The sequence below is a fragment of the Heterodontus francisci genome, chromosome 18, assembly GCF_036365525.1.
Source record: "Heterodontus francisci isolate sHetFra1 chromosome 18, sHetFra1.hap1, whole genome shotgun sequence".
Lineage (NCBI taxonomy): Eukaryota > Metazoa > Chordata > Chondrichthyes > Heterodontiformes > Heterodontidae > Heterodontus > Heterodontus francisci.
The window spans coordinates 83,366,831-83,511,009 of NC_090388.1; the positions used below are offsets into that span (position 1 = coordinate 83,366,831).

Sequence of the window (144,179 nt, forward strand, 5' to 3'; positions counted from 1 at the left end):
CTGGTCAGTGTCTTTTATCCACACATTGGTCAGTGTCTTTTATCCACACACTTGTCGGTGTATTTATCCACACAGGGGTCAGTGTATTTATCCACACACTGGTTAGTATATTTATCCACTCATTGGTCAGTGTCTTCATCCACACACTGGTCAGTATATTTATCCACACGTTGGTCAGTGTCTTTATCCACATACTGGTCAGTGTATTTATCCACACACTGGTCAGTATATTTATCCACACGTTGGTCAGTGTATTTATCCACATACTGGTCAGTATATTTATCCACATGTTGGTCAGTGTCTTTACCCACATACTGGTCAGTGTATTTATCCACACACTGGTCAGTATATTTATCCACTCATTGGTCAGTGTCTTTATCCACACACTGGTCAGTGTCTTCATCCACACACTGGTCAGTGTATTTATGCACACACTGGTCATTGCCCTTTATCCACACACTGGTCAGTGTATTCATCCACTCATGGGACAGTGTATTTATCCGCACACTTGCCAGTGTCTTCTTCCAGACACCGGTCATGTCTTTTATCCTCACACTGGTCAGTGTCCTTTATCCACACACTGGTCAGTGTCTTCATCCACACACTGGTCATTATCTTCTCCCAGACACTGGTCAGTGTCTTTTATCCACACACTGGTCAGTGTATTAATGCACACACTGGTCATTGCCCTTTATCCACACACTGGTCAGTGTATTTATCCACACACTGGTCAGTGTATTTATCCACACACTGGTCTGTGTCCTTTATCCACACACTGGTCAATGTCTTTATCCACACTGTGGTCAGTGCCCTTTATCCACGCACTGCTCAGTGTCCTTTATCCATACACTGGCCACTGTATTTATCCACACGCTGGTCATTTCCCTTTATCCACACACTGGTCAGTGTATTCATTCACACACTGGTCAGTATATTTATCCACATACTGGTCAGTGTCTTTTATCCACACACTTGTCGTTGTATTTATCCACACAGGGGTCAGTGTATTTATCCACACACTGGTCAGTATATTTATCCACTCATTGGTCAGTGTCTTCATCCACACACTGGTCAGTATATTTATCCACACGTTGGTCAGTGTCTTTATCCACATACTGGTCAGTGTATTTATCCACACACTGGTCAGTATATTTATCCACACGTTGGTCAGTGTATTTATCCACATACTGGTCAGTATATTTATCCACATGTTGGTCAGTGTCTTTACCCACATACTGGTCAGTGTATTTATCCACACACTGGTCAGTATATTTATCCACATGTTGGTCTGTGTCTTTATCCACACACTGGTCAGTGTCTTCATCCACACACTGGTCAGTGTATTTATGCACACACTGGTCATTGCCCTTTATCCACACACTGGTCAGTGTATTCATCCACTCATGGGACAGTGTATTTATCCGGACACTTGCCAGTGTCTTCTTCCAGACACCGGTCATGTCTTTTATCCTCACACTGGTCTGTGTCCTTTATCCACACACTGGTCAGTGTCTTCATCCACACACTGGTCATTATCTTCTCCCAGACACTGGTCAGTGTCTTTTATCCACACACTGGTCAGTGTATTAATGCACACACTGGTCATTGCCCTTTATCCACACACTGGTCAGTGTATTTATCCACACACTGGTCTGTGTCCTTTATCCACACACTGGTCAATGTCTTTATCCACACTGTGGTCAGTGCCCTTTATCCACGCACTGCTCAGTGTCCTTTATCCATACACTGGCCACTGTATTTATCCACACGCTGGTCATTTCCCTTTATCCACACACTGGTCAGTGTATTCATTCACACACTGGTCAGTATATTTATCCACACACTGGTCAGTGTATTTATCCACACACTGGTCAGTATATTTATCCACACGTTGGTCAGTGTATTTATCCACATACTGGTCAGTATATTTATCCACATGTTGGTCAGTGTCTTTACCCACATACTGGTCAGTGTATTTATCCACACACTGGTCAGTATATTTATCCACATGTTGGTCTGTGTCTTTATCCACACACTGGTCAGTGTCTTCATCCACACACTGGTCAGTGTATTTATGCACACACTGGTCATTGCCCTTTATCCACACACTGGTCAGTGTATTCATCCACTCATGGGACAGTGTATTTATCCGCACACTTGCCAGTGTCTTCTTCCAGACACCGGTCATGTCTTTTATCCTCACACTGGTCAGTGTCCTTTATCCACACACTGGTCAGTGTCTTCATCCACACACTGGTCATTATCTTCTCCCAGACACTGGTCAGTGTCTTTTATCCACACACTGGTCAGTGTATTAATGCACACACTGGTCATTGCCCTTTATCCACACACTGGTCAGTGTATTTATCCACACACTGGTCAGTGTATTTATCCACACACTGGTCTGTGTCCTTTATCCACACACTGGTCAATGTCTTTATCCACACTGTGGTCAGTGCCCTTTATCCACGCACTGCTCAGTGTCCTTTATCCATACACTGGCCACTGTATTTATCCACACGCTGGTCATTTCCCTTTATCCACACACTGGTCAGTGTATTCATTCACACACTGGTCAGTATATTTATCCACATACTGGTCAGTGTCTTTTATCCACACACTTGTCGTTGTATTTATCCACACAGGGGTCAGTGTATTTATCCACACACTGGTCAGTATATTTATCCACTCATTGGTCAGTGTCTTCATCCACACACTGGTCAGTATATTTATCCACACGTTGGTCAGTGTCTTTATCCACATACTGGTCAGTGTATTTATCCACACACTGGTCAGTATATTTATCCACACGTTGGTCAGTGTATTTATCCACATACTGGTCAGTATATTTATCCACATGTTGGTCAGTGTCTTTACCCACATACTGGTCAGTGTATTTATCCACACACTGGTCAGTATATTTATCCACATGTTGGTCTGTGTCTTTATCCACACACTGGTCAGTGTCTTCATCCACACACTGGTCAGTGTATTTATGCACACACTGGTCATTGCCCTTTATCCACACACTGGTCAGTGTATTCATCCACTCATGGGACAGTGTATTTATCCGGACACTTGCCAGTGTCTTCTTCCAGACACCGGTCATGTCTTTTATCCTCACACTGGTCTGTGTCCTTTATCCACACACTGGTCAGTGTCTTCATCCACACACTGGTCATTATCTTCTCCCAGACACTGGTCAGTGTCTTTTATCCACACACTGGTCAGTGTATTAATGCACACACTGGTCATTGCCCTTTATCCACACACTGGTCAGTGTATTTATCCACACACTGGTCTGTGTCCTTTATCCACACACTGGTCAATGTCTTTATCCACACTGTGGTCAGTGCCCTTTATCCACGCACTGCTCAGTGTCCTTTATCCATACACTGGCCACTGTATTTATCCACACGCTGGTCATTTCCCTTTATCCACACACTGGTCAGTGTATTCATTCACACACTGGTCAGTATATTTATCCACACACTGGTCAGTGTATTTATCCACACGTGGGTCAGTGTATTTATCCACACACTGCTCAGTGTATTTATCCACACATTGGTCAGTATATTTATCCACTCATTGGTCAGTGTCTTCATCCACACACTGGTCAGTATATTTATCCACACGCTGGTCATTTCCCTTTATCCACACACTGGTCAGTGTATTCATTCACACACTGGTCAGTATATTTATCCACACACTGGTCAGTGTATTTATCCACACGTGGGTCAGTGTATTTATCCACACACTGCTCAGTGTATTTATCCACACATTGGTCAGTATATTTATCCACTCATTGGTCAGTGTCTTCATCCACAGACTGGTCAGTATATTTATCCACACGCTGGTCATTTCCCTTTATCCACACACTGGTCAGTGTATTCATTCACACACTGGTCAGTGTATTTATCCACACACTGCTCAGTGTATTTATCCACACATTGGTCAGTATATTTATCCACTCATTGGTCAGTGTCTTTATCCACACACTGGTCAGTGTCTTCATCCACACACTGGTCAGTGTATTTATGCACACACTGGTCATTGCCCTTTATCCACACACTGGTCAGTGTATTCATCCACTCATGGGACAGTGTATTTATCCGCACACTTGCCAGTGTCTTCTTCCAGACACCGGTCATGTCTTTTATCCTTACACTGGTCAGTGACCTTTATCCACACACTGGTCAGTGTCTTTATCCACACACTGGTCATTGTATTCATCCACTCATGGGACAGTGTATTTAGCCACACACTGGTCAGTGTCTTCATCCACACTCTGGTCAGTGTATTTATTCACACACTGGTCAAAGTATTTATCCGCACTCTGTCAGTGTATTTATGTACACACTGGTCATTGCCCTTTATCCACACACTGGTCAGTGTATTTATCCACACACTGGTCTGTGTCCTTTATCCACACACTGGTCAATGTCTTTATCCACACTGTGGTCAGTGCCCTTTATCCACACACTGCTCAGTGTCCTTTATCCATACACTGGCCAATGTATTTATCCACACGCTGGTCAGTGTCCTTTATCCACAGGCTGGTCAGTGTCTTCATCCACACACTGATCATTTCCCTTTATCCACACACTGCTCAGTGTCCTTTATCCATACACTGGCCACTGTATTTATCCACACGCTGGTCTGTGTCCTTTATCCACACACTGGTCAATGTCTTCATCCACACTGTGGTCAGTGTATTTATCCACACACTGGTCTGTGTCCTTTATCCACACACTGGTCAATGTCTTTATCCTCACTGTGGTCAGTGACCTTTATCCACACACTGCTCAGTGTCCTTTATCCATACACTGGCCACTGTATTTATCCACACACTGGTCAGTGTCCTTTATCCACACGCTGGTCATTTCCCTTTATCCACACACTGGTCAGTGTATTTATCCACAGGCTGGTCAGTGTCTTCATTCACACACTGATCAGTATATTTATCCACACACTGGTCAGGATATTTATCCACACACTGGTCTGTGTCCTTTATCCACACACTGGTCAATGTCTTTATCCACACTGTGGTCAGTGTCCTTTATCCACACACTGGTCAATGTCTTTATCCACACTGTGGTCAGTGTCCTTTAACCACTCACTGCTCAGTGTCCTTAATCCACACACTGGTCAGTGTATTTATCCACACACTGGTCAGTTTATTTATCCACACACTGGTCAGTTTATTTATCCACACACTGGTCAGGATATTTATCCACTCATTGGTCAGTGTATATATCCCCACACTGGTCAGTTTATTTATCCACACACTGGTCAGTTTATTTATCCACACACTGGTCAGGATATTTATCCACTCATTGGTCAGTGTATATATCCACACACTGGTCAGTTTATTTATCCACACACTGGTCTGTGTATTTATCCACACACTGGTCTGTGTATTTATCCACATGCTTCTTTGGCCTCCTTATCTCAAGAGACAATGGGTAAGCGCCCGGAGGTGGTCAGTGGTGTGTGCAGCTGCGCCTGGAGTGGCTATAAAGGCCAATTCTAGAGTGACAGGCTCTTCCACAGATGCTGCAGAAAAATTTGTTTGTCGGGGCTGTTACACAGTTGGCTCTCCCCTTGCGCTTTTGTCGTTTTTCCTGCCAACTGCCAAGTCTCTTCGACTCGCCACACTTTAGCTCCGCCTTTATAGCTGCCCGCCTCCTTATCCACACGCTGGTCAGTGTCTTCATCCACACACTGGTCTTTGCCCTTTATCCACACACTGGTCAGTGTATTTATCCACACACTGGTCAGTATATTTATCCACACACTGGTCTGTGTCCTTTATCCACACACCGGTCAATGTCTTTATCCACACGGTGGTCAGTGCCCTTTATCCACGCACTGCTCAGTGTCCTTTATCCATACACTGGCCACTGTATTTATCCACACGCTGGTCATTTCCCTTTATCCACACACTGGTCAGTGTATTCATTCACACACTGGTCAGTATATTTATCCACACACTGGCCACTGTATTTATCCACACGCTGGTCATTTCCCTTTATCCACACACTGGTCAGTGTATTTATCCACACTCTGTTCAGTGTATTTATGCACACACTGGTCATTGCCCTTTATCCACACACTGGTCAGTGTATTCATCCACTTATGGGACAGTGTATTTATCCGCACACTTGCCAGTGTCTTCTTCCAGACACCGGTCATGTCTTTTATCCTCACACTGGTCAGTGTCCTTTATCCACACACTGGTCAGTGTCTTTATCCACACACTGGTCATTGTATTCATCCACTCATGGGAAAGTGTATTTATCCACACACTGGTCAGTGTCTTCATCCACACTCTGGTCAGTGTATTTATGCACACACTGGTCAAAGTATTTATCCGCACTCTGTTCAGTGTATTTATGCACACACTGGTCATTTCCCTTTATCCACACATTGGTCAATGTCTTTATCCACAGGCTGGTCAGTGTCTTCATCCACACACTGATCATTTCCCTTTATCCACACACTGGGCAGTGTATTTATCCACAGGCTGGTCAGTGTCTTCATCCACACACTGATCATTTCCCTTTATCCACACACTGGGCAGTGTATTTATCCACACACTGGTCTGTGTCCTTTATCCACACACTGGTCAATGTCTTTATCCACACTGTGGTCAGTGCCCTTTATCCACACACTGCTCAGTGTCCTTTTTCCATACACTGGCCACTGTATTTATCCACAGGCTGGTCAGTGTCTTCATCCACACACTGATCAGTATATTTATCCACACACTGGTCAGGATATTTATCCACACACTGGTCTGTGTCCTTTATCCACACACTGGTCAATGTCTTTATCCACACTGTGGTCAGTGTCCTTTATCCACACACTGGTCTGTGTCCTTTATCCACACACTGGTCAATGTCTTTACCCACACTGTGGTCAGTGTCCTTTAACCACTCACTGCTCAGTGTCCTTAATCCATATACTGGCCACTGTATTTATCCACACACTGGTCAGTGTCCTTAATCCACACACTGGTCAGTGTATTTATCCACACACTGGTCAGTGTCCTTAATCCACACACTGATCAGTGTATTTATCCACACACTGGTCAGTTTATTTATCCACACACTGGTCAGTGTCCTTAATCCACACACTGGTCAGTTTATTTATCCACACACTGGCCACTGTATTTATCCACACACTGGTCAGTGTCCTTAATCCACACACTGGTCAGTTTATTTATCCACACACTGGTCAGTTTATTTATCCACACACTGGTCAGGATATTTATCCACTCATTGGTCAGTATATTTATCCACATGCTTCTTTGGCCTCCTTATCTCGAGAGGCAATGGGCAAGCACCTGGAGGTGGTCAGTGGTGTGTGCAGCTGCGCCTGGAGTGGCTATAAAGGCCAATACTAGAGTGACAGGCTCTTCCACGGATGTTGCAGAAAAATTTGTTTGTCGGGGCTGTTACACAGTTGGCTCTCCCCTTGCGCTTTTGTCGTTTTTCCTGCCAACTGCCAAGTCTCTTCGACTCACCACACTTTAGCTCCGCCTTTATAGCTGCCCGCCTCCTTATCCACACGCTGGTCAGTGTCTTCATCCACACACTGGTCAGTGTATTTATCCACACACTGGTCAGTATATTTATCCACACATTGGTCAGTGTATTTATCCACACACGAGTCAGTGTCTTCATCCACACACTGGTCAGTGTACTTTATCCACACATTGGTCAGTATATTTATCCACACACTGGTCAATGTATTTATCCACTCTTTGTTCAGTGTCTTCTTTCACACACTTGTCAGTGTTTTCATCCACACACTGGTCAGTTTATATATCCATACATTGGTCAGTGTATTTATCCACACACTGGTCAATGTATTTATCCACTCTTTGTTCAGTGTCTTCATTCACACACTTGTCAGTGTTTTCATCCACACACTGGTCAGTTTATATATCCACACATTGGTCAGTGTATTTATCCACACACTGGTCAATGTATTTATCCACTCTTTGTTCAGTGTCTTCATTCACACACTTGTCAGTGTTTTCATCTACACACTGGTCAGTTTATATATCCACACATTGGTCAGTGTATATATCCACACACTGGTCAGTGTATTTATCCACACACTGGTCAGTGTATTTATCCACACACTGGTCAGTATATTTATCCACACACTGGTCAGTGTCTTCATCCACACACTGGTCAATTTATTTCTCCTCACACTGGTCAGTGTATTTATCCACACACTGGTAAGTATATTTATCCACTTGTTGGTCAGTGTATTTATCCACACGCTGGTCAGTGTATTTATCCACACACTGGTCTGTGTCCTTTATCCACACACTGGTCAATGTCTTTATCCACACACTGGTCAGTGTATTTATCCACTCACTGGTCAGTATATTTATCCACTCGTTGGTCAGTGTCTTCATCCACACTCTGGTCAGTTTATTTATCCACACACTGGTCTGTGTCCTTTATCCACACACTGATCTATGTCTTTATCCACACACTGGTCAGTGTATTTATCCACTCACTGGTAAGTATATTTATCCACTTGTTGGTCAGTGTATTTATCCACATGCTGGTCAGTGTATTTATCCAAATGCTGGTCAGTTTATTTATCCACACACTGGTCAGTATATTTATCCTCTCATTGGTCTGTGTCTTCATCCACACACTGGTCAGTGTATTTATCCACACGTGGGTGAGTGTTTTCATCCACACACTGGTCAGTTTATATATCCACACGCGGGTCAGTGTATTTATCCATACACTGGTCAGTGCCTTTATCCACACACTGGTCAGTGTATTTATCCATACACTGGTCAGTGCCTTTATCCACACATTAGTCAGTGTCTTTATCCACACACTGGTCAGCGTATTTATCCGCACAATGGTCAGTGTCGTTCTCCACAGACTTGTCAGTGTATTTATCCACACATTAGTCAGTGTCTTTATCCACACACTGGTCAACGTATTTATCCGCACACTGGTCAGTGTCTTTTATCCACACACTTGTCAGTGTATTTATCCACACACGGGTCAGTGTCTTGTTCCACTCGCTGGTCAGTGTATTAATCCACACAGTGGTCAATGTATTTTTCCACACACTGGTCAGTGTCTTCATCCCAACACTGGTCAGTGTATTTATCCACATGCTGGTCAGTGTATTTATCCACACAATGATCAGTTTATTTATCCACACGCTGGTCAGTGTATTTATCCACATGCAGTTCAGTGCATTTCTCCACACACTGGACAGTGTCTTCATCCACACACTGGTTAGTGTCCTTGATGCACACACTGGTCAGTGTCCATTATCCACACACTGGTCAATGTATTTATACACACAATGGTCAGTGTATTTATCCACACACTGATCAGTTTCTTCATCCACAAAATGGTCAGTGTATTTATCCAATCATGGGACAGTGTATTTATCTACTCACTGGTCAGTGTCTTCCTCCACACACTGGACAGTGTCTTCATCTTCACACTGGTCATTGTATGTTTCCACACACTGGTCAGTGTATTTATCCACACAATGGTCAGTGTATTTATCCACACATTGGTCAGTGTATTTATCCACACACTGGTCAATGTATTTATCCACTCTTTGTTCAGTGTCTTTATTCACACACTTGTCAGTGTTTTCATCCACACACTGGTCAGTTTATATATCCACACATTGGTCAGTGTATTTATCCACACACTGGTCAATGTATTTATCCACACAATGGTCAGAGTATTTATCCACACACTGGTCAGTGTCTTTTATCCACACACTGGTCAGTGTACTTTATCCACACATTGGTCAGTGTATTTATCCACACACTGGTCAGTGTCTTTTATCCACACACTGGTCAGTGTCTCTTATCCACACACTTGTCAGTGTATTTATCCACACACTGGTCAGTGTCTCTTATCCACACACTCGTTAGTGTATTTATCCACACACGAGTCAGTGTATTTATCCACACACTGGTCAGTGTCTCTTATCCACACACTCGTCAGTGTATTTATCCACACAATGGTCATTGCATTTATCCACACAATGGTCAGTGTATTTATCCACACACTGGTCAGTGTCTTTTATCCACACACTTGTCAGTGTTTTCATCCACATACTGGTCAGTTTATTTATCCATACACTGGTCAGTTTATTTATCCACACACTGGTCAGTATATTTATCCACTCGTTGGTCAGTGTCTTTATCCACACACTGGTCAGTGTATTTATCCACACACTGGTCAGTTTATTTATCCATACACTGGTCAGTTTATTTATCCACTTGTTGGTCAGTCTCTTTATCCACACACTGGTCAGTGTATTTATCCACACACTGGTCAGTTTATTTATCCACACACTGGTCAGTATATTTATCCACACGTTGGTCAGTGTCTTTATCCACACACTGGTCAGTGTATTTATCCACACACTGGTCAGTTTATTTATCCACACACTGGTCAGTTTATTTATCCACACACTGGTCAGTATATTTATCCACTCGTTGGTCAGTGTCTTTATCCACACACTGATCAGTGTATTTATCCACACACTGGTCAGTTTATTTATCCATACACTGGTCAGTGTATTTATCCACACACTCATCAGTGTATTTATCCACACACTGGTCAATGTCTTTATCCACACACTGGTCTGTGTCCTTTATCCACACACTGGTCAATGTCTTTATCCACACTGTGGTCAGTGTCCTTTATCCACACACTGATCTGTGTCCTTTATCCACACACTGGTCAATGTCTTTACCCACACTGTGGTCAGTGTCCTTTAACCACTCACTGCTCAGTGTCCTTAATCCATATACTGGCCACTGTATTTATCCACACACTGGTCAATGTCTTTACCCACACTGTGGTCAGTGTCCTTTAACCACTCACTGCTCAGTGTCCTTAATCCATATACTGGCCACTGTATTTATCCACACACTGGTCAGTGTCCTTAATCCACACACTGGTCAATGTATTTATCCACACACTGGTCAGTTTATTTATCCATACACTGGTCAGTTTATTTATCCACACACTGGTCAGTATATTTATCCACTCGTTGGTCAGTGTCTTTATCCACACACTGGTCAGTGTATTTATCCACACACTGGTCAGTTTATTTATCCACTCGTTGGTCAGTGTCTTTATCCACACACTGGTCAGTTTATTTATCCACACACTGGTCAGTTTATTTATCAACACACTGGTCAGTTTATTTATCCACTCGTTGGTCAGTGTCTTTATCCACACACTGGTCAGTTTATTTATCCACACACTGGTCAGTTTATTTATCCACACACTGGTCAGTATATTTATCCACTCGTTGGTCAGTGTCTTTATCCACACACTGGTCAGTGTATTTATCCACACACTGGTCAGTTTATTTATCCATACACTGGTCAGTATATTTATCCACTCGTTGGTCAGTGTCCTTAATCCACACACTGGTCAGTGTATTTATCCACACACTGGTCAGTTTATTTATCCATACACTGGTCAGTTTATTTATCCACACACTAGTCAGTATATTTATCCACTTGCTTCTTTGGCCTCCTTATCTCAAGAGACAATGGGCAAGCACCTGGAGGTGGTCAGTGGTGTGTGCAGCTGCGCCTGGAGTGGCTATAAAGGCCAATACTAGAGTGACAGGCTCTTCCACAGATGCTGCAGAAAAATTTGTTTGTCGGGGCTGTTACACAGTTGGCTCTCCCCTTGCGCTTTTGTCTTTTTTCCTGCCAACTGCTAAGTCTCTTCGACTTGCCACACTTTAGCTCCGCCTTTATGGCTGCCCGCCTCCTTATCCACAAGCTGGTCAGTGTCTTCATCCACACACTGGTCAGTGTCTTCATCCACACACTGGTCAGTTTATTTATCCACACACTGGTCAGTATATTTATCCACTTGTTGGTCAGTGTCTTCATCCACACACTGGTCAGTTTCTTTTATCCACGCACTTGTCAGTGTATTTTTCCACACGCTGGTCAGTGTCTTTATCCACACACTGGTCAGTTTATTTATCCATACACTGGTCAGTTTATTTATCCACTTGTTGGTCAGTCTCTTTATCCACACACTGGTCAGTGTATTTATCCACACACTGGTCAGTTTATTTATCCACACACTGGTCAGTATATTTATCCACACGTTGGTCAGTGTCTTTATCCACACACTGGTCAGTTTATTTATCCACACACTGGTCAGTTTATTTATCCACACACTGGTCAGTATATTTATCCACTCGTTGGTCAGTGTCTTTATCCACACACTGATCAGTGTATTTATCCACACACTGGTCAGTTTATTTATCCATACACTGGTCAGTGTATTTATCCACACACTCATCAGTGTATTTATCCACACACTGGTCAATGTCTTTATCCACACACTGGTCTGTGTCCTTTATCCACACACTGGTCAATGTCTTTATCCACACTGTGGTCAGTGTCCTTTATCCACACACTGATCTGTGTCCTTTATCCACACACTGGTCAATGTCTTTACCCACACTGTGGTCAGTGTCCTTTAACCACTCACTGCTCAGTGTCCTTAATCCATATACTGGCCACTGTATTTATCCACACACTGGTCAATGTCTTTACCCACACTGTGGTCAGTGTCCTTTAACCACTCACTGCTCAGTGTCCTTAATCCATATACTGGCCACTGTATTTATCCACACACTGGTCAGTGTCCTTAATCCACACACTGGTCAATGTATTTATCCACACACTGGTCAGTTTATTTATCCATACACTGGTCAGTTTATTTATCCACACACTGGTCAGTATATTTATCCACTCGTTGGTCAGTGTCTTTATCCACACACTGGTCAGTGTATTTATCCACACACTGGTCAGTTTATTTATCCACTCGTTGGTCAGTGTCTTTATCCACACACTGGTCAGTTTATTTATCCACACACTGGTCAGTTTATTTATCAACACACTGGTCAGTTTATTTATCCACTCGTTGGTCAGTGTCTTTATCCACACACTGGTCAGTTTATTTATCCACACACTGGTCAGTTTATTTATCCACACACTGGTCAGTATATTTATCCACTCGTTGGTCAGTGTCTTTATCCACACACTGGTCAGTGTATTTATCCACACACTGGTCAGTTTATTTATCCATACACTGGTCAGTATATTTATCCACTCGTTGGTCAGTGTCCTTAATCCACACACTGGTCAGTGTATTTATCCACACACTGGTCAGTTTATTTATCCATACACTGGTCAGTTTATTTATCCACACACTAGTCAGTATATTTATCCACTTGCTTCTTTGGCCTCCTTATCTCAAGAGACAATGGGCAAGCACCTGGAGGTGGTCAGTGGTGTGTGCAGCTGCGCCTGGAGTGGCTATAAAGGCCAATACTAGAGTGACAGGCTCTTCCACAGATGCTGCAGAAAAATTTGTTTGTCGGGGCTGTTACACAGTTGGCTCTCCCCTTGCGCTTTTGTCTTTTTTCCTGCCAACTGCTAAGTCTCTTCGACTTGCCACACTTTAGCTCCGCCTTTATGGCTGCCCGCCTCCTTATCCACAAGCTGGTCAGTGTCTTCATCCACACACTGGTCAGTGTCTTCATCCACACACTGGTCAGTTTATTTATCCACACACTGGTCAGTATATTTATCCACTTGTTGGTCAGTGTCTTCATCCACACACTGGTCAGTTTCTTTTATCCACGCACTTGTCAGTGTATTTTTCCACACGCTGGTCAGTGTCTTTATCCACACACTGGTCAGTTTATTTATCCATACACTGGTCAGTTTATTTATCCACTTGTTGGTCAGTCTCTTTATCCACACACTGGTCAGTGTATTTATCCACACACTGGTCAGTTTATTTATCCACACACTGGTCAGTATATTTATCCACACGTTGGTCAGTGTCTTTATCCACACACTGGTCAGTTTATTTATCCACACACTGGTCAGTTTATTTATCCACACACTGGTCAGTATATTTATCCACTCGTTGGTCAGTGTCTTTATCCACACACTGATCAGTGTATTTATCCACACACTGGTCAGTTTATTTATCCATACACTGGTCAGTGTATTTATCCACACACTCATCAGTGTATTTATCCACACACTGGTCAATGTCTTTATCCACACACTGGTCTGTGTCCTTTATCCACACACTGGTCAATGTCTTTATCCACACTGTGGTCAGTGTCCTTTATCCACACACTGATCTGTGTCCTTTATCCACACACTGGTCAATGTCTTTACCCACACTGTGGTCAGTGTCCTTTAACCACTCACTGCTCAGTGTCCTTAATCCATATACTGGCCACTGTATTTATCCACACACTGGTCAATGTCTTTACCCACACTGTGGTCAGTGTCCTTTAACCACTCACTGCTCAGTGTCCTTAATCCATATACTGGCCACTGTATTTATCCACACACTGGTCAGTGTCCTTAATCCACACACTGGTCAATGTATTTATCCACACACTGGTCAGTTTATTTATCCATACACTGGTCAGTTTATTTATCCACACACTGGTCAGTATATTTATCCACTCGTTGGTCAGTGTCTTTATCCACACACTGGTCAGTGTATTTATCCACACACTGGTCAGTTTATTTATCCACTCGTTGGTCAGTGTCTTTATCCACACACTGGTCAGTTTATTTATCCACACACTGGTCAGTTTATTTATCAACACACTGGTCAGTTTATTTATCCACTCGTTGGTCAGTGTCTTTATCCACACACTGGTCAGTTTATTTATCCACACACTGGTCAGTTTATTTATCCACACACTGGTCAGTATATTTATCCACTCGTTGGTCAGTGTCTTTATCCACACACTGGTCAGTGTATTTATCCACACACTGGTCAGTTTATTTATCCATACACTGGTCAGTATATTTATCCACTCGTTGGTCAGTGTCCTTAATCCACACACTGGTCAGTGTATTTATCCACACACTGGTCAGTTTATTTATCCATACACTGGTCAGTTTATTTATCCACACACTAGTCAGTATATTTATCCACTTGCTTCTTTGGCCTCCTTATCTCAAGAGACAATGGGCAAGCACCTGGAGGTGGTCAGTGGTGTGTGCAGCTGCGCCTGGAGTGGCTATAAAGGCCAATACTAGAGTGACAGGCTCTTCCACAGATGCTGCAGAAAAATTTGTTTGTCGGGGCTGTTACACAGTTGGCTCTCCCCTTGCGCTTTTGTCTTTTTTCCTGCCAACTGCTAAGTCTCTTCGACTTGCCACACTTTAGCTCCGCCTTTATGGCTGCCCGCCTCCTTATCCACAAGCTGGTCAGTGTCTTCATCCACACACTGGTCAGTGTCTTCATCCACACACTGGTCAGTTTATTTATCCACACACTGGTCAGTATATTTATCCACTTGTTGGTCAGTGTCTTCATCCACACACTGGTCAGTTTCTTTTATCCACGCACTTGTCAGTGTATTTTTCCACACGCTGGTCAGTGTCTTTATCCACACACTGGTCAGTGGCTTCATCCCAACACTGGTCAGTGTATTTATCCACATGCTGGTAAGTTTATTTATCCACACGTTGGTCAGTGTCTTCATCCACACATTGGTCAGTATATTTATCTACACGTGGGTCAGTGTTTTAATCCACACACTGGTCATTGTTTTTTGTCCACACACTTGTCAGTGTATTTATCCACTTGCGGGTCAGTGTATTTTTCCACATGTTGGTCAGTATCTTTATCCACACACTGGTCAGTGGCTTCATCCGAACACTGGTCAGTGTATTTATCCACATGCTGGCCAGTGTATTTATCAACACAATGGTCAGTTTATTTATCCACACACTGGCCTGTGTATTTATCAACACACTGGTCATTGCCCTTTATCCACACACTGGCCTGTGTATTTATCCACACTCTGGTCAGTTGCCTTTCACACTATTCACATCTGGTGACCCTGTCACTCTGTCACTTTCGCCTTGGATGAAATGAGTGCTTCGTTTTCAAACATTGTGATTAAATGTTTGAAGGTGTTGGTGTTTTTATGTGTGTTGGGAATTATTTCAGGGCGGTTTACTGCAATGAATGCGCACCCGTTGGCCAGCCCTTGCTTGTCCCAATTCTAAGGGTGCCGGTCGCGAGGGCAGAGGACACACCCAGAGAGCTGATCGGCCACTGGTGGCTTCGCCTGTCCGCACAGCGAGAGTAATCTCGCCGCTGAAGGCGGAAGTTCGGAGTGAGAAAGAGAAATTCAGAACTGAAGCAAACTTGTGGAGCGGGTTGTGTGATCGGCAGGTGGTAGCGGGGACCCTGTTGTTGGCTGTGGATGTTTCCAGGAGAGGGGAGCGGACCCCCAGCCCCAGTCGCAGGCGTGAATGTGTCGCCTGTCAGTTTGCAGTCAGTGCTTTGTTCAGTGAATATTCCCTATTGGACTGCTGTTTCTCTCTGATTCTCTGGTGGAATCTCCTGCACACCATGGATTTAAAAAGCGAGCTCCTTAAATCCATCTGGTATGCGTTCACCGCCCTGGATTTGGAGAAGAGTGGGAAAGTTTCCAAGTCTCAACTCAAGGTAAAGACACAATGCACAGAAGGGGCAGGAAGGATAGGGTGCGTGAGTGTTAAATAATCCGATTTACCGAAAAATACTGCCAACTTTTGCACTCAAAAGCTCTGAGCTGTTAGTTCTTGGGTTAATGCATAAGATCCCGTGGCATTATGCAAAAAGCCAGGGAGTTTTCCCAGTGTCCTGGCAACATTCATTCCTCATCCAGTGTCAGGAAAACACATTGCTATCGCCATCTGTGGCTCAGTTGGTCGCAGTCGATTTCTTGAGGCAGAAGTTTGTGGGTTCAAGTCCCGTTCTGGAGACTTCTTCGGAATTTAGGCTGATGCTCCAGTGCAATTCTGAGGGTGTGCTATATTGCCGTAGGGATGCCTTTTGGATAAGGTTCTGCACATGTTCCCTCTCAAGTGGACAATGAAGATCTCCTGATCTATTTCAACGAAGAGCAATGGAGTTCTCCCTGACATTTTGTCCAATAAATAGTCACATTAAAGAGGATTGGGCCTTGCAATAAAAATTAGCACAAAAGGGAAGAGGCCAAATCAATAAACTGACACAATCGAGGGGCAGATATAAACTACTAAACATGCAAATTGAAGGAGGAAGTCCCAGCCATGAAATAGGCACATTAAAGGGAAGGGTACATGCAATTTAATCTGTACAAGGAAATCGTTACTATTATTTCAATTTAGTTACAGTGAACAGGTTTCTCTATTCCAATGTGCACTGACTGTAACAATCCCCTCTCGCTCACTGAACTTTCCTTTCCTCCCTTCCCCCTCACCCCATCAACAGAACTATGTCCCTACAACTATTCTAGGGTCAACTATTCTAATGGTCAATCCATTAACCAGGGTTTGTGAGATTCGTGTTTGTCCAAAATTGCCAATCGGAAAAGGTCAATGCCAAGGCAACATAATTGGTCTAAGTTAATGGGGTGACCTGGGGAATTAGCATTAACATCCCATAACCTGAAGAACTGGAGAATACAGGGAGTAATGCACTGAACAGAGTGAGGAGTAATCGTAGAATCACGGAAACATACAGCAAAGAACGAGATCATTTGGGCTATCATGCCTACGTTGGCTCTTTGAAAGAAAATCCCATTTATTTGTCTGTAACCCTGTAAGTGCCTCACCCTCAACCAGCTGTCCAACTCCCTTTTAGAACTATTCATGGACTCAGCTTCCACCTCCTTTTCAGGTAGAGTGTCCCAGATCCAGAGTGTAGGAGAGCCTGCCAGGAACAGCACCAGGCATACCAAAAAATGAGGTGCCAACCTGGTGAACAACCCAGGACTACAAACATGATAAACAGTGGAAGCATGAAGCTGTAGACAGAGTAAAGCGATCCCAAGCTGAAGGATCAGATCGAAGATCTGCACTCCTGCCACATCCAGTCATGAATAGTGGTGGACAATTAAACAGCTAAACTGAGAGTATGGAGCTGGGAAAGTGTGGAGTAATGAGCTGGAGAGACTGAAGAGTAAAAAGCTGGGAGCAGGCCTAGCTGGGACCACCTGTGGTGTAGAGGAGAGTAGAGTTTTTGATCTTCCGTGTGATGTTTTGACCCAGTGACAGTGCTCTGTTGAATGTTCCTGTATGTTTTCCAGGTGCTGTCGCACAATCTGTATACAGCGCTGAACATTCCCCATGACCCCACAGCCCTGGAGGACCACTTCCGCGATGACAACGACGGGCCTGTTTCCAGCCACGGGTACATGCCTTACCTCAACAAGTACATCCTGGACAAAGTGAGTCAGCGCTCGGGGTTCTGCTGTGATTGATCCAGGGTTGTGAGCACCTTGCCCACACCAGCTGTCTCTGTTTCACTCTGACTGGGGGAGGAGGGCTGACACACTCAGGGTATTGTAATGGCAACCTGGCTTCTCCCCACCTCTGAAATCTTCCATTTCTGACTTAGGCGCGTGAGTGTGGGAGTATGCTGAAGTCTAGGGCACACAGAAATAACAACAATAACTTGTATTTATGCAGGGTTTTTAACATAAAATGTCCCAAGGTGCTTCATAGAAGTGTTATGAAACAAAATTTAATACTGAACCAAATAAGGAGATATTAAGACAGAAACTTGGTCAAAGAGGTAGGTTTTAAGGAACACCTTCAAGGAGGAGAGAGAGAGAAGCAGAGAAATCGAGGGAGGAAATTCCAGAGTTTAGGGCCTAGGCAGCTGAAGGGACAGCCACTAATGGTGTGGAGCTACTAGTGGAGCGACTGAAATTGGAAATGAGCAGGAGGCCTGAATTGGAGAAACACAGATATCTGGGAGGGATGTGGAGCTGGAGGAGATTACAGAGATAGGAGGGGGAAGGCCACAGATGGATTTGAACAAAGAAATGCGAATTTTAAAATCGAGGCATTACTGGATTGGGAGTCAATGTAGGTCAGTGAGTACAGGGGCACTTAGGAAACCAGAGATTTTAACACAGCCAATTTTGTTTGCACTGAATTCGGGCTCCTAATTTTCTACAGTCCTGCTCAGTCTTCACACCCTTTTAATAATCTCCTTCGACAATTACCCAACACTTTTCTGAACACTGGAATCAGGATTCATCAGCACTTGAGGCAACGCATGCCATATCCTGATAACTGATAAAGTTATAACCTTCTAACCTGCTCCTTTATGTAGCAATCACTTATCTTCACATCATGACTCCTCGATTAAAGTTTACTAAAATTGTGTCAGCTGTGGTTTAGTTGGCAACCCTCCCACCTCTGAATCAGAAGGTTCAAGTTTCACTCCAGAGATTTGAGCCTATAATCCAGGCTGACACTCCAGTGCAGTACTGAGGGAATTGATGAATTTCAGATGAGACATCAAACTGAGGCCTCACCCGTCCTTTCAGTTGAATGTTAACATGTCCTGAGGTTATGAAAGATGCAATGTGTATACTTGTCTGTCTTTTTCTTTTCTTTCACCGGCCCATTCTCTGTTCATCTAGTCCACTCCTTTTCTCAGCTTCAGCGCCTTCTTAATCTGTTCGAGAGATCACTGGCTGAGTAGGAGTCAGACACGGCTCCTCCGTTGAGTTAAAATAGCAGCCGGACTGCGATGACATAATCGGAACCCAATTCACGTATTTAAAGGGACCCCACCCATTCAGCTGGTCTGCCTACAACCAAAACCTGCAGTCGGCCTGATCGAGGTGGGAACAGAGTGGATAAGCTCTCCCACCCTGCTCCATTTTAACCTCCTCCCCACATTGTTTACCTTAAGTAGGGGGAGTTAAAATCAAATCGATAGTCTCCAGGAATGTATGAAAAACTGGTGAGGAGCTGTTAAGGTCAATCTGATTCATCATCCCATGTATTCATGCAGAGGAATCCCTATGATTTGTCTCCCAGGTTAACTCCCAGTCCCTTGGAGATAGAATCATAGAACTTTACTGCACAAAGGAGGCTGTTTGGCCCATCGTGCCTTGCTAGCTCTCTGAAAGTGCTATCCAATTACTCCCACACCCCTGCTCGTGCCCCATAACCCTGCAAATTTCTCTCCATTTCTCTTTTGAAAGTTATTATCGATTCTGCTCCCACCATCCTTTCATGCAGTGCATTCCAGATCACAACAACTCGCTGAGTAAGAAAGTTTTTCCTCATATCACCTCTGGTTCTTTTGCTGATTACTTTAAATCTGTGTCCTCAGGTTACGAACTCTGCTGCCAGTGGAAACAGTTTCAATAATAACACAGCAACTTGTATTTACACAGCACTTTTAATGTAATAAAACATCCAAAGGAGCATTAAAAAGCAAAATGTGACACCGAGCCACTTAAGGAGATATTAGGTCAGATGACCAAAAGCTTAGCCAAAGAGGTAGGGTTTTAGGCGTGTCTTAAAGGAGGAAAGAGAGGTAGAGAGATGGAGAGGTGTAGGAAGGGAATTCCAGAGGAAAGTATCTTGGCAACTGAAGGCATGGCCACCAATGGTGAAGTGATTAAAATTGGAGATGCTCAAAAGGCCAGAATTGGAGGAGCACAGATATCTCAGGGGGTTGTAGTGTTGGAGGAGATTACAGAGATAGGGAAGAATGAGGGGGTGGGATTTGAAAACAAGGATGAGATTTTTCAAATCAAGGCGTTGCTTAATCAGAAGCCAAAATAAGTCAGCGAGGACAGGTGAATGGGACATGGTGCGAGTAAGGGCATGGGCACCAAAGTTTTAGATGACCTCAGGTTTACAGAGGATAGAAAGTGGGAAACCAGCCAGGAGTGCATTGCTATAGTCAAGTCCAGAGGTAATGAAGGCATGAATGAGGGTTTCAGCTGCAGATGAGCTGAGGCAGGCTGGAGTCAGGTGATGTAACGGAGTTGGCAATAGACGGTTTTAGTGATGCCACGAAAATGTAGTCAGAAGCTCACCTCAGGGTCAAATATGAGACCAAGGTTACGAACTGCCTGGTTCAGCCTCAGACAGTTGACAGGGAGAGGGTTAGAGTTGGTAGCTGGGGAACAGAGTTTGGGGTGGGAACCGAAGCCAATGGCTTCAATCTTCCCAAAATTTAATTGGAGAAAATTTCTGCTCATCCAGTACTGGATGTCGGATGAGCAGTCTAATAATTTAGAGACAATGGAGGGGTCGAGAGAGGTAGGGATGAGGTAGAGCTGGGTGTCATCAGCATACATGTGAGAATTAACATTGTGGTTTCAGATGATGTCACCAAGAGCCTCATGTAGGTGAGAAACAGGAGGGGGTCAAGGATAGATCCTTGGGGGACACCAGAGGTCACAGTGCAAGAGCAGGAAGAGAAGCCATTACAACTGAATCTTTGGGTACGATTTGATAGATGAGAATGGAATCAGGTAAGTGAGTCCCATCCAGCTGATCATGGTGGAGAGATATTGGAGGAGGATTGTGTAGTCAACCAAGTCAAAGGCTGCAGACGGGTGAAGTAGGGTGAGGAGCCCTCACTTACCCAATCAAAATGTCTGATGATTTGGAACACCTCTATTAAATCTTGCCATCAACTTCTCTGCTCTAAGGAGAACAATCCCAGCTACTCCAGTCACTCACATAACTGAAGTCCCTCAGACCTGGTACCTACCATTCTAGTGTATGTTCTCTGCACCCTCTGCAAGGCCTTGAGACCTTGAAATGCTTGCTAAAGTGTGGTGTCCAGAATTGGCCACAGTGCTCAAGCTGGGGCCTAACCAGTCATTTATATTTATTTCCCGGATATTTCAGGAGGTTTCACAACAATAGCTGCCAACATATGTGGCCCCAAAATCAGTCAGGTTGATCTTTGCTTCCCGGGCCACTAGGTGAGAGAGGGCTTGAAGACCCCTGGCACCAAGTCCTGATACCCCTGCCCCCACCTACCTGACTGAGGCTTTTTTTTAATGTTTCCCACATTGGGTCTGGCTTTTGCATTGAGAAGGCTGCTGGTGTAAAGTTATAATCAGCAGCCTACACAAAAAAGGAAACAGTTGCGGTTTGGGCTCTGCTGTATGGTATGTCAGTACAGCCAAACTCTCCAGGCAAACATGTTACTTTTTATTGGTGATGGACTATTCAAGGTTAAATGTGAACTGTTACTGAGTCTGGAGAGCCCAGCACTCACTTTGACTCGGTCTGTGCTCTGAAACACCTCTCCCTCCCTCTCTCTCTTTCCACGTATCATTGTAACTCTGTCTGTTGCGTGTACACCTATTCCCAGGACAATGGTAATGTGAGAGCTTGCACTCTCTGCTATGGGCAAGTTACTGCAAGTCAGATAATGGTCAGGCCCCACATGTCTCCATGGATACATTTATCTGAATGTGGCCTTGAATTGTTACAAATGACAAAGGCCTTGACCAGGTTTTTTGAAATGATTTCTTAAAGGGATTGAACACTTCTTGCCTGGAAACTTGCTCTGCCTGTGCCTCACTGCCCCTGTCTGATACTGTGGGATCTCATTACAGCAGTGTGTAGCTGTCTGAGCATTGCACAATAATAAATGCCAGGAGATTGGATAGGTGCCTATAAAAAACATCGTTAGGGCCCTCGTTTTAATATAATCAACGGCAAACTGGAAGGTGCTTCGGACCCTCGACAAAAATCCGATCGGAGAATTGGACGTGGACTAAATAAACCTGGAAAAATGGGTCGCTGTCCATTTCTGCTCCTTCTTACCGCCTGTAAAGTTGCTTTAACTGATTGTAAAATCTACTTTCGGATCTTCGGGTGGGAGGGGAAGTGTAGTTGGGTGGAGTAAGAAATAGTAAACATAACTGGAAAAGGTTGGGATTTTTAGCAGCAATATTAATTCTCCCTCAAACTCATGTCTCATTGGCTTGTACCTGGGAACATGGAAGGATCCTCCCTCTTGACAGGTGCTTGGGCCCAGCAACAGGCATAGGCCGTATCCTTTACACTTCAGGCCTTCAGAGCAGGATCAAGCTGTTTAGTTTTTATCGTTACATTTGTGTTTAATCGGGGCCTCCTTATATCCTCAGGTCATCCCAAACACTTACCTTCCAAATTAATTACTTTTGCAGTCACTTTTGTAAAAGAGGCAAACACAGCAATTAATTGGCATACAGGAATGTCCAGCAGCATCAATGTGATAAACGACCAGATAACCTGTTTTAGTGATGTTGGTTGAGGGATAAGTATTGGCCAGGGCACTGGGAGAACTCCCCTGCCCTTCTTTGAATAGTGGCCGTTGGATCTTTTATATCCACCTGAGAGGGCAGATTGGGCTTTAGTTTAGTCTCACATCCGAAGGACGGCACCTCCAACAATGCAGCATTCCCTCAGTGCTGTACCGGAACGTCAGCCTAGATTTTGCGCTCAAGTGTCTAAAGTGGGATGTAAATCCACAAACTTCTGACTCAGAGGTGAGAGCACTACCCACTGAGTCACAGATGATACTTTCACTCCTGTTCATAGTTATATGGCCATGGAGACGATGAATAATTTGTGACACTCTTTCTGCACTGAATGATGGAGTTCTCCTTTGGGTACAAAACCTTGTCTATATTTTATTTGTTGTGTTCGGAGCAAATGAGGCTGGGAGTTCTCCGACCCCAGTCAGGCAGGTGACAGTGCTGTGTAGTCTTTCCAGCCTCCCGCCAACCCCATCTTGCTTCACAGGGATGTGGTCACCTGAATCATCAGAGTGGGGGGCTCACCTCTCAATAGAGAGGCCTCCCTCCGCACAACTGTGCCATTCTGCCACTCTGAGGGGGAAGGAGCTGAGGCTTGCCAACCTTCCAGGTTTGCCCTGCAGTCTCCAGGAATTGAAGATTGGTTCCCAGGGCACTGCTGTGAGCACTCGGGGAAAAAGTCACAGGGGGCATTTAAAAACATTGCATGCTTTAAAAAAATTTGAACACTTTAGCTCATTAGTTATTTTTAAAAATTGGGAATTAGAAAAATAGCTGTTGGACTGAAGTTGTGAATCATAGAGTGGGGTAATGAACAATCGATTGGCGAGGGAAGGCTGGGCACTGTGAAGGTGGTGTGTTGAAACTCCAGGGAATACACCCAACCAGAGTTGGTAATCCTAAGAAAGTCAGAGATTCAGATGGCCAACTAAATCTTTTCCTTTGCAACATAGAGTGCCAGTAGTGAGCAAGGCATGAATCCCTCACAGATCAAATAGATCTCTCTCAGATCAGATGGAGTGCCATCAGATCAAATGGATCTTTGTGGGATCAGCTGGCCCCCTATTGGATAGAAAGGGCCCATTTGATCCTATCAGGATCCATTCAGATAAAATAGATCCCTTCAGACTGAATGGACTGGCATTGGATCAAATGGATCCCAAGCGAATAGAATGGACCTTTATCAGATCGAATCGATGCCTCTCAGATTGAATAGATTCCTTTTGGATTGAATGGACCCTCATCAGATAAAATGGGTTCCTATTGAATAGAATGGATCCCTATCAGACAGAATGGATCCCTACCAGATTGAAGAGACTCCTACTGGATCAAATGAATCCCTATCAGTTAAAATGGACCACAATGGGATTGCTATGGATTGAATGGCGGTCGGGCCCTTCCCCTTTTCAGGCCTGAGTAAAGATGGCGGTCAAGGTCTGATGGCATCAATGTAGTGGTTCAAGAAGGACCCTGCATCGTGGCAGCTTAGATGCCTGTTTAGAAGCCAGAATGAAAATCACTGTGAGCAGGTTGAATATCCAGCAGGAAATAATCCCAGACATTTTCAGAGCCCACTCCCCCTGTTTTTCTTTCCTTTGGGTGGGTAGGGTTAAAATCCCATCCCAGTTGCAGATGCCAATGTTAATTATGTCAGATAGAGATTTGAAAGGGGGTAAAATGGCGAAGTGAGCACGGTCCAGCCTGGGATAAGGAATGGATATCAGGTGTCCCTAAGAAGAGCATGGTGCGATTGGAGTGGCCAGTGGTGATTGGACGTTGTGGGGCGGTGTGGTGGGAGGTATGTGGGGTGAGCTGGATCAGTGGGGATTGTAAGCCAGGGGAGGAGGTATGGGGGTGGGGGTGAGCTGGATCAGTGGGGATTTTAGCCAGGGGAGGAGGAGTGGGGGGTGGGGGGTGAGCTGGATCAGTGGGGATTTTAGCTGGGAGCGGGGGAGGGGATTGAATGCTGTTGATGGGTGGAGGATGCCGATGCTGCAAGAATGCTCTCCATGTCGAGAGGCCGGTTTATAATTCCATCAAGTGAAGGCTCTGCTAAATCCCAAATGTTTACCATCCCGAATTGCAGCTGCAGGAATGAGTGACCTGAGTGAGTGGGGTTAGAGATTTTCTCCCTCATGTTTTCTCTCTCTCTCTCTCCCCCCAGTCCCCTGGAGGAGCTGACTGGTGTTGGGGTGTGTTGCTAAATTAATTCCTCATACTCCCCTACTGAGTCATTGTTCTTCACTTGTGAGCTGACATGGTGAATGTTGGCAGGCTGTTCAACCATGTAAACCATCGCGTCACCCAAACGGTACCATCCTCTGGGAAATCTGCTGTAGGACAGGTGGTGAATCATAGAATCCTGGAATAGTAGAGCAGAGGAGGAGGCCATTCAGCTCATTGAGTCTGTGCTAGCTCTTTCAAAGAGCAATCCAGTGAGTCCCACTCCCCTGCTCTTTCCCTGTATCCAATTCCTTTTTGAAGGCTCCTATTGAATCTGTATCCAGCATCCCATCAGGCAGTGCGTTCCAAATCCTAACCACTCATTGCATTAAAAATATTTTTCCTCATGTCACCTCTGGTTCTCTTGTTGATCAGCTTAAATCTGTTCCCTCTGGTTATCAGCCCTTCAGCCATTGAAAACAGTTTCTCTTTATTTACTCTAGCTAAACCCTACATGATTTTAAACACCTCGATAAAATCTCCTCTTTGCTTTCTCTTTCTAAGATGAACAATGTAGTGAACAGATGTAGTCTTGTCTTTGCTCCTTATCTGGTGCTGGGAGGTGAATTCTGATGTTACAGTGGAAGGAGGACTGTCTAATGTGATCTTGAATGGAGGACACTTAATATTGGGCCAGGGCCAGTGTTGGACCGTACCTGACGAGAAGGCGATGATGCACTGTATCAGGAGACTGGTCTCTCCCAAAATCAGGCGCCTGGCTCCTTTAAATCTAATTCAGTCACTAATTCATTCAGTCATCACATGTGACCCTGCCTGTATCTTGTGCCTCCCCATCTGTATCCTGTGTCCCCTACCCCACTGTCTGTAACTTCTGTCCCCACCCCCACCCTGTATCCTGTGTCCCCCCCACTCTGCATCCTGTGTCCCCCCCCCACCCTATATCCTTTGTTCCCCCCCCTGCCTGTATCCTGTCCCCCCCACCCTGAATCCTGTGTCCCCCCTGCCTGTATCCTGTGTCCCCCCCACCCTGAATCCTGTGTCCCCCTGCCTGTATCCTGTGTCCCCACCGCCTGTATCCTGTGACCCCCCCCCCCGCCTGTATCCTGTGTTCCCCCTGCCTGTATCGTGTATTCCCCCCCACCCTGTATCCTGTGTCCTCCACACCCTGTATCCTGTGTGCCCCCCGCCTGTATCCTGTGTTCCCCCTGCCTGTATCGTGTATTCCCCCCACCCTGTATCCTGTGTCCTCCACACCCTGTATCCTGTGTGCCCCCCACCCTGTATCCTGTGTGCCCCCCGCCTGTATCCTGTGTCCCCCCCGCCTGTATCCTGTGTCCCCCCTGCCTGTATCGTGTATTCCCCCCCAGCCTGTATCCTGTGTCCCGCCACCACCCTGTATCCTGTCCTCCCCTGTATGTATCCTGTACCCCCACCCACCCCGCCCCTGTCTGTACCCTGTTTTCCTATCTGTATCCTGTCCCCTGGCCTAAACAGCTGATGGCATGGTCCCCAGTGGTGCAGTGATGGAAGCGGGGCATGGGGAAAACCAGTCTGAGTCTGGCCTCTTGGATGCAGAGCAGAGAGCAGCGGGTGCATCAGGCCAGAGGAGGTACACAAGAATTGCTGTCTCAGCTGGCAGGAATTGTGGGACCCTGGGCAATATGGGACGGCGAGCTGGGTGAAACAATGTTGTATGTGGACGGGGAATGGTGTCTGTGTGATGGAAGAGTGAAGGGGTTCTGATGGAAAGTGGATAGGGGAGAGGAGCAGTATCTGTGCTTGGTGCTGGGATCACATGGTAGACAGCTGAAATGGCAAATATTGGTGGAGCCAGAGGGTGCTGGGGTTGAAGTCGAGGACCATGTGATGAGAGAAAAGGTCAGAGTGTGTGGCAGGAAATGGAACAAACAGGAGAAAGGACCAGTCAGCTGCAGCTGAGGAGAGAGGAGGACCCATCAGTTTGGGTGGTGAAGGTGATTTTGAATCTGTACTTGTTATTGAGAGGAGCTATCAGCGGGGGAGTTGCCAGCTGTGCTCAAATATTCCTCCTTCCCTAATTCTCAGCTTTGTTTGTATTAAAGACTTTCATCATCTGACATTCCCAATGTGATGATTAGTAAGTTTGCAGATGACACCAAAAACAGGATATAGATCAACTGGGAAAGTGGGCAAGGGAGTGGCAAATGGAATTTAATGCAGACAAGTGTGAAGTGATGCATTTTGGGAAGTTAAACCAGGGCAGGAAATATACAGTGAACGGCAGGGCCCTGGGGAGTGTTCTTGAGCAGAGAGACTTTGGGGTACAAGTACATAGTTTCCGGAAAGTGGCAACACAGGTAGACAGGGTGGTGAAGAAGGCGTATGGCATGCTTGCCTTCATCGGCCGAGGCATTGAGTACAAGAGTTGGGACGTCATGTTACAGTTGTACATAACGTTGGTTAGGCTGCATTTGGAGTACTGTGTGCAGTTCTGGTCGCTGCACTACAGGAAAGATGTGATTAAGCTACAGAGGGTGCAGAAAAGATTCACAAGGATGTTGCCTGGTTTGGAGGGCTTGAGTTATAAAGAGAGATTGGATAGGCTGGGTCTGTTTTCCTGGAGCGAAGGAGGCAGAGAGGGGACATGATAGAGGTATATAAAATTATGAGAGGCATAGATAGGGTAGATAGCCCGAGTCTGTTTCCCATGGCAGGGGTGACTAAAACTAAAGGGCATAGATTTAAGGTGAGAGGGAGGAGTTTTAAAGGGGATCAAAGGGGTGAATTTTTCACACAAAGAATAGTGGGTATCTGGAATGAGCTGCCTGAGGAGGTGGTGGAGGCAGGAACAGTAGCAACATTTAAGAGGCATCTGGACAGGTACTTGAATGAGCAAGGCATAGAGAAATATGGAATTAATGCAGGAGGCGGGATTAATATAGATAGGCATTATGGTCGGCATGGACGCGGTGGGCCGAAGGGTCTTTTTCTATGCTGTACGACTCTATGACACTATGACTCTATGTCCCTTCTTACTGCAGGTGCAAGATGGTAATTTTGTCAAAGAAACGTTCAATGAACTTTGCTGGACATTAACTGCTAAGAAGAACTACAAAACTTTGAGAGACCAGGGCCTGATCTCGGAGAGAGATGCCTTCAAGTTGTGGTGTCTCTTCAACTTCCTGTCAGAGGACACGTATCCCCTGGTCGTAGTCCAGGAGGAGGTGAGGGTCTGGTGCTTTTCACTAAGGTGGGGGCCGGGGGTCGGGGGGTCCGGGTGGGTGGTGGGTGCAAGTTAGGGTACAGTGTGACAGGGGCTTTGTCGAATGGTGGTCATGGGCAGGATCTACTACACCTGCCAAGTAGGCAAGTCATTAAACAACAACAACAATTTGCATTTATACAGCACCTTTAACATAGTAAAATGTCCCAAGGTGCTTCACAGGAATGTGGGACACAGGACAAAACTTTATGCCTCGTCAGAGAAGGAGAAATTAGGACAGGTGAGCAAAAGCTTGGTTAAAGGGGTAGATTTGAAGGAGCGTCTTAAAGGAGGAAAGCAAGGTAGAGAGGTGGAGGGTTTAAGGGGGGAATTCCAGAGCTTAGGGCCCAGGCAGCTGAAGGCATGGCTGCCAAAGGTGGAGTGATTAAAAGTGGGGATGTTCAAGAGGCCACATTTGGAGGAGTGCAAAGATTTCGGAGGGTTACAGGCTCGAAGAGGTTACAGAGATAGGGAGGGTCTGGGACATGAGGGTGGGATTTGAACCCTTTTTGTGTACAGAAAGGGAAAGGCAGTGTTTATATATGGCAAGGTGCATTTTGTGTTAAATATTATTGGGGGAACCAATGGGAAAGTGGGGTTTAGAAGCAGGCGGGTGTATACCTCACTCTGTGGGGTTTTAATGTTGGATCTTGAGATTGATTTATAGATCTGACATGATCATGGAGGACAAACGTGGGAGACTAAATATCGTCTGTACAGATTTAATCTGGGACAACCAGGATCCAAGCCATCTTGCTAAGCTACAGAGGTTCTGTTCAAAGCAGTTCTTTGGGTCAGTTCTCCCTCTCTCCCATCCCAAGTAGAGCAGAGTGGTATTTAAAATAAATCCCAGGATTGTTTGTGCTGAAATAATGGTGAGATCAGGTTGAAAGCACCGGAAACAGGCAACTCTTTGAAACAAAGGCAGCCTTGAACAGTTGAAAAAAAAAATTATTTTATGATCACTATTCATTTTTGTTCTCTTTCCTCACGGTTACCTTTCCCGTTTGATGACCCCTCACTGTGAGCAAAATCAACCCAGTTACACTCTGTTACCTAATCCCACTACCTCTCCCAGCTCCGATGGTTAATTCTCCCCAGTCCCACTCCCTCTCCCAGCTCCGATGGTTAATTCTCCCCAGTCCCACTCCCTCTCCCAGCTTCGATGGTTAATTCTTCCCAGTCCCACTCCCTCTCCCAGCTTCAATGGTTAATTCTCCCCAGTCCCACTCCCTCTCCCAGCTCCGATGGTTAATTCTCCCCAGTCCCACTCCCTCACCCAGCTCCGATGGTTAATTCTCCCCAGTCCCACTCCCTCTCCCAGCTCCGATGGTTAATTCTCCCCAGTCCCACTCCCTCTCCCAGCTCCGATGGTTAATTCTCCCCAGTCCCACTCCCTCTCCCAGCTCCGATGGTTAATTCTCCCCAGTCCCACTCCCTCTCCCAGCTCCGATGCGTTAATTCTCCCCACTCCCACTCCCTCTCCCAGCTCCGATGGTTAATTCTCCCCACTTCCACTCCCTCTCCCAGCTCCGATGGTTAATTCTCCCCAGTCCCACTCCCTCTCCCAGCTCCGATGGTTAATTCTCCCCAGTCCCACTCCCTCTCCCAGCTCCGATAGTTAATTCTCCCCACTCCCACTCCCTCTCCCAGCTCCGATGGTTAATTCTCCCCAGTCCCACTCCCTCTCCCAGCTTCAATGGTTAATTCTCCCTAGTCCCTCTCCCTCTCCCAGCTCCGATGGTTAATTCTCCAGCCCGTTTGGTCTTGTCAGCCTGTTTCCATGTTGTAATTACTATGTAATTCTATGTGATTTACGTGAGTGATAAAGCCTGAGATCAGATGACATTGCAGAGCCATTTAATGGTAAACTGCAGCGTAGATATTGCATGCGATGGTCAGTCTCAATTATCAAACAGCTGGTTTAAATGGTGTAAAGTCCTGTCATTCTGCTGCTTCAAAGCCTGAATGTGTCTCAGATTGTGGTCATCTCAACGCAACTTCCTCCTCTCTCTCTCTCTCTCTCTCTCTCACACACACTAAGTCCTGTTGCCCCATCATCCCTGTGCTCACTGACCTACATTGGCTCCTGGTCAAGCAATGCCTCGACTTTAAAATTCTCATCCCCGTATTCAAATCCCTCCTTGGCCTTGCCCCTCCCTATCTCTTTAACCTCCTCCAGCCCTACAACCCTCCGCGATACCTGCAGTCCTCTAATTCAGGCCTCTTGAGCCTTCCTGATTTTAATTGCTTCACCATTGGTGGCTGTTCCTCCAGCTGCCAGGGCCCTAACCTCTGGAATACCATCCCTACACCTTTCCATCACTCTCCTTTAAAATGCTTAAACCTGCCTCTGACCAAGATTTTGGCCACCTGCCCTACCGCCTGGTGTCAAATTCTCCTTTATAACACTGCTGTGAAGCATCTTGTGATGTTTTATTACATTAAAGGTGCTATATAAATACAAGTTGCTATTGTCCTTGTTGATAGGAATCTTTTTTAACATTTCAAATGCTAAAATGAGAATATGCACAATAACACTTTTTGCAAATTTATTTTAAGTTTTGAAAACTAATTGTATAAACCAGGTGGGGTATGGGGAAGATGGAGAATCTGCATGTGGGAAGCATAGCAGTGCGGAATGAGACAGGCGGGGAAGGGGACAGGTGGGAATGGGACAGGCGGGGAATGGGATAGGCAGCGAATGGGACAGGTGGGAAAGGGACAGGCAGGGAAGGGGACAGGCGGGGAATGGGACAGGTGGGAAGGGGACAGGCAGGGAATGGGACAGGCAGCGAATGGGTCAGGTGGGAATGGGACAGGTGGGAATGGGACAGGCGGGGAATGGGACAGGCGGGGAATGGGACAGGCGGGGAATGGGACAGGCAGCAAATGGGACAGGCGGGAAATGGGACAGGTGGGAAGGGGACAGGCAGGGAATGGGACAGGCGGCGAATGGAACGGGCGGGGAATGGGACAGGTGGGGAATGGGACAGGTGAGAAGGGGACAGGCAGGGAATGGGACAGGCGGGGAATGGGACAGGCGAGAAAAGGGACAGGCGGGGAATGGGACAGGTGGGAAGGGGACAGGCAGGGAATGGGACAGGCGGCGAATTGGACAGGCAGGGAAGGGACAGGTGGGGAATGGGACAGGCGGGGAATGGGACAGGCGGCGAATGGGACAGGCGGCGAATGGGACAGGCGGTGAATGGGACAGGCAGGGAAGGGACAGGTGGGGAATGGGACAGGCGGGGAATGGGACAGGCGGCGAATGGGACAGGCGGTGAATGGGACAGGCAGGGAATGGGACAGGTGGGAAGAGGTCAGGCAGGGAATGGGACAGGCGGCGAATGGGACAGGCAGGGAATGGGACAGGTGGGAAGGGGACAGGCAGGAAATGGGACAGGTGGTGAATGGGTCAGGCGGGGAATGGGACAGGCGGGGAATGGGGCAGGCGGGGAATGGGGCAGGCGGGGAATGGGACAGGCGGGGAATGGGGCAGGCGGGGAATGGGACAGATGGGGAATGGGACAGGCAGGGAATGGGACAGGCGGGGAATGGGACAAGCAGGGAATGGGACAGGTGGGAAGGAGACAAGCGGGGAATGGGCAGGCGGGGAAGGGGGCAGGTGGGGAAGGGGGCAGGTTGGATTCTTAGAGAGCTCAATGGGCTTTTTCTAACATGCTACTAAGCTGCAGAAATCAATAAAGGTGCAGTAGAAGGTGAAATAGCAGTGCTGGATCAGTAATTAGGGAGCAGGAATAAATCCCCCATCTTCATTCCCATCCAAAGGCTGTGGCTGGATGCGAATGTCAGGGGAGGATGATATCGGGCTAAGTTGCCCATTGTGGTCAAATGGCCCACTAACTCTCACTGTCTAGACTCCCATAGGACTAATAACCACTTGGATGAGATGCTTCAGGGTGACCAAGTGTCCTTAAAACTGTCAGCCTGAGTCAGATCCTTCAGGATGGGGCGCAGAGAAAATGGATGAGAATAAGAACTTGAATTCATAAAGCATCTAATTGCAGGACATCTGAAAACACCTCACATCCAGTGAGTTATAGTCAGGGTTGTTATGGAGTTCATTGTAGCTGTAATACTGTGCACAGTTGATCTGTTTTTTTAGTGCTGTTTGCTGAGATATAAATTTTGGCCAGGACTCCCGGCAACTCACTGCTCCTCCCCAGCTAGCACAGGCAGACGGGGCCTTAGTTTAACCTCCTATCTTCAAGGTGGATGTCAGTATTGGATTATATGCTCAAAGTCTAGAGTGGGGCTTCAACATCCAAGCTTCTGAGTGAGAAGCAGTGCTGATGCTGACTGGCGTCTCTCAGTCCTCTCTCTCAGGGAGATATCTGTACACTGACTGGTGTCTCTCAGTCCCTCTCTCTCAGGGAGATATCTGTACACTGACTGTACACTTTGGTAGCAAAAACAGGAACTCCTGCTCTTTATTTTCTATGTTTCTATGTTTAGGGTGATCACACAATGTAGCTCTGATGTAAGTTGTGGACTATGCTGCTAAGCCTTCATTTAGTACCCGTCTCTAACCGTAACCCTAATGGTAGTTACCTTCTGTAGTGAGCGCCTTGCTAGATCTTCAGAGGGCATTTATGAGTCACATAGTGTGAGACAGGAGTCACGTTCAGACCAGACCTGGTTGGAGTGGCAGTTTCCCTCCATGGGTAGCACTCTTACCTCTGAGTCAGAAAGTTATGGGCTCAAACCCCAGTCCAGAGACATCTGCACAAAATGCAACTCCTCCCAGAGTTGTCAATGTAGGTTTCACACTCAGTTTTTCCTGCCAGTAGACTTCCTGAATAAACTGTTTAACGTGCCACGGTGGGATTATGAATTCATTAATAGACAGGGCTAAGCGATCCCACAACTAACGGATCAGATCTAAGCTCTGCAGTCCTGTCACATCCAGTCATGAATGGTGGGAGACAATTAAACAACTGACAGGAGGAGGAGGCTCCACAAATATCCCCATCCTCAATGATAGGGGAGCCCAGCACATCAGTGCGAAAAAGAAGGCTGAGGCACTAGCATCCATCTTCAGCCAGAAGTGCTGAGTGGATGATCCATCTCGGCCTCCTCCTGAAGTCCCCAGCATCACAGATGCCAGTCTTCAGCCAATCTGATTCACTTCACGCGTTATCAAGAAACAGCTGAAGGCACTGGATACTGCAAAGGCTATGGGCCCTGACAACATTCCAGCAGTAGTACTGAAGACCTGTGCTCCAGAACTTGCCGCGCCCCTAGCTAACCTGTTCCAGTACAGCTACAACACTGGCATCTACCCGGCAATGTGGAAAATTGCCCAGTTATGTCCTGTACACAAAAAGCAGGACAAATCTGACCAGCCCTATCAGTCTACTCCCGAATGTAAACAAAGTGATGGAAGGTGTCATCGACAGTGCTATCAAGCGGCACTTGCTTAGCAATAACCTGCTTAGTTTGTGTTCCGCCAGCACCACTCAGCTCCTGACATCATTACAGCCTTGGTCCAAACATTGACAAAAGAGCTGAACTCGAGGTGAGGTGAGAGTGATTGCCCTTGACATCAAGGCAGCATTTGACCGAGTATGGCATCAAGGAGCCCTAGCAAAACTTGAGTCAATGGGAATCGGGGGAAAATTTTCTGCTGGTTGGAGTCATACGTAGAACAAAGCAAGATGATTGTTCGAGGTCAATCATCTGAGCTCCAGGACCTCACTGCAGGGTAGTGTCCTAGGCCCAACCATCTTCAGCTGCTTCATCAATGACCTTCCCTCTATCATAAGGTCAGAACTGGGGATGGTCGCTGATGATTGCACAATGTTCAGCACCATTCACGACTCCTCAGATACTGAAGCAGCCCATGTCCATTTGCAGCAAGACCTGAACAACAGCTAGGCTTGGGCTTATGAGTGGCAAGTAACTGTCACGCCTCACAAATGCCAGGCAATAACCATCTGAAACAAGAGAGAATCTAACCATCTCCCCTTGACATTCAATGGTATTGCCATCACTGAATCCCTCACTATCAACATCCTGGGGGTCACCATTGACCAGAAACCTAACTGGACAAGCTACATAAATGCTGTGGCTACAAGAGCAGGTCAGAAGCTGGGAATTCTGCAGATAGTAACTCACCTCCTGTTTCCCCAAAGCCTGTCCACCATCTACAAGGCGCAGGTCAGGAATGTGATGGATGGGCGCAGTTCCAACCACACTCAAGAAGCTCGACACCATCCAGGACAAAGCAGCCCGCTTGATTGGCACCCCATCCACAAACATTTACTCCTTCCACCACTGACGCACAGTGGCAGCAGTGTGTACCAGCTACAAGATGCACTGCAGCAACTCACCACGGCTCCTTCGCCAGCACTTACCAGACCCATGACCTCTACCGCCTAGAAAGACAAGAGCAGCAGATGCATGGGAACACCACCACCTGCAAGTTCCCTTTCAAGCTACACACCATCCTGACTTGGAACTATATTGCTGTTCCATCACTGTCGCTGGGTCAAAATCCTGGAACTCCCTTCCTCACAGCACTGTGGGTGTACCTACCCCACATGGACTGCAGTGGTTTAAGAAGGAAGCTCACCACCACCTTCTCAAGGGCAATTAGGGATGGGCAATAATTGCTGGCCTAGCCAGCGATGCCCACGTCCCATGAATGAATAAAAACAAAATCTCTGGGGTACCAGTCTTGGACCAGAACCACTCCATCAAAAGGATGTCCCACTTAGGGAAATAAAAATAGATCTGACATATCTGATTATCAGCTCTTTCTGTTGTACAGTTCTCTTTTTTAAAGTCTATAGTATAGAGCTATCTGTTGGTGAAGTTTGAATATTCTTTCTCTCCCCACCCTTTGAGCTGTGGTCTGTGGTTAACCACGCTCTTTGCAGTTTGGCCCAATTACTCACAAGTTGTGGCACTGTACTAGGTATTAGTCATGCTCTCACTTCCTGTCTAGTTACCCAGAGGCAGCATCTGATCTCAGTGAAGGAGGAGATGAAGAGATGACCTTTAATGGTATCCAAGGAGATGCAGCCACTTGTGACATTGTGAATTCTCGCTGTGGTTCATAGGTGAATTACATGCACAGCACGTTTATTACAAAATAGCACAGCATGAGAGAACGACCAGTCGGATCATTCAACAGATTTGCTTTTGTACCAAGCCCATATGTTTAAAATTCATTCACTGATTCTAAGTGTAGTGCAACATCATTCTTAGGCTGAGCAATAGTAACAATTGTATACAACCTTAGTCAGTTCATGAAACCTGGCTCAGAATCTGCACTGGAAGTCAATGGGAAAGAATTTAGTATACCGGGATCAAATACACTTGGAGTCAATGGGAAGGGGTTTGGTATACTGGGATCATATACACTGTGTTACGACCGAGGCAGGAGGAGTACACTGTTTATTCTAGTCCCACTTCTCCACAGGTCACAACATATATTTAAATGTTCCCACTTAACGATACGGTCAACCATATACTCTTATCTTCCCCAGAATAAAACACACCAACCCAGTTTCTTTAATAAACAAAACAATTATCAGTTTATTATAAACCAAGTCTTAACCAGTAATGAAATAAAAGATACACACAAATTGCAATATTAAAGCCCCTTATCCTCGCCCTCACACCACACACATACATACACACGGGTTAACTGGAAAAAAATAAAAGGGATTTTTGTTTACAGCTATTACAAAGAAATAGAAAGAATAATTTTTAAAAAACACTTAGGCTCTAAAGAAGGTATGGAAAGATGTCCTTTTTTTTGGTTAGGCGTCCCAAATGCATCTCGACAGCTGTCACTGGGATCTTCCGAGAACAGCACTTTTAGGTGATGTTGAAGATCAGCTTGGGTAGGCTTTCCAAGAGATGCAGCTACAAGAGGCTCCAAATAGGTCTTACAGCAGGAATGCAGCAACAAGGTTTTGGTTCCCACACATTCAATATGCAAAATTCCTTTAACATGCAGGATTTCTTCAAATACAGGAGGAAATAGGAAACTGCCACATTAGAAATACAGGGTTTCTTTTCAAGAGAGAGAGATGAGCTGTCTTTGTCTTCTGGCAGGCCAAAAGTTCAACTGTTGTAACAATTCAAAATGGAATTAAAACAGTTCAGAAGTCAAGTCTCCTGACCTCTATAAATCTTGGCCTGTCACTTCTTTGTAAACATCTCTCCAAGCCAAAAACAATCGCTGCTGGGTTATTTGGAAACAGGTGCCTTCCAGTAACTGATTAAAGTTCAAATTTAGTCCAAACCTTCTGGTGACCAATTTTTAAAAAACACCCAAAGTTCCAGCATCTATGGAATCCTTTTCAGTTTTAAAACACAAATTCTCAAAATTTAACAAAAAATGGAAGCACTCGTAACAACTGGAAGTCAATGGAAGGAGTTTGGTTTATTGGGATCTGACACACTGGGAGTCAAAGGGAAGGGGTTTAGTGTATTGGGATCAAATACGCTGTGAGTCAATGGGAAAGGGTTTAGTTTACTGGGATAAGATAAACAGGGTGTCAAAGGAAAGTGGTTTAGTGGATAGGGATCATACACACAGGGAGTCAATGTGAAGGGGTTTAGTGTATTGGGATCTTATACACTGGGAGTCAATGGGAAGGGGCTTAGTATACCAGGATCATTTACAGAGATATAAACAGGGAGTCATTGGAGAAGAGCTTAGTGTACAGGTAACATGTAAAAGTTTCTATAGGTATGTGAAGAGAAAAAGATTGGTAAAGATAAGTGTAGGTCCCTTACAGTCAGAAAAAGGGGAATTTATTATGGGGAATAAAGAAATGGCTGACCAACTAAATGCATACTTTGGTTCTGTCTTCACAAAGGAGGACACAAATATCATACCAGAAATGTTGGGGAACACAGGACTTAGTGAGAGAGAGGAACTGAAAAAAATCAGTATTAGTAGAGAAATGGTGTTGGGGAAGTTGATGGGATTGAAGGCCGATAAATCCCTAGAGCCTGATGGTATGCATCCCAGAGTACTTAAGGAAGTGGCCCTAGAAATAGTGGATGCATTGGTGGTCATCTTCCAAGATTCTGTAGACTCTGGAACAGTTCCTACCGATTGGAGGGTAGCTAATGTAACCCCACTATTTAAAAAGGGAGGTAGAGAGAAAGCAGGGAATTATAGACCAGTCAGCCTGACGTCGGTAGTGGGGAAAATTCTAGAGTCCATTATCAAAGATTTTATAGCAGAGCACTTAGAGAACAGTGGTAGAATCAGGCAGAGTCAGCATGGATTTACGAATGGGAAATCATGCTTGACAAATCTACTAGAATTCTTTGAGGATGTAACTAATCGAGTTGATGAGGGGGAGCCAGTGGATGTGGTTTATTTGGACTTTCAGAAGGCTTTCGACAAAGTCCCACATAAGAGATTAGCGTGTAAAATTAAAGTGCATGGGATTGGGGGTAATGTATTGCGATGGACAGAAAATTGGTTGGCGGACAGGAAACAAAGAGTAGGAATAAACGGGTCTTTTTCCGAATGGCAGGGAAAGACTAGTGGGGTACCGCAGGGATCTGTGCTAGGACCCCAGCTATTCACAATATACATTCATGATTTAAATGAGGGAACTAAATGTAATATCTCCAAATTTGCAGATGACACAAAACTGGGTGAGAGGATGAGTTGTGAGGAGGATGCAGAGAGGCTTCAGGGTGATTTGGACAAGTTGAGTGAGTGGGCTAATGTATGGCAGATGCTGTATAATGTGGATAAATGTGAGGTTATCCATTTTGCTAGCAAAAACAGGAAGGCAGATTATTATCTGAATGGCTATAAACTGAGAGAGGGGAATATGCAGCGAGACCTGGGTGTTCTCGTACATTGGACGCTGAAGGTAAGCATGCAGGTGCAACAGGCAGTAAAAAAGGTAAATGATATGTTGGCCTTCATAGCGAGAGGATTCGAGTACAGAAGCAGGGATGTCTTGCTGCAATTATACAGGGCCTTGGTGAGGCCACACCTGGAATATTGTGTGCAGTTTTGGTCTCCTTATCTGAGGAAGGATGTTCTTGCTATAGAGGGAGTGCAGCGAAGGTTTACCAGACTGATTCCTGGGATGGCGGGACTGACATATGAGGAGAGATTGAGTCGGTTAGGATTATATTCGCTGGAGTTCCGAAGAGTGAGCGGGAATCTCATAGAAACCTATAAAATTCTAACAACACTTGACAGGGTAGATGCAGGAAGGATGTTCCTGATGGTGGGGGAGTCCAGGACGAGGGGTCATAGTCTAAGGATATGGGGTAAACCTTTCAGGACTGAGATGAGGAGAAATTTCTTCACCCAGAGAGTGGTGAGCCTGTGGAATTCGCTATCACAGAAAGCAGTTGAGGCCAAAACATTGAATGTTTTCAAGAATGAGTTAGATATAGCTCTTGGGTCTAAAGGGATCAAAGGGTATGGGGCGAAAGCCGGAACAGGCTACTGAGTTGGATGATCATCCATGATCATAAAGAATGGCGGAGCAGGCTTGAAGGGCCAAATAGAACAAAGGCGGCACAGTGGCGCAGTGGTTAGCACCGCAGCCTCACAGCTCCAGGGACCCGGGTTCGATTCTGGGTACTGCCTGTGTGGAGTTTGCAAGTTCTCCCTGTGTCTGCACGGGTTTCCTCCGGGTGCTCCGGTTTCCTCCCACATGCCAAAGACTTGCAGGTTGATAGGTTAATTGGCCATTATAAAATTGCCCCTAGTATAGGTAGGTCGTAGGGAATTAGAGGGACAGGTGGGGATGTAGTAGGAATCTGGGATTAGTGCAGGATTAGTATAAATGGGTGGTTGATGGTCGGCACAGACTCGGTGGGCCGAAGGGCCTGTTTCAGTGCTGTATCTCTAAAACTAAAACAGTACAGCACAGGAACAGGCCATTCGGCCCTCCAAGCCTGTGCCGATCTTGATGCCTGTCTAAACTAAAACCTTCTGCACTTCTGGGGTCCGTATCCCTCTATTCCCATCCTATTCATGTATTTGTCAAGATGCCTCTTAAACGTCGCTATCGTACCTGCTTCCACCACCTCCCCCGACAGCAAGTTCCAGGCACTCACCACCCTCTGTGTAAAGAACTTGCCTCGCACATCCCCTCTAAACTTTGCCCCTCGCACCTTAAACCTATGTCCCCTAGTAACTGACTCTTCCACCCTGGGAAAAAGCTTCTGACTATCCACTCTGTCCATGCCACTCATAACTTTGTAAACCTCTATCATGTCGCCCCTCCACCTCCGTCGTTCCAGTGAAAACAATCCGGGTTTATCCAACCTCTTCTCATAGCTAATACCCTCCAGACCAGGCAACACCCTGGTAAACCACTTCTGCACTTCAATGGGAAGGGTTTAGTGTACTGGGAACCATATACACGGGAAGGCAATGAGGAGGGGTTTAGTTTACTTGGATCATATACACCAGAAGTCAATGGGAAGGGTTTAGCGTATTAGAACCATAAAAACTGGGAGTCAATGGGAAAGGGTTTAGTGTACTGGGATCATATACACCGGAAGTCAATAAGAAGGGGTTTTGTACAGTGGAACCATATACACTGGGAGTTAATGGGAAAGGGTTTAGTGTACTGGGAGCATATACACCGAGAGTCAGTGAGAAGGGGTTTAGTGTATTGGAACATAATCACTGGGAATCAATGGGAAAGCATTTAGTGTACTGGGATCATATACACCGGGAGTCAATAAGAAGGGGTTTAGTATACTGGTATCATATACACCAGGAATCAATGGGTAGGGATTTAATGTATTGAGATCATAAACACTGGGAGGCAATGGGAAATGACTAAATATGCTAGATTTATATACACAGGGAGTCAATGGGAAGGGGTTTAGTATCCTGGGAACACATACACTGGGAGTCAATGGGAAGGGCTTTAGTATATTGGGTTCATATACACAGGTAGTCAATGGAAAAGGGTTTAGTGTACAGGTACCATATACATTAGGTGTCAATGGGAAGCGGCTTAGCATATTGAGACCATGAACACTGGGAGTCAACGGGAAGGGGTTTTGTATACTGAAAACATACACACCAGTAATCAGTGGGAAAAGGTTTACGATACTGGGAGATTTAAACCGAGAGTCAATGGGAAGGGGTTTAGTGTATTGGAACCATATACACTGGGAGTCAATGGGAAAGGGTTTAGTCTACTGGGATGATATGCACTGAGAGTCAATGCGAACGGGTTTAGTATACTCAGATCATGTTCACTGGGAGTCAATGGGAAGGGATTTAGTGTACTGGGATCATTTACACTGAGAGTTAATGGGAAGGGGTTTAGTATTCTGGTAGCAAAAACACCAGGAATCAATGAGAAGAGGTTTAGTGTACTGAGATCATAAACATTGGGAGACAATGGGAAATGGCTAAATATACCTGAATCATACACACAGGGAGTCAATAGGAAGGGGTTTAGTATACTGGGATATACTTGAACAAATAAGGATTGAAAGGGAGATGGTATTAGATGTTTCAGCTGGCTTAAAAGTGGATAAATCCCCAGGCCCAGATGAGATGTATCCCAGGCTTTTATGTGAGGCAAGGGAGGAGATAGCAGGGGCTCTGACACAAATTTTCAAATCCTCTCTGGCCACAGGAGAGGTACTAGAGCACTGGAGGACAGCAAATGTGGTACCATTATTCAAGAAGGGTAGCAGGGATAAACCAGGTAATTACAGGCCGGTGAGTCTGACATCAGTGGTAGAGAAACTATTGGAAAAAATTCTGAGGGACAGGATTAATCTTCACTTGGAGAGGCAGGGATTAATCAAGGATAGTCAGCATGGCTTTATCAGGGGGAGATCATGTCTAACAAACTTGATAGAATTTTTCGAGGAGGTGACTCGATGTGTAGATGAGGGTAAAGTAGTTGATGTAGTCTACATGGACTTCAGTAAGGCTTTTGATAAGGTCCCACATGGGAAATTGGTTAAGAAGGTAAGAGCCCATGGGATCCAGGGCAATTTGGCAAAGTAGATCCAAAATTGGCTTAGTGGCAGGAGGCAGAGGGTGATGGTCGAAGGTTGTTTTTTGCGAGTGGAAGCCTGTGACCAGTGGTGTACCGCTGGGATTAGTGCTGGGACCCTTGCTGTTTGTAGTGTACATTAATGATTGAGACTTGAATATCGGAGGTATGATCAGTAAGTTCGTAGATGGCACGAAAATTGGTGGTGTCATAAATAGTGAGGAGGAAAGCCTTAGATTACAGGATGATATAGATGGGCTGGTAAGATGGGCGGAGCAGTAGCAGATGGAATTGAATCCTGTGAAGTGTGAGGTGATGCATTTTGGGAGGACTAACAAGGCAAGGGAATATCCAATGGATGGTAGGACCCTAGGAAGTACAGAGGGCCAGAGGGACCTTGGTGTACTTGTCCATAGATCACTGAAGGCAGCAGCACAGGTAGATAAGGTGGTGAGGAAGGCATATGGGATACTTGCCTTAATTAGCATAGAATATAAGAGCAGGGAGGTTATGATGGAGCTGTATAAAATACTAGTTAGGCCACAGCTGGAGTACTGTGTACAGTTCTGGTCGCCACACTATAAGAAGGATGTGATTGCAATGGAGAGGGTGCAGAGGAGATTAACCAGGATGTTGCCTGGGATGGAGCATTTCAGCTATGAAGAGAGACTGGATAGGCTAGGGTTGTTTTCCTTAGAGCAGAGAAGGCTGAGGGGAGACCTGATAGAGGTATACAATTTTATGAGGGGCATAGATAGGGTAGATAGGAAGAAACTTTTTCCCTTAGCAGAAGTGTCAATAACCAGGGGGCATAGATTTAAGGTAAGGGGCAGGAGGTTTAGAGGGGATTTGAGGAAAAATTGTTTCACCCAGAGGATGTTTGGGATCTTGAACACACTACATGAAGGGGTGGTAGAGGCAGGAACCCTCACAACATTTAAGTAGTATTTAGGTGAGCACTTGAAACACCATAGCACACAAGGCTACGGGCTAAGTGCTGGAAAATGTGATTAGATTGGTGCTTGATGGCCGGCATGGACACGGTGGGCCAAAGGGCCTGTTTCTGTGCTGTGTAACTCTATGGCTATGACTCTATGACTATCAGCAGTGGCTGGCAAAAAAATTGCATTCTAAGAGACAATCGCTAGGAAAAGGCAATGGGAACTGCTCACTGATTCAATTAACAGAGATTGGTCTGGGCAATGATGATCTGTACCTTGTTGGTGCAAGAGACAGCGCTACACCCCCCACCAAGAGCTTTGCAATCCACAAACGTAGGAGTTTGTTTAAAAAAAAGTGAGTCACATGACTAACCTGCTGACCCAGGTCTGGTTTCGAACTGCTCACAGGACAGCTTGCAACTGAACTTGGAAGAAGAGGGCCTCCCTCTCTCTCACTAATTTCCGGATCCACTGAAGTCACTTAAACCTCAAGAGATAAAAGACTCTTCCATCGAAACAGGTTTTAAAGCATGCACTGGGCCCCAGTGAAATAGCAAGACTTACCGACAACCAAAGACTCTACATCGAACTCAAAGGACCGTAAATAAAAACCCAGCTATTGCCTCAAACTTTTCCTCTTTATTCTTTCTACTTTTTCTGTCTCGATCTGCGTGTGTGTTTATCGCGTATGCATGCTGCGTGGTCACGTCGTGTGTTCGTGCTCGTTAACCGAGTTAGAGTTTAAGATTAATAAACTTCCACCTTTCTTGTTTAAATCTAAGAATAGCTGTCTGATTGATTTCTTTGCCTTACAATTGGAAAGCAGTGAACAAGGATTCACTGAGGGGGAACTAAAAACACGATGTTTTTAAAATTAAACCCTATTACGGTTAAACCAGGCAAAGGTTGAGAGGGAAACACTAGACCCCTGTCTCACTTGGTCGTAATAGAAATTTGGAGGCTAGTATCCGGATTTGACCCACAGACAAGTGAGAAATTGGAAGTGGGAAGTCAAATTGATCCCAATCAAAAAGAGAAAAGATTTCAATGCAGGTTTTCTTGTGGTTGTGTGTGCTAGAATACTAACATGTCTGTGACTGAAGCCAAGGATGAAGTAATTTGGGATAAGTTAAAAGCATTGTCTATGGAAGAGTTGAGGAAAATGACTGAGCAGTGTGGGATCACTGTAAATGGCAAGGCTAGGAACTCAGAACTCCTAAGACTAGTGGCCAATCATTTTTCCCTTGAAACTGAAGAAGCAGAAACAGGGTTAGAAGTAGACTCCGATAGGGTATTGCTAGCAACGCTACAATTGGAACAGAGAAAACTTGAATTTGAAGAAAGAGAGAGAGAGAGACAGGAGAAAGAAAAATAAAGACAGGAGAGAGAGAAAGAACCTTTCAGAAGGAATGTAAAGAAGAGAGAGGAGAGAGAGAAAGAAAGAGCCTTCCAGAAGGAATGCGAAGAGAGAGAGAGCTGAGGCGGCTTGAGTTAACTAGGGGGTGACAGAGTAACCCCAGTGAAAGCATGGCCACTATGGAGGATCATAACTCAGGGCTGGGTACAGACTTGCTAATATTTTCCCAATTGATGCCAAAATTCAATGAGGGAGACGTGGAAGAATTTTTTGTATCTTTTGAAAAACTGGTGAGGCAGTTAAAGTGGCCAGCTAAGGCTTGGACTCTCCTGCTACAAAGCAAGTTAACAGGAAAAGCCCATGAGGTTTATTCCATGTGCCAGATGAGAGTTCATCCAATTATGAACTGACAAAAAATGCCATCCTCGGGGCATATGAATTGGTACCTGAAGCCTATCGCCAAAAGTTTAGAACCCTCAAGAAGGAAGCTAATCAAACTTATCTGGAGTTTGAGAGAAATAAGCAGCTGGCTTTTGATCAGTGGTTGAGGGCTCTAAAAGCACAGCCCAGCTATGAAAATCTCAGAGAGGTAATTTTACTATGAGAATTTAAAAACTCTCTCCCACTCTCCATAAAGTGTAAAAGAACAGAAAGTGCACAGAGCCAGGCAAGCCACAGTTCTGGCTGATGAGTTTGCTTTGATCTACAAGTCGATTTCCCAGGGGAAAACCTTTCCTAGTCACCCCCACAAATCCGAAAAGGACAAAAGGTGGGAAGGTGATAGAAGCCCAAGCAGTCCTGGGAGAGAAGGAAAAGCAGGAAACACAGGGGGCCCTCCTTCCGCCAAAAAGGATAGTGCTGTAAGTAGGAGTGAGATCTTTGTGCTTCCTTTGTAATACAGCAGGGCATCTGAGAGCTGACTGCTGGAAACTAAAGGGAAAACCTGTAGGGTTAATCAGTGCACACCTGCTCAGTGAAGAACGGACCCTGATGGAAAGCACAGCTGAACAAGTTGTGGCTTTAACTGCAGTAAAAGTAAGACCCAGGAAGCTTACTGCTGCAAGTGCAGGAAAGTTTAATAGGATTCCTGAAGGTTATCAGGATTTTGTGTCTGAAGGGAGAGTAACCCCATACCCCTCGAGTGGGGCAAGCAAGCCCATAGTGATTCTCAGGGACACAGAGGCCACTAGATGCCTTTTACTGGGAAAAGGCCTGACCTTTCCCCCAGAGACTGCAGTAAATAACAGAATGGTGGTGAATGGTATTGGAGGGCAGTGTATGCCTGTACCTGTACACCGGGTACACCTAGAGTGCGACCTAGTTTCGGGACTGGTGACCGTAGGGATTGTTTCTCGTTTGCCTGTGGACGGGATTGACCTGCTCCTAGGTAATGATCTGGCGGGGGTGAAGGTGGTAGCTTCCCCTGTAGTGAAAGAGAGATCGCAGGAGGTCAGAGAGACAGGGCAGTGGCAGGAGACGGAACCCTGCAGTTTCCCGGCACGTGTAATGGATCAGGCCATGATTAAACCAGCTCCCCCAGAGGAGACTGAATTGGCACTGCAGGCAGATGACCATGAGGTCTGTCTGTTTAAGACTTTCTTTGGAAACTTAGAGGACCCAGGGAATGAATTAAATGAATCTTCCCTAGCTGAGGTTCAGCGAGCCGATCTAATTCTGAGAGAGTTAGCACAGGCTGCCCAGTCTGAAATTGAAGCAGAGGGAGTCCCTGATTGCTATTATTTAAAGAATGAGGTACTGATGAGGAAGTGGAGTTCCCCTCACAGACCTGACAGCAAGGACTAGACAGTGGTTCACCAGGTAGTGGTGCCACAGAGGTACCAGAGAGAAATATTAAGAATGGCCCACGAGGCTACAGTGGCTGTACATGTCATTATATGAAGAACCAAACCCCGTATAAGACAGCTGTTTGATTGGCCAAAACTCCACAAAGATGTGGTGGAGTACTGTAAGAGTTGCCACATGTGCCAGGTTGAGGGGAAAACCCCAACCTACAGTGAAACCTTCACCCCTAAGTGCTGTATCGGTATTTGGAGGACCTCCAGCAGAGGACTTGTGAACTGTAAAGGACCCCTGCCGAGAACAAAAGAGGACAGGCAGGCACAAGGCCGGCAAAAGGTTAGAGAGGAAAGGGGAAAAAGGGACAAAGAAGACAGGTTAAAGGAATTCCTGGAGGATTCCCAAATGGAAACCCGTACTGTCTGGTCAGCCAACGCTGAGATGTTTGAAACATTAGACCCCACATCCTCCTTTGTAAATACAGACACTAGAAGCACCCCACCAGAGTTGCTAACAGCATTTACAGGAACCTGCAGAGACAAACAAAGTCCTCAAGAGGGCAGAGAAACCATGAGGGTGATGTCTCACCTAGTCGAAGTGCTGCAGGGGAGTTCTGTAGAATCTGGGCAAACACCTGCAAGCAGGAGTTGAAACCTGGCTCGAGTATAAAATTAAAACCAGACCCGGGCCCGACCGGACAACAGCCAACCATTCTTTTAAGTGCCCGACCTGAACCCGACACATGTAGTCGGGTTTGGCTGGGTAGCCACGCTTTACTGCAGAGTGTGGAGTCCGAACTGCACGTTTCCCGCCTTGACATCCTGAATGTTCATTTGAAGATTACTTCCCGGAGCAAGGCAGCACTGTCCACGTCCAGCCCGACCCGACCCGAGCCCGAATGCTGGACCCGGAAGAGAAACCCGACCCCGACACATGTTGTAGGGTCTGGTCAGGTTCGGGTTGGTTAGCCACACTTTAGCAGGAGTGTCCCAGAGGACAAAGGGAAGGTTAGCAAGGAATCCTCCTCCACAGTCAGAAGAAAAGGGAACCAATCATCCCCTAAGGTGAAAAGCCCTTGCATGACTCTTCAAAGAACTGAAAGAGAATTCAGAGTGGAACCACACAGTGCCACCGCCCATGAGCAGAACTCCAACCTAGGGCTAATTAAATCTAACCCTCCCCCTGCAGACCTCAACAGGAAGAAAGACACCCCAGGCAGTCATGGAAATTTGCAAACTGATAAACGTCCCCAAAAATCACATGTTTATTGGGACGCCAAAAAGGGCAGTTTAAATCAGTACTGCTACCAAGAAAAGACAGGCGTAACAATTTTTCGAATTTCTGAATGAATGAGAGAGATGCATATGTGTTTTCCTGTACCTACCCATAGTCATAGAGATATACAGCACAGACACAGGCCCTTTGGCCCATCATGTCCATGCCGGCCATCAAGCAGCTATCTATTCTAATCCCATTTTGCAGCACTTGGCCTTGTATGCTATGGCATTTCCAGTGCTCATCTAAATACTTCTTAAATGTTGTGAGGGTTCCTGCCTCTACCACCCCTTCACGTAGTGTGTTCAAGATTCCAACCAACCTCTGGGTGAAATATTTTTTCCTCAAATCCCCTCTAAACGGCCTGCTCCTTACCTTAAATCTATGCCCCCGGGTTATTGATCTGTCCGCTAGGGAAAAGGTTTCTTCGTATCTAACCTATCAATGCCCCTCATAATTTTGTATACCTCAATCAGGTCCCCCTTCAGCCTTCTCTGCTCTAAGGAAAAAAACCTTAGCCTATCCAGTCTCCCTTCATAGCTGAAATGCTCCAGCCCAGGCAACATCCTGGTGAATCTCCTCTGCACCCTCTCCTGTGCAATCACATCCTTCCTCTAGTGTGGTGACCAGAACTATATACAGTACTCTAGCTGTGGCCTAACTAGCATTTTATAGCTCCATCATAACCTCCCTGCTCTTATATTCTATGCCTCGGCTAATAAAGGCAAGTATCCCATATGCCTTCCTAACCACCTTATCTACCTGTGCTGCTGCCTTCAGTGATCTATGGACAAGTACACCAAGGTCCCTCTGGCCCTCTGTACTTCCTAGGGTCCTACCATCCATTGGATATTCCCTTGCCTTGTTAGTCCTCCCAAAATGCATCACGTCACACTTTTCAGGATTAAATTGCCACAGCTCCACCCATCTTACCAGCCCATCTATATCGTCCTGTAATCTAAGGCTTTCCTCCTCACTATTTACAACACCACGGTTTTCATGTCATCTGTGAACTTACTGATCATACCTCCTATATTCAAGTCTCAATCATTAATGTACACTACAAACAGCAAGGGTCAAAGAACCGATCCCAGCGGTACACCACTGGTCATAGGCTTCCAATCGCAAAAACAACCCTCGACCATCACCCTCTGCCTCCTGCCACTAAGCCAATTTTGGATCCACTTTGCCAAATTGCCCTGGATCCCATGGGCTCTTACCTTCTTAACCAATCTCCCATGCGGGACCTTATCAAAAGCCTTACTGAAGTCCATGTAGATTACATCAACTGCTTTACCCTCATCTACACATCTAGTCACCTCCTCAAAAAATTCTATCAAGTTTGTTAGACACAATCGCCCCCTGACAAAGCCATGCTGACTATCCCTGATTAATCCCTGCCTCTCCAAGTGGAGATTAATCCTGTCCCTCAGAATTTTTTCCAATAGTTTCCCTACCACTGATGTCAGACTCACTGTCCGATAACTACCTGGTTTATCCCTGCTACCCTTCTTGAATAATGGTACCACATTTGCTGTCCTCCAGTCCTCTGGCACCTCTCCTGTGGCCAGAGAGGATTTGAAAATTTGTGTCAGAGCCCCTGCTATCTCCCCCCTTGCCTCACATAACAGCCTGGAATACATCTCATCTGGGCCTGGGGATTTATCCACTTTTAAGCCCGCTAAAACATCTAATACCACCTCCCTTTCAATCCTTATTTGTTCAAGTATATCACAATCCCCCTCCCTGATCTCTACACCTACATTGTCCTTCTCCATAGTGAACATAGATGAAAAGTAATCATTTAAAACCTCACCTACGTCCTCCGGCTCCACACACAGATTGCTACTTTGGTCCCGAATGGGCCTTACTCTTTCTCTGGTTATCCTCTTGCCCTTAATATACTTATAAAACACCTGGGATCTTCCTTTATCTTGCCCGCCAATGTTTTTCATGCCCCCTCTTTGCTCCCCTAATTAATTTTTGAAGTACCCCCTACACTTTCTATACTTCTCTAGGGTCTCTGCTATTTTCAGCACTTTGAATCTGCCATGAGCCTCCTTTTTTTACCTTATCCAATCCTCTATATCCCTTGACATCCAGGGTTCCCTGGACTTGTTGGTCCTACCCTACACCTTTACGGGAACCTGTTGGCCCTGAACTCTCACTATTTCCTCTTTGAATGACTCCCACTGGTCTGATGTCGACTTTCCTACAAGTAGCTGCTCCCAGTCCACTTTGGCCAGATCCTGTTTTATCATATTGAAATCGGCCTTCCCCCAATTCAGTACTTTTATCTCTGGTCCCTCTTTGTCCTTTTCCATAACTACCTTAAATCTTACAGAGTTATGGTGAGTATCCCTGAAATGCTTCCCCCACTGACACTTCTACCACTTGTCCGACTTCATTCTCTAGGATTAGATCCAGTACCGTCCCTTCTCTTGTCGGACTTTCTACGTGCTGGCTCAAAAAACTCTCTTGAATGCACTTTAAGAATTCTGCCCCCTTTAAGCCTTTTGCACTAAGGCTATCCCTGTTAATATTGGGGAAGTTGAAATTCCCTATTATTTTTACACCTCTCTGAGATTTGCCTACATATCTGCTCCTCTATCTCTCCCTGACTGTTTGGAGGTCTGTAGTACACTCCCAGCAAGTGATTGCCCCCTTTTTGTTTTTAAATTCTACTCATATGGCCTCATTTGAGGAACCTTCTAAGATATCATCCCTCCTTATTGCAGTAATTGACTCCTTAATCAACAGTGCAATGCCACCTCCTCTTTTACCCCCTCCCCTGTCATGCCTGAAGATTCTATACCCTGGAATATTGAGCTGCTAGTCCTGCCCTTCTCTCACCCATGTCTCCGTGATAGCAATAATATCATATTCCCATATGTTAATCAACACACTCAATTCATCTGCCTTACTAGTAAGACTCCTTGCGTTAAAATAGATACAATCCAGCCTTGCATTATTCTCTTGTGCCTTAACAGGTCTATATTTGCTCTGCCTTCTGTGCTCAGACTGACTCAGTTTCTCTTCTATATTTGACTGTGCAACACCCCCTATTGTACCTCCACTCTGTATCCCATCCCCCTGCCAAATTAGTTTAAACCCCCACTCCTCTCTAGTCCCTTTTAATGAAATGCTCTTTAAAAAAAATTGCATTTCATTCCGCTGGATGTGGAGGTGTTATGAAGACCCCCACCTGCCAAGAATGAGGCATATTAATTTTGTCACATGAACAATAATTTTAAACTATTGCTGGAGTGGAGAGACGACTTGTTTAAAGAGATCAGCAGTGGCTGGCAAAAAATTTGCATTCTAAGAGACGGTCGCCTCGGAAAAGACAATGGGAACTGCTCACTGATTCAGTTAACAGTGCTTGGTCTGGGCAATGGTGATCCACATCTTGCTGGTGTAAGAGACAGCACTACAGTCCCCACCGAGAGCTTTGGAATCCACAAATGCAGGAGTTGTTAAAAAAGCGAGTCACATGACTAACCTGCTGGCCAAGGTCTAGTTTTGAACTGCTCACAGGACAGCTTGGGTCAGACTGCAGATATCAGCTGAACTTGGAAAAAGAGAGCCTCTCTCTTTTTATCTCCTCTCTCTCTCTCTCCCCCTCACTCTCTCACTAATCTCCAGATCCACTGAAGTCACTTAAACCTCAATAGAGAAAAGACCCCTACTTGAAACAGGTTTTAAAGCATGCACTGGGCCCCAACGAAATGGCAAAACTTACCGGCAACCAAAGACTCTACATCGAACTCAAAGGACCGTAAATAGAAACCCAGCTGTTGCCTCAAACTTTTCCCCTTTATTCTTTCTATTTTTTCTGTCTCGATCTGCGTGTGTGCTTATCACTTATGCATGCTAGCATGGTCGCGTCACGTTTTGGTACTCGTTAACCGAATTAGAGTTTAAGATTAATAAACTTCCACCTTTCTTGTTTTAATCTAAGAAAAGCTGTCTGATTGATTTCTTTGCCTTACAATTGGAAAGCAGTGAACAAGGATTCACTGAGGGGGATCTAAAAACACGATGTTTTTAAAATTAAACTCTGTTACGGTTAAACCAGGCAAAGGCTGAGAGGGAACCCCTAGACCCCTTTCTCACCTGCTCATAACAAATATGCACTGGGAGTCAATGGGAAGGATTTAAGCATACTGTGATCATATGCACTGGGAGTCAATGGGAAAGGATTAAGTATACTGGATCATATGCACTGGGAGTCAATGGGAAGGGGTTTAGTTTACTGGGATCATATACACTGGGAGTCAATAGGAAGGGGTTTAGCATACTGGCAACAAATACACTGGAAGTCAATGGAAAAGGGTTTAGTCTACTGGGATCATATACACTGGTAGTCAACGGGAAGGGGCTAAATATACTGGAATCATATTCTCTGGGAGTCAATGGGAAGGGGTTTCACTTACTGGGATCATATGCACCAGAAGTCAGTGGGAAGGTTTCATTATACCTGGATTGTATGCACTGGGAGTCAATGGGAAAGGGTTTAGTGTCCAGGGATCGTATACAGCAGGAGTCAATGGGAAGGGCTTTAGTATATTGGGTTCATATACACAGGTCGTCAATGGAGAGGGGTTCAGTGTACAGGTATCATATACATTGGATGTCAATGGGAAGTGGCTTCGTGTATTGGGACCATGTACACTGGGAGTCAATGGGAAGGGGTTTGTATACTGAAAACATATACACTGGTAAGCAATAGGAAAGGGTTTAGTGTACTGGGAGCATATACACTGGGAGTTAATGGGAAGTGGTTTAGTGTACTGTGATCATGTGCACTGAGAGTCAATGGGAAGGGGTTTAGTATACTGGGATCATATACAGCTGGAGTCAATGGGAAGGGGTTTAGTGTACTAGGATCATATATGTTGTGTTATTCATTTTTTAACACAAACGTGCCAAACACTGTGACAGTGATTGGTAATCTAAGCAAAGGGTTCTTTATTAAAGAATAACAGATTTACAAGGGAGCTCCTCAATACACATACTATTTGCCGACTAACCCTGCTGCAACTATTGTGTCACATGCTAGCTTGTATCACTTCCTGTTATGATGTATACCAAACTATTTACATATTCAGTCATATGTTAGCTAGTATTTAAGCAGTTAAAGCAATATCACAACACTCCCCTTTCCATAAATGAAAACTTACATATGTTATAAGCTATGTACATAATGAAATAGGGTAAATTTGAATGGAATTTACACGTGTATGGACTCTCAAGTTAATTTCTGAAGTGTCACTGAAATATACAGGTGGTCTGCTGACTTGACCTGATCTGATAATAGTGAAACTTGGGTGAGATCTGGAATTGTCAGTTCTTTCCTCTTGACTTGTAGGTCTAGACTGACAATTGCCTTGTACTTGAGTGTAGTACATTTTTTTAATTCATTCATGGGATGTGGGCATCGCTGGCTTTCCAGCATTTATTGTCCATCCCTAATTGCCCTTGAGAAGCCCATGTCATCTTCCTTAACTTCACTCTAACAACTAGAATGTGAACGTGTTATAGACGCTACAGGATGCTGTTGGATAACTCTTTCAGGTTACATCTATTCCTCCTCAATGTAGCTCCATTAGGGGTGGTTACCTCAAATGATCATGGCTCATGACAGATCTTGGACATTTCTGCAGCGAACCATGTCTTCTATTGTGGGTGGATGACTCTGACCTTCTGTATGACCTGTAGATTAGGTAACTCCATGCTTGCATGTGTGTCATAGTATCATTTACAGCACAGAAGAAGGCCATTCAGCCCATGTGTGATTTTAATTTTCTCTTGTTTTGCCAACATATCTTGGACTGACGATATTCTGATCAGATGATGACTCGGAAGTGTTGTCCTGACTAGCCTTCCGACCATGATCTCTGCTGGTGTTGATAATCCTGTATCTAGTGGTGTTGCTCGTAGGTGCAACAGTGCTATTTGGATGCTTGATTAGGCTGCTTACATTTCAAGATTAGTGACTTTACAGTCTGCACCATCCTTTCTGCTAGTTCATTTGACCTTGGATAGTGTGGAGATGACGTAACATGATTTACAGCCCACTTTGCACACATGTCCTGGAATGGCTTACTGGTGTACTGTGGACCGTTATCTGACACTATCTCCTCTGGGGAACCAAAAAGACTGAAAACTACACTCATTGTGTTTGCTTCGGAGGCACTTGATGTATCCCTCAGTTGGCGGGCGAATGAGAGGAAATTTGGAGAAGTCGTCAGTAATAAGTAAGAAGTCGTCACCTTTGACAGTAAATAAGTCAGGAGCTATTCTGAACCTTGGATGTGGTGGAACATCACGAGGATGGAGTGGCTCTCTATTGGCTTGGTTGATGCTCTTGACATGCATTAGACATCCTCATTGCTCGTTCTATGTCATTTCTGATCCAATGAACTGTCTCACGTGTAAGTCATCTTAACCTTTCAATGCCCTTGCGACCTTGATGTGCATGGATAAGGATATCTTGATGAAACACTTTTGGTATCAGTTCTTGTCTGCCCTTGAAAATGACTCCACTTGATATCCCTAATTTGTCACAATATGGACAAAAGGTTCTGAGGTCTGTGGGAACCTCTTGCATTGTATCCAGCCATCCACTAATGATGAGCTGCCATACTCCTCTGAGGACAGGATCTCTGGACATCTCTGGTTCCGAAGAAGGGTCACTGACCCGAAACGTTAACTCTGCTTCTCTTTCCACAGATGCTGCCAGACCTGCTGAGTGATTCTAGCATTTCTTGTTTTTGTCTCTGGACATCTCTCTTTGGAGCGCTTCATGTTTTTTCTGTCCAAATCGCAATGTTCCATATAAGAGCGAAATACTGCAGTTGCTGGAACTCTGAAATGAGAGTGGAAAGTGCCAGAAATACTCAGCAGGACTGGCAGCATCTGTGTAGAGAGAAACAGAGTTAATGTTTCAGGTCTGGGACCCTTCATCAGAACTGACAAAAGTTAGAAATGTAACAGTCTTTGAGCAAGCGAGAGGGGGGAGACGGGGAAGAAGAACAAGAAGGAAGGTCTGTAATTAAGTCTGTGATTCCCCCCGTCCTATCACAAGAATGGCATATCTTTCTTGAGAAGTTCATGCAGTTATGATGCTTCCGTGGAAAAATTTGAGATATATGGTGCTAAAAAGTTAAACAGGCCCAAACACATCTGTAAATCTTCTTTATCTTCAGGAGTAGGCATTGAATATACATCCTCAACTTTACTGGGATCTGGTCATATTCCAGCGCCAGGATAGATTGAACCAAAAAAATAAATATGGCTCACATGGATAGCACAGTTTTACTATTAAACACGAGACCTTCTCTTCTAGCCATCTCCATTAGAATGTGAAGATTCTTGTCATGTTCTCCCTTGGTACTTCCCATGATCGCTATGTGATCCACAATGGAAACACAGCCAGGAACACTCTCGATAATGTGATCCATATGCTGTTGGAACATGCCAAAACACTGACAGACTGAATAGTAACTGTGGAAAGCAATGCCTCCCAAATGGTGTTCTAAATGTCATTAATTCCTGGGAATCCTTGGAAAGATGCACTGACCAATACCCATGTTTCGTGTCCAATTTTGAGAAGAACTTGGTTCTAGCTAACCTTGAGTTGAGCTCTTCTAAAGTAGGAATTTTGTGAGGACATCTTTTAAGTGCTCGATTCAATTTTCTGGGATCCAGGCATACTCTAATGGTACCATCTTTATTAATTAATTACAATGCTTATAGAGCTTTTTTTTTATTCATTCATGGGATGTAGGCGTCACTGGCCAGGCCAGCATTTATTGCCCGTCCCTAATTACCCTTGAGAAGGTGGTGGTGAGCTGCCTTCTTGAACCGCTGCAGTCCATTTGGGGTAGGTATACCCACAGTGCTGTTAGGAAGGGAGTTCCAGGATTTTGACCCAGCGACAGTGAAGGAACGGCAATATAGTTCCAAGTCAGGATGGTGTGTGACTTGGAGGGGAACTTGCAGGTGGTGGTGTTCCTATGTATTTGCTGCCCTTGTCCTTCTAGTTGGTAGAGGTCGCGGGTTTGGTAAAAACTTTTTGTTCCTTTTTCATTTATCTAAGTTTCAGACTAAGTTAAGCTTAAGATTAAAAATGGCAGGTGATCTCAGACCCGTGTTATGCTCCTCTTGCTCAATGTGGGAGCTCAGGGACACGGCTGATGTCCCTGACTCCTTCACTTGCGGGAAGTGTGTCCAGCTGCAGCTCTTGTTAGACCGCATGACGGCTCTGGAGCTGCGGATGGACTCACTTTGGAGCATCCGTGATGCTGAGGAGGTAGTGGATAGCACGTTTAGCGAATTGGTCACACTGCAGATTAAGATTGTTGAGGGAGAAAGGGAATGGGTGACCAAAAGGCAGAGAAAGAGCAGGAAGGCAGCGCAGGTGTCCCCTGCGGTCATCTCCCTCCACAACAGGTATACCGTTTTGGATACTGTTGAGGGAGATGGCTCACCAGGGGAAGGCAGCAGTAGCCAGGTTCATGGCACCGTGGCTGGCTCTGCTGTTCAGAAGAGCGGGAAAAAGAGTGGAAGGGCTATAGTCATAGGGGATTCGGTTGTAAGGGGAGTAGATAGGTGGTTCTGTGGTCGAAAACGAGACTCCCGAATGGTATGTTGCCTCCCAGGTGCACGGGTCAGGGATGTCTCAGATCGGCTGCAGAACATTCTGAAGGGGGAGGGTGAACAGCCAGTTGTCGTTGTGCACATAGGCACCAATGATATAGGTAAAAAACGGGATGAGGTCCTACAAGCAGAATTTAGGGAGTTAGGAGCCAAGTTAAAAAGTAGGACCTCAGAGGTAGTAATCTCAGGATTGCTACCAGTGCCACGTGATAGTCAGAGTAGAAATGAAAGAATAGTCAGGATGAATGCGTGGCTTGAGAGATGGTGCAGGAGGGAGGGGTTCAGATTTTTGGGACATTGGGACCGGTTCTGGGGGAGGTGGGACTATTACAAATTGGATGGTCTACACCTGGGCCGGACTGGAACCAATGTCCTTGGGGGTGCTTTTGCTAACGCTGTTGGGGAGGGTTTAAACTAATGTGGCAGGGGGATGGGAACTATATGAGGTCAGTGGACAGTAAGGAGGTAGTAACTAAAGCCTGTAAGGAACTAGATAATGAAGTCAGCGTGACTAAGGGAAAGAGTAGGCAGGGAGCAGATGATGAAAGCAAAGGGACTGGTGGTCTGAGGTGCATTTGTTTTAATGCAAGAAGTGTAGTAGGTAAGGCAGATGAACTTAGGGCTTGGATTAGTACCAGGGAGTATGATGTTATTGTTATTACTGAGACTTGGTTGAGGGAAGGGCATGATTGGCAACTAAATATCCCAGGATACCGATGCTTCAGGCGGGATAGAGAGGGAGGTAAAAGGGGTGGAGGAGTTGCATTACTGGTCAAAGAGAATATCACAGCTGTGCTGAAGGAAGGCACTATGGAGGACTCGAGCTGTGAGGCAATATGGGCAGAACTCAGAAATAGGAAGGGTGCGGTAACAATGTTGGGGCTGTACTACAGGCCTCCCAACAGCGAGCGTGAGATAGAGGTACAAATATGTAAACAGATTATGGAAAGATGTAGGAGCTACAGGGTGGTGGTGATAGGAGATTTTAATTTTCCCACCATTGACTGGGATTCACTTAATGTTAGAGGTCTAGATGGAGCAGAATTTGTAAGGAGCATCCAGGAGGGTTTTCGATAGCAGTATGTAAATAGTCCAACTCGGGAAGGGGCCATACTGGACCTGGTGTTGGGGAATGAGCCCGGCCAGGTGGTTGAAATTTCAGTAGGTGACTACTTTGGGAATAGTGATCACAATTCCGTAAGTTTTAGAATACTCATGGACAAAGACGAGAGTGGTCCTAAAGGAAGAATGCTAAATTGGGGGAAGGCCAACTATACCAAAATTCGGCAGGAGCTGGGGAATGTAGATTGGGAGCAGCTGTTTGAAGGTAAATCCACATGTGATATGTGGGAGGCTTTTAAAGAGAGATTGATTAGCATGCAGGAGAGACATGTTCCTGTGAAAATGAGGGATAGAAATGGCAAGATTAGGGAACCGTGGATGACAGGTGAAATTGTGAGACTAGCTAAGAGGAAAAAGGAAGCACACATAAGGTCTAGGCGGCTGAAGAAAGACGAAGCTTTGAAAGAATATCGGGATTGTTGGCGCAATCTGAAACGAGGAATTAAGAGCGCTAAAAGGGGTCATGAAATATCTTTAGCAAACAGGGTTAAGGAAAATCCCAAAGCCTTTTATTCATATATAAGGAGCAAGAGGGTAACTAGAGAAAGGATTGGCCCACTCAAGGACAAAGGAGGAAAGTTATGCGTGGAGTCAGAGAAAATGGGTGAGATTCTAAACGAGTACTTTGCATCGGTATTCACCGAGGAGAGGGACATGACGGATGTTGAGGTTAGGGACAGATGCTTGATTACTCTAGGTCAAGTTGGCATAAGGAGGGAGGAAGTGTTGGGTATTCTAAAAGGCATTAAGGTGGACAAGTCCCCAGGTCCGGATGGGATCTATCCCAGGTTACTGTGGGAAGTGAGAGAGGAAATAGATGGGGCCTTAACAGATATCTTTGCAACATCCTTAAACACGGGTGAGGTCCCGGAGGACTGGAGAATTGCTAATGTTGTCCCCTTGTTTAAGAAGGGTAGCAGGGATAATCCAGGTAATTATAGACCGGTGAGCCTGACGTCAGTGGTAGGGAAGCTGCTGGAGAAGATACTGAGGGATAGGATCTATTCCCATTTGGAAGAAAATGGGCTTATCAGTGATAGGCAACATGGTTTTGTGCAGGGAAGGTCATGTCTTACCAACTTAATAGAATTCTTTGAGGAAGTGACAAAGTTGATTGATGAGGGAAGGGCTGTAGATGTCATATACATGGACTTCAGTAAGGCGTTTGATAAGGTTCCCCATGGTAGGCTGATGGAGAAAGTGAAGGCGCATGGGGTCCAAGGTGTACTAGCTAGATGGATAAAGAACTGGCTGGGCAACAGGAGACAGAGAGTAGCAGTGGAAGGGACTTTCTCAAAATGGAGACGTGTGACCAGTGGTGTTCCACAGGGATCCGTGCTGGGACCACTGTTGTTTGTGATATACATAAATGATTTGGAGGAATGTATAGGTGGTCTGATTAGCAAGTTTGCAGACGACACTAAGATTGGTGGAGTAGCAGATAGTGAAGGGGACTGTCAGAGAATACAGCAGAGTATAGATAGATTGGAGAGTTGGGCAGAGAAATGGCAGATGGAGTTCAATCAGGGCAAATACGAGGTGATGTATTTTGGAAGATCCAATTCAAGAGTGAACTATACAGTAAATGGAAAAGTCCTGGGGAAAATTGATGTACAGAGAGATTTGGGTGTTCAGGTCCATTGTTCCCTGAAGGTGGCAACGCAGGTCAATAGAGTGGTCAAGAAGGCATACGGCATGCTTTCCTTCATCGGACGGGGTATTGAGTGCAAGAGTTGGCAGGTCATGTTACAGTTGTATAGGACTTTGGTTCGGCCACATTTGGAATACTGCGTGCAGTTCTGGTCGCCACATTACCAAAAGGATGTGGATGCTTTGGAGAGGGTGCAGTGGAGGTTCACCAGGATGTTGCCTGGTATGGAGGGTGCTAGCTATGAAGAGAGGTTGAGTAGATTAGGATTATTTTCATTAGAAAGACGGAGGTTGAGGGGGGACCTGATTGAGGTGTACAAAATCATGAGAGGTATAGACAGGTTGGATGGCAAGAAGCTTTTTCCCAGAGTGGGGGATTCAATTACTAGGGGACACGAGTTCAAAGTGAAAGGGGAAAAGTTTAGGGGGGATATGCGTGGAAGGTTCATTACGCAGAGGGTGGTGGGTGCCTGGAACGCGTTGCCAGTGGAGGTGGTAGACGCGGGCACGATAGCGTCTTTTAAGATGTATCTAGACAGATACATGAATGGGCAGGAAGCAAAGAGATACAGACCCTTAGAAAATAGGTGACAGGTTTAGACAGAGGATCTGGATCGGCGCAGGCTTGGAGGGCCGAAGGGCCTGTTCCTGTGCTGTAATTTTCTTTGTTCTTTGTTCTTTGTTTGGAAGGAGCTGTCTAAGGAGCCTTGGTACATTTCTGCAGTGCATCTTGTAGATGGTACACACTGCTGCCACTGTGCGTCGGTGGTGGAGAGAGTGAATGTTTGTTGATGGGGTGCCAATCAAGCAGGCTGCTTTGTCCTGGATGGTGTCGAACTTTTTGAGTGTTGTTGGAGCTGCGCCCATCCAGGCAAGTGGAGAGTATTCCATCACACCAATCCATGTGTTGCTGAACATGGTGAATAATCCCTTGTCATTCCATCCTGTCAAACTCAGCCTTTAGTTTGTCCTTTATGTGGACACTGCACTTTCATGGTGGATCTATGGAGGGAACTGCATCGCCTTTCAGATAAAGAACAGCATCTCCTATAAAACTGCACATGGTGTCAAATCTATCCGGGTATTTATGTTGCAGATCTTGAGTAGACTCAATAGGGTCACACTTGCCTTGATTATCTAGCATTACCGCTTTACTGATCCCGTGAACAGTCACGATCTGAAGCTCACTGCATGCTGATTGTCATGCTACCACTGGACCATTGGTGTCAAAAACATAGAAGACTTGTGACCCTGCAGAATATCCATATCTGCACTTCTTTGCTTACCTCATGGACATGCCTGTGCTTGACGTTGGTGCTTGGTGAACTCTTTTTTTAAATTCTTGCCACTAGGCGACGTCTTTTTTCTTTATTTAGCTGTGGCTTCTGACCACTTCTTTGCTGCCAGATTTTCTACACAGTCTTGCCCAGTGTCCCTTTAGGCCACACGCCTTACAGGTATCTCTGAATGCAGGACAGTTACGTGGTTGATACATTAGATTGCACTTGCCGCATGCCTTGCCATGTTGGGGTGTCTTGGCTACCTCACCTATCGTTGTTGGTGCTCCAAGTACTTGCATATATTCTTGGTCACAGCTATGGCTTTGCATTTTCTGCCATCTTTAAATAGACTGTCGATGTTGTATCCTTTTTTCTTATCAAGCAGATCCTTTTTGGAGTGCCTCTATCGGAGTCAATGTGATTACCAGCTCCGTTATTCTCCTGGAGAGTTCTACACCTAAGAAATTGCAATCTTTGCCTTTTTTCGACATCTGCGTCGACATCGACAATTGGTCAACAGTTTCTTTGGGCTGTTGTCTATAGGTCATCAGTTCAAGTCAACCTTGACCCTCGGTTCATCTTCCAGCAATGTCCAGAGTTTTGATGGGTCTTTTTGGTCTGCTTCTGACAATCAAGAGGTGTTGATGCAATGGAGACCTTCATTGCCAATTGCAATCTTTATCTTTATTGCTTGCTTGTTGAGCTCTGTGACTGCAAGTTCTAAAAAGCATAACTCCATTCGCTGTCGAAATAGTTGGAATTCATGAAGGACATCCGGAACTTTCCAATGCTTAGCCAGATATTTTGTTGTCATGATGTCAAAACTATTTTCTCTCAGGAATTCTTTTGCCAGCTTTCCCCTTAAATTATTATTTTTTTAATATCTTTTCTTCAAGGAAAAATCAATGCAGATCTACTGTGCTTGCAGCACTGGGTCCCAGTCACGCCTGAGTTCTATGGCTGCAGCGCAGGCTTTCAGCCTTTGCGTGGGGAGACTCCCCCCCCATGGAGCTGTTTCTGGTGGGACAACCACGACACTTAATGGCTGTGCAGTCTCACAGCCCTCACTTGGATCCACTCTTTTCTTTCCTCTTTTGAGCTCGCTTCCACAAGAGTACTTGCCGTTCCAGCTGACTATTCCCCCTTCTGGTTACTCGCTCTGTCTCGGAGTACCGATTCTCAAGGTTGGTTTTTGAATATGGCCCTATGTCATAGCAGCTGCTGCTGCTTCCTCCAGCTACTTTCAGTGTTGTCATAGGCTTTTATGGCTCAACACGGGAGAAACAGTTGGCCACGATGTTGCACTAGTGCTTGCCGCCCCTGTGTCGAACACCGCTGCTAACACATTGTGCCTCTCTGTAACGCTGCTATCTTATTGTGTTCCGCTGCCATCATTTTGTGTTGTTGGTTTTTAACACAAATGTACCAAACACTGTAACAATAATTGGTAAGCTAAATGAAGGGTTCTTTATTAAAGAATCACAGAATTACAGGAGAGCTCTTCAATACACGTGCTACCTGCTGACTAACCCTACTCACAACTACTGTGTCACATGCTAAGCTTGCATCACATCCTGTGATGATGTATACCTAACTATTTACATATTCAGTAGTATGTTAACCAGTATTCAAGCAGTTAAAACAATATCACAACAGTTTATTCCGAAGTCATTGGGAAGGGGTTTACTGTGATGAGATCATGTATACCTGGAGTCAATGGGAATGGATTTTGTGTACTGGGATCCTATGCACTGGGAGTTAATGGGACGTGATTTAGTATAGTGATATACACGGGGAGATAATAAGAAGGAGTTTATTTTACTGGGATCATATACACTGGGAGTTAATGGAAAGGGTTATATTGTACTTGGGTCATATGCAATGGGAGTCAGTGGGAAGTGGTTTAGTAATGGGATCATACAAACTGGGACTTAATGGAAAGGGATATATGGTACTTGGGTCATATGCACTGGGAGTCAATGGGAAAGGGTTTAGAGCAATTAGAACCAGGGATAAGCAACAAATGCAGGCCTTGCCAGCGACGCTCGCATTCCATGTAAGTAAAAAAACACTCGGAGTCAATGGGAAAGGGCATACTGCGGTCATGTGCACCAGGAGGTTAATGGGAAGGGGTTTAGTGTGCTGGAGTCATGTTAATGGGAAGGGGTTTAGTGTGCTGGAGTCATGTACACTGGGAGTCAATGGGAAGTGGTTTCGTATACTGGGTTCATATGCACCAGCAGTGAATGGGAAGGGGTTTAGTGTACTGGGGTCTTGTACACTGGGAGTCAATGGGAAGTGGTTTCGTATACTGGGTTCATATGCACCAGGAGTCAATGGGAAGAGGTTTAATGTATAGAGATCATACACACCGGGAGGCAATTGGTAGGGATTTAGTATACTGGGATCATATTTCTTTTCCTTTCATTCCTTTTATCTTTCATTCTTTGCCACTCTCTGCTTGTGTTTGGACATTAGGTGAGTTCAGAAGTGAGCATGGCCCTCTATGGTTGAAGGCCCAGCTTCCCCCACTATCTGCTGTCAGTTGGCCAATGGTCAGTGCAGTGAGGTAACAGAGAGCCAGTGATTCCCACAGAACCTCAGAAAGGGTTAGCAGAGGACGGGGGAAGAGGAAGAATGCTGAGGCTTAGTTCGGCTACCTTACCTACATCCATTTTATTTTCCTATCCTGGTCAATGCAGGTTGGGTATTTGCTAAGGAAATTATTCATGGCCACAGGACAGGAATGGCTTCATGAAGGGGAACTGAATGACTACTTTATCCAGAATCCTTCCCTTGCTGGGGCGGTCACAGTCTGGCAATTCCTGGAGATGATGGAGTCAGGAAACTTCACCAAACCAGCCAGCAAGGAGTCTCTTGCTCTGGGGATCCAGTCAGTTTATGAGGAACTGGTGTTGGACGTGATGCAAAAGGTCAGTGGGTATTTTCTAAATCCTTCATAGCGTGTTTAAATAATGCCTTGAGTCTTGGAGTCATTTATGGCACAGAAGGTGGCCATTCAGCCCACGGAGCTATCCAATCAGTCCCACTCCCCCCATTCTATTCCTGTAGCCTTGCAAGTCTATTTCCCTCAAGTGGCCATCCAACTTCTTCATGAAGTCATTGATTGTCTCCGCTTCCACCGTCCTTGTGGACATCGAGTTCCAGATCATTACCACCCGCTGTGTAAAAAATTCTTCCTTATATACTGCCGACATCTCTTGTCCAAAACCTTCAATCTGTGACCCCTAGTCCTTGTACCATTAGTTAAAGGGAACAGTTTTACCTTGTCCAATCCTGTCTTAATCTTGTATACTTGTATTAAATCTCCACTCAATCTCCTTGGTTCTAAGGAGAACAACCCCAGCTTTTCCAACCTAACCTAGGAACTAAAATCCTTCATCTCTGGAACTATTCTGGTAAATCTCCTCTGCACCCTCTCAAGGTCCCTCATATTCTTCCTGCTGGAATTCTCACCAGTTTCTGCACTGTTCACCTACAAAATGCATAAGGTGGCTCTCAGAATGAATCAATGAAAGCGTATATCAAAGGGACCCTTTTAGGCTATCCAAATGCAACAACTCTTCTGTGTTTGGAAGAGACTTGTGAGATACCATCAAGATGTCAGCATTGCAAATACAAACAATGCAGACTATGTGTGGTCTGTAGACCAGGAAGGTCCCATTCAACAAAAAGAACAAAAAACAGTACAGCACAGGAACAGGCCATTCGGCCCTCCAAGCCTGCGCCGATCATGATGTCTGTCTAAACTAAAACCTTCTGCACTTCCGGGGTCCATATACCTCTATTCCCATCCTATTCATATATTTGTCAAGATGCCTCTTAAACGTTGCTATCGTAGCTGCTTCCACCACCTCCCCCGACAACAAGTTCCAGGCACTCACCACCCTCTGTGTAAAGAACTTGCCTCACACATCCCCTCTAAACTTTGCCCCTCGCACCTTAAACCTATGTCCCCTAGTAACTGACTCTTCCACCCTGGGAAAAAGCTTCTGACTGTCCACTTTGTCCATGCCGCTCATAACTTTGTAAACCTCTATCATGTCGCCCGTCCACCTCCGTCATTCCAGTGAAAACATTCCGAGTTTATCCAACCTCTCCTCATAGCTAATGCCCTCCAGACCAGGCAACATCCTGGTAAACCTCTTCTGTGCCCTCTCCAAAGCCTCCACGTCCTTCTGGTAGTGTGGCGACCAGAATTGTGCGCAATATTCTAAGTGTGGCCTAACTAAGGTTAGCATGACTTGCCAATTTTTATACTCTATGCCCCGACCGATGAAGGCAAGCATGCCGTATGCCTTCTTGACTACCTTATCCACCTGCGTTGCCACTTTCAGTGACCTGTGGACCTGTACGCCCAGATATCTCTGCCTGTCAATACTCCTAAGGGTTCTGCCATTTACTGTATACTTCCCACCTGTATTAGATCTTCCAAAATGCATTACCTCACATTTGTCTGGATTAAACTCCATCTGCCATTTCTCCGCCCAAGTCTCCAACCGATCTACATCCTGCTGTATCCTCTAACAATCCTTATCACTATCCGCAACTCCACCAACCTTTGTGTCGTCCACAAACTTACTTACCTCTGCTTTGTGCTGAGTTTGGTAATCTCAGTCAGACTATCTAATCTTGCCTCAGGACCCTTGTGTAGGGAGATGAAGAGCAGCCTTAATAATAGGAGTAGAGATGAGGTTGGGGTTGGTTGTTGTTCCTCTTCCTTTTCCTGTTTTGATCCTCTTATTCCTTGTCTTCCTCCTCTTCTGTTTCTCCTCCTCCTGTGTGTTCCTTTTACACTTCTTCCTTCACCTCCTTGTTCTCCTGTTCTTCCTCCACTTCCTCTGGTTCTTCATCCTGCTTGCCATATTCCCCATCTTCCTCCAGTTCCTCTTCTCCTGCTACTCCTTTTCTCCTCCAGTTCTTCCCACCCTCTTCCAGTTCTCCTCCTCCTCCTGTTCCTCGCCTCCTCCTCCAGTTTTCCTCCTCCATTTCTGCACCTCCTCCTGCTCTTGTTCCTCTCTTCCTCGTCCCGTTTTTTGCATCCTACTCCAGTTCCTCTCCTCCTCCTCCAGTTCTCCTCCTCCTCCAGTTCCTCTCCTCCTCCAGTTCCTCTGCTTCTCCAGTTCCTCTGATCCTCCCATTCCTCTCCTCCTCCAGTTTCTCTGTTCCTCCCGTTCTTCTGCTCCTCCAGTTCCTCTCCTCGTCCCATTCCTCTCCTCCTCCCATTCCTCTCCTCCTCCCGTTTCTGTGCTCCTTCCTCCCATTCCTCTGCTGCTCCCATTTCTCTCCTCCTCCCGTTTCTGTGCTCCTCCCGTACCTCTCCTCCTCCCGTTCCTCTCCTCCTCCAGTTGCTCATGCTCCTGCCCTTCCTCTGTTCCTCCAGTTCCTCTCCTGCTCCAGTTCCTCTCATGCTCCAGTTCCTCTCCTCCTCCCGTTTCTGTGCTCCTCCCTTACCTCTCCTCCTCCCGTACCTCTCCTCCTCCCGTTCCTCTCCTCCTCCAGTTGCTCATGCTCCTGCCCTTCCTCTGTTCCTCCAGTTCCTCTCCTGCTCCAGTTCCTCTCATGCTCCAGTTCCTCTCCTCCTCCCGTTTCTGTGCTCCTCCCTTACCTCTCCTCCTCCCATTCCTCTCCTCCTCCAGTACCTCTCCTCCTCCCGTTCCTCTCCTCCTCCAGTTGCTCATGCTCCTGCCCTTCCTCTGTTCCTCCCGTTCCTCTCCTCCTCCCATTCCTCTCCTCCTCCAGTTCCTCTCCTCCTCCCGTTCCTCTCCTCCTCCCATTCCTCTCCTCTTCCCATTCCTCTCCTCCTCCCGTTCCTCTCCTCCTCCCTTTCCTCTGTTCCTCCAGTTCCTCTCCTGCTCCAGTTCCTCTCATGCTCCAGTTCCTCTCCTCCTCCCGTTTCTGTGCTCCTCCCGTACCTCTCCTCCTCCCGTTCCTCTCCTCCTCCCATTCCTCTCCTCCTCTAGTTCCTCTGTTCCTCCCGTACCTCTCCTCCTCCCGTTCCTCTGCTCCTCCCGTTCCTCTCCTCCTCCCATTCCTCTCCTCCTCCAGTTCCTCTGCTCCTCCCGTACCTCTCCTCCTCCCGTTCCTCTCCTCCTCCCGTTCCTCTCCTCCTCCAGTTCCTCTGTTCCTCTCGTTCCTCTCCTCCTCCCATTCCTCTCCTCCTCCCATTCCTCTCCTCCTCCAGTTCATCTCCTCCTCCAGTTCCTCTCCTCCTCCAGTTCCTCTGCTCCACCCGTTCCTCTCCTCCTCCCATTCCTCTCCTCTTCCAGTTCCTCTGCTCCTCCCATTCCTCTCCTCTTCCCATTCCTCTCCTCCTCCCGTTCCTCTCCTCCTCCCTTTCCTCTGTTCCTCCAGTTCCTCTCCTGCTCCAGTTCCTCTCATGCTCCAGTTCCTCTCCTCCTCCCGTTTCTGTGCTCCTCCCGTACCTCTCCTCCTCCCGTTCCTCTCCTCCTCCCATTCCTCTCCTCCTCCAGTTCCTCTGTTCCTCCCGTACCTCTCCTCCTCCCGTTCCTCTGCTCCTCCAGTTCATCTCCTCCTCCAGTTCCTCTCCTCCTCCAGTTCCTCTGCTCCTCCCGTTCCTCTCCTCCTCCCGTTCCTCTCCTCCTCCCATTCCTCTCCTCCTCCAGTTCCTCTGCTCCTCCCGTTCCTCTCCTCCTCCCATTCCTCTCCTCCTCCAGTTCCTCTGCTCCTCCCGTACCTCTCCTCCTCCCGTTCCTCTCCTCCTCCCGTTCCTCTCCTCCTCCAGTTCCTCTGTTCCTCCCGTTCCTCTCCTCCTCCCATTCCTCTCCTCCTCCCATTCCTCTCCTCCTCCAGTTCCTCTCCTCCTCCAGTTCCTCTGCTCCACCCGTTCCTCTCCTCCTCCCATTCCTCTCCTCTTCCAGTTCCTCTGCTCCTCCCGTACCTCTCCTCCTCCCGTTCCTCTCCTCCTCCAGTACCTCTCCTCCTCCCGTTCCTCTCCTCCTCCAGTTGCTCATGCTCCTGCCATTCCTCTGCTCCTCCAGTTTCTCTCCTCTTCCTCCCATTCCTCTCCTCCTCCCTTTCCTCTGTTCCTCCAGTTCCTCTCCTGCTCCAGTTCCTCTCATGCTCCAGTTCCTCTCCTCCTCCCATTCCTCTCCTCCTCCAGTTCATCTCCTCCTCCAGTTCCTCTCCTCCTCCAGTTCATCTCCTCCTCCAGTTCCTCTCCTCCTCCAGTTCTTCTGTTCCTCCAGTTCCTCTCCTCCTCCAGTTCCTCTCCTCCTCCAGTTCCTCTGTTCCTCCAGTTCCTCTCCTCCTTCCGTTCCTCTGCTCCTCCAGTTCCTCTGCTCCTCCAGTTCCTCTCCTCCTCTCGTTCCTCTCCTCCTTCCGTTCCTCTGCTCCTCCAGTTCCTCTCCTCCTCCCGTTCCTCTCCTCCTTCCGTTCCTCTGCTCCTCCAGTTCCTCTGTTCCTCCCGTTCCTCTCCTGCTCTCGTTCCTCTCCCCCTCCAGCTCCTCTCCCCCTCCAGCTCCTCTCCTCCTCCAGTTCCTCTGCTCCTCCAGTTCCTCTCCTCCTTCCGTTCCTCTGCTCCTCCAGTTCCTCTCCTCCTCCAGTTCCTCTGCTCCTCCAGTTCCTCTCCTCCTCTCGTTCCTCTCCTCCTTCCGTTCCTCTGCTCCTCCAGTTCCTCTCCTCCTCCCGTTCCTCTCATCCTTCCGTTCCTCTGCTCCTCCAGTTCCTCTGCTTCTCCAGTTCCTCTGTTCCTCCCGTTCCTCTCCTGCTCTCGTTCCTCTCCCCCTCCAGCTCCTCTCCTCCTCCCGTTCCTCTCCTCCTCCCGTCCCACCGCTCCTCCCATTCCTCCTCCTCCTGTACCTCTGTTCCTCCAGTTCCTCTCCTCCTGCAGTTCCTCTCCTCCTCCTGTTCCTCTCCTCCTCCTGTACCTCTGTTCCTCCAGTTCCTCTCCTCCTCCTGTTTCTCTCCTCCTCCTCAGGATGAATCAGTTCTGATGAAATTTCATCGATTTGAAACGTTAACCCTGTTTCTCTCTCCTCAGGTGCTGCCTGACCTGCTGACCCTTTCCAGCATTTTCTGTTTTTATTTCAGAATTCCAACATCTGCAGTATTTTGCTTTTGTACCATCTACAAGATGCACTGCAGCGATTTATTGAGACAGCACCTCCCAAACCTGTGACCTCTACCACCCCAAGGTCAGTGGTTGAATGGGAGCATCATCAGCTCCAAGTTCCCCTCCAAGCCATACACCATCCTGACTTGGAACTATATCACGTTCCATCCCTGTCACTGAATCAAAATTATGGAACTCCCTTCCCATCACCACTGTGGATGCACCGACACCATACGGACTGCAGCGGTTCAAGAAGGCAGTTCAGCGGCACCTTCTCAAGGGCAATTAGGGATGGGCAACAAATGCTGGCCTGGCCAGCGATGCCCACATGCCAAATTAGAAGGGCAACTCTCCATCCTCGCTTCGTTAGCTGGTGTTGCTGAGGGGCAAATGGCAGGAGATCCACCAGATGACATATTCCCATCATTAACATTTAATGTGAATATTCAATATCTGACTGGACCTCCCAGGAATGTGGGTAGACTCTGGGCATCTGGTGACATGGCCAGTCTCCCAAGTCCCAGTCTGATCATGCTGCAGAAGTTCAGCCCCAGAATGCTCATTACACAGAGTCTGTTCCAGTTCAGGCCAGTTCCCTGCTCCGATCTCCTGGTTCCTGTTTAGACTGCAATCTCTCTAAGTAGTGTCTGACAAACTATTCTGTGTCATGTATGGGTTAGTGTAGCTCAGGTGGTGTCCCACCACCTTCTGCAGTTACCTCAGATACCTATGAGTGAGCTATAGATTTATTTATAGATGATGAAATGGAAGGCAGCAAAGTTGACAAAGTTCTTCTCAGTACGGCACTCCATGGAAGAATCACAATGATCCACAACAGGGGTAGATACTATTTCCCCAGAAAGGTGCCTCTTGGACTCACCGACAGGCAGGAGAGGGTCAGTGGTCAGGGTGTGCAGGGGGGGTGGGGGGAGGGTGTTGTTAAATTGAAAAAAATTGTGAAACCCAACCCCAACCCACCACGAAGGCCCCTACTCCCGTCATAACTACTGCAGTTATGGGCTGTCCAAGTAACCTGCTCTGGAGAGGCACGTCCATGATTATACTGTTTAAATGAGTTGCGATTTTAGGAGACATTTAATTTTAACGGCTGTTGGCCGGATTTCCCAGGGCTCGGGAAACCCAACAGCTGAAGGGAGGTGAGAACGGCTGGATTCAGCAGGTAAGTACCTCTCTACCACTGCTTGTGGGTGAAGTGGTGCAGGAGTCCTTCCCCTCGGCCCCCTACTCTAATATTCTGTCACAATCTCTCCCCCCTCCCCTCCCCTCCCTGCCCCATCTCATCTGCTTTTCACCCTCCCCTTCCAGCCTCCTCCCATTCCTCTCCAATCCCAGTCCCTCCCCTCCTGTGCCTCCCTCCCTTCCCTCTCACCTCCCCAAGCCTTGCTTCCTGTCTCCTCCCCTCCCTGCAGCCCCTCACTCCTCTTCCCTTCCCTTCCTGTCTCCCTCCACTCTCTGCCCCTTCCCTGTCCCTCCCCTCTCTGCCAACTCCTCTTTTCCTTTCCTTCCCCAGTACCTCTCTTCCCTTCATCGCCTCCTCTTTTCCCCTCCCTGCTCCCTCACCCTCCCTTCCCACCTCTCTCCTTCTCCACTTCGCTGTAAATATCGGGGCCCTGGCTTTTCCGGGTGAGATCTGCATGTGGTTTATGTGAGACACGTTTACTGGTGGAGCCCATTGTGTTCACCAGGAATAAAAACTGAACAGCAAGAACTGCAGTTTCAGCAAACAGATGTGGCAAAAAAACAGTCACGATGCTGACAGATTTTCTTGCGATTGCTGTCTCCTTCCACACATATTCCCGACACAGCTTCACCACTAGAAATTACAACTCCTGTGAAACTCCATACATCAGTATTCCAGTCACAGAGTTGGTCTTTGTTTGGTAAGAGATCAATTTTCTCACCTCCACAGAAAACCATTAGGATTAAGTTTCCTACAGTACAATATTTCATTGGCTTAACCTAGGGCGTCCTGAGGTCATGAACGATGCTGTAGACATTCACATTCTTTCTTTTTGTCCTCAGGTGTCTCAGGTTTCCCCTGGCCACTTTCTCTTTCATCCCTTCCACTGTCCAATCACAGATCCATCTCCTGTTCCACTTGTGCTGGTAACCAGCTATTGCCCAAATTCTGCCAACTTCTCCTTTTCTCTCTGTGCACCCATCTCTTCCTGGCAGAGTAGGAACTGGCTTGGCTTTACTGAGGCAACGCTCATGTCCGTCACTAACCTTGGTTTTAGAAGGTGGTGTGCGGTGGGGAGGTGATCAGTTTGCCAGGCAGTCTTTGAGCTGATGAGCAGGGCAGTATCTCCCTTGGTGAATTATCCCAATGTGAGGAAAGAGTGAGGTGAGAGCCTGTATCAGACTCATGTCTCTTCTCTTTCTTTAATATATTTCTTCATGGGATGTGGGCGTCACTGGCAAGACCAACATTTATTGCCAATCCCTAATCAACCGAGAGAAAGTGGTGGTGAGCCACTTTCTTAAACCACTGCAGTCTGTGTGGCACAGATACTCTCATAGTGCTGTTAGCAAAGAGATTTTAACCCAGTGACGATGATGATCTATATGATGGCGATATATTTTCAAGTCAGGATGGTGTGTGACTTGGAGGGGAACTTGCAGGTGATGGTGTTCCCATGCATCTGCTGCCCTTGTCCTTCTAGGTGGTAGAGGTCACGGGTTTGGAAGGTGCTGTCAAATGAGCCTTGGTGAGTTGCTGCAGTGCATCTTGTAGATAATACACACTGCTGCCACTGTGCGTTGGTGGTGGAGGGAGTGAATGTTGAAGGTGGTGGATGGGGTGCCAGTCAAGTGGCTGCTTTGTCCTGGATGGTGTCGAGCTTCTTGAGTGTTGTTGGAGCTGCACCCATCCAGGCAAGTGGAGAGTATTCCATCACACTCCTGACTTGTGCCTTATAGATGGTGGACAGGCACTGAGGAAACAGGAGGTGAGTTATTCACCACAGAATTCCCAGCCTTTAATCTGCTCATACAGCAACAGCATTTATGTGGCTGGTCCAGTTCAGTTTTGGGTCAATGTTGTTGTAGCTTCAGCATGCAGCCCTACAGTCCTCATTGAACCAGGATTTCTCAGTTGTCTTCGCCCTTCTGACATTGATCTCTGCCTTGCAATTTGACTGTGAATACCTTGGTGATCTGAGGATGTGACTGGACTCTGACTTCTGGGATGTGGCCATGGTTCCATTGTCTGAGAGTTGTATGTGGAATACCATGGAATGCAGAGTGCGCACTCACCTTTGTTTCTGGCCTTACCCCTATTGATCAGATCCCACTCCACCACAATAATCATCTCACCTTGGGTCTCACTCAACTGACCCAGTCAGAATTCCCAGGGTCAGCTTCCTGTGTGTGGGTATCTGCACCAGTGGTGCTGTAACTGAGATTGATGTAGTTTGCAGCATAGGAAGCTACCAGCTGGATCATGTGCTCCAAAGCATTCCTACCCCTTTCATTGTTTTACCTCACTTCCTGCTGTCTGTTGGCCTCTTCCTGCAGGGCTACATGTGGAAGAAAGGGAATGTCCGGCGAAACTGGAATGAGCGCTGGTTCGTCCTGAAGGCTTCCCACATTCTGTATTATGTCAATGAGGACCTCAAGGAGAAGAAGGGGGAAATTCATCTCGATGAGGACAGCACAGTCGAGGTGAAAACTCTGGGGGCTAGACTGACATATCAGACACTGGGTTATAGTGCAGGTCTTTCACAGTATAACACTGGGATACAGTACTGGTGGGTACAGGTCTGTCACTGTATAACACTGGGATACAGTACTGGTGGGTACAGGTCTGTCACTGTATAACACTGGGATACAGTACTGGTGGGTACAGGTCTGTCACTGTATAACACTGGGGTACAGTACTGGTGGATACAGGTCTGTCACTGTATAACACTGGGATACAGTACTGGTGGGTGCAGGTCTGTCACTGTATAACACTGGGATACAGTACTGGTGGGTACAGGTCTGTCACTGTATAACACTGGGGTACAGTACTGGTGGATACAGGTCTGTCACTGTATAACACTGGGGTACAGTACTGGTGGATACAGGTCTGTCACTGTATAACACTGGGGTACAGTACTGGTGGGTACGGTCTGTCACTGTATAACACTGGGATACAGTACTGGTGGATACAGGTCTGTCACTGTATAACAGTGGGGTACAGTACTGGTGGGTACAGGTCTGTCACTGTATAACACTGGAGTACAGTACTGGTGGGTACAGGTCTGTCACTGTATAACACTGGGATACAGTACTGGTGGGTACAGGTCTGTCACTGTATAACACTGGGGTATAGTACTGATGGATACAGGTCTGTCACTGTATAACACTGGGATACAGTACTGGTGGGTACAGGTCTGTCACTGTATAACACTGGGGTACAGTACTGGTGGGTACAGGTCTGAAACTGTATAACACTGGGGTACAGTACTGGTGGGGCCGGGTCAGTCACTGTATAACACTGGGATACAGTACTGGTGGATACAGGTCTGTCACTGTATAACACTGGGGTACAGTACTGATGGGTACAGGTCTGTCACTGTATAACACTGGAGTACAGTACTGGTGGGTACAGGTCTGTCACTGTATAACACTGGGGTATAGTACTGGTGGATACAGATCTGTCACTGTATAACACTGGGATACAGTACTGGTGGGTACAGGTCTGTCACTGTATAACACTGGGGTACAGTACTGGTGGGTACAGGTATGTCACTGTGTAACACTGGGGTACAGTACTGGTGGGGCCGGGACAGTCGCTGTATAACACTGGGATACAGTACTGGTGGATACAGGTCTGTCACTGTATAACACTGGGGTACAGTACTGGTGGGTACAGGTATGTCACTGTATAACACTGGGGTACAGTACTGGTGGGGCCGGGACAGTCGCTGTATAACACTGGGATACAGTACTGGTGGGTACAGGTCTGTCACTGTATAACACTGGGGTACAGTACTGGTGGGTACAGGTATGTCACTGTATAACACTGGGGTACAGTACTGGTGGGGCCGGGACAGTCGCTGTATAACACTGGGATACAGTACTGGTGGATACAGGTCTGTCACTGTATAACACTGGGGTACAGTACTGGTGGGTACAGGTATGTCACTGTATAACACTGGGGTACAGTACTGGTGGATACAGGTCTGTCACTGTATAACATTGCGGTACAGTACTGGTGGATACAGGTCTGTCACTGTATAACACTGGGGTACAGTACTGGTGGGTACAGGTCTGTCACTGTATAACACTGGGGTACAGTACTGATGGGTACAGGTCTGTCACTGTATAACATTGCGGTACAGTACTGATGGGTACAGGTCTGTCACTGTATAACATTGCGGTACAGTACTGGTGGATACAGGTCTGTCACTTTATAACACTGGGGTACAGTACTGGTGGGTACAGGTCTGTCACTGTATAACACTGGGGTACAGTACTGATGGGTACAGGTCTGTCACTGTATAACATTGCGGTACAGTACTGATGGGTACAGGTCTGTCACTGTATAACATTGCGGTACAGTACTGGTGGGTACAGGTCTGTCACTGTGTAACACTGGGGTACAGTACTGGTGGGTACAGGTCTGTCACTGTGTAACACTGCGGTACAGTACTGGTGGGTACAGGTCTGTCACTGTATAACACTGGGGTACAGTACTGGTGGGTACAGGTCTGTCACTGTGTAACACTGCGGTACAGTACTGGTGGGTACAGGTCTGTCACTGTATAACACTGGGGTACAATACTGGTGGGTACAGGTCTGTCACTGTGTAACACTGGGGTACAGTACTGGTGGGTACAGGTCTGTCACTGTGTAACACTGGGGTACAGTACTGGTGGGTACAGGTCTGTCGCTGTATAACACTGCGGTACAGTACTGATGGGTACAGGTCTGTCACTGTATAACACTGCGGTACAGTACAGGTGGGTACAGGTCTGTCAATCTAGAACCTTCGCTCTTTTCTACGTTGTAGTTGACTTTGCACAATGTCCTGCCTGTCTCAAGTACTGCTGCCTGCTCACTGTTTTTTCTCTCTGCTGCCTGCTCTCTGATCTTTGCTATCTACATTCTATTGGTGTTCTCAGTTCTCTTATGCTCCTGAATCAGTTCCTTACACTGTGCTGTGTTCTTTTCCTGAAGGTACTGCCTGATAAGGAAGCGAAGCGATGTTTGTTCTGTATCAAAACTGCAAACCGTACATATGAGCTGAGTGCGTCTGACACGAAGCGTCGACAGGAATGGATGGACAGTAAGTGGTCGATCTCAGTGGCCACAAAATTTGTCTCTCTCGGCCTGTGGTTCTGGCACTACAGTTGCTGTTTTGGTTCCAAAATGGTGCCTATGCCAGCCTGGACCACGGAGGCATGCACTTCCAGCATGACTCATGGCAGACGCCGTGTTGGGGAGGTCACGGTCACTGGGAGAGTACACTGAAGGTGTGGAGTCCAGACAGATTGTGACACCAGTGCTGCCGGTTTTGACATTGGCACTCCAGCTAACACCCTCTCTTAAACAAGCACAGCTGAACATGCATTCAGCAGCAGGAAGGAACCCCCCACAATTGGTAGTTAAAGGGATCATCAACTGCTCTCTGATTAGTTGCTGATTAATTTCTACCAGCTCTGAGTTTGTAGAAGTATTTGGTAGTTTCTAGAGTTGTTTAAAGTTGGTGGTGTTATGACCATACCATACGACCATACAAATTAGGGGCAGAAGTAGGTCATTCGGCCCCTCTAGCCTGCTCTGCCATTCAATAAGATCATGGCTGATCTGTTTGTGTCTCGAATTCCACACTCCCATCTACCCCAATAACCTTTGATTCCCTTGCCTCACAAGAATCTATCTAGCCCCGCCTTAAAATTATTCAATGACCCCGCCTCCACCACCTTCTGAGGCAGAGTGTTCCAAAATCACACAACCCTCTGAGAGAAATAAATTCTCCTCGTCTCTGTCCGAGAAAGGTGACCCCTAATTTTAAAACAGTGCCCCCTAGTTCTCACCCACAAGAGGAAACATCCATTCCACATCCACCTTGTCAAGACCATTCAGGATCTTATAAACTTCAATCAAGTCTCCCCTCACTCTTCTAAACTCCAGTGAAAACAAGTCCAGTCTGTCCAACCTTTCCTCATAAAACAACCTGCTCATTCCAGGTATCTATCCAGTAAACCTCCTCGGAATTGCCTCCAACGCATTTACATCCTTAAACAAGGAGACCAAAACTGGACACAGTATTCAAGATGTGGTCTCACCTATGGCCTGGATAACTAGCTCCGGTGTCAATCTTAATCCTGTGTGTTTGCCAACATTTTTTGGGGACATGATGTTAATGGTAGCAAAAGCTTCCAGTTGTTTGACTTATCAATGTGAGTGTGTGTATCGATGTGAGAGTGTGTATCAATGTGAGTGTGTGTATCAATGTGAGAGTGTGTATCAATGTGAGTGTATGTATCAATGTGAGAGTGTGTATCAACGTGAGTGTGTGTATCAATGTGAGTGTATGTATCAAGGTGAGAGTGTGTATCAATGTGAGAGTGTGTATCAACGTGAGTGTGTGTATCAATGTGAGTGTATGTATCAAGGTGAGAGTGTGTATCAATGTGAGTGTGTGTATCAATGTGAGTGTATGTATCAAGGTGAGAGTGTGTATCAACGTGAGTGTGTGTATCAATGTGAGTGTATGTATCAAGGTGAGAGTGTGTATCAATGTGAGTGTGTGTATCGATGTGAGAGTGTGTATCGATGTGAGTGTGTGTATCGATGTGAGTGTGTGTAGCGATGTGAGAGTGTGTATCGATGTGAGAGTGTGTATCAATGTGAGTGTATGTATCAATGTGAGAGTGTGTATCAATGTGAGTGTGTGTATCAATGTGAGTGTATGTATCAAGGTGAGAGTGTGTATCAATGTGAGTGTGTGTATCGATGTGAGAGTGTGTATCAACGTGAGTGTGTGTATCGACGTGAGTGTGTGTATCAATGTGAGTGTGTATCAATGTGAGAGTGTGTATCATGTGAGTGTGTGTATCAATGTGAGTGTGTGTATCGATGTGAGTGTGTGTATCAATGTGAGTGTGTATCAATGTGAGAGTGTGTATCATGTGAGTGTGTGTATCAATGTGAGTGTGTGTATCGATGTGAGTGTGTGTATCAATGTGAGTGTGTATCAATGTGAGAGTGTGTATCATGTGAGTGTGTGTATCAATGTGAGTGTGTGTATCGATGTGAGAGTGTGTATCGATGTGAGTGTGTGTATCGACGTGAGTGTGTGTATCGATGTGAGTGTGTGTATCAATGTGAGTGTGTGTATCAATGTGAGAGTGTGTATCAACGTGAGTGTGTGTATCGATGTGAGAGTGTGTATCGATGTGAGTGTGTGTATCGACGTGAGTGTGTGTATCAATGTGAGTGTATGTATCAATGTGAGTGTGTGTATCGATGTGAGAGTGTGTATCAACGTGAGTGTGTGTATCGACGTGAGTGTGTGTATCAATGTGAGTGTGTGTATCAATGTGAGTGTGTATCAATGTGAGTGTGTGTATCAATGTGAGTGTGCATCAATGTGAGTGTGTGTATCATGTGAGTGTGTGTATCAATGTGAGTGTGTGTATCAATGTGAGTGTGTATCAATGTGAGTGTGTGTATCATGTGAGTGTGTGTATCAATGTGAGTGTGTGTATCGATGTGAGAGTGTGTATCGATGTGAGTGTGTGTATCGACGTGAGTGTGTGTATCAATGTGAGAGTGTGTATCAATGTGAGAGTGTGTATCTATGTGAGTGCATGTATCAATGTGAGAGTGTGTATCAATGTGAGTGTGTGTATCTATGTGAGTGCATGTATCAATGTGAGAGTGTGTATCAATGTGAGTGTGTGTATCAATGTGAGTGTGTGTATCTATGTGAGTGCATGTATCAATGTGAGAGTGTGTATCAATGTGAGTGTGTGTATCAATGTGAGTGTGTGTATCAATGTGAGAGTATGTATCGATGTGAGTGTCTGTATCCATGTGAGAGTGTATATCAATGTGAGTGTATGTATCAATGTGAGTGTATGTATCGATGTGAGTGTCTGTATCCATGTGAGAGTGTATATCAATGTGAGTGTATGTATCAATGTGAGTGTAAGTATCAATGTGAGAGTGTGTATCAATGTGAGTGTATGTATCAATGTGAGTGTATGTATCACTGTGAGAGTGTGTATCAATGTGAGTGTATGTATCAATGTGAGAGTGTGTATCAATGTGAATGTATGTATCAATGTGAGAGTGTGTATCAATGTGACTGTGTGTATCAATGTGAGTGTATGTATCGATGTGAGTGTCTGTATCCATGTGAGAGTGTATATCAATGTGAGTGTATGTATCAATGTGAGTGTATGTATCGATGTGAGTGTCTGTATCCATGTGAGAGTGTATATCAATGTGAGTGTATGTATCAATGTGAGTGTAAGTATCAATGTGAGAGTGTGTATCAATGTGAGTGTATGTATCAATGTGAGTGTATGTATCACTGTGAGAGTGTGTATCAATGTGAGTGTATGTAACAATGTGAGAGTGTGTATCAATGTGAATGTATGTATCAATGTGAGAGTGTGTACCAATGTGAGTGTGTGTATCAATGTGAGAGTGTGTATCAATGTGAGTGTCTGTATCAATGTGAGAGTGTATATCAATGTGAGTGTATGTATCAATGTGAGAGTGTGTATCAATGTGAATGTATGTATCAATGTGAGAGTGTGTACCAATGTGAGTGTGTGTATCAATGTGAGAGTGTGTATCAATGTGAGTGTCTGTATCAATGTGAGAGTGTATATCAATGTGAGTGTATGTATCAATGTGAGTGTATGTATCGATGTGAGTGTCTGTATCCATGTGAGAGTGTATATCAATGTGAGTGTATGTATCAATGTGAGTGTATGTATCGATGTGAGTGTCTGTATCCATGTGAGAGTGTATATCAATGTGAGTGTATGTATCGATGTGAGTGTCTGTATCCATGTGAGAGTGTATATCAATGTGAGTGTATGTATCAATGTGAGTGTATGTATCGATGTGAGTGTCTGTATCCATGTGAGAGTGTATATCAATGTGAGTGTATGTATCAATGTGAGTGTATGTATCGATGTGAGTGTCTGTATCCATGTGAGAGTGTATATCAATGTGAGTGTATGTATCGATGTGAGTGTCTGTATCCATGTGAGAGTGTATATCAATGTGAGTGTATGTATCAATGTGAGTGTATGTATCGATGTGAGTGTCTGTATCCATGTGAGAGTGTATATCAATGTGAGTGTATGTATCAATGTGAGTGTAAGTATCAATGTGAGAGTGTGTATCAATGTGAGTGTATGTATCAATGTGAGTGTATGTATCACTGTGAGAGTGTGTATCAATGTGAGTGTATGTATCAATGTGAGAGTGTGTATCAATGTGAATGTATGTATCAATGTGAGAGTGTGTACCAATGTGAGTGTGTGTATCAATGTGAGAGTGTGTATCAATGTGAGTGTCTGTATCAATGTGAGAGTGTGTATCAATGTGAGTGTGTGTATCAATGTGAGTGTGTGTATCTATGTGAGTGCATGTATCAATGTGAGAGTGTGTATCAATGTGAGTGTGTGTATCAATGTGAGTGTGTGTATCAATGTGAGAGTAAGTATCGATGTGAGTGTCTGTATCCATGTGAGAGTGTATATCAATGTGAGTGTATGTATCAATGTGAGTGTATGTATCGATGTGAGTGTCTGTATCCATGTGAGAGTGTATATCAATGTGAGTGTATGTATCAATGTGAGTGTAAGTATCAATGTGAGAGTGTGTATCAATGTGAGTGTATGTATCAATGTGAGTGTATGTATCACTGTGAGAGTGTGTATCAATGTGAGTGTATGTATCAATGTGAGAGTGTGTATCAATGTGAATGTATGTATCAATGTGAGAGTGTGTATCAATGTGACTGTGTGTATCAATGTGAGTGTATGTATCGATGTGAGTGTCTGTATCCATGTGAGAGTGTATATCAATGTGAGTGTATGTATCAATGTGAGTGTATGTATCGATGTGAGTGTCTGTATCCATGTGAGAGTGTATATCAATGTGAGTGTATGTATCAATGTGAGTGTAAGTATCAATGTGAGAGTGTGTATCAATGTGAGTGTCTGTATCCATGTGAGAGTGTATATCAATGTGAGTGTATGTATCAATGTGAGTGTATGTATCGATGTGAGTGTCTGTATCCATGTGAGAGTGTATATCAATGTGAGTGTATGTATCAATGTGAGTGTATGTATCGATGTGAGTGTCTGTATCCATGTGAGAGTGTGTATCAATGTGAGTGTATGTATCAATGTGAGTGTATGTATCACTGTGAGAGTGTGTATCAATGTGAGTGTATGTATCAATGTGAGAGTGTGTATCAATGTGAATGTATGTATCAATGTGAGAGTGTGTACCAATGTGAGTGTGTGTATCAATGTGAGAGTGTGTATCAATGTGAGTGTCTGTATCAATGTGAGAGTGTGTATCAATGTGAGAGTGTGTATCAATGTGAATGTATGTATCAATGTGAGAGTGTGTACCAATGTGAGTGTGTGTATCAATGTGAGAGTGTGTATCAATGTGAGAGTGTGTATCAATGTGAGTGTGTATATCAATGTGAGTGTGTGTATCAATGTGAGTGTATGTATCAATGTGAGAGTGTGTATCAATGTGAGAGTGTGTATCAATGTGAATGTATGTATCAATGTGAGAGTGTGTATCAATGTGAGAGTGTGTATCAATGTGAATGTATGTATCAATGTGAGAGTGTGTACCAATGTGAGTGTGTGTATCAATGTGAATGTATGTATCAATGTGAGAGTGTGTATCAATGTGAGTGTATGTATCAATGTGAGAGTGTGTATCAATGTGAGAGTGTGTATCAATGTGAATGTATGTATCAATGTGAGAGTGTGTACCAATGTGAGTGTGTGTATCAATGTGAGAGTGTGTATCAATGTGAGAGTGTGTATCAATGTGAGTGTGTATATCAATGTGAGTGTGTGTATCAATGTGAGTGTATGTATCAATGTGAGTGTATGTATCAATGTGAGAGTGTGTATCAATGTGAATGTATGTATCAATGTGAGAGTGTGTACCAATGTGAGTGTGTGTATCAATGTGAGTGTGTGTATCAATGTGAGAGCATATATCAATGTGAGTGTGTGTATCAATGTGAGTGTGTGTATCAATGTGAGAGTGTATATCAATGTGAGTGTGTGTATCAATGTGAGAGTGTATATCAAAGTGAGTGTATGTATCAATGTGAGAGTGTGTATCAATGTGAGTGTATGTATCACTGTGAGAGTGTGTATCAATGTGAGTGTGTGTATCAATGTGAGAGTGTGTATCAATGTGAGAGTGTGTATCAATGTGAATGTATGTATCAATGTGAGAGTGTGTACCAATGTGAGTGTGTCTATTACTGTGAGTGTGTATCAATGTGAGTATGTGTATCAATGTGAGTGTGTGTATCATGTGAGTGTTTGTATCAATGTGAGAGTGTGTACCAATGTGAGTGTGTGTATCAATGTGAGTGTGTATCAATGTGAGTATGTGTATCAATGTGAGTGTGTGTATCATGTGAGTGTTTGTATCAATGTGAGAGTGTGTACCAATGTGAGTGTGTCTATTACTGTGAGTGTGTATCAATGTGAGTATGTGTATCAATGTGAGTGTGTATCATGTGAGTGTATGTATCAATGTGAGAGTGTGTATCAATGTGAGTGTGTGTATCAAAAGTGAGTGTATGTATCAATGTGAGTGTGTGTATCAATGTGAGTGTGTATCAATGTGCGTGTGTGTATCATTGTGAGTGTGTATCAATGTGAGTGTGTGTATCAATGTGAGTGTATGTATCAATGTGAGTGTGTATCAATGTGAGAGTGTGTATCAATGTGAGTGTGTATATCAATGTGAGTGTGTATATCAATGTGAGTGTATGTATCAATGTGAGTGTGTGTATCAATGTGAGAGTGTGTATCAATGTGAGTGTGTATATCAATGTGAGAGTGTGTATCAATGTGAGTGTGTATATCAATGTGAGAGTGTGTATCAATGTGAGTGTGTATATCAATGTGAGAGTGTGTACCAATGTGAGTGTGTGTATCAATGTGAGAGTGTGTATCAATGTGAGAGTGTGTATCAATGTGAGTGTGTATATCAATGTGAGTGTGTGTATCAATGTGAGTGTATGTATCAATGTGAGTGTATGTATCAATGTGAGAGTGTGTATCAATGTGAGAGTGTGTATCAATGTGAATGTATGTATCAATGTGAGAGTGTGTACCAATGTGAGTGTGTGTATCAATGTGAGTGTGTGTATCAATGTGAGAGCATATATCAATGTGAGTGTGTGTATCAATGTGAGTGTGTGTATCAATGTGAGAGTGTATATCAATGTGAGTGTGTGTATCAATGTGAGAGTGTATATCAAAGTGAGTGTATGTATCAATGTGAGAGTGTGTATCAATGTGAGTGTATGTATCACTGTGAGAGTGTGTATCAATGTGAGTGTGTGTATCAATGTGAGAGTGTGTATCAATGTGAGAGTGTGTATCAATGTGAATGTATGTATCAATGTGAGAGTGTGTACCAATGTGAGTGTGTCTATTACTGTGAGTGTGTATCAATGTGAGTATGTGTATCAATGTGAGTGTGTGTATCATGTGAGTGTTTGTATCAATGTGAGAGTGTGTACCAATGTGAGTGTGTCTATTACTGTGAGTGTATGTATCAATGTGAGAGTGTGTATCAATGTGAGTGTGTGTATCAATGTGAGTGTGTATCAATGTGCGTGTGTGTATCATTGTGAGTGTGTATCAATGTGAGAGTGTGTATCAATGTGAGAGTGTGTATCATTGTGAGTGTGTATCAATGTGAGTGTGTGTATCAATGTGCGTGTGTGTATCATTGTGAGTGTGTATCAATGTGAGTGTGTGTATCAATGTGAGAGTATGTATCAATGTGAGTGTATGTATCAATGTGAGTATGTGTATCAATGTGAGTGTGTGTATCAAAAGTGAGTGTATGTATCAATGTGAGTGTGTGTATCAATGTGAGTGTGTATCAATGTGCGTGTGTGTATCATTGTGAGTGTGTATCAATGTGAGTGTGTGTATCAATGTGAGTGTATGTATCAATGTGAGTGTGTGTATCATGTGAGTGTGTGTATCAATGTGAGAGTGTGTATCATGTGAGTGTGTGTATCAATGTGAGAGTGTGTATCAATGTGAGTGTGTGTATCATGTGAGTGTGTGTATCAATGTGAGAGTGTGTATCATGTGAGTGTGTGTATCAATGTGAGAGTGTGTATCAATGTGAGTGTGTGTATCAATGTGAGTGTGTGTATCAATGTGAGTGTATGTATCATGTGAGTGTGTGTATCAATGTGAGAGTGTGTATCAATGTGAGTGTGTGTATCAATGTGAGTGTGTGTATCAATGTGAGAGTATGTATCAATGTGAGTGTGTGTATCAATGTGAGTGTATGTATCAATGTGAGTGTGTGTATCATGTGAGTGTGTGTATCAATGTGAGAGTGTGTATCATGTGAGTGTGTGTATCAATGTGAGAGTGTGTATCAATGTGAGTGTGTGTATCAATGTGAGTGTGTGTATCAATGTGAGTGTATGTATCAATGTGAGTGTGTGTATCATGTGAGTGTGTGTATCAATGTGAGAGTGTGTATCATGTGAGTGTGTGTGTCAATGTGAGAGTGTGTATCAATGTGAGTGTGTGTATCAATGTGAGTGTGTGTATCAATCTGAGTGTATGTATCAATGTGAGTGTGTGTATCATGTGAGTGTGTGTATCAATGTGAGAGTGTGTATCAATGTGAGTGTATGTATCACTGTGAGAGTGTGTATCAATGTGAGTGTGTGTATCAATGTGAGAGTGTGTATCAATGTGAGAGTGTGTATCAATGTGAATGTATGTATCAATGTGAGAGTGTGTACCAATGTGAGTGTGTCTATTACTGTGAGTGTGTATCAATGTGAGTATGTGTATCAATGTGAGTGTGTGTATCATGTGAGTGTTTGTATCAATGTGAGAGTGTGTACCAATGTGAGTGTGTCTATTACTGTGAGTGTATGTATCAATGTGAGAGTGTGTATCAATGTGAGTGTGTGTATCAAAAGTGAGTGTATGTATCAATGTGAGTGTGTGTATCAATGTGAGTGTGTATCAATGTGCGTGTGTGTATCATTGTGAGTGTGTATCAATGTGAGTGTGTGTATCAATGTGAGTGTATGTATCAATGTGAGTGTGTGTATCAATGTGAGTGTGTATCAATGTGCGTGTGTGTATCATTGTGAGTGTGTATCAATGTGAGTGTGTGCATCAATGTGAGAGTATGTATCAATGTGAGTGTATGTATCAATGTGAGTATGTGTATCAATGTGAGTGTGTGTATCAAAAGTGAGTGTATGTATCAATGTGAGTGTGTGTATCAATGTGAGTGTGTATCAATGTGCGTGTGTGTATCATTGTGAGTGTGTATCAATGTGAGTGTGTGTATCAATGTGAGTGTATGTATCAATGTGAGTGTGTGTATCATGTGAGTGTGTGTATCAATGTGAGAGTGTGTATCATGTGAGTGTGTGTATCAATGTGAGTGTGTGTATCAATGTGAGTGTATGTATCAATGTGAGTGTATGTATCAATGTGAGTGTGTGTATCAATGTGAGAGTATGTATCAATGTGCGTGTGTGTATCAATGTGAGTGTATGTATCAATGTGAGTGTGTGTATCATGTGAGTGTGTGTATCAATGTGAGAGTGTGTATCATGTGAGTGTGTGTATCAATGTGAGAGTGTGTATCAATGTGAGTGTGTGTATCAATGTGAGTGTGTGTATCAATGTGAGTGTATGTATCAATGTGAGTGTGTGTATCATGTGAGTGTGTGTATCAATGTGAGAGTGTGTATCATGTGAGTGTGTGTGTCAATGTGAGAGTGTGTATCAATGTGAGTGTGTGTATCAATGTGAGTGTGTGTATCAATCTGAGTGTATGTATCAATGTGAGTGTGTGTATCATGTGAGTGTGTGTATCAATGTGAGAGTGTGTATCAATGTGAGTGTATGTATCACTGTGAGAGTGTGTATCAATGTGAGTGTGTGTATCAATGTGAGAGTGTGTATCAATGTGAGAGTGTGTATCAATGTGAATGTATGTATCAATGTGAGAGTGTGTACCAATGTGAGTGTGTCTATTACTGTGAGTGTGTATCAATGTGAGTATGTGTATCAATGTGAGTGTGTGTATCATGTGAGTGTTTGTATCAATGTGAGAGTGTGTACCAATGTGAGTGTGTCTATTACTGTGAGTGTATGTATCAATGTGAGAGTGTGTATCAATGTGAGTGTGTGTATCAAAAGTGAGTGTATGTATCAATGTGAGTGTGTGTATCAATGTGAGTGTGTATCAATGTGCGTGTGTGTATCATTGTGAGTGTGTATCAATGTGAGTGTGTGTATCAATGTGAGTGTATGTATCAATGTGAGTGTGTGTATCAATGTGAGTGTGTATCAATGTGCGTGTGTGTATCATTGTGAGTGTGTATCAATGTGAGTGTGTGCATCAATGTGAGAGTATGTATCAATGTGAGTGTATGTATCAATGTGAGTATGTGTATCAATGTGAGTGTGTGTATCAAAAGTGAGTGTATGTATCAATGTGAGTGTGTGTATCAATGTGAGTGTGTATCAATGTGCGTGTGTGTATCATTGTGAGTGTGTATCAATGTGAGTGTGTGTATCAATGTGAGTGTATGTATCAATGTGAGTGTGTGTATCATGTGAGTGTGTGTATCAATGTGAGAGTGTGTATCATGTGAGTGTGTGTATCAATGTGAGAGTGTGTATCAATGTGAGTGTGTGTATCAATGTGAGTGTGTGTATCAATGTGAGTGTATGTATCAATGTGAGTGTGTGTATCAATGTGAGTGTATGTATCAATGTGAGTGTGTGTATCAATGTGAGAGTATGTATCAATGTGAGTGTGTGTATCAATGTGAGTGTATGTATCAATGTGAGTGTGTGTATCATGTGAGTGTGTGTATCAATGTGAGAGTGTGTATCATGTGAGTGTGTGTATCAATGTGAGAGTGTGTATCAATGTGAGTGTGTGTATCAATGTGAGTGTGTGTATCAATGTGAGTGTATGTATCAATGTGAGTGTGTGTATCATGTGAGAGTGTGTATCATGTGAGTGTGTGTGTCAATGTGAGAGTGTGTATCAATGTGAGTGTGTGTATCAATGTGAGTGTATGTATCAATGTGAGTGTGTGTATCATGTGAGTGTGTGTATCAATGTGAGAGTGTGTATCAATGTGAGTGTGTGTATCAGTGTGAGTGTGTATCAATGTGAGTGTGTGTATCAATGTGAGTGTGTGTATCAATGTGAGTGTATGTATCAATGTGAGTGTATGTATCAATGTGACTGGGTGTATCATGTGAGTGTTTGTATCAATGTGAGTGTGTGTATCAATGTGAGTGTATGTATCAATGTGAGTGTGTTTATCATGTGAGTGTGTGTATCAATGTGAGAGTGTGTATCAATGTGAGTGTGTGTATCAATGTGAGTGTATGTATCAATGTGAGTGTGTTTATCATGTGAGTGTGTGTATCAATGTGAGTGTGTGTATCAATGTGAGAGTGTGTATCAATGTGAGTGTGTGTATCAATGTGAGAGTGTGTATCAACGTGAGTGTGTGTATCAATGTGAGTGTATGTATCAATATGAGTGTGTATCATGTGAGTGTGTGTATCATGTGAGTGTGTGTATCAATGTGAGTGTGTGTATCAATGTGAGTGTGTTTATCATGTGAGTGTGTGTATCAATGTGAGTGTGTTTATCATGTGAGTGTGTGTATCAATGTGAGAGTGTGTATCATGTGAGTGTATGTATCAATGTGAGTGTGTGTATCATGTGAGTGTGTGTATCAATATGAGTGTGTATCATGTGAGTGTGTGTATCATGTGAGTGTGTGTATCAATGTGAGTGTGTGTATCATGTGAGTGTGTGTATCAATGTGAGAGTGTGTATCATGTGAGTGTATGTATCAATGTGAGTGTGTGTATCATGTGAGTGTGTGTATCAATATGAGTGTGTATCATGTGAGTGTGTGTATCATGTGAGTGTGTGTATCAATGTGAGTGTATGTATCAATGTGAGTGTATGTTTCAATGTGAGTGTGTGTATCATGTGAGTGTGTGTATCAATGTGAGTGTATGTATCAATGTGAGTGTATGTATCAATGTGAGTGTATGTTTCAATGTGAGAGTGTGTATCTTGTGATTGTGTGTATCACTGTGAGATTGTGTATCATGTGAGTGTGTGTATCATGTGAGTGTGTGTATCAATGTGAGTGTATGTATCAATGTGAGTGTATGTTTCAATGTGAGTGTGTGTATCATGTGAGTGTGTGTATCAATGTGAGTGTATGTATCAATGTGAGTGTATGTTTCAATGTGAGAGTGTGTATCTTGTGATTGTGTGTATCAATGTGAGTGCATGTATCAATGTGAGTGTGTGTATCATGTGAGTTTGTGTATCAATGTGACAATATCAATGTGAGAGTGTGTATCAATGTGAGTGTGTGTATCAATGTGAGTGTATGTATCAATGTGAGAGTGTGTATCAATGTGAGAGTGTGTATCAATGTGAGTGCATGTATCAATGTGAGTGTGTGTATCATGTGAGTTTGTGTTTCAATGTGTGTGTGTGTATCATGTGAGTGTGTGTATCAATGTGAGTGTGTGTATCATGTGAGTGCATGTATCAATGTGAGAGTGTGTATCAATGTGAGTGTGTGTATCAATGTAAGTGTATGTATCAATGTGAGTGTGTGTATCATGTGAGTTTGTGTTTCAATGTGTGTGTGTGTATCATGTGAGTGTGTGTATCAATGTGAGTGTGTGTATCATGTGAGTGCATGTATCAATGTGAGAGTGTGTATCAATGTGAGTGTGTGTATCAATGTAAGTGTATGTATCAATGTGAGTGTGTGTATCATGTGAGTTTGTGTTTCAATGTGTGTGTGTGTATCATGTGAGTGTGTGTATCAATATGAGTGTATGTATCAATGTGAGTGTGTGTATCATGTGAGTGCATGTATCAATGTGAGAGTGTGTATCAATGTGAGTGTGTGTATCAATGTAAGTGTATGTATCAATGTGAGTGTGTGTATCATGTGAGTGTGTGTATCACTGTGTGTGTGTATTATGTGAGTGTGTGTATCAGTGTGAGTGTGTGTATCAATGTGAGTGTATGTATCAATGTGAGAGTGTGTATCAATGTGGGTGTATGTATCAATGTGAGAGTGTGCATCATGTGAGTGTGTGGATCAATGTGACAATATCAATGTGAGAGTGTGTATCATGTGAGTGTGTGTATCAATGTCAGTGTGTGTATCAATGTGAGTGTGTGTATCAATGTGAGTGTATGTATCAATGTGAGAGTGTGTATCAATGTGTGTGTGTGTGTTTCATGTGAGTGTGTGTATCAAAGTGAGTGTATGTATCAATGTGAGTGTGTGTATCATGTGAGTGTATGTATCAGTGTGACTGTGTGTATCAATGTGAGTGTATGTATCAATGTGAGAGTGTGTATCAATGTGAGTGTGTGTATCAATGTAAGTGTATGTATCAATGTGAGTGTGTGTATCATGTGAGTGTGTGTATCAATGTGTGTGTGTATTATGTGAGTGTGTGTATCAGTGTGAGTGTGTGTATCAATGTGAGTGTATGTATCAATGTGAGAGTGTGTATCAATGTGGGTGTGTGATTCAATGTGTGTGTATATATCAAAGTGAGTGTGTGTATCATGTGAGTGTGTGTATCAATGTGAGTGTGTGTATCAATGTGAGTGTCTGTATCAATGTGAGTGTGTGTATCAATGTGAGTGTGTATCAATGTGAGTGTATGTATCAATGTGAGAGTGTGTATCAATGTGAGTGTATGTATCAATGTGAGTGTGTGTATCAATGTGTGTGTGTATTATGTGAGTGTGTGTATCAGTGTGAGTGTGTGTATCAATGTGAGAGTGTGTATCAATGTGGGTGTGTGATTCAATGTGAGTGTATGTATCAAAGTGAGTGTGTGTATCATGTGAGTGTGTGGATCAATGTGACAGTATCAATGTGAGAGTGTGTATCATGTGAGTGTGTGTATCAATGTGACAATATCAATGTGAGAGTGTGTATCATGTGAGTGTGTGTATCAATGTGAGTGTGTGTATCAATGTGAGTGTATGTATCAATGTGAGAGTGTGTATCAATGTGAATGTGTGTATCAATGTGAGTGTATGTATCAATGTGAGTGTGTGTATCATGTGAGTGTGTGTTTCAATGTGTGTGTATCATGTGAGTGTGTGTATCAATGTGAGTGTATGTATCAATGTGAGTGTGTGTATCATGTGAGTGCATGTATCAATGTGAGAGTGTGTATCAATGTGAGTGTGTGTATCAATGTAAGTGTATGTATCAATGTGAGTGTGTGTATCATGTGAGTGTGTGTATCAATGTGTGTGTGTATTATGTGAGTGTGTGTATCAATGTGAGTGTGTGTATCAATGTGAGTGTATGTATCAATGTGAAAGTGTGTATCAATGTGAGTGTGTGTATCAGTGTGAGTGTGTGTATCAATGTGAGTGTATGTCTCAAAGTGAGTGTGTGTATCATGTGAGTGTGTGTATCAATGTGAAAGTGTGTATCAATGTGAGTGTGTGTATCATATGAGTGTGTGTATCAATGTGTGTGTATTATGTGAGTGTGTTTATCAGTGTGAGTGTGTGTATCAATGTGAGAGTGTGTATCAATGTGAGAGTGTGTATCAATGTGCGTGTGTGTATCATTGTGAGTGTGTATCAATGTGAGTGTGTGTATCAATGTGAGTGTATGTATCAATGTGAGTGTGTGTATCATCTGAGTGTGTGTATCAATGTGTGTGTGTGTATCATGTGAGTGTGTGTATCAATGTGAGTGTATGTATCAATGTGAGTGTGTGTATCATGTGTGTGCATGTATCAATGTGAGAGTGTGTATCAATGTGAGTGTGTGTATCAATGTGAGTGTATGTATCAATGTGAGTGTGTGTATCATGGGAGTGTGTGTATCAATTTGTGCGTGTGTGTATCATGTGAGTGTGTGTATCAATGTGTGTGTGTATTATGTGAGTGTGTGTATCAGTGTGAGTGTGTGTATCAATGTGAGTGTATGTATCAATGTGAGTGTGTGTATCATGTGAGTGTGTGTATCAATGTGAGTGTGTGTATCAAGGTGAGTGTGTGTATCATGTGAGTGTATGTATCAATGTGAGTGTGTGTATCATGTGAGTGTGTATATCAATGTGAGTGTGTGTATCAATGTAAGTGTATGTATCAATGTGAGTGTGTGTATCATGTGAGTGTGTGTATCAATGTGTGTGTGTATTATGTGAGTGTGTGTATCAGTGTGAGTGTGTGTATCAATGTGAGTGTATGTATCAATGTGAGTGTGTGTATCATGTGAGTGTGTGTATCAATGTGAGTGTGTGTATCAAGGTGAGTGTGTATCAATGTGAGTGTATGTATCCATGTGAGAGTGTGTATCAATGTGAGTGTATGTATCAATGTGAGTGTGTGATTCAATGTGAGTGTATGTATCAATGTGAGTGTGTGATTCAATGTGAGTGTATGTCTCAAAGTGAGTGTGTGTATCATGTGAGTGTGTGTATCAATGTGAGTGTGTGTCTCAATGTGAGTGTCTGTATCAATGTGAGTGTGTGTATCAATGTGAGTGTGTGTATCAATGTGAGTGTGTGATTCAATGTGAGTGTATGTCTCAAAGTGAGTGTGTGTATCATGTGAGTGTGTGTATCAATGTGAAAGTGTGTATCAATGTGAGTGTGTGTATCATATGAGTGTGTGTATCAATGTGTGTGTATTATGTGAGTGTGTTTATCAGTGTGAGTGTGTGTATCAATGTGAGAGTGTGTATCAATGTGAGAGTGTGTATCAATGTGCGTGTGTGTATCATTGTGAGTGTGTATCAATGTGAGTGTGTGTATCAATGTGAGTGTATGTATCAATGTGAGTGTGTGTATCATCTGAGTGTGTGTATCAATGTGTGTGTGTGTATCATGTGAGTGTGTGTATCAATGTGAGTGTATGTATCAATGTGAGTGTGTGTATCATGTGTGTGCATGTATCAATGTGAGAGTGTGTATCAATGTGAGTGTGTGTATCAATGTGAGTGTATGTATCAATGTGAGTGTGTGTATCATGGGAGTGTGTGTATCAATTTGTGCGTGTGTGTATCATGTGAGTGTGTGTATCAATGTGTGTGTGTATTATGTGAGTGTGTGTATCAGTGTGAGTGTGTGTATCAATGTGAGTGTATGTATCAATGTGAGTGTGTGTATCATGTGAGTGTGTGTATCAATGTGAGTGTGTGTATCAAGGTGAGTGTGTGTATCATGTGAGTGTATGTATCAATGTGAGTGTGTGTATCATGTGAGTGTGTATATCAATGTGAGTGTGTGTATCAATGTAAGTGTATGTATCAATGTGAGTGTGTGTATCATGTGAGTGTGTGTATCAATGTGTGTGTGTATTATGTGAGTGTATGTATCAGTGTGAGTGTGTGTATCAATGTGAGTGTATGTATCAATGTGAGTGTGTGTATCATGTGAGTGTGTGTATCAATGTGAGTGTGTGTATCAAGGTGAGTGTGTATCAATGTGAGTGTATGTATCCATGTGAGAGTGTGTATCAATGTGAGTGTATGTATCAATGTGAGTGTGTGATTCAATGTGAGTGTATGTATCAATGTGAGTGTGTGATTCAATGTGAGTGTATGTCTCAAAGTGAGTGTGTGTATCATGTGAGTGTGTGTATCAATGTGAGTGTGTGTCTCAATGTGAGTGTCTGTATCAATGTGAGTGTGTGTATCAATGTGAGTGTGTGTATCAATGTGAGTGTGTGATTCAATGTGAGTGTATGTCTCAAAGTGAGTGTGTGTATCATGTGAGTGTGTGTATCAATGTGAGTGTGTGTCTCAATGTGAGTGTCTGTATCAATGTGAGTGTGTGTATCATGTGAGTGTGTGTATCAATGTGAGTGTGTGTATCAAGGTGAGTGTGTATCAACGTGAGTGTATGTATCCATGTGAGAGTGTGTATCAATGTGAGTGTATGTATCAATGTGAGAGTGTGTATCAATGTGAGTGTGTGGATCAATGTGACAGTATCAATGTGAGTGTGTGTATCAATGTGAGTGTATGTATCAATGTGAGAGTGTGCATCATGTGAGTGTGTGGATCAATGTGACAGTATCAATGTGAGTGTGTGTATCATGTGAGTGTGTGTATCAATGTGAGAGTGTGTATCATGTGAGTGTATGTATCAATGTGAGAGTGTGCATCATGTGAGTGTGTGGATCAATGTGACAGTATCAATGTGAGTGTGTGTATCAATGTGAGTGTGTGTATCATGTGAGCGTGTGTATCATGTGAGTGTGTGTATCAATGTGAGAGTGTGTATCATGTGAGTGTGTGTATCAATGTGAGAGTGTGTATCAATGTGAGTGTGTGTATTAATGTGAGAGTGTGTATCAATGTGAGTGTGTGTATCATGTGAGTGTGTGTATCAATGTGAGAGTGTGTATCATCTGATTGTGTGTATCACTGTGAGAGTGTGTATCATGTGATTGTGTGTATCAATGTGAGAGTGTGTATCATCTGATTGTGTGTATCAATGTGAGAGTGTGTATCAATGTGAGTGTGTGTATCATGTGAGTGTGTGTATCAATGTGAGAGTGTGTATCATCTGGTTGTGTGTATCAATGTGAGTGTGTGTATCATGTGAGTGTGTGTATCAATGTGAGTGTGTGTATCATGTGAGTGTGTGTATCATGTGAGTGTGTGTATCAATGTGAGTGTGTGTATCATGTGATTGTGTGTATCACTGTGAGAGTGTGTATCATGTGATTGTGTGTATCAATGTGAGAGTGTGTATCATGTGATTGTGTGTATCACTGTGAGACTGTGTATCATGTGAGTGTGTGTATCAATGTGAGAGTGTGTATCAATGTGAGAGTGTGTATCAATGTGAGTGTGTGTATCTTGTGAGTGTGTGTATCAATGTGAGAGTGTGTATCATGTGATTGTGTGTATCACTGTGAAAGTGTGTATCATGTGATTGTGTGTATCTCTGTGAGAGTGTGTATCATGTGATTGTGTGTATCAATGTGAGAGTGTGTATCATGTGATTGTGTGTATCACTGTGAGAGTGTGTATCATGTGATTGTGTGTATCACTGTGAGAGTGTGTATCATTTGATTGTGTGTATCAATGTGAGAGTGTGTATCATGTGATTGTGTGTATCACTGTGAGAGTGTGTATCATGTGAGTGTGTGTATCACTGTGAGACTGTGTATCATGTGAGTGTGTGTATCAATGTGAGAGTGTGTATCATGTGAGTGTGTGTATCAATGTGAGAGTGTGTATCATGTGATTGTGTGTATCACTGTGAGAGTGTGTATCATGTGATTGTGTGTATCAATGTGAGAGTGTGTATCATTTGATTGTGTGTATCACTGTGAGACTGTGTATCATGTGAGTGTGTGTATCAATGTGAAGGTGTGTATCAATGTGAGATTGTGTATCAATGTGAGAGTGTGTATCAATGTGAAGGTTTGTATCAATGTGAGATTGTGTATCAATGTGAGTGTTTGTCTCTGTGTGACTGCAGGTTCATTGTTGCCATGCAGCAACAGAATCAGGGGGTACATTTCCACAGACCTTTGTCTGAATCACTCCGACATTCTCAGGATGTGAGTGTCACTCACATTTATTGTCCATCCCTAATTGCCCTTGAGAAGGTGGTGGTGAGACACCTTCTTGAACTGCTGCCACCTGTGCTGTGTAGATACACCCACAGTGCTGTTAGGAAGGGAGTTCTAGGATTTTGTCCCAGTGACAGTGAAGGAATAGCGATATAGTTCCAAGTCAGGATGGTGTGTGTCTTGGAGGGGAACTTGCAGGTGGTGGTGTTCCCATGCATTTGCTGCCCTTGTCCTTCTATTTGGTAGAGGTCGCGGGTTTGGAAGGTGCTGTCTAAGGAGCCTTGATGAGTTGCAAGGCAACTTGTAGGTGGTACACACTGCAGCCGCGGTGTGCAGTGGTGGTCGGTGTATATGCTGAGTGCAGTGCCAGGGTGCCAATCAAAGGAAATTGTGCAGTGCCATGTTGCTTGTCAAAGGGAGATTTGGGGTTTTCCTGACTCCAAGCCACACTTTTGTGGGTCACAGCTGTCCTGTAGGAGTGTGGGATCAGTGACATCACCACGTCATGATCCAACACTCACAGAGGATGCCAATCAGGAATGGGAATGCTGGTTAGGAATTTCGGATTTGTGTTTGTTACTTGTTAGTGTTGAATTGTCCCAAAGTCTTTGTGTTGATGTGCTGTGCAGGTATTGCTGCTGCAATTTGGCTTCAGACTGAGAACAAAAGCTCCCTGCACAAGGAGCAGAAGGTGAAACGCCGAGAGCAGAGACAGCAGATCGCACGTAGGAAGCTGGAGAAGAAAGTGGAGGAGGAGTGTCTGGTGGAGCTGCAACAAGAGAAGGAGAGGCAGCTGTGGGAGCTGGAGCAGTTCAGACAGGTCTGTCAGTTCACGGGCTCCTCTCATTGTCCTGCTTTCCATGCCCCCTTGCCCACACTGACAGCTTGACCGGTGTGGGGACTCCAGCTGACCATTTTCCAGGTCTGAGCCTGAGTGTGAGGGCCTAGCAAATTGTATTGCGCTTTTTTGAGTGTAAAGCAGGCACTGTGACAGCACTCACTCCAGGGCAGGAGAGCCCAGCCAGCAAAACTGGTTAGGGAGTTCCACAGCAACTGCCTGGAACCAGGCCTCTTTCCCCATTGAATCCAGGACTTACTGCTGGATATAGGCCCATTTCCCATATTGAACAATGCCTGACCTTGCCAGTGTGCATATATCAGTGTGATTGTCTATGAGCGTGAATGACCCTGTTTGTGAGTGTGTACAAGTGAGTGTTCCAGTCTGTGAGTGTGTGTGAGTGTGAGTGTTCCTCTTTGTGAGTGTGTGAGTGTGAGTGTTCCTGTTTGTGAGTGTGAGTGTTCCTGTTTGTGAGTGTGCGTGTTCCTGTTTGTGAGTGTGTGAGTGTTCCTGTTTGAGTATGAGAGTGAGAGAGTGTGTGAGTGTGTGAGTATGAGTGTTCCTGTGTGTGAGTGTGTGGGTTCCTGTTTGTGTGTGAGTGTGAGTGTGTGGGTTCCTGTTTGTGAGCGTGTGAGTGAGTGTGTGTGTTCCTATTTGTGAGTGTGTGATAGTGTGTGAGTGTTCCTGTTTGAGTGTGAGAGTGTGTGAGTGTTCCTGTTTGAGTGAGAGAGTGTGTGAGTGTTCCTGTTTGAGTGTGAGAGTGTGTGAGTGTTCCTGTTTGTCAGCGTGTGTTCCTGTTGGTGAGAGTGTTGGAGTGTGTAACCATAGCACATGCCGCCATCCATGTGCTTAGGCCTAATGCAGTCATACCTGCTCTCCTGCTCCTTAAACATATGGTTGAAGATTGCCAACATAAACAAAAGGCTGCTTTTGGTGACAACACAACCGCCAGGTGGCGCTGCAGTGGAACATGCGCAAATGCAGCCTGTGCCACTAAAACGTCACAGTCTGCGACGTCAGGCAGCTGCCAGGACTAAAGATGGCGCTGCTCAAATAATCACACTAAGACAACCTAAACACATGGCAGGACACAATGGCCGGAGGGAGAGAGTGGGTGGGCCGGAGAGAGAGCGAGGGGGTGGACAGATGTGGAGAGCGAGCAAGCGGGCGGACGTGAGGGAGAGCGAGCAGACACTGGGCGGGGTGGGGGGGGGGGGTGGTGCAGGAGAGCGCACCCACCACCACCAAGCTCTCTCCCTGCTTTCCCCACCCCCACTCTCTCCGCGCTTCCCCCACCCCCACTCTCTCCGCGCTTCCCCCACCCCCACTCTCTCCCTGCTTCCCCCAACCCTGCTCTCTCCGGCTCCCAGCGTTAGGCGATGACATCATCTGCGCATGCACCAACCAGTCCTGGCAATGCGGAATGCAGCACATGTGCAGACAGTACGAGCCAATCTGCGCATGTGCGCATTTTGGCGCAGTCTGATGACGTCAGCTGCCGGCTGCGTTGTCAGTAATCACTTTGTAAACAAAATGTTATTTAGCTGACCGTGGAGCTATGAGGAACTGCAGTGCTCCTCCCAAACCCCTTCCGATCTCCTCCCCTCCCATCCCGGCCTCACTGTGGCCTGACACTCATCCTCTTGGCAACGGCCTCTTGCTGCATGGCTACTGCCCACAGCACAGCAGTCATCTCCTGGAGACCCAAGAGGACCGGTTCTACATGCTCCTTTTGTGTATCATTTTGGAGGCAGAGGTCATTGCTACCCTGGGGCTCGCATCCGAATTCAGGACATGAGAGGTATCACAGCTGAGGCCCAGGCCTGTCCTGATGCACCCCCACCCACACCTCCCCCCCCTGCCAACTCCTCATACACACATGTATATTTTTCAACCAAAGTCAGTGGAGAGTAGTCAGGTGAAGGCTGAATGATTTTCCTACCGTCCCAAGTGGTTCTGAGGCCAAATGTAGCCCTCCCCCTGCTCGGCTGAGATCAGCAAACCCAGCATGCACTGGGGATCGAGCCTGGCACCTTCACGCCTGTGCGGGCTGCTCGAATGGTTCGTGCAGCGTCCAGACAGGACATTCCTCTGTAGGAGGAATCACACCCATTTCACAATTATGGGATACACAGGTCTCACCTCCCTTCAAAGCAGCACGCTTGCCAGAACCATTGCAGCTAAAGTCAAATTGTGCTCGGGCTCTCCTCAGTCTCAGTTCCTCAGCATCATAAAAACTTTGCTTGGTATCCTAGGCACAGGCAGAAGCCCAGGCCCTTTGGCGTACCAAGGAGCTCCAATGGATGAATCAGCAGGAGGAGCTGAAGCAGCAGCTACAGAGGGAGCTACATAAGGCCCAGACGGTAAGAAGTACAAGAGGTCTGAGCCTAGACTGAGGCCTGAGCTGGGGTTGAACACCAAGGAGCAAATAAGCTTCGGTGGGTTTCAGTGCAGCACCAGTGGGCAAGGGCCTACAGCAAAAGTCACTCAGAAAGGCCACAGGATGTGCTGCTGTTAGAGCTGTTTCCTGTTGCAGAGCATTCGGAATCTAATTAGTTTTATTTTAGTGTAGAGGGAGCTTTACTCTGTATCTAATTCTTTTTTTTTTGCTTGAGGGGGCCCTTATTCCTTAGGCCCCCTTTATATACATTTTAAATAAATAACTTTATGAAAAAAGATAAATAAAACAAAACTCAAATTAAAATGCCATTCTCAGCATCGATGATACACTCCAGCCCCTTCAGTGCCCACCGGTCGCGAAGGCCTCAAGCGAACCAGTGGACACTGCATGCTCCTTTTCCAGGGACACCCGGGCATGAACATAACCTCAGAAAAGGGGCAGACAATCAGGGTGGACGGAACCCCCGACGGCCCGCAGCCTGGACCTGTGAATTGCTACCTTGGCCAGGCCCAGGAGCAGACCGACGAGGAGATCCTCCTCCCGGCCCAAGCCCCTCCGTGCCGGGTGCCCAAAGATCAGGAGCTGGGGCTGAAATACTTGAGGAGTAGCCCCTTTAAATACTCAAAGATGGGCTGCAACCTCGCACACTCCATATATACGTGGAACACGGACTCTTCCAGGCCGCAGAAATTACAGACGGCATGGAGTCAGTGAACCTACTTAAATGTCTATTGCACGAGACTGCCCTGTGCAGCACCCTCCACCCCAGGTTCCCGATGTAAAGAGAGAGATCTCCACCGGAGTTTCCCCTCGCTGCCAAATGGCAACACGGACCGCCACAGCGTGTCCGGGCGGCTGAGGAGGGCGAGGAAGTGGAGAGTGTGCAGGAGTAACCTGTATTGGAAACCCTTCTGTTCCATGTAGAATAGCACGGAGGGCATTTCCGAGAGGCGGTTCAGGTTGTTTGGGACCGGCTCCCGAGGAGGATTTCAGGGCCTGGGTCCAATGAGCAGTTCCAGCCAAGCGGGGGTCAGCTTGGCCGGGAGTGCTCCGCGCTCCTGAGCCCCCTCATCACCCACAGTACACCATCTGGGAGGGTGCGCGACGTACAGGTATCTCTGCAGGGTCCAAAGGTGGACAGTCGCAGCCTGGGTGCGGACACACACCAGCAACTGGCTGCCCTCCTCAATCGGGAGACTCAGGACCGCAGTAGAGACCTAGTGTTTCCTCTTGCCCCAGAAGAAATCAACGAGCTTCTTCTGATATTAGTGGGGCCAAAGTGAGCAACCAGTACCACAGCATCGAGGCCACCAGTTGGTTTATGACCGGCACTCGGTCCCTATAAGAAAGCACTTGGAGCAGTACAGTCCAGTGCCCCAGCCGAGTGGTGACTTTTGCCTTCAACTCCTGCCAGTTTGCCGGCCAGGCTTCCTCAGGTGGACTCCCAGATAGAGGAAGTGCATGCTGCTCCATGCAAAAGGTGTTAACTCCTCTGGTAGGGAGTCCACCCGTCACTGACCCACCAGTAGTCTGGAACATTTCTCATAATTGATCCTCGCGGAGGACACGGCAGAAAAGGTCTGCTGGCGCTTGCCCATCCTCCGCAAGTCAACGGGATCTGTGACTGTGAGGAACATGTCAGCGGTGTAAGCCGAGAGGACGACCCGCATGGCCGGCTCGCGCGGAGCCAAACCTGTCAACCTTCTGCGAAGCAGGAACAGGAATGGCTCCACGCAGATGGTATACAATTGGCTGGACATGGGACATCCCTGACGCACCCCTCTCCCAAAGCGAAGGGGCGCTGCCAAGGACCCGTTAACTTTGACAGACACTCCGCGGCGGTGTATAAAAGTCAGACCCGGGCCACAAAATGCAGCCCAAGTCCGAACACGCGCAGAGTCCCGAAAAGATATTCGTGATCCACCCTGTCAAACGCCTTCTCCTAATTGAGGGAAAGGCGATTGACAGACCAGTCCTCTGGGAAAGGTGGATCAGGTCCCAGACCAGGTGGATGTTGTCCTGGATGGATTGGCCCGGGACCATGTAAGACTGGTTGGGGTGGATCATGTTGGCCAGCACGAAGCCCTGGTGGGTAGACATGGCCTGGGCAAAGATCTTATAATCCATGCTGAGGAGGGAGACCGGACGCCAGTTCTTAAGCAGACAAAGATTGCCCCTCTTAGGCAGCAGGACAATGACTGCCCTGCGCCATGAGAGGGACATCTCCCCGGTCGCCAGGCTTTCCCCCAGGACCTGCGCGTAATCGTCCTCCAGAACGTCCCAGAACGCCCTGAGGAACTCCACGGTCAGCCCATCCAGCCCCAAGAATTTGCTCCTTGAGAGCTGGTGGAAGGTGCTGGTCAGCTCCGCCAACATGAGCGGAACCTCCAATCCTTCGGCGCCCTCCGGGCTGACCTTCGGCAGGTCCTCCCACAAAACACTGCAGGCGTCCTCGCTGGACGGATCCAGAGAGAACAAAGTGCCGTGATAGGTATGGACCAAAAGGCCCATTCCCTGCGGATCCATGAGGGAGGATCCGTCATCGGCCAGCAGCTCGACGAGCTACTTACGGACCTGCCGCCATTTTTCCAGCGAGTAGAAGAAGGGTGAGGTGCGGTCAAAATCTTCCATGATTTTGATCCGTAATCTCACGTACGCGCCTCGGGACCGTATGAGCTGCAGGTCCCTTGGCACACCCTTCTCTTTGTACGCCTGCCACAGGGCTGGGTCAGCGAACAGCCTGACCGAGGCAGGACTCCAGGTCGAGCACCTCCCTCTCTCGGCACCAGATCTCGGCTTTCCGCCTTATGGCCGACCCCGTCGCGTGTTCCTGACAGAAGACATGGATGTGTGTCTTGCCCACATCCCACCATCACCTGAAGGAGGGGAAGCCACCCTGCTTCCTTCTCCAGTCAGCCCAGAATTGACAGAACGAGTCCCGGAATCGCTCGTCCTCCAGCAGTAGGTTGTTCAAGTGCCAGTACGTGGACTCCGCCCTCTTAGGGAGCGGAGTGAACTCCGCCCACACCAGGTGGTGGTCCAAGCATGGCACTAGCCGCATGGAGGCCGTCAAGACGCGGGACACGTACGCCTGCGAAATGTAGAGGCAGTTGATTTGGGACCCTCCTCCTCCAGACCTTCAGGTGAAGGCGTTGGATTCTGGATGGAGATTCCGCCAGACATCCACCAATTTGAGGGAGCTAATCAGTTCACATTCCCACCTACCCCCAATAACCTTCCACCCCCTTGCTTATCAAGAATCTATCCACCTCTGCCTTAAAAATATTTAAAGACTCTGCTCCCACCACCTTTTGAGGAAAAGAATTCCAAAGACTCACAACCCTGTGAGAGAAAAATATTTCTCCTCATCTCTGTCTTAATTGGGTGACTCCTTATTTTTAAACAGTGGCCCCTGGTTCTAGATTCTCCCACAAGGGGAAACATCCTTTCCACATCCACCCTGTCGAGACCCCTCAGAATCTTATATGTTTCAATCAAGTCGCCTCTTACTCTTCTAAATTCCAGCCGATACAAGCCTAGCCTGTCCAATCTTTCCTTGTAAGACAGCCTGTCCATTCCAGGTATTAGTCTGGTAAACCTTCTCTGTATTGCCTCCGACACATTTACATTCTTCCTTAAATAAGGAAACCAGTACTGTACACAGTACTCCAGATGTGGTCTCACCAATGCCCTGTATAGCTGAAGCCTAACCTCCCTACTTTTGTTTTCAATTCTCCTCGCAATAAACGATAACATTCTATTAGCTTTCCTAATTACTTGCTGTACCTGCATACTTACAATAGTGCGATTCATGCACTAGGACACCCAGATCCCTCTGTATCTCAGAGCTCTGCAATCTCTTACCATTTAGATAATATGCTTCTTTTTAATTCTTCCTGCCAAAGTGGACAATTTCACACTTTCCCATATTATACTCCATTTTCCAGCTCTTTGCCCACTCACTTATCCTATCTATATCCCTTTGTAGCCTCCTTATGCCCTCTTCACAAGTTACTTTCCTACCTATCTTTGTGTCATCAGCAAATTTAGCAACCACACCTTTGGTCCCTTCATCCAAGTCATTTATATAAATTGTAAAAAGTTGAGACCCCAGCACAGATCCCTGTGGCACACCACTCGTTACATCTTGCCAACCAGTAAATGGTCCTTTTATGCCTACTCACTGTTTCCTGTTAGCTAGCCAATGTTCCAATCATGCCATGATGTTACCCCCTACACCATGAGCTTTTATTTTCTGTAATAACCTTTGATGTGGCACCTTTTCAAATGTCCACCGGCAGAAGGTCCCCCCCTCCCCGCAGTGACCCCCTTACTCAGGGCCAGGGACACCGCCCACTCGATCTTCAGGAAGAACACAGCCTTCCCGTACATCTTCAGGGCTGAAACAATGGCCAAGGGGTCGACAACCTCGGCCATTACCTTTACGCAGGCCTCCATAGACATGTTGGGGTGGGCATAGCTCTTTAACCTGGTAGTGTTTGATGGGACAGTGCAGAGGGAGATTTACTCTGTATCTAACCCGTGCTATACCTGCCCTCGGTGTGTTTGATATTGCATGCATGCCCCTGCACTGACATCCCTCACCTCAACAAGGATAATTGCAGATACCCTTGGAGGTTATGAAGCTGAGGTCTCCACTAGTGTTAGACCAGACAACAATGAATGGAATGTAATGCTCTGGAACAGTAAAGGCCACAATCTAAAAGGGAGAAGGAATGAATATATAGGCCAATTTCTGAATTTAGAAAGTTTCCTTCTCAGTGGCATGGAATCACAAAGACAGCCAGCACAGACATGATGAGCTGAATGGTCTCCTTCTGTGCTGGAAACAGTGAGGAGTTGTTTGCCTGGAGAGTAGGGAGAAGCTCAATGTAATCCCCTTCTCTCTTTCACTGGGTTGCCCAGAGGAGGCCATTCGAGTTTCTGTGAACATCTCAGAGAAAGATCAGAGGGGCATTAAAAACATTTGTGTGTTTTTCTCCCTTTTGTTTTTGTTACTTTTGGTTTTGTTACTTATAAAAACATTGGAGATGGGGGGGAAATGGCTGTTTGACTGGGTGAGGCAGGAGGTCCTGTGATCAAACTGCCAGAATTATGTCCAAATTTGGCAACCCTAGTCCAACAGGAACCGGGAAGGAAATCTGATCTGGATTTTAGTAATATAGATACAGCCTAGCCTACAACTCTGGCACTGGTGTGAACTTCATGTGAAGTCCAAGGAACGAGGTGGGTGGGGAGACAGGAAATAATAAACATCCCATAATAGCCTGCTCAGGATGCGTCCAAATGCCTGTCTCAGGTTGCCTGAGCAATGAGTGATGTGTCATTGAGTCACAGAGGAACCCAGCTTCAATCAACAGGCTCTGCTGCATTGGCTGACCTCAGTCAGGACAGCAGTTTGGGTGCTATCATTGGCCACTCATCTCTGGACTAGAAATGAGGAATGGACGAAACAGCTGGGGTCCCACTCCAGACAGCTGTGAAGTAGGAGCAGGTTGGGAGCTCAGTGGTGATGCCCTGCACTCCTCCCTCCCATGCTGTAACAGCTCCTTAGTGTAATGAGCATGCCCAGTGTGTGTTTACATCATTAAACATGTGATCTCGCCATCTTGGTGTCTGTCTTTCTTTACAAGTTCCTCCCAATATATAACCGATTATGGCGACAAGGATGAGGCGGCACAGTGGCACAGTGGTTAGCACCGCAGCCTCACAGCTTCAGGGACCCGGGTTCGATTCCGGGCACTGCCTGTGTGGAGTTTGCAAGTTCTCCCTGTGTCTGCGTGGGTTTTCTCCGGGTGCTCCGGTTTCCTCCCACAAGCCAAAAGACTTGCAGGTTGATAGTTAAATTGGCCATTATAAATTGTCACTAGTATAGGTAGGTGGTAGGGAAATATAGGGACAGGTGGGGAAGTTTGGTAGGAATATGCGATTAGTGTGGGATTAGTATAAATGGGTGGTTGATGTTCGGCACAGACTCGGTGGGCCAAAGGGCCTGTTTCAGTGCTGTATCTCGAATCTAATCTAAAAAAAATCTAATTAACTTCAAAAGCAAACATATCTTTGAGAATATACACACTTGGCAAAATAACAACTGACTCTTATTCTTTAAACAATATCTATAAATCAAGTCTAACAAGCTGGTAAACGAAGTCTTCCTGATCTTCTCACAGGTTTTGGTGTTGAGCCAGGTTTTGAACTGTCTGGTTTCAGTTCAGGCCTTACAGAAGATTTTGTTTCTTTTTCTGCATTGGGTACTTCAGGCACCAAAGTCTAAACTGGCTCACACTTTGTCAAAAGCTCGCTGTCAAGTAAGTCATGCTCAAGTTTTGGATCATCCCTTGCTGGGATCATGTGATCTACATGAACAATTCTTACTTCTCACTTTTCCACCAATTTCAACTAAGTATCTCTTAGTATCGCAAACTTCTACGACATTCCCCACATCCCACTTGTGTGACTTGTGAGGGGGGCTCAGAACACGAACATGTTCATTTCTCCTGAAACTACGTTGTCTTTTGTTTATGTTGTACTGGCATTTCTGACAACTATTTTCTTTCAACTTTGGTAGAACTAAACTCAAATGTGTTCTTAATCTTTACTTCATTAAGAATTCAGCGGGTGTATACCCTCTCGTTGAGTGTTGAGTTCTTCGATACTTTCGCAGAAAATTAGCCAATCTCTGCTTCCTTGACTATTCTCACAGATATTTCTGCTGCTCCATTTGATGCTGGACGATATGGAGGAGTGAGGGTATGTTTGATACCATTTTGTTTTATAAAATTCTGCAACAGAGCAGAACAAAATCAAGGGCTGTTACCTGAGACAAGCTTCTCCGGTAAACCATGACAAACAAAAATGGACCATAACTCATCTATTGCCTTTTCAACATTGGTATTTTGACACATATGCTTTACTGTGATCCACCTAGAGTGACTGTCAGTAAGCACCAAGAAATAGTCTCTTTCCTTTACATAAAGTTGACTTGCACTCTTTGAAATGGACGAATCACCCATGACCATGGTTTTTGGTGGTTTATTACTGCAGTTTTGACAAATAGTACATTAGCTAATCAATGATTCTAGATCACAGTGTTGACGAGAACAATAAACAAAACCTCTGGCTATGGATTTCACATGAACTATACCCGTGTGTTCAGTATGAAGTTCTGCCAGAAACTTGTCATTTAAAGAACTAGGTACTACTACTCTGGGACCCCACTTATTGCATCCCTGTTCACATCCCAACTTATTACATCGATTGTGGAATGGTTTCAGTTCTTCGTCTGTTTGCGGATCAAAATCTGTCCAATTATTCAAAGTCAGTGCGTAGGTTTTTTTTTTAAACTCGCTCTTTCCGGGTTTAAGCTGCAGTTTCAGTTGCAGTGATTGGGATGTTCTCATCCACAACTCCGATTGTGAAAATTGCACCTTCACAGCCTACTTTTGCGTCTTCATGCAGCAAACGCAACCGTGCATCTGCTGTAGCTTTCTGCTTTGAAGTACGATATTCAATGTTGTAGTCTTGATTCCAAAGATGATTCCAAGTGCATCTTTTTCTATCTGCACATAGTTACATTCACTCATGGTCAGGGTACGTGATGCGAATGCTATGGGCTTCTCCTGACCCTCATCCATGACATGACTGATCACTGCTCCAACTCCAGAGTTTGAAGTATCACATGCTAGCTATAGGTCACTATTTGTGTCATAATGAACAAGTAGTGCATCAGTGGTCAAGCTTCACTTACATGCATCATAAGTACCTTAGTATTGGACCATGTCTAGAAAAGATCTAAGCTCAGACACATCTTTTGACTTTGGACCATTGACTATAGCCTCTATCTACTCTTTCACTGGCTGTACTCCTTTTTCATTGATTTTCCAGCCAAGGTACATTCGCTCAGACTGCACAAAAGCACACTTGCTCTTTTTCAACTTCACATTGTGATCTTTAAACTTTTTAACACTTCATCCAACGCTTAAGGACTCTCTTCCTTTGTTGCCGTTGCGATCAACACATCATCCTGATTACATAAGCACTACAGCACTCCTTGCAAAGTCTTATCCAGTTGGAAGATTTTTGGAGAAGACTTCACAGCATAGGGCAGCTTCCTATGGGAGTATTACCCTGTGTGCATTTATCATCAGATCCTGCTGACTCTCGATCCACATTGAGCTGCGCATAAGCATGGGACAAATCTAACTTTGTGAATAGCTTGGATCCTGCGAAACTCCAGACCTACAGCAATGTGGTTGACTCTTAATTGCCCTCTTAAATGGCCTAGCAGGCACTCAGTTCAAGAGCAATTAGGGATGGGTAATAAATGCTGTCCGAGCCAGTGATACCCACATCCAATGAACAAATAAAAAAAACTCCACATACAAATGATACGAGGATAGTAGTGGATACTGCTCATCATCCACTCCTGGTTGATTGTGACTTTGTAATCCTCTCATAGTCTTATGGTTTGTCTGACTTGGGCAGTACTAGAATTGGGGGTCACTGTGATCAGTTTTCACTTGCACACCGTTCCTCTGTAACTTCTTTAGTTCCTCTTCAGCCTGGGTTTTGAGAGCATAAGGAACTGACCTAGCCTTGCATTATACAGTTATGAAAGGTCTTCGACCTGAAACGTTAACTCTGTTTCTCTCTCCACAAATGCTGCCAGACCTGCTGAGTATTTCCATCACTTTCTGTTTATACTTGCAGTATGCTGGCTTTGCATCAGATGTGTGCTTTCACACCGACTGTACCTTTATAGCTATCCGTCACTGAATTTGCTCTTGTACATGTCTCTACTCATAATGCAGCAATCTGCAGCCGTATTGATTTGTATGTTGATGTACTATTGATTTACCAACACCTTAGGCAGTCTGGATTCACTTCAAGATTGTGAACTCCACCCTTGTTATGCCGCTGGTTGCCAATACCAGTAGAAAGAGTTCTATTTCCTGCTTTGGCCTTCATTTAGAAAGCAGTTGCAATATGACCTATCTGCTGGCAATTAAAGCTTTTGGAATTTCTGTACTGACATGCCTGTGCCATGTGGTTGACATTACAGCAATAACAAGACACTGAACCACTATCAGCAGAACTCTTCTGTTCAAGTATCCCTGCTGTAGACGTGGCAGAAGTCTTCTGACAGTGGACAGAAGCTGTACTCGTCACTTGCATAGGAGGGAATTCCCAAGCATTCTTTGATGCCACCTCCATGGTAGAAGCAATCGTACACACTAGCACAAACGTAAGATTTTGTGCGATTAGTAACTTCAATCCACCAAGCCACACACAAACCTGTGTCATAATGCAGTATGTACCAAAGTTGTAATGATAAATTCCTCAGTGCCACAATGTACTCGCCAACTATTTCACTACTTCTCTGGTTTCTGGTTCCAAATTTGTATCTTTCTGCTATCTCTAGTGTTTTAGTATTAAAATATTCATCCAACTTGGTGATAATTATTTTGAATGGCACATCTTTTGCCTTGTTGGGAGCAAGAAGGTTGGGTAGTGTGCCATATACTTCCAGGCCAATCTCAGTTCGCAAATTTGCGATCTTGCGCTCAAGAATTGCCTTTTTCTGAGTCTGGACCTCTTCACATTCACCTGTGAGTTCTAATATATTATCAGCTCTGAAGAACATGTCCGTTCTTTCAATGTATGAACTGAATGGTTCTCGAGCTCTATCATATATTCCTCGCCTTCCAGTGTATCCTGTGGCCACAGCCATTTTGTCCCATTTTCACATGTGACAGTGACCCAGTAAACACTTTACTGAGACGGTCTGTAACAGTGATACAGAAGTTAATTCAGCCTAATCAGAACAAACTCACTAAAGACAGTGTAGTCAGTAGTTGAATCAGATGGACACTAGGACCCTGCAGAATCCATTCAACTGAGTGCAGCCATTCGTTTTCAGAAACAAAGGGGCTCAAAATCATATAATCAAAACTCTTCACCATCCTAGCAGCTAGGTCACTGGGAGTTAGCTTATTTTGTTCATCACAGTCTCTACTGTTGTTTGCTGCAAATATTTTTGCACTTCAATCCCATCCTCGTTACCAAAATCGGTTATATATTGGGAAGAACTTGTAAAGAAAGACAGACACCAAGATGGCAAGGTCAAATGTTTACTGATGTCATCACATACTGGGCATGCTCAAAACATAGGAATATATTACACTTGGCTTGCAAATAACCACATGGGCAAGATGGTGGAGGGGAGCTGGTGGCCGTGGAACTGAACTGAGCATGCCAGCTCCTGGAGACAGAGTAAACTGTGAGTGGAAGAAATATTATTTGTTGCTGGTAATCTTCAGTGTGTGAGGGTGTTTGCTGTACTGTTTTTTGGTGTGTTATCCTGTCTCTCGCTGTGTTGTCTTTTTGAAGGACAAACTCCAGATGCAGTTGGTGATGGAACAGAAGAATCTGGAGGCTGGAGCTCAGCGCCGCCGGATTCAGGAGCTGGAGGGGATGCAGCGAAGGTTGGAACAGGCCCTGAAGGCCGAGATTCAGGCCCACACTGACGAGCAGACTGTGCGATCAGCACAGGCAAGGTGCAGTGACGAAAACTAGAGTTGGCATGAGGGAGATTGTAACTCTCCCTGATTACTGGGTGGGGGGGAGGGGGTGCAGTTAAAATGGAGCGGCTCTGTTTCCCATCGAATTCTCTTTTCACCAGTGGAAGCCTCACGGCCTGTTCTAATAACCCATTCCTGACTAGGGCCTCCAGTCTGCCCATTCCCCCAACAGATGCTGTCGAGAAACCGGCGTGTTGAAGTTTGGTTAAATACTCCATTGTGGCACCTAGTGAAACAGTTTTATTAATAATTCTAAGCCGTTGTAGTATTGGTAAGGTTTTTTTTAGCAGTAGCAAAGGGTCAACTAATAAAGGAATGGCAGGGTTGCTTCAACCTTGAGAGAGCACCTCCTGTGCTATGGGGAGAACCATTTGTGCAGGAAGTGTCATCAATTGAAGCAGTTTGAGCTCTGGGCTTTGGAACTTGAGCAGCAGCTGATGACACTGCAGTGCATTCATGAGGATGAGAGCTACATGGATAGCACGTTTATAGATGTGGTCATCCCACAGCTTAAGAGTATGCAGGGAGAGAGGGAATGGGCGACCACCAGACAGTCAAAAAGAATCAGGCAGGTAGTGCAGGAGACCTCTGAGTGCATCTCAGTCTCCAACAGGTATTCAGTTATGAATACTGAGGAAAGTGATCCTTCACCTGGGGAGTGCAGCCAGAGCCAAGTCCATGGCACAACGGGTGGCTCAGCTGCACAGCGGGGTACAGGGAAGACTGGAAGAGCCATCGTGGTCGGTGATTCACTAGTCAGGGGAACAGACAGGTGTTTCTGTGGCCTCAGACACGAATCTAGGACGGTGTGTTGCCTCCCTGGTGCCAGGGTCAAGGATGTCAATGAGCAGCTGCAGAGCATCCTGAAGGGGGAGGGTGAACAACCAGCAGTCGTGGTCCACATCGGAACCAAGGACATTGGTAGAAAGAGAGATGTGGTCTTGCAGTCAGAATGTAGGGAGCTAGGTAAGAAATTAGCAAGCAGGACCTCAAAAGTCCCAGTGCCACACGCAAGTGAGTATAGAAATAGAAGGATAAGACAGATGAATGTGTGGCTGGAAAAATGGTGCAGGAGGGATTCTTGGGGCATTGAGACTGGGCTGGACAGGTTGCCACCTGAACAGGGCCGGCACTGAGTTCCTTGCAGAACGTTTTGCTAGTGTTGTTGGGGAGGGTTTAAACTAGTTTGACAGGGGGATGGGGACCTGAGGGTAGACTCAGCTGGGACAAAATCAGAAATTAAAATGGAAGGTGGAAAATTAATGGATGAATCTGGAACACAGAGGAAACGAGGGTTAGAAAATAAAAGAGAGAGTTTGGCAGTGCTCAAGGGTATCTATTTCAATGCAAGGAGTATAGCAAATAAAGCAGATGAGCTGAGGGCACAGATAGACACGTGGCAGTATAATATCATAGCTATTACAGAAACATGGCTTAAAGAGGGACAGGAATGGCAGCTCAACGTTCCTGGTTACAGGGTTTTCAGACGCGATAGGGAAGTGGATAAGAAAGGAGGGAGAGTGGCAATTTTGGTCAAGGAAACTATTACAGCTGTGAGGACGGATGATATGTTGGAAGGTTCATCAAATGAGGCCATATGGATTGAGCTCAGGAGCAAAAAAAGGGGCAATCAAACCACTGGGACTATAGGCTCCCAAGCAGTCAGAGGAAGATAGAAGAGCAGATATGTAGGCAAATCTCTGAGAAGTGCAAGAACAATAGGGCAGTAATAGTAGGGGATTTTAACTACACCAATATTAACTGGGATAGTTTTAGTGTGAAAGGAATTGAGGGAGCAGAATTCTTGAGGTGCATTCAGGAGAACTTTTTTGGCCAGTATTTAGCAAGTCCAACAAGAGAGGGTGCAATTTTAGATTTAATTTTAGGAAATGAAGATGGGCAGGTGGAAGGAGTGGCAGTGGGAGAGCATTTTGGTGATAGTGATCATAATTCAGCCAGTTTTAACATAATTATGGAAAATGACAGAGATAGAACAGGAATTAGAGTTTTCAATTGGGGCAAGGTCAATTTTACTAAACTGAGGAGTGATTTAGTGAAAGTGAATTGGAAACAGCTACTTGAAGGTAAATCAGTGTCAGAACAGTGGGAGGCATTCAAAGAGGAGATTCAAGGGTTCAGGATAAACATGTTCCCACAAAGAAAAAGGGTGAGATGGCCAAATCTAGAGCCCCAAGGATGACAAGGAGCTTACAGGGTAAGATAAGGCAGAAAAGGAAAGCTTATGTCTGACACTGAGAACTCAATTCTACAGAAAGCCGAGGGGTGTATAGAAAGTGGAGGGGTGAAATCAAAAAGGAAATTAGGAAAGCAAAGAGAGGGCATGAAAGAATATTGACAAGGAAAATCAAGGTGAACCCAAAGATGCTTTATCAATACATTAAGAGTAAGAGGATAACTAAGGAGAGAGTAGGGCCCATAAAAGACCAAAAAGGTAACCGATGTGTAGGAGCGGAAGATATTGGCATGGTTCTTAATGAATACTTTGCTTCTGTCTTCACAAAAGAGGGGGACAATGTAGATATTGTAGTTAAGAAGGAAGAGTGTGAAGTATTGGATGTGATAAACATAGGGAGAGAGGAAGTATTAATGGGATTAGCATCCTTGAAAGTTGATAAATCACCAGGGCCAGATGAAATGTATGCTAGGCTGTTAAAAGAAGCAAGAGAGGAAAAAGCAGAGGGTCTGACCATCATTTTCCAGTCCTCACTAAATACAGGTGTGGTGCTGGAGGATTGGAGAATTGCTAACATTGTACCTCTGTTTAAAAAGGGAGCGAAGAATAGACTGAATAATTACAGGCCAGTCAGTCTAACCTCAGTAGTAGCAAATTATTGGAATCTATTCTGAGAATTAGGATAAACTGTCACTTAGAAAGGCACAGGTTAATCAAGGATAGTCAACATGGATTTGTTAAGGGAAGATCTTGTTTGACCAACTTGATCGAATTTTTTGAAGAACAAGGAAGATAGATGAGGGTAGTGCAGTTGATGTGGTTTACATGGATTTTAGCAAGGCTTTTGACAAGGTCCCACAAGGCAGACTGGCTAAAAAAAATCCCATGGGATCCAGGGAAATTCAGCAAGGTGGATACAAAATTGGCTCAGTTGCAGGAAACAAAGGGTAATTGTTGACGGCTGTTTTAGCGACTGGAGGGCTGTTTCCAGTGGCGTTCTGCAGGGCTCATTGCTGGGTCCCCTGCTTTTTGTGGTGTGTATTAATGATTTGGATGTAAATGTAGGGGGTATGATCAAGAAGTTTGCAGACGACACAAAGATTGGCCATGTAGTAGACAGCAAGGAGGATAGCTGTAGGCTGCAGGAAGATATTGATGGTCTGGTCAGATGGGCAGAAAGGTGGCAAATGGAATTCAATTTGGAGGAGTGTAAGGTGATGCATTTGGGGAGGTAAAACAAGGCAAAGGAATACACAATTAATGGGAAAATACTGAGAAGTGTAGAGGAAGTGAGGGACCTTAGAGTGAATGTCCACAGATCCCTGAAGGTAGCAGGACAGGTCGATAAGGTGGTTAAGAAGGCAGATGGAATCCTTTCCTTTATTAGCCGACGTATAGAATACAAGAGCAGGGAGGTTATGCTGGAACTGTATAACTCATTGGTTAGGCCTCAATTTGAGTACTGTGTGCAGTCTGGTCACCTCATTACAGAAAGGATGTAATTGCACTAGAGAGGGTACAGAGGAGATTTACGAGGATGTTGCCAGGACTGGAAAAATGAAGCTATGAGGAAAGATTGGATAGGCTGGGGTTGTTCTCCTTGGAACAGAGAAGGCTGAGGGGAGATCTGAGTGAAATGTACAAAATTGTTAGTGGCCTGGATAGAGTGGAGGTGAAGGGTCTTCACCTTAACAGAGAGGTCAGTGACGAGGGGGGCATAGATTTAAAGTGATTGGGAGAAAAATTAGAGGGGAGATGAGGAAACACTTTTTCACCCAGAGAGTGGTGATGGTCTGGAACTCACTGCCTGAAAGGCAGAGACTCTCAATTCATTCAAAAGGAGTCTGGATGTGCACCCCAAGTGCCGTAATCTGCAGGACTACGGACCAAATGCTGGAAGGTGGGATTAGAATAGGTGGATCATTTTCCAGCCGGCACAGACATGATGGGTGAAGTGGCCTCTTTCTGTGCCTTAAACTTTCTATGATTCTATGAACAGGATTGCACCTCTGGGTTCCATAGGAAAAGTCCAGGCCTCTGCTTCCCTGCCTGTGCCATTCCCCCTCAGGCACAAGACCTTTACAACATCTTCAGCCCATCTCCCCCTTCACCCCAACTTACCTCGTTGCTGGCAGCTTCTGTGGGGTGCTCAAGCTGCCCAATGTTGGTCCCACCTGACAGCCCGCCAGCTCATGTGCTCCACCTGAATTGGCCAAGTAGCCTGTGAGCAGTATTCGGGTTACCAATGAGGCTGGACTCTGTCGGGCGACCAGTGATGGGAATGTGAGGGTGGAGCAATTGGAGGTAGATTGTCAAGTGATGAAACATCCAGAAACATGTCCTACTGGAGTTGGCAACTCTAGGCAGCATTCCAACAAGGCCCGGTAATTCAACACCCACTTCCCAGCCAGGAATGCCATCCACTCCCACCAGGAGATCCTGTGTACAAAGACCCATTTGGACGCCATTCCTCTGTTAATCCATCTGCTCTAGAAGTGTGAGGAAAAAAAGGGAAGTGCATTCCAGATCTCCTTTATCCTGGAACGAATTCCAACTCTTCACATGGCTGCCAAAAGAGGAAAAGGTCATCTTATTGAGTGGCCTAGGAGAAGGGCAAAGGCGCCGAGTGCTGCGCCAAGGGCTATACCAAGCAAGGTGTACCAATATTTCAGGAATGGGGTGGACTCGGGGAGGGGAGGAGGTCACAATGTATGTGGTGATGAGGGAGAGGGGAAAGGAATGTTTAGAATGGTGTAACTACAGCTTAAAAGTAAGATCATAAGATAGAAAGACATAAGTGAGGAAAAGATAACTGACTAGTATTTTGGTGTCTCCTGTCTAAGAGTGAAGTGGGGGGTGTTAGGGAGCAGATAGACTTTCAGAGACGGGTTAGGCACAGGAATCTGAGCTTCTTTAGGCAACTTTAGCAATGAAGGAGGTGTGGAAGTTTCATTTGAGACCAGAGGAGGTGGTGAGGGAAGTTTAACAATAATTTTCACCTGGTTTGAACCAAACTCACCCGTTGGGTGCAGGGCAAGTTCTAGTTGGGCTTCCGCTGAGTCCTAGATTGAGTGCAAGCTTATCTAAGGCAGAGAAGATATTCCAAGTGTCCTGGCCAATATTAATCCCTCAACCGGTACCTAAAAAGAGTGGTCAGTTATCACAATGCTGTTTGTGGGACCTTGCTGTGTGCAAATTGGCTGTGGAGTTTCTGGCAAATACAACAGTGGCTACACTTCAAAAGTGTATAATTGGCTGTAAAGCGCTTGGGGATGTCCTGAGGATGGGAAAGATGCTATAGAAATACGAGTATCTCTTTTCTTCTTCGCTCTTTGCTATAGGTGTGAACACAGTCAAGCTGGCTCTAACACATCACTTGGTAAAGCTGGCTTTGAATTCTTCTCTTCTTGCTTGTTTTTGTTAGGTTGTTGCAGGAGGAGGAGGAGAAGCTGAGGGAACTGATGAAGTTGAAGTCTGAACAGCAGAATCTCATCCAGAGAACCCAGCAGGAGAAGAGGCAGCTGCAGCAGCAAATAACCGACAAGGCCCAGGCTCTGCAGCAGGCTATGGAGGAGCTGAGAGAGAGCAGGAAACGTAACAAGCAGGATCTCGCTGTGAGTGGATGGGTCTCGGGACAGCTAGCAGAGTCCACCAGCAGCACATGTACAGAGCTCAGGGCTCTTCATCCTGTTACTCCTCCCATTTCTGCACCTCCACTGCTTGGGGACCCATTATTACTTTAAGTTACATCGATACAGCACAGAAACAGGCCATTTAGCCCAACTGGTCATTGCTGGCATTTATGTTCTGCATGAGCCTCCTCCCACCCTTCTTCTCACCCTATTGTCATATTCCTCATAGAGTCATTGAGTTAGACAGCACAGAAACAGGCCCTTCGGCCCATCGTGTCTGTGCCGGCCATCAAGCACCTAACTACTCTAGTCCCATTTTCCAGCACTTGGCCCGTAGCCTTGTATGCTATGGCGTTTCAAGTGCTCATCTAAATACGTCTTAAATGTTGTGAGGGTTCCTGCCTCTACCACCTCTTCAGGTAGTGTGTTCCAGATTCCAAACACCCTCCGGGTGAAAAAACTTTTCCTCAAATCCCCTCTAAACCTCCTGCCCCTTACCTTAAATCTATGCCCCCCGGTTATTGACCCCTCCGCTAAGGGAAAAAGGGTGTAGATTTACGCCTAAATGAATTTTAAAAATATAAGGGCAAGAATTACAGAGGAGGTTGTCTGAATCTTCTCACCTCTGATGGCCACTGCTGGATATCAGGGTCCAAAATACTATTAAAAGGGATTCAGTAAGGGCTTAAAAAGTGGAATAGTGGTGGGTCTGGGGAATGAGCCGGGGAGTGGAATACAGGGCTAAAGCTGTTGCAACCACCTTCGGCTGGAAGTGCCGAGTGGATGATCCACCTCGGCCTCCTCCTGGGGTCACCACCATCTCAGAAGCCAGGCTTTAATCAATTTGATTCACTGTACACAAAACGGCTGAACATACTGGATACGGTAAGGAGAAATGAAAACTTGTGCTCCGAACTAGCTGTGCCACTGACCAAGCTGTTTCAGTGTAGCTTCCTGACAAAGTGGAAAATTGCCCAGGTATGTCCTGTCCACAAAAAGCAGGACAAATCCAATCTGGCCAATTACCACCCCATCAGTCTATTCTTAATTATCAGCAAAGTGATGGAAGGTGTCGTCAACAGCACAATCAAGCGGCACTTACTCACCAATAATCTGCTCACCGATGCTCAGATTGGGTTTTGCCAGGACCATTTGGATCTAGAACTCATTACAGCCTTGGTCCAAACATGGACAAAAGAACTGAATTCCAGAGGTGAAGTGAGAGTGACTGCCCTTGACATCAAGGCAACATCAAGGTGCCCCAGTAAAATTAAAGTCAATGGGAATCGGGGGAAACTCTCCAATGTTTGGAGTCATACCTAGCACAAAGGAAGATGGTTGTGGTTGTTGGAGGCCATTCATCTCAGTCCCAGGACATCACTGCAGGAGTTCCTCAGGGTCGTGTCAGCTGCTTCATCAATGACCTTCCCTCCATCATGTCAGAAGTGGGGATGTTCGCTGATGATTGTACAATGTTCAGTATCATTAGCAACTTCTCAAATACTACAGCAGTCCAGTCCGTGTGCAGCAAGACCTAGACAACATTCAGGCTTGGGATGATAAGTGGCAAGTAACATTTGCGCCACACAAGTGCCAGACAATGACCATCTCCAACAAGAGAAAATGTAATCATCTCCCTTTGACGTTCAATGGCATTATCATCACTGAATCCCCCACTATCAACATCCTGGGGTTTACCCTTGACCAGAAACTGAAATGGATCAGCACATAAATACTGCGGCTACAAGAGCAGGTCAGAACCCGGGAATTCTGCAGTGAGTGATTCACCTCTTGACTCCCTAAAGCCTGTCCACCATCTACAAGGCACAAGTCAGGAGTGTGCTGGAATACTCTCCACTTGCCTGGATGAGTGCAGCTCCAACAACACTCAAGAAGCTCAACACCATCCAGGACAAAGCAGCCTGCCTGAGTGGCATCTCATCCACCACCTTCAACATTCACTCCCTTCACCAGTGGCACACAGTGACAGCAGTGTGTACCATCTACAAGATGCACTGCAGCAACTCACCAAGGCTTCTTCGACAGCACCTTCCAAACCTGCAACCAACCTCTATACCATACTGACCTGGAAATACATTCCTGCATTGTCTCTGGGTCAAAACCTAACAGCACTGTGGGAGTCACTTCAACACATGGGCTACAGAGGTTCAAGAAGGTGGCTCCCCACCACTTTCTGAAAGGCTGTTAGGGATGGGCAATAAATGCTGCCATTGTCTGCAGCTCCCGAATCCATGAATGAATAAATTAATTGGGTATGGAGAGTGAGCAGGAGAGAGGGATTAGACTGGGTAGTATAGGAAAGAGTATTGGGCATGAGCTCCCTCTACACTGTCCCATCAAACACTCACTGGACTGGTACAGATTACTGTTCTGGTAGGCTTTTCTTGAAGATTTGGATCTTACTAAATTCTCAGCCTTCACTGATGGTGATAGAGGATAAATTCTAGGGACAGTCTCAGGTAAATGCTCTGAACCTGCCCTTCCAATTGGCAGCCACACGCAAAGGGAGAACAGGTCAGAGAATGAACACCAACACTCTAAGGCTGACTCTCCAACTTGTGCTCCATGACACATGACTCCTTGCCAGGAGTGTGGTACCATGGAATTTACCTTCTAGTGCCTATATTATCCTGAGATTGGACACTGGTGACTTGTGGTCAGCTTCAGCACAGTTTGTCTGCTGCATACTTTATGTCTCCATGCTGTTGGAGGATAGGGTGATGATGGATGAGAGCAGTCATGTTGACCTGTTCTCTTCTCCTCAGGTGGCGGAAAGGAAGCGGAGACGAGCAAGTCGATATGTTAAAAAGTGGAACGTGCAGCTGAACCGACTGATGCAGCCAATCGTGCCTGGAGGTAAGGGCAATTTGAGAGCATTTGCTGGTGTAGCTTGAGTTGTGATGTTTCGCGGGAATGGTGGTATGGAATGGGGAAGTACTGGGAAAGGCATTGAGTATGGGATTGGTGGATGGCGATGCTGTGGAGCAGTCGGAGGATTGGCAATAGCCCGGAGGTTTCCAGAGGGTTGCCATGGAATGGAGGATTACAGGAACAGGTGTAGGCCATTCATCCCCTCATGCCTTTTCCGACACTCAGTCAGATTATGGCTGATCTGTGCCTCAACTCCATTTACCCATCTTTGCTCCATACCCATTGATACCCTTACCCAATAAAAATCTATTGATCTCCATGCTGAGAGCTCCAATTGACCCCCAGCAACGACAGCCTTTTGGGCAGAAGGTCCCAGATTTCCACGAGCCTCTGAGTGAAAAAGTGCTTCCTGATTTCACTCCTGGCTCTCATTTTAAGATTGTATCTCCTTGTTCTTGATGCCCCACCACATTCTACCTTTCAAATCCTTTTATTATTTTAAAAAATTTAGTTAGAGCACTTCATAACCTGCTACACTTGAGGAAATGTATGCAACCTGTCCTGATAATTAACCCTCTAAGCCCCAGTATCATTCAGCTGAAGCTGTGCTGCAATCTCTCCAAGGCTAATAGATCCTTCCTCAGGGTAAGAACACTATTCCTGTTGGGATTGGGACGACAGAAGCATAACTTCCTTCCCTTTGTATTCTAGCCTCCTTGAGATAAAGGCCAACAATCCTTTATATTTTTGATGATGTTCTCATACCTGATTAACAGCTTTTAGTAATTTCTCTACTTGGACGCTCAAACCACTTTGCTCCTCCACATTCCTGAGTTTCTGACTATCAATTGTTCCTTCTTGGAACTAAAGTGGATTACCTATCAATTCCCACATTGAACTTTATCTGCCAGTTGTGCCCATTCAATCATTCCTTGCAACATCCTGTTCTCATCCAGTCTCCTATAACTCAGTGTCACCTACAAACTTCACCTTACAACTCCTTATTCATTCATCATCATCATTGGGTGCAAGTTTCAGGAGCGGGGACAATATGGGGATTGGCAATGGGTGTGGGTTTTGGGGGGTTAGGGGATTGGCAGTGGGTGTGGGGTTTGGCGGGTATGGGGATTGGCAGTGGATGTGGGGTTTCTGGGGTATGGGGATTGGCAGTGGGTGTGGGGGTCGGGGGGTATGGGGATTGGCAGTGGATGTGGGGTTCGGGGGGGTATGGGGAATGGCAGTGGATGTGGGGTTCGGGGGGGTATGGGGATTGGCAGTGGGCGTGGGGTTCGGGGGGTATATGGATTGGCAGTGGGTGTGGGGTTCAGTGGGTATGGGGATTGGCAGTGGGTGTGGGGTTCGGGGGGGTATGGGGATTGGCAGTGGGCATGGGGTTCGAGGGGGTATGGGGATTGGCAGTGGGTGTGGGGTTCGGGGGAATAGTATGGGGATTGGCAGTGGGGGTGGGGGTTCAGGGGGGTATGGGGATTGGCAGTGGGTGTGGGGTTCGGGGGCAGTATGGGGATTAGCAGTGGGTATGGGGTTCGGGGAGGCAGTATGGGGATTGGCAGTTGGTGTGGGGTTTGGGGACAGTATGGGGATTGGCAGTGGGTGTGGGGTTCGGGGACAGTATGGGGATTGGCAGTGGGTGTGGGGTTCGGGGGATATAGGGATTGGCAGTGGGTGTGGGGTTCGGTTTGGTATGGGGATTGGCAGTGAGTGTGGGGTTCGGGGGGGTATGGGGATTGGCAGTGGGTGTGGGGTTCAGGGGGGTATGGGGATTGGCAGTGGGTGTGGGGTTCGGGGGAGTAGTATGGGGATTGGCAGTGGGTGTGGGGTTCGGGGATATAGGGATTGGCAGTGGGTGTGGGGTTCGGGGGGATATGGGGATTGGCAGTGGGTGTGAGGTTCGGGGGAGTAGTATGGGGATTGGCAGTGGATGTGGCGTTCAGGGGGTATGGGGATTGGCACTGGGTGTGGGGTTCTGGGGGGTATGGGGATTGGCAGTGGGTGTGGGGTTCGGGGATATAGGGATTGGCAGTGGGTGTGGGGTTCGGGGGGATATGGGGATTGGCAGTGGGCGTGGGATTCGGGGGAGTAGTATGGGGATTGGCAGTGGATGTGGCGTTCAGGGGGTATGGGGATTGGCACTGGGTGTGGGGTTCTGGGGGGTATGGGGATTGGCAGTGGGTATGGGGTTTGGAGGGGGTATGGGGATTGGCAGTGGGTATGGGGTTCGGGGGTGTTATGGGGATTGGCAGTGGGTGTGGGGTTCAGGGGGTATGGGGATTGGCAGTGGGTATGGGGTTCGGAGGGCAGTATGGGGATTGGTAGTGGGTATGGGGTTCGGTGGGGATATGGGGATTGGCAGTGGGTGTGGTGTTCGGGGGGCAGTATGGGGATTGGCAGTGGGTTTGGGGCTCGGGGGCAGTATGGGGATTGGCAGTGGGTGTGGCGTTCGAGGGATATAGTGATTGGCAGTGGGTGTGGGGTTCGGGTTAGTATGGGGATTGGCAGTGGGTGTGGGGTTCGGTGGGGTATGGGGATTGGCAGTGGGTGTGGGGTTCGGGGGGGGGGGTATGGGGATTGGCAGTGGGTGTGGGGTTCAGGGGAGCAGTATGGGGATTGGCAGTGGGTGTGGGGTTCGGTGGGGTATGTGGATTGGCAGTGGGTGTGGGGTTCGGGGGAGCAGTATGGTGATTGGCAGTGGGTGTGGAGTTCGGGGGGGTATGGGAATTGGCAGTGGGTGTGGGGTTCGGGGGGGATGGGGATTGGCAGTGGGTGTGGAGTTCGGGGGGGGGTATGGGGATTGGCAGTGGGTGTGGAGTTCGGGGGGTTGGGGATTGGCAGTGGGTGTGGGGTTCGGGGGGGATGGGGATTGGCAGTGGGTGTGGAGTTCGGGGGGGGTATGGGGATTGGCAGTGGGTGTGGGGTTCGGGGGGGATGGGGATTGGCAGTGGGTGTGGAGTTCGGGGGGGATATGGGGATTGGCAGTGGGTGTGGAGTTCGGGGGGGATGGGGATTGGCAGTGGGTGTGGGGTTCGGGGGAGCAGTATGGGGATTGGCAGTGGGTGTGGAGTTCGGGGGGGGTATGGGGATTGGCAGTGGGGGTGGGGTTCGGGGGAGCTGTATGGGGATTGGCAGTGGGTGTGGGGTTCGGTGGGGTATGTGGATTGGCAGTGGGTGTGGGGTTCGGGGGAGCAGTATGGGGATTGGCAGTGGGTGTGGGGTTCGGAGGGGGTATGGGGATTGGCAGTGGGTGTGGGGTTCGGGGGAGTAGTATGGGGATTGGCAGTGGGTATGGGGTTCGGAGGGGGTATGGGGATTGGCAGTGGGTGTGGGGTTCGGGGGCAGAATGGGGATTGGCAGTGGGTATGGAGTTCGGGGGTGGATATGGGGATTGGCAGTGGGTGTGGGGTTCGGAGGGGGTATGGGGATTGGCAGTGGGTGTGGGGTTCGGGGGAGTAGTATGGGGATTGGCAGTGGGTATGGGGTTCGGAGGGGGTATGGGGATTGGCTGTGGGTGTGGGGTTCGGGGGCAGAATGGGGATTGGCAGTGGGTATGGGGTTCGGGGGGGGAAATGGGGATTGGCAGTGGGTGTGGGGTTCGGGGGGGGATATGGGGATTAACAGTGGGAGTGGGGTTCGGTGGGGTATGGGAATTGGCAGCGGGTGTGGGGTTCGGGGGAGGCATCCTAGTATCAATAGCGATAACATTTCTCTCCACTGGTACAATGCAAGAGGGTGACTGGAATTACTGGACTCTTTCATGCTGGAAATGGCAGTCCTGTGAGGCTGACAGAGCTCGATCTTGGCTGGATGTGAAAAGTTTTGGTAGTTTGGCACATAAGAGAAGTACGAGCAGTGAGTTGGCTGTAACTCACCCCATTTACACATCACTCCTGTGCTCGCTGACTTACTTTGGTTCTTGTTCTGTCAATGCCTCGATTTTAAAATTCTCATTCATGTTTTCAGTTCCCTCCATAACCTCATCCGTCCCTATTTCTATATCCTCCCTCAGCCCTATAAACCTGCAAAATTTGTGCGTTCCTCCAAATCTGGCCTCTCGCCCATCCAGATTTCCATCACTCCAACATTGGAGGCCGGGCATTCAGCTGGCTAGCCCTGAGCTCTGGAATTCCTTTCCTAAATCTCACTACCTCTCTCCCTCCTCTATTCAGCTGTTCCTTAAAACTGCCAGATATTTCCTTAGGTGACTTAGTGCCAAATTTTGTCTGATGATGCTCCTGTGCCGCATAAATGTAAATTTTTCTTGTAAAATGTATGACCTCACTTTACAGCTGCCCGGAGTCAGCCGAGCAGTGACATCCTGAGCCACAGAGGAGGCGGAGCCTTCCTCCCCAAAGAATTCAACATCAAGAAAGACAATCAGAAAACATTGCCACAGGACAAGAATGATAATAGCACGGCCTCAACCCAGGCCTTAGAGGAGATGTCGGAGTCTGACTCTGATGATTACGAGAACATAGAGGAATATATGAAGAACGTGTCGTTGATGGGGGCAAAGTCCCCCTAGGCCAAATGACAACTGGCTATGATGATGGCATAGACTGGCGAGTGTGATAAAGGTGTGAAGCATCCCACGACCCCTTGTTATCCCACAGGGTACGAGCAGTGACTTAGCAACAGACTTGCTGTGTTTTAATGCTTTCAGCTTGCCATCCTTCATTGTATCAGACAGTATCGAGCATCCACATCTGGGAACACTTGTATTCATTGAAACTGGACCTTGGTCAATGGCAGGAGAGACAGACCCATCGACACCAACGGACTCCAAACAGCTCCTTGAACAGATTGGGTATTCAATCATGTTGAACTAATGAGAAAAAATCCTTACTAACTTAAATCTTCTCTCTTACCTCGCTTTTCTACCTGTTAATGTTCTTCTTGTAATGGAGAATAGAATTATTCCATAAAACCTTAGAACGCTCTGAACGATCTAAATTGGTGAAGACATTACTGAGATTGAGGGGGGAGGGGTCCATGGATGGAGACATTACTGAGATTGAGGGGGAGGGGTCCATGGATGGAGACGTTAGTGAGACTGGGGGGGAGGGGTCCATGGATGGAGACATTACTGAGACTGAGGGGGAGGGGTCCATGGATAGAGACATTACTGAGACTGAGGGGGAGGGGTCCATGGATGGAGACATTACTGAGACTGAGGGGGAGGGGTCCGTGGATGGAGACATTACTGAGACTGAGGGGGAGGGGTCCATGGATGGAGACGTTACTGAGATTGAGGGGGAAGGGTCCAAGGATGGAGACATTACTGAGACTGAGGGGGAGGGGTCCATGGATGGAGACGTTACTGAGACTGAGTGGGAGGGGTCCATGGATGGGGACATTACTGAGACTGAGTGGGAGGGGTCTATGGATGGAGATGTTACTGAGATTGAGGGGGAGGGGTCCATGGATGGAGACGTTACTGTGATTGAGGGGGAAGGGTCCATGGATGGAGACGTTACTGAGACTGAGGGGGAGGGGTCCATGGATGGAGACGTTACTGAGCCTGAGGGGGAGGGGTCCATGGATGGAGACGTTAGTGAGACTGAGGGGGAGGGGTCCATGGATGGAGACATTAGTGAGACTGAGGGGGAGGGGTCCATGGATGGAGACATTACTGAGACTGAGGGGGAGGGGTCCGTGGATGGAGACATTACTGAGACTGAGGGGGAGGGGTCCATGGATGGAGACGTTACTGAGATTGAGGGGGAAGGGTCCAAGGATGGAGACATTACTGAGACTGAGGGGGAGGGGTCCATAGATGGAGACATTACTGAGACTGAGGGGGAGGTGTCCATGGATGGAGACATTACTGAGACTGAGGGGGAGGGGTCCGTGGATGGAGACATTACTGAGACTGAGGGGGAGGGGTCCATGGATGGAGACGTTACTGAGCCTGAGGGGGAGGGGTCCATGGATGGAGACGTTAGTGAGACTGAGGGGGAGGGGTCCATGGATGGAGACATTAGTGAGACTGAGGGGGAGGGGTCCATGGATGGAGACATTACTGAGACTGAGGGGGAGGGGTCCGTGGATGGAGACATTACTGAGACTGAGGGGGAGGGGTCCATGGATGGAGACGTTACTGAGATTGAGGGGGAAGGGTCCAAGGATGGAGACATTACTGAGACTGAGGGGGAGGGGTCCATAGATGGAGACATTACTGAGACTGAGGGGGAGGTGTCCATGGATGGAGACGTTACTGAGATTGAGCGGGAAGGGTCCATGGATGGAGACATTACTGAGACTGAGGGGGAGGGGTCCATAGATGGAGACGTTACTGAGACTGAGGGGGAGGGGTCCATGGATGGAGACATTACTGAGACTGAGGGGGAGGGGTCCATGGATGGAGACATTACTGAGACTGAGGGGGAGGGGTCCATGGATGGAGACATTACTGAGACTGAGGGGGAGGGGTCCATTAATGGAGACATTACTGAGACTGAGGGGGAGGGGTCCATGGATGGAGACATTACTGAGATTGAGGGGGAGGGGTCCATGGAAGGAGACGTTACGGAGACTGAGGGGGAGGGGTCCATGGATGGAGACATTACTGCGATTGAGGGGGAGGGGTCCATGGAAGGAGATGTTACTGAGATTCAGGGGGAGCGGTCCATGGATGGAGACATTACTGAGACTGAGTGGGAGGGGTCCATGGATGGAGACATTACTGAGATTGAGTGGGAGGGGTCCATGGATGGAGACATTACTGAGACTGGGGGGGAGGGGTCCATGGATGGAGACGTTACTGAGACTAGGGGGGAGGGGTCCATGGATGGAGACATTACTGAGACTGAGTGGGAGGGGTCTATGGATGGAGATGTTACTGAGATTGAGGGGGAGGGGTCCATGGATGGAGACGTTACTGTGATTGAGGGGGAAGGGTCCATGGATGGAGACGTTACTGAGACTGAGGGGGAGGGGTCCATGGATGGAGACGTTACTGAGCCTGAGGGGGAGGGGTCCATGGATGGAGACGTTAGTGAGACTGAGGGGGAGGGGTCCATGGATGGAGACATTAGTGAGACTGAGGGGGAGGGGTCCATGGATGGAGACATTACTGAGACTGAGGGGGAGGGGTCCGTGGATGGAGACATTACTGAGACTGAGGGGGAGGGGTCCATGGATGGAGACGTTACTGAGATTGAGGGGGAAGGGTCCAAGGATGGAGACATTACTGAGACTGAGGGGGAGGGGTCCATAGATGGAGACATTACTGAGACTGAGGGGGAGGTGTCCATGGATGGAGACGTTACTGAGATTGAGCGGGAAGGGTCCATGGATGGAGACATTACTGAGGCTGAGGGGGAGGGGTCCATAGATGGAGACGTTACTGAGACTGAGGGGGAGGGGTCCATGGATGGAGACATTACTGAGACTGAGGGGGAGGGGTCCATGGATGGAGACATTACTGAGACTGAGGGGGAGGGGTCCATTAATGGAGACATTACTGAGACTGAGGGGGAGGGGTCCATGGATGGAGACATTACTGAGATTGAGGGGGAGGGGTCCATGGAAGGAGACGTTACGGAGACTGAGGGGGAGGGGTCCATGGATGGAGACATTACTGCGATTGAGGGGGAGGGGTCCATGGAAGGAGATGTTACTGAGATTGAGGGGGAGCGGTCCATGGATGGAGACATTACTGAGACTGAGTGGGAGGGGTCCATGGATGGAGACATTACTGAGATTGAGTGGGAGGGGTCCATGGATGGAGACATTACTGAGACTGGGGGGGAGGGGTCCATGGATGGAGACGTTACTGAGACTAGGGGGGAGGGGTCCATGGATGGAGATATTACTGAGACTGAGGGGGAGGGGTCCATGGATGGAGACACTACTGACACTGAGGGGGAGGGGACCATGGATGGAGACGTTACTGAGATTGAGGGGGAAGGGTCCATGGATGGAGACATTACTGAGACTGAGTGGGAGGGGTCCATGGATGGAGACATTACTGAGACTGGGGAGGGGTCCATGGATGGAGACATTACTGAGACTGAGGGGGAGGGGTCCATGGATGGAGACGTTACTGAGACTGAGGGGGAGGGGTCCATGGATGGTGACATTACTGAGACTGAGGGGGAGGGGTCCATTAATGGAGACGTTACTGAGACTGAGGGGGAGGGGTCCATGGATGGAGACATTACTGAGAGTGAGGGGGAGGGGTCCATGGATGGAGACATTACATAGATTGAGGGGGAGGGGTCCATGGATGGAGACATTACTGAGATTGAGGGGGAGGGGTCCATGGATGGAGACGTTACTGAGACTGAGGGGGAGGGGTCCAAGGATGGAAACATTACTGAGATTGAGGGGGAGGGGTCCATGGATTGAGACATTACTGAGATTGAGGGGGAGAGGTCCATGGATGGAGACGTTAGTGAGACTGAGGGGGAGGGGTCCATGGATGGAGACATTACTGAGACTGAGGGGGAAGGGTCCATGGATGTAGACATTACTGAGACTGAGGGGGAGGGGTCCATGGATGGAGACGTTACAGAGGCTGAGTGGGAGGGGTCCATGGATGGAGACATTACTGAGGCTGAGTGGGAGGGGTCCATGGATGGAGACATTACTGAGACTGAGGGGGAGGGGTCCATGGATGGAGACATTACTGAGACTGAGGGGGAGCGGTCCATGGACGGAGACGTTACTGTGATTGAGGGGGAAGGGTCCATGGATGGAGACGTTACTGAGACTGAGAGGGAGGGGTCCATGGATGGAGACGTTAGTGAGACTGAGGGGGAGGGGTCCATGGATGGAGACATTACTGAGACTGAGGGGGAGGGGTCCATGGATGGAGACATTACTGAGACTGAGGGGGAGGGGTCCATTAATGGAGACATTACTGAGATTGAGGGGCAGGTGTCCATGGAAGGAGACGTTACGGAGACTGAGGGGGAGGGGTCCATGGATGGAGACATTGCTGAGATTGAGGGGGAGGGGTCCATGGAAGGAGACGTTACTGAGATTGAGGGGGAGGGGTCCATGGATGGAGACATTACTGAGACTGAGTGGGAGGGGTCCATGGATGGAGACATTACTGAGACTGAGTGGAAGGGGTCCATGGATGGAGACGTTACTGAGATTGAGGGGGAAGGGTCCATGGATGGAGACATTACTGAGACTGAGTGGGAGGGGTCCATGGATGGAGACATTACTGAGACTGGGGAGGGGTCCATGGATGGAGACATTACTGAGACTGAGGGGGAGGGGTCCATGGATGGAGACATTACTGAGACTGAGGGGAAGGGGTCCATTAATGGAGACGTTACTGAGACTGAGGGGGAGGGGTCCATGGATGGAGACATTACTGAGATTGAGGGGGAGGGGTCCATGGAAGGAGACATTACTGAGATTGAGGGGGAGTGGTCCATGGATGGAGACATCACTGAGATTGAGGGGGAGGGGTCCATGGATGGAGACGTTACTGAGATTGAGGGGGAAGGGTCCATGGATGGAGACATTACTGAGACTGAGGGGGAAGGGTCCATGGATGGAGATGTTACTGAGATTGAGGGGGAAGGGTCCATGGATGGAGACATTACTGATACTGAGGGGGAAGGGTCCATGGATGGAGACGTTACTGAGACTGAGGGGGAGGGGTCCATGGATGGAGACGTTACTGAGATTGAGGGGGAGGGGTCCATGGATGGAGACACTACTGAGACTGAGGGGGAGGGGTCCATGGATGGAGACATTACTGAAATTGAGGTGGAGGGTTCCATGGATGGAGACGTTACTGAGACTGAAGGGGAAGGGTCCATTGATGGAGATGTTACTGAGATTGAGGGGGAAGGGTCCATTGATGGAGATGTTACTGAGATTGAGGGGGAAGGGTCCATGGATGGAGACATTACTGACATTGAGGGGGAGGGGTCCATGGATGGAGACATTACTGAGACTGAGGGGGAGGGGTCCATGGAAGGAGACGTCACTGAGACTGAGGGGGAGAGGTCCATGGATGGAGACATTACTGAGACTGAGGGGAGGGGTCCATGGATGGAGATGTTACTGAGACTAAGGGGGAGTGTTCCATTGATGGAGATGTTACTGAGACTGAGGGGGAGGGGTCCATGGATGGAGACATTACTGAGACTGAGGGGGAGGGGTCCATGGAAGGAGACGTTACTGAGACTGAGGGGGAGGGGTCCATGGATGGAGACATGACTGAGACTGAGGGGGAGGGGTCCATTAATGGAGACGTTACTGAGACTGAGGGGGAGGGGTCCATGGATGGAGTCATTACTCAGATTGAGGGGGAGGGGTCCATGGATGGAGACATTACTGAGATTGAGGGGGAGGGGTCCATGGATGGAGACGTTACTGAGACTGAGTGGGAGGGGTCCATGGATGGAGACATTACTGAGATTGAGGGGGAGGGGTCCATGGATGGAGACATTACTGAGACTGAGGGGGAAGGTTCCATGGATGGAGACATTACTGAGACTGAGGGGGAGGGGTCCATGGATGGAGACATGACTGAGACTGAGGGGGAGGGGTCCATGGATGGAGACGTTTCTGAGATTGAGGGGGAGGGGTCCATGGATGGAGACATTACTGAGACTGAGGGGGAGAGGTTCATGGAAGGAGACGTTACTGAGACTGAGGGGGAGGTGTCCATGGATGGAGACATTACTGAGACTGAGGGGTTGGGGTCCATGGATGGAGACGTTACTGTGATTGAGGGGGAAGGGTCCATGGATGGAGACGTTACTGAGATTGAAGGGGAGGGGTCCATGGATGGAGACGTTACTGAGACTGAGGTGGAGGGGTCCATGGATGGAGACGTTACTGAGACTGAGGGGGAGGCGTCCATGGATGGAGACGTTACTGAGACTGAGGGGGAGGGGTCCATGGATGGAGACGTTACTGAGATTGAGGGAGAGAGGTCCATGGATGGAGATGTTACTGAGATTGAGGGGGAAGGGTCCATGGATGGAGATGTTACTGAGATTGAGGGGGAGGGGTCCATGGATGGAGACGTTACTGAGACTGAGGGGGAGGGGCCCATGGATGGAGACCTTACTGAGATTGAGGGGGAAGGGTCCATGGATGGAGACGTTACTGAGACTGAGGGGGAGGCGTCCATGGATGGAGACATTACTGAGACTGGGGGGGAGGGGTCCATGGATGGAGACGTTACTGAGACTAGGGGGGAGGGGTCCATGGATGGAGATATTACTGAGACTGAGGGGGAGGGGTCCATGGATGGAGACACTACTGACACTGAGGGGGAGGGGACCATGGATGGAGACGTTACTGAGATTGAGGGGGAAGGGTCCATGGATGGAGACATTACTGAGACTGAGTGGGAGGGGTCCATGGATGGACACATTACTGAGACTGGGGAGGGGTCCATGGATGGAGACATTACTGAGACTGAGGGGGAGGGGTCCATGGATGGAGACGTTACTGAGACTGAGGGGGAGGGGTCCATGGATGGAGACATTACTGAGACTGAGGGGGAGGGGTCCATTAATGGAGACGTTACTGAGACTGAGGGGGAGGGGTCCATGGATGGAGACATTACTGAGATTGAGGGGGAGGGGTCCATGGATGGAGACATTACATAGATTGAGGGGGAGGGTTCCATGGATGGAGACATTACTGAGATTGAGGGGGAGGGGTCCATGGATGGAGACGTTACTGAGACTGAGGGGGAGGGGTCCAAGGATGGAAACATTACTGAGATTGAGGGGGAGGGGTCCATGGATTGAGACGTTACTGAGATTGAGGGGGAGGGGTCCATGGATGGAGACGTTAGTGAGACTGAGGGGGAGGGGTCCATGGATGGAGACATTACTGAGACTGAGGGGGAAGGGTCCATGGATGTAGACATTACTGAGACTGAGGGGGAGGGGTCCATGGATGGAGACGTTACAGAGGCTGAGTGGGAGGGGTCCATGGATGGAGACATTACTGAGACTGAGTGGGAGGGGTCCATGGATGGAGACATTACTGAGACTGAGGGGGAGGGGTCCATGGATGGAGACATTACTGAGACTGAGGGGGAGGGGTCCATGGATGGAGACGTTACTGTGATTGAGGGGGAAGGGTCCATGGATGGAGACGTTACGGAGACTGAGGGGGAGGGGTCCATGGATGGAGACGTTAGTGAGACTGAGGGGGAGGGGTCCATGGATGGAGACATTACTGAGACTGAGGGGGAGGGGTCCATGGATGGAGACATTACTGAGGCTGAGGGGGAGGGGTCCATTAATGGAGACATTACTGAGACTGAGGGGGAGGGGTCCATGGATGGAGACATTACTGAGATTGAGGGGGAGGGGTCCATGGAAGGAGACGTTACGGAGACTGAGGGGGAGGGGTCCATGGATGGAGACATTGCTGAGATTGAGGGGGAGGGGTCCATGGAAGGAGACGTTACTGAGATTGAGGGGGAAGGGTCCATGGATGGAGACATTACTGAGACTGAGGGGGAGAGGTCCATGGATGGAGACGTTACTGAGATTGAGGGGGAGAGGTCCATGGATGGAGATGTTACTGAGATTGAGGGGGAGGGGTCCATGGATGGCGACAGCACTGAGACTGAGGGGGAGGGGTCCATGGATGGAGACATTACTGAGATTGAGGTGGAGGGGTCCATGGATGGAGACGTTACTGAGCATGAAGGGGTGGGGTCCATGGATGGAGACATTACTGACATTGAGGGGGAGGGGTCCCTGGATGGAGAAGTTACTGAGACTGAGTGGGAGGGGTCCATGGATGGAGATGTTACTGAGATTGAGGGGGAAGGGTCCATGGATGGAGATGTTACTGAAATTGAGGGGGAGGGGTCCATGGATGGAGACGTTTCTGAGACTGAGGGGGAAGGGTCCATGGATGGAGATGTTACTGAGATTGAGGGGGAAGGGTCCATGGATGGAGATGTTACTGAGACTGAGTGGGAGGGGTCCATGGATGGAGACATTACTGAGACTGGGGAGGGGTCCATGGATGAAGACATTACTGAGACTGAGGGGGAGGGGTCCATGGATGGAGACATTACTGAGACTGAGGGGGAGGGGTCCATTAATGGAGACGTTACTGAGACTGAGGGGGAGGGGTCCATGGATGGAGACATTACTGAGATTGAGGGGGAGGGGTCCATGGAAGGAGACATTACTGAGATTGAGGGGGAGTGGTCCATGGATGGAGACATCACTGAGATTGAGGGGGAGGGGTCCATGGATGGAGACGTTACTGAGATTGAGGGGGAAGTGTCCATGGATGGAGACATCACTGAGATTGAGGGGGAGGGGTCCATGGAAGGAGACGTTACTGAGACTGAGGGGGAGAGGTCCATGGATGGAGACGTTACTGAGATTGAGGGGGAGAGGTCCATGGATGGAGATGTTACTGAGATTGAGGGGGAGGGGTCCATGGATGGCGACAGCACTGAGACTGAGGGGGAGGGGTCCATGGATGGAGACATTACTGAGATTGAGGTGGAGGGGTCCATGGATGGAGACGTTACTGAGCATGAAGGGGTGGGGTCCATGGATGGAGACATTACTGACATTGAGGGGGAGGGGTCCATGGATGGAGAAGTTACTGAGACTGAGTGGGAGGGGTCCATGGATGGAGATGTTACTGAGATTGAGGGGGAAGGGTCCATGGATGGAGATGTTACTGAAATTGAGGGGGAGGGGTCCATGGATGGAGACGTTTCTGAGACTGAGGGGGAAGGGTCCATGGATGGAGATGTTACTGAGATTGAGGGGGAAGGGTCCATGGATGGAGATGTTACTGAGACTGAGTGGGAGGGGTCCATGGATGGAGAGGTTTCTGAGATTGAGGGGGAGGGGTCATGGATGGAGACATTACTGAGACTGAGGGGGAGGGGTTCATGGAAGGAGACGTTACTGAGACTTAGGGGGAGGTGTCCATGGATGGAGACATTACTGAGACTGACGGGGTGGGGTCCATGGATGGAGACGTTACTGTGATTGAGGGGGAAGGGTCCATGGATGGAGACGTTACTGAGATTGAGGGGGAGGGGTCCATGGATGGAGACGTTACTGAGACTGACGTGGAGGGGTCCATGGATGGAGACGTTACTGAGACTGAGGGGGAGGCGTCCATGGATGGAGACGTTACTGAGACTGAGGGGGAGGGGTCCATGGATGGAGACATTACTGAGATTGAGGGGGAGGGGTCCATGGAAGGAGACGTTACGGAGACTGAGGGGGAGGGGTCCATGGATGGAGACATTGCTGAGATTGAGGGGGAGGGGTCCATGGAAGGAGACGTTACTGAGATTGAGGGGGAGGGGTCCATGGATGGAGACATTACTGAGACTGAGTGGAAGGGGTCCATGGATGGAGACGTTACTGAGATTGAGGGGGAAGGGTCCATGGATGGAGACATTACTGAGACTGAGTGGGAGGGGTCCATGGATGGAGACATTACTGAGACTGGGGAGGGGTCCATGGATGAAGACATTACTGAGACTGAGGGGGAGGGGTCCATGGATGGAGACATTACTGAGACTGAGGGGGAGGGGTCCATTAATGGAGACGTTACTGAGACTGAGGGGGAGGGGTCCATGGATGGAGACATTACTGAGATTGAGGGGGAGGGGTCCATGGAAGGAGACATTACTGAGATTGAGGGGGAGTGGTCCATGGATGGAGACATCACTGAGATTGAGGGGGAGGGGTCCATGGATGGAGACGTTACTGAGATTGAGGGGGAAGGGTCCATGGATGGAGACATTACTGAGACTGAGGGGGAGAGGTCCATGGATGGAGACGTTACTGAGATTGAGGGGGAGAGGTCCATGGATGGAGATGTTACTGAGATTGAGGGGGAGGGGTCCATGGATGGCGACAGTACTGAGACTGAGGGGGAGGGGTCCATGGATGGAGACATTACTGAGATTGAGGTGGAGGGGTCCATGGATGGAGACGTTACTGAGCATGAAGGGGTGGGGTCCATGGATGGAGACATTACTGACATTGAGGGGGAGGGGTCCATGGATGGAGAAGTTACTGAGACTGAGTGGGAGGGGTCCATGGATGGAGATGTTACTGAGATTGAGGGGGAAGGGTCCATGGATGGAGATGTTACTGAAATTGAGGGGGAGGGGTCCATGGATGGAGACGTTTCTGAGATTGAGGGGGAAGGGTCCATGGATGGAGATGTTACTGAGATTGAGGGGGAAGGGTCCATGGATGGAGATGTTACTGAGACTGAGTGGGAGGGGTCCATGGATGGAGAGGTTTCTGAGATTGAGGGGGAGGGGTCATGGATGGAGACATTACTGAGACTGAGGGGGAGGGGTTCATGGAAGGAGACGTTACTGAGACTGAGGGGGAGGTGTCCATGGATGGAGACATTACTGAGACTGACGGGGTGGGGTCCATGGATGGAGACGTTACTGTGATTGAGGGGGAAGGGTCCATGGATGGAGACGTTACTGAGATTGAGGGGGAGGGGTCCATGGATGGAGACGTTACTGAGACTGAGGTGGAGGGGGTCCATGGATGGAGACGTTACTGAGACTGAGGGGGAGACGTCCATGGATGGTGACGTTACTGAGACTGAGGGGGAGGGGTCCATGGATGGAGACGTTTCTGAGACTGAGGGGGATGCGTCCATGGATGGAGACGTTACTGAGACTGAGGGGGAGGGATCCATGGATGGAGACGTTACTGAGACTGAGGGGGAGAGGTCCATGGATGGAGACATTACTGAGATTGAGGGGGAGGGGTCCATGGATGGAGATGTTACTGAGATTGAGGGGGAGGGGTCCATGGATGGCGACATTACTGAGACTGAGGGGGAGGGGTCCATGGATGGAGACATTACTGAGATTGAGGTGGAGGGGTCCATGGATGGAGACGTTACTGAGACTGAAGGGGTGGGGTCCATGGATGGAGACATTACTGACATTGAGGGGGAGGGGTCCATGGATGGAGATGTTACTGAGACTGAGTGGGAGGGGTCCATGGATGGAGATGTTACTGAGATTGAGGGGGAAGGGTCCATGGATGGAGATGTTACTGAAATTGAGGGGGAGGGGTCCATGGATGGAGACGTTTCTGAGATTGAGGGGGAAGGGTCCATGGATGGAGATGTTACTGAGATTGAGGGGGAAGGGTCCATGGATGGAGATGTTACTGAGACTGAGTGGGAGGGGTCCATGGATGGAGACGTTTCTGAGATTGAGGGGGAGGGGTCATGGATGGAGACATTGCTGAGATTGAGGGGGAGGGGTCCATGGATGGAGACGTTACTGAGATTTAGGGGGAGGGGTCCATGGATGGAGACGTTACTGAGATTGAGGGGGAGTGGTCCATGGATGGAGACATTACTGAGACTGACGGGGGTGGGGTCCATGGATGGAGACGTTACTGTGACTGAGGGGGAAGGGTCCATGGATGGAGACATTACTGAGATTGAGGGGGAGGGGTCCATGGATGGAGACGTTACTGAGACTGAGGGGGAGGGGTCCATGGATGGAGACGTTAATGAGATTGAGGGGGAGGGGTCCATGGATGGAGACGTTACTGAGACTGAGGGGGAGAGGTCCATGGATGGAGACATTACTGAGATTAAGGGGGAGGGGTCCATGGATGGAGACATTACTGAGACTGAGGGGGAGGGGTCCATGGATGGAGACGTTACTGAGACTGAGGGGGAGGGGTCCATGGATGGAGACATTACTGAGACTGAGGGGGAGGGGTCCATGGATGGAGACATTACTGAGATTGAGGGGGAGGGTTCCATGGATGGAGACATTATTGAGACTGAGGGGGAGAGGTCCATGGATGGAGACGTTACTGAGACTGAGGGGGAGGGGTCATGGATGGAGACATTGCTGAGATTGAGGGGGAGGGGTCCATGGATGGAGACGTTACTGAGATTGAGGGGGAGGGGTCCATGGATGGAGACGTTACTGAGATTGAGGGGGAGTGGTCCATGGATGGAGACATTACTGAGACTGAGGGGGAGGGGTCCATGGATGGAGACGTTACTGAGACTGAGGGGGAGGGGTCCATGGATGGAGACATTACTGAGACTGACGGGGGTGGGGTCCATGGATGGAGACGTTACTGTGACTGAGGGGGAAGGGTCCATGGATGGAGACGTTACTGAGACTGAGGGGGAGAGGTCCATGGATGGAGACGTTACTGAGACTGAGGGGGAGGGGTCCATGGATGGAGACGTTAATGAGATTGAGGGGGAGGGGTCCATGGATGGAGACGTTACTGAGACTGAGGGGGAGAGGTCCATGGATGGAGACATTACTGAGATTAAGGGGGAGGGGTCCATGGATGGAGACATTACTGAGACTGAGGGGGAGGGGTCCATGGATGGAGACGTTACTGAGACTGAGGGGGAGGGGTCCATGGATGGAGACATTACTGAGACTGAGGGGGAGGGGTTCATGGATGGAGACACTACTGAGATTGAGGGGGAGGGTTCCATGGATGGAGACATTACTGAGACTGAGGGGGAGGGGTCCATGGATGGAGACGTTACTGAGACTGAGGGGGAGGGGTCCATGGATGGAGACATTACTGAGATTGAGGGGGAGGGGTCCATGGATGGAGACATTACATAGATTGAGGGGGAGGGTTCCATGGATGGAGACATTACTGAGATTGAGGGGGAGGGGTCCATGGATGGAGACGTTACTGAGACTGAGGGGGTGGGGTCCAAGGATGGAAACATTACTGAGATTGAGGGGGAGGGGTCCATGGATTGAGATATTACTGAGATTGAGGGGGAGGGGTCCATGGATGGAGACGTTAGTGAGACTGAGGGGGAGGGGTCCATGGATGGAGACATTACTGAGACTGAGGGGGAAGGGTCCATGGATGTAGACATTACTGAGACTGAGGGGGAGGGGTCCATGGATGGAGACGTTACAGAGGCTGAGTGGGAGGGGTCCATGGATGGAGACATTACTGAGACTGAGTGGGAGGGGTCCATGGATGGAGACATTACTGAGACTGAGGGGGAGGGGTCCATGGATGGAGACATTACTGAGACTGAGGGGGAGGGGTCCATGGATGGAGACGTTACTGTGATTGAGGGGGAAGGGTCCATGGATGGAGACGTTACGGAGACTGAGGGGGAGGGGTCCATGGATGGAGACGTTAGTGAGACTGAGGGGGAGGGGTCCATGGATGGAGACATTACTGAGACTGAGGGGGAGGGGTTCATGGATGGAGACATTACTGAGACTGAGGGGGAGGGGTCCATTCATGGAGACATTACTGAGACTGAGGGGGAGGGGTCCATGGATGGAGACATTACTGAGATTGAGGGGGAGGGGTCCATGGAAGGAGACGTTACGGAGACTGAGGGGGAGGGGTCCATGGATGGAGACATTGCTGAGATTGAGGGGGAGGGGTCCATGGAAGGAGACGTTACTGAGATTGAGGGGGAGGGGTCCATGGATGGAGACATTACTGAGACTGAGTGGAAGGGGTCCATGGATGGAGACATTACTGAGACTGAGGGGGAAGGGTCCATGGATGGAGACATTACTGAGACTGAGTGGGAGGGGTCCATGGATGGAGACATTACTGAGACTGGGGAGGGGTCCATGGATGAAGACATTACTGAGACTGAGGGGGAGGGGTCCATGGATGGAGACATTACTGAGACTGAGGGGGAGGGGTCCATTAATGGAGACGTTACTGAGACTGAGGGGGAGGGGTCCATGGATGGAGACATTACTGAGATTGAGGGGGAGGGGTCCATGGAAGGAGACATTACTGAGATTGAGGGGGAGGGGTCCATGGATGGAGACGTTACTGAGATTGAGGGGGAAGGGTCCATGGATGGAGACATTACTGAGACTGAGGGGGAGAGGTCCATGGATGGAGACGTTACTGAGATTGAGGGGGAGAGGTCCATGGATGGAGATGTTACTGAGATTGAGGGGGAGGGTTCCATGGATGGAGACATTACTGAGATTGAGGGGGAGGGGTCCATGGATGGAGACGTTACTGAGACTGAGGGGGAGGGGTCCAAGGATGGAAACATTACTGAGATTGAGGGGGAGGGGTCCATGGATTGAGATATTACTGAGATTGAGGGGGAGGGGTCCATGGATGGAGACGTTAGTGAGACTGAGGGGGAGGGGTCCATGGATGGAGACATTACTTAGACTGAGGGGGAAGGGTCCATGGATGTAGACATTACTGAGACTGAGGGGGAGGGGTCCATGGATGGAGACGTTACAGAGGCTGAGTGGGAGGGGTCCATGGATGGAGACATTACTGAGACTGAGTGGGAGGGGTCCATGGATGGAGACATTACTGAGACTGAGGGGGAGGGGTCCATGGATGGAGACATTACTGAGACTGAGGGGGAGGGGTCCATGGATGGAGACGTTACTGTGATTGAGGGGGAAGGGTCCATGGATGGAGACGTTACGGAGACTGAGGGGGAGGGGTCCATGGATGGAGACGTTAGTGAGACTGAGGGGGAGGGGTCCATGGATGGAGACATTACTGAGACTGAGGGGGAGGGGTTCATGGATGGAGACATTACTGAGACTGAGGGGGAGGGGTCCATTAATGGAGACATTACTGAGACTGAGGGGGAGGGGTCCATGGATGGAGACATTACTGAGATTGAGGGGGAGGGGTCCATGGAAGGAGACGTTACGGAGACTGAGGGGGAGGGGTCCATGGATGGAGACATTGCTGAGATTGAGGGGGAGGGGTCCATGGAAGGAGACGTTACTGAGATTGAGGGGGAGGGGTCCATGGATGGAGACATTACTGAGACTGAGTGGAAGGGGTCCATGGATGGAGACGTTACTGAGATTGAGGGGGAAGGGTCCATGGATGGAGACATTACTGAGACTGAGTGGGAGGGGTCCATGGATGGAGACATTACTGAGACTGGGGAGGGGTCCATGGATGAAGACATTACTGAGACTGAGGGGGAGGGGTCCATGGATGGAGACATTACTGAGACTGAGGGGGAGGGGTCCATTAATGGAGACGTTACTGAGACTGAGGGGGAGGGGTCCATGGATGGAGACATTACTGAGATTGAGGGGGAGGGGTCCATGGAAGGAGACATTACTGAGATTGAGGGGGAGGGGTCCATGGATGGAGACGTTACTGAGATTGAGGGGGAAGGGTCCATGGATGGAGACATTACTGAGACTGAGGGGGAGAGGTCCATGGATGGAGACGTTACTGAGATTGAGGGGGAGAGGTCCATGGATGGAGATGTTACTGAGATTGAGGGGGAGGGGTCCATGGATGGCGACAGTACTGAGACTGAGGGGGAGGGGTCCAAGGATGGAAACATTACTGAGATTGAGGGGGAGGGGTCCATGGATTGAGATATTACTGAGATTGAGGGGGAGGGGTCCATGGATGGAGACGTTAGTGAGACTGAGGGGGAGGGGTCCATGGATGGAGACATTACTGAGACTGAGGGGGAAGGGTCCATGGATGTAGACATTACTGAGACTGAGGGGGAGGGGTCCATGGATGGAGACGTTACAGAGGCTGAGTGGGAGGGGTCCATGGATGGAGACATTACTGAGACTGAGTGGGAGGGGTCCATGGATGGAGACATTACTGAGACTGAGGGGGAGGGGTCCATGGATGGAGACATTACTGAGACTGAGGGGGAGGGGTCCATGGATGGAGACGTTACTGTGATTGAGGGGGAAGGGTCCATGGATGGAGACGTTACGGAGACTGAGGGGGAGGGGTCCATGGATGGAGACGTTAGTGAGACTGAGGGGGAGGGGTCCATGGATGGAGACATTACTGAGACTGAGGGGGAGGGGTCCATGGATGGAGACATTACTGAGACTGAGGGGGAGGGGTCCATTAATGGAGACATTACTGAGACTGAAGGGGAGGGGTCCATGGATGGAGACATTACTGAGATTGAGGGGGAGGGGTCCATGGAAGGAGACGTTACGGAGACTGAGGGGGAGGTGTCCATGGATGGAGACATTGCTGAGATTGAGGGGGAGGGGTCCATGGAAGGAGACGTTACTGAGATTGAGGGGGAGGGGTCCATGGATGGAGACATTACTGAGACTGAGTGGAAGGGGTCCATGTATGGAGACGTTACTGAGATTGAGGGGGAAGGGTCCATGGATGGAGACATTACTGAGACTGAGTGGGAGGGGTCCATGGATGGAGACATTACTGAGACTGGGGAGGGGTCCATGGATGAAGACATTACTGAGACTGAGGGGGAGGGGTCCATGGATGGAGACATTACTGAGACTGAGGGGGAGGGGTCCATTAATGGAGACGTTACTGAGACTGAGGGGGAGGGGTCCATGGATGGAGACATTACTGAGATTGAGGGGGAGGGGTCCATGGAAGGAGACATTACTGAGATTGAGGGGGAGTGGTCCATGGATGGAGACATCACTGAGATTGAGGGGGAGGGGTCCATGGATGGAGACGTTACTGAGATTGAGGGGGAAGGGTCCATGGATGGAGACGTTACTGAGACTGAGGGGGAGAGGTCCATGGATGGAGACGTTACTGAGATTGAAGGGGAGAGGTCCATGGATGGAGATGTTACTGAGATTGAGGGGGAGGGGTCCATGGATGGCGACAGTACTGAGACTGAGGGGGAGGGGTCCATGGATGGAGACATTACTGAGATTGAGGTGGAGGGGTCCATGGATGGAGACGTTACTGAGCATGAAGGGGTGGGGTCCATGGATGGAGACATTACTGACATTGAGGGGGAGGGGTCCATGGATGGAGATGTTACTGAGACTGAGTGGGAGGGGTCCATGGATGGAGATGTTACTGAGATTGAGGGGGAAGGGTCCATGGATGGAGATGTTACTGAAATTGAGGGGGAGGGGTCCATGGATGGAGACGTTTCTGAGATTGAGGGGGAAGGGTCCATGGATGGAGATGTTACTGAGATTGAGGGGGAAGGGTCCATGGATGGAGATGTTACTGAGACTGAGTGGGAGGGGTCCATGGATGGAGACGTTTCTGAGATTGAGGGGGAGGGGTCATGGATGGAGACATTACTGAGACTGAGGGGGAGGGGTTCATGGAAGGAGACGTTACTGAGACTGAGGGGGAGGTGTCCATGGATGGAGACATTACTGAGACTGAGGGGGTGGGGTCCATGGATGGAGACGTTACTGTGATTGAGGGGGAAGGGTCCATGGATGGAGACGTTACTGAGATTGAGGGGGAGGGGTCCATGGATGGAGACGTTACTGAGACTGAGGTGGAGGGGTCCATGGATGGAGACGTTACTGAGACTGAGGGGGAGGCGTCCATGGATGGAGACGTTACTGAGACTGAGGGGGAGGGGTCCATGGATGGAGACGTTTCTGAGACTGAGGGGGAGGCGTCCATGGATGGAGACGTTACTGAGACTGAGGGGGAGGGGTCCATGGATGGAGACGTTACTGAGACTGAGGGGGAGAGGTCCATGGATGGAGACATTACTGAGATTGAGGGGGAGGGGTCCATGGATGGAGATGTTACTGAGATTGAGGGGGAGGGGTCCATGGATGGCGACAATACTGAGACTGAGGGGGAGGGGTCCATGGATGGAGACATTACTGAGATTGAGGTGGAGGGGTCCATGGATGGAGACGTTACTGAGACTGAAGGGGTGGGGTCCATGGATGGAGACATTACTGACATTGAGGGGGAGGGGTCCATGGATGGAGATGTTACTGAGACTGAGTGGGAGGGGTCCATGGATGGAGATGTTACTGAGATTGAGGGGGAAGGGTCCATGGATGGAGATGTTACTGAAATTGAGGGGGAGGGGTCCATGGATGGAGACGTTTCTGAGATTGAGGGGTAAGGGTCCATGGATGGAGATGTTACTGAGATTGAGGGGGAAGGGTCCATGGATGGAGATGTTACTGAGACTGAGTGGGAGGGGTCCATGGATGGAGACGTTTCTGAGATTGAGGGGGAGGGGTCATGGATGGAGACATTGCTGAGATTGAGGGGGAGGGTCCATGGATGGAGACGTTACTGAGATTGAGGGGGAGGGGTCCATGGATGGAGACGTTACTGAGATTGAGGGGGAGTGGTCCATGGATGGAGACATAACTGAGACTGAGGGGGAGGGGTCCATGGATGGAGACGTTACTGAGACTGAGGGGGAGGGGTCCATGGATGGAGACATTACTGGGACTGACGGGGGTGGGGTCCATGGATGGAGACGTTACTGTGACTGAGGGGGAAGGGTCCATGGATGGAGACGTTACTGAGACTGAGGGGGAGGCGTCCATGGATGGAGACGTTACTGAGACTGAGGGGGAGGGGTCCATGGATGGAGACGTTAATGAGATTGAGGGGGAGGGGTCCATGGATGGAGACGTTACTGAGACTGAGGGGGAGAGGTCCATGGATGGAGACATTACTGAGATTAAGGGGGAGGGGTCCATGGATGGAGACATTACTGAGACTGAGGGGGAGGGGTCCATGGATGGAGACGTTACTGAGACTGAGGGGGAGGGGTCCATGGATGGAGACATTACTGAGACTGAGGGGGAGGGGTCCATGGATGGAGACATTACTGAGATTGAGGGGGAGGGTTCCATGGATGGAGACATTACTGAGACTGAGGGGGAGAGGTCCATGGATGGAGACGTTACTGAGACTGAGGGGGAGGGGTCCATGGATGGAGACATTACTGAGATTGAGGGGGAGGGGTCCGTGGATGGAGACGTTACTGAGACTGAGGGGGAGGTGTCCATGGATGGAGACGTTACTGAGACTGAGGGGGAGGGGTCCATGGATGGAGACGTTACTGAGACTGAGGGGGAGGGGTCCATGGATGGAGACGTTATTGAGACTGAGGGGGAGGGGTCCATGGATGGAGACGTTACTGAGACTGAGGGGGAGGGGTCCATGGATGGAGACGTTACTGAGATTGAGGGGGAGGGGTCCATGGATGGAGACGTTACTGAGATTGAGGGGGAGGGGTCCATGGATGGAGACGTTACTGAGATTGAGGGGGAGGGGTCCATGGATGGAGACGTTACTGAGACTGAGGGAGAGAGGTCCATGGATGGAGACATTACTGAGATTGAGGGGGAATGGTCCATGGATGGAGACGTTACTGAGACTGAGGGGGAGGGGTTCATGGATGGAGACCTTACTGAGATTGAGGGGGAAGGGTCCATGGATGGAGACATTACTGAGACTGAGGGGGAGGGGTCCATGGATGGAGACGTTACTGAGACTGAGGGGGAGGGGTCCATGGACAGAGACATTACTGAGACTGAGGGGGAGGGGTCCATGGATGGAGACGTTACTGAGACTGAAGGGGAGAGGTCCATGGATGGAGATATTACTAAGATTGAGGGGGAGGGGTCCATGGATGGAGACATTACTGACATTGAGGGGGAGGGGTCCATGGATGGAGACAGTGCTGAGAATGTGGGGGAGGGGTCCATGGATGGAGACATTACTGAGATTGAGGTGGAGGGGTCCATGGATGGAGAAGTTCCTGAGACTGAGGGGGAGCGGTCCATGGATGGAGACATTACTGAGATTGAGGGGGAAGGGTCCATGGATGGAGACGTTACTGAGACTGAGGGAGAGGGGTCCATGGATGGAGACATTACTGAGACTGAGGGGGAGGGGTCCATGGATGGAGATGTTACTGAGATTGAGGGGGAAGGGTCCACTTATGGAGATGTTACTGAGACTGAAGGGGAGGGGTCCGTGGATGGAGACATTACTGACATTGAGGGGGAGGGGTCCGTGGATGGAGTCATTGCTGAGACTGAGGGGGAGGGGTCCATGGAAGGAGACGTTACTGAGACTGAGGGGGATGGGTCCATGGATGGAGACATTACTGAGACTGAGGGGGAGGGGTCCATTAATGGAGACGTTACTGATACTGAAGGGGAGGGGTCCATGGATGGAGACATTACTGAGATTGAGGGGGAGGGGTCCATGGATGGAGACGTTACTGAGACTGTGGGGGAGGGGGCCATGGATGGAGACATTACTGAGATTGAGGGGGAGGGGTCCATGGATGGAGACGTTACTGAGACTGAGGGGGAGAGGTCCATGGATGGAGACATTACTGAGATTAAGGGGGAGGGGTCCATGGATGGAGACATTACTGAGACTGAGGGGGAGGGGTCCATGGATGGAGACGTTACTGAGACTGAGGGGGAGGGGTCCATGGATGGAGACATTACTGAGACTGAGGGGGAGGGGTCCATGGATGGAGACGTTTCTGAGATTGAGGGGGAGGGGTCATGGATGGAGACATTACTGAGACTGAGGGGGAGGGGTTCATGGAAGGAGACATTACTGAGACTGAGGGGGTGGGGTCCATGGATGGAGACGTTACTGTGATTGAGGGGGAAGGGTCCATGGATGGAGACGTTACTGAGATTGAGGGGGAGGGGTCCATGGATGGAGACGTTACTGAGACTGAGGTGGAGGGGTCCATGGATGGAGACGTTACTGAGACTGAGGGGGAGGCGTCCATGGATGGAGACGTTACTGAGACTGAGGGGGAGGGGTCCATGGATGGAGACGTTACTGAGACTGAGGGGGAGGCGTCCATGGATGGAGACGTTACTGAGACTGAGGGGGAGGGGTCCATGGATGGAGACGTTACTGAGACTGAGGGGGAGAGGTCCATGGATGGAGACATTACTGAGATTGAGGGGGAGGGGTCCATGGATGGAGATGTTACTGAGATTGAGGGGGAGGGGTCCATGGATGGCGACAGTACTGAGACTGAGGGGGAGGGGTCCATGGATGGAGACATTACTGAGATTGAGGTGGAGGGGTCCATGGATGGAGACGTTACAGAGACTGAAGGGGTGGGGTCCATGGATGGAGACATTACTGACATTGAGGGGGAGGGGTCCATGGATGGAGATGTTACTGAGACTGAGTGGGAGGGGTCCATGGATGGAGATGTTACTGAGATTGAGGGGGAAGGGTCCATGGATGGAGATGTTACTGAAATTGAGGGGGAGGGGTCCATGGATGGAGACGTTTCTGAGATTGAGGGGTAAGGGTCCATGGATGGAGATGTTACTGAGATTGAGGGGGAAGGGTCCATGGATGGAGATGTTACTGAGACTGAGTGGGTGGGGTCCATGGATGGAGACGTTTCTGAGATTGAGGGGGAGGGGTCATGGATGGAGACATTGCTGAGATTGAGGGGGAGGGGTCCATGGATGGAGACTTTACTGAGATTGAGGGGGAGGGGTCCATGGATGGAGACGTTACTGAGATTGAGGGGGAGTGGTCCATGGATGGAGACATTACTGAGACTGAGGGGGAGGGGTCCATGGATGGAGACGTTACTGAGACTGAGGGGGAGGGGTCCATGGATGGAGACGTTACTGTGACTGAGGGGGAAGGGTCCATGGATGGAGACGTTACTGAGACTGAGGGGGAGGGGTCCATGGATGGAGACGTTACTGAGATTGAGGGGGAGGGGTCCATGGATGGAGACGTTACTGAGACTGAGGTGGAGGGGTCCATGGATGGAGACGTTACTGAGACTGAGGGGGAGGCGTCCATGGATGGAGACGTTACTGAGACTGAGGGGGAGGGGTCCATGGATGGAGACGTTACTGAGACTGAGGGGGAGGCGTCCATGGATGGAGACGTTACTGAGACTGAGGGGGAGGGGTCCATGGATGGAGACGTTACTGAGACTGAGGGGGAGAGGTCCATGGATGGAGACATTACTGAGATTGAGGGGGAGGGGTCCATGGATGGAGATGTTACTGAGATTGAGGGGGAGGGGTCCATGGATGGCGACAGTACTGAGACTGAGGGGGAGGGGTCCATGGATGGAGACATTACTGAGATTGAGGTGGAGGGGTCCATGGATGGAGACGTTACAGAGACTGAAGGGGTGGGGTCCATGGATGGAGACATTACTGACATTGAGGGGGAGGGGTCCATGGATGGAGATGTTACTGAGACTGAGTGGGAGGGGTCCATGGATGGAGATGTTACTGAGATTGAGGGGGAAGGGTCCATGGATGGAGATGTTACTGAAATTGAGGGGGAGGGGTCCATGGATGGAGACGTTTCTGAGATTGAGGGGTAAGGGTCCATGGATGGAGATGTTACTGAGATTGAGGGGGAAGGGTCCATGGATGGAGATGTTACTGAGACTGAGTGGGAGGGGTCCATGGATGGAGACGTTTCTGAGATTGAGGGGGAGGGGTCATGGATGGAGACATTGCTGAGATTGAGGGGGAGGGGTCCATGGATGGAGACTTTACTGAGATTGAGGGGGAGGGGTCCATGGATGGAGACGTTACTGAGATTGAGGGGGAGTGGTCCATGGATGGAGACATTACTGAGACTGAGGGGGAGGGGTCCATGGATGGAGACGTTACTGAGACTGAGGGGGAGGGGTCCATGGATGGAGACGTTACTGTGACTGAGGGGGAAGGGTCCATGGATGGAGACGTTACTGAGACTGAGGGGGAGGGGTCCATGGATGGAGACGTTACTGAGACTGAGGGGGAGGGGTCCATGGATGGAGACGTTAATGAGATTGAGGGGGAGGGGTCCATGGATGGAGACGTTACTGAGACTGAGGGGGAGAGGTCCATGGATGGAGACATTACTGAGATTAAGGGGGAGGGGTCCATGGATGGAGACATTACTGAGACTGAGGGGGAGTGGTCCATGGATGGAGACGTTACTGAGACTGAGGGGGAGGGGTCCATGGATGGAGACATTACTGAGATTGAGGGGGAGAGGTCCATGGATGGAGACGTTACTGAGATTGAGGGGGAGGGGTCCGTGGATGGAGACGTTACTGAGACTGAGGGGGAGGTGTCCATGGATGGAGACGTTACTGAGACTGAGGGGGAGGGGTCCATGGATGGAGACATTACTGAGACTGAGGGGGAGGGGTCCATGGATGGAGACGTTACTGAGATTGAGGGTGAGGGGTCCATGGATGGAGACGTTATTGAGACTGAGGGGGAGGGGTCCATGGATGGAGACGTTACTGAGACTGAGGGGGAGGGGTCCATGGATGGAGACGTTACTGAGACTGAGGGGGAGGGGTCCATGGATGGAGACGTTACTGAGTTTGAGGGGGAGGGGTCCATGGATGGAGACGTTACTGAGACTGAGGGAGAGAGGTCCATGGATGGAGACATTACTGAGATTGAGGGGGAAGGGTCCATGGATGGAGACGTTACTGAGAATGAGGGGGAGGGGTTCATGGATGGAGACCTTACTGAGATTGAGGGGGAAGGGTCCATGGATGGAGACATTACTGAGACTGAGGGGGAGGGGTCCATGGATGGAGACGTTACTGAGACTGAGGGGGAGGGGTCCATGGACGGAGACATTACTGAGACTGAGGGGGAGGGGTCCATGGATGGAGACGTTACTGAGACTGAAGGGGAGAGGTCCATGGATGGAGATATTACTAAGATTGAGGGGGAGGGGTCCATGGATGGAGACGTTACTGACATTGAGGGGGAGGGGTCCATGGATGGAGACAGTACTGAGAATGTGGGGGAGGGGTCCATGGATGGAGACATTACTGAGATTGAGGTGGAGGGGTCCATGGATGGAGAAGTTACTGAGACTGAGGGGGAGCGGTCCATGGATGGAGACATTACTGAGATTGAGGGGGAAGGGTCCATGGATGGAGACGTTACTGAGACTGAGGGAGAGGGGTCCATGGATGGAGACATTACTGAGACTGAGGGGGAGGGGTCCATGGATGGAGATGTTACTGAGATTGAGGGGGAAGGGTCCACTGATGGAGATGTTACTGAGACTGAAGGGGAGGGGTCCGTGGATGGAGACATTACTGACATTGAGGGGGAGGGGTCCGTGGATGGAGTCATTGCTGAGACTGAGGGGGAGGGGTCCATGGAAGGAGACGTTACTGAGACTGAGGGGGATGGGTCCATGGATGGAGACATTACTGAGAC

The 144,179-nt window shown here is 47.3% G+C and overlaps 1 protein-coding gene across 2 annotated transcripts; it reads left to right on the plus strand.

Annotated features, from left to right (window-relative positions):
* The first annotated feature begins 16,200 nt into the window (after positions 1–16,200).
* On the plus strand, positions 16,201–120,183 carry LOC137379893 (differentially expressed in FDCP 6 homolog). Of its 2 annotated transcripts, XM_068051298.1 has the most exons (12): positions 16,201–16,565; positions 18,172–18,312; positions 28,368–28,550; positions 62,381–62,611; positions 71,311–71,457; positions 73,960–74,068; positions 93,309–93,499; positions 95,773–95,880; positions 106,329–106,495; positions 112,138–112,327; positions 115,132–115,222; positions 119,539–120,183. In XM_068051298.1, the coding sequence occupies exons 1-12, from the start codon at positions 16,470–16,472 to the stop codon at positions 119,772–119,774; spliced, it is 1,890 nt and encodes a 629-aa protein (XP_067907399.1). In that variant the 5' UTR covers positions 16,201–16,469; the 3' UTR covers positions 119,775–120,183. The 2 variants fall into 2 exon arrangements, with proteins under 2 accessions (XP_067907399.1, XP_067907400.1); XM_068051299.1 differs by lacking the exon at positions 62,381–62,611.
* Positions 120,184–144,179: the final 23,996 nt, after the last annotated feature.

Excerpts from the sequence above, each read along its gene's own strand:
- LOC137379893 (XM_068051298.1), top strand. The coding sequence starts at position 16,470 with ATGGATTTAAAAAGCGAGCTCCTTAAATCCATCTGGTATGCGTTCACC. Across the intron at positions 95,881-106,328 it reads AGCTACATAAGGCCCAGACG|GACAAACTCCAGATGCAGTT; the intron begins GTAAGAAGTACA and ends GTCTTTTTGAAG. Across the intron at positions 115,223-119,538 it reads GCAGCCAATCGTGCCTGGAG|CTGCCCGGAGTCAGCCGAGC; the intron begins GTAAGGGCAATT and ends CTCACTTTACAG.